The sequence below is a fragment of the Platichthys flesus genome, chromosome 19, assembly GCF_949316205.1.
Source record: "Platichthys flesus chromosome 19, fPlaFle2.1, whole genome shotgun sequence".
Taxonomy (NCBI): domain Eukaryota; kingdom Metazoa; phylum Chordata; class Actinopteri; order Pleuronectiformes; family Pleuronectidae; genus Platichthys; species Platichthys flesus.
Genome location: NC_084963.1, coordinates 7,810,393 through 7,949,493, shown reverse-complemented (window position 1 = coordinate 7,949,493; position 139,101 = coordinate 7,810,393). Strand labels below are relative to the sequence as shown.

Sequence of the window (139,101 nt, the reverse complement as noted above, 5' to 3'; positions counted from 1 at the left end):
AAGATGGCCCCACCTGCCTGAACGTCTGAGATCAAATGTGTTACACATGTTCTCTTTTCCATCCCGCTCTTTTTTTTCACTGTTTTGATCGGCAAAAATGTTCCTTTACTTTTTTATTTTTTTATTTACACCCAAAACACAATGACGATTTGCCTTTTTATTTGAATTTTTCAATCCTGCGACAATAACATTGAACTTTTCTATATGAACCAGTTTGTATAATGTTTAATATTGATGCTGTCTAATGTGCAGGGCCTGAGCCCAGGATGTTATGACACCTACAACGCAGACATCGACTGCCAGTGGATCGACATCACAGATGCGAAACCTGGGAACTACATCCTCAAGGTTTGTCAGAAATACCAGATGAATTTAGCGTCCTCCATAAAACTCTGCCGTTAAACCTTTTCTGGTGCCAGGTTGCAGTCATGCTCATTTGATTTAATCTCCATTGTGTTACTGATTATTAAATGTTATGTATTTTGTGGTTCTTCTCCACAGGTCAGTGTAAATCCCTCCTATCACGTCCCAGAATCAGACTACAGCAACAACATTGTGCGCTGTGATGTCCGCTACACTGGCAACTACGCCTACGTGTCCGGTTGTCAGATGTCAGGGTAAGTATCACGTCTCAAATATTATTATAAATGTCCTTATCGTGTTTTTTATTCTTATTGTTGAATTTTTTTTTATATCTTTCAGGTATTAAAAGTCGACAGTCATTCACAGCACCTCAGCTGAGACAGAAATGAAAACGAAGAGGACTGCATATAAAAAAACAAAAATATTTACATTCGTTTTATAATTTAAATAATCTCAGTTTAGAAAAAAGTAAGTCTTCTGACGTCGTAGTGGCATTATGTTAAATCCCTTTCTGCTTGTGTAGTTTTTTTTTCCTGCTACTGAAAGATATATTGATTTCTCACCTTTATTATTTTTTAATTTTTCTTACCTGTAGTGCGTTTTACATTATGCTTGCTTCTCGTATCCCCTCTAGAATAAAATCCATGAAATTTAGAGGCCGCAATAGACACACACACATAAGCCAGTTTATATCACACTTTTTGAATGAACCACTTGTTTAAAGCTTAATGTATGTGTTGTATTTATATGCAATGGAAGAAACTCTTTCTCTTTAATCCAAAGCTTTTGATGAAACTTGAATAAAACTTTGTGATATTGTATCATTTTTGATGGGCTGATCAGTTTGCAGTGACCTCTCTCTCATTTGGTTCTTAACCTTTTCAGTTCGATTGACATTGTGAGGGCACGTCACAATTAGATTATTATAATTGGAGACTGTAGAGTAACTGATAGGGATTGGTGACCTTTGAAAGATTCTAATGTAAAAGGCTGAAAGTGCGAATTGGTGATTATTTTCATTAAGGCCCCGAATCCCAAAGTAAAATATTCATGTTGGCTGCTTTACCGAAACCCAAAATATTCATCTGACGATGATTTAAAACAGAGAATAAGCGAAAAGCAAATCGTCAGAGTAGAAAACCCTTGAGCCAGATGTTTTTCTCCTTTTCTTCCTTTTTGGCTGAAGAAGTTCTCCAGTAATTGAGCAGTTCACTGAGATGAAGATGTACCACTTGTGAGACTGATGTGGCCGTGATTTCCTGACATTTGATTAATAATACTCCTGATAGTGTTTTCACAGGCAAACTCAGTGCCATCTATAAACTGATCTTCATTTTGAAAAATACCTTAAGACAGGAACTTAGTTTGAATCCCTTACTTTTTAAGTCCCATATTTTTCATCTTTAGCCATTTATAAACAATTAATAAATGGTACTAAAAACATTATAATGTAGTTGTATGTAGATATAACTGTTGAATCATGTATTTTAGCAACTTAATTTCTCGAATGTTATGGAAGCAGGTGTATAAACGTAAATGGCTCAGAATATATTAAATTAAAGTTGTAATAATATGTAATAATAAATATATATATATAGAGAGAAATATATCATAGAAGAAATTATAATTATTGCCAAGAACTATACTTCAATGTAAACTCTTATACGCTAATAAATACTTTATAATAAGTTTATAATGTTGATATGTGGTTTATAAATCAAAATGGGTGGATTTAATTTGTTACCACCTTTAGTTTTAACAGATTAATAATTGATTATATAATGGATCATCAATGTTTAGGAGATATGTTTCATTTTAGCACTAATGGCACTTAAATTATAAAGAAAAAAGAGAAATAATAATGAGAAAATTATTGATATTCATGACTTTTGCTTTATTTCAATTAAATAACAACTGAACATTAAACATTTTTGCTCCAAACAGACACTTGGAGACTTCTCTTTTTCTCCACAAGATTAAAATAAACCGCAGTGTCAACACCCTGTCTGCAACTGTGTCCTCCTCCGCACCAGGGGGCAGCACTGTCACTTTCTCATCCTATTTAAATCCAGTGATTTTTATCGGGCTGTCAGAGAAACTGGAGAAGCCCACCAGCAACAGCAGCAGCGAGTGTGTGTGTGTGTGTTGGTGTGTGTCTGTATCCGTGTGTGTGTGTGAGAGAGAGAGTGTGTGACACAGGATTAAACATTATTCGGTAGATTAAACGCGTCTTCAAGTCGAGATGCATCCGGTCAACGTATCGATCCCGTCGTTTCGATCAGAAAACAACTCGATCGAGAGAGGATACACGGTGAGCTGCGATCATCACAATAAGCTCAGCGTGTGTCTGTGTCTGTCTGTCTGTCTGTCTGTTGTCTGTCTACGTGTATGTGGGTGTGTGTGTGTGTGATATAACAACAACATGTGTCTGGGGATTTAAAGCTTCAGATCATCTGAATTCGTCTTCTTAAACATGACACTGTTCAGATGTATTGGTCAAACATTCAAATACGAGAGATTCTTGACCGTGAAGTTGTGTTTACATTGTTTTCTATGAATCTAGATGAGAGGATTCCACTTGTCTGACATGAACACAACCTGCTTGAGGAACTTTGAAGGAGTCAGCTCGTATTAAAACAGAGGTTCACACTTTTTAAACACCTATCTAAAGAAAGGCTGTCGCACTGTTCATGATCATTGGAACAGGCTTTTCTTGCTGTGATCATTTCCTCCGTTACTAAAAGGTTCCCTATGGTTTTTAATAGTACGTGTTGGTGGCAGCAGTGCAGCAGTAGTGTATGTGAAGCTGCAGCAGTTTGATATGAGAACATTTCTGTGTTTTTACCTCCATCACTGCAGCTCATAACCTCATAACTTGTAAACTTCATAACATTTATTTCCACAAAATAAGAGCAGTTATCCTCTATTACTTTACTAGGGGAAATAAACTAAGATCCAACATGGAGGAAGGTTTCCAGTGTGTCAGTGTTTATATTGAATGACTGTGAAACTTCGAAAACTTCTCCTTTAGCTGTTAGTGAACCTTTTAATGTCACCGTATAGGTTTAAACCATTCATTTTAGAATGAGATTCTATAAAACTGTTAAAGACGCATAAAAAGTAGAAATCAGGTCAGTGTCATTTGCTTTAATGCTTTTAACACCCATTTCTGTCATCAACCAGTCCCAGTTTGTTATACTTCCACTCTTGAAACCTGCTGATACTGAGCACTGACTCCATCCCAGTGGCCTAATTTAGTTTTTTTAATTCGAGCCAGCTCTTTTCCCCTTCATAAGCTAACCAGCTGCTAGTCTTAGCTTCATATTTTCCATACAGACACGACAGTAACATCTATGATCATAAATACATTTCCTGTATGTCATTGTCTTCCTAAGAACAGATTCTATGGCCTACTGGAACTGACAATATGGTGTTTTTAAGGATAAAAAAGATTTGTCTGTGTATCAGATTTAGGCCCGACAAGAAAGAAAAGGACGAATAGTTGAACCGACTTATTTTTAGCATTTTATTTAGCGTGTGACCCTCAGAATTAGCATGGGACCCGCAGATTAGAAACCAGTGTTTTAGTGTGGCTCAGTTTGGGGAAAGAATTTCTATAATATAATATAAAAGCTCATAAAATACATAGATGATAAGAAGTAAACATTATGAACAAACAACATATTTTCATTATTTGTTCTCTTTTGGACATTTGTCACATCCCATTCGTGGTCATCTTATTGACGTGCTGTCATCTCATTTCCAGCTCTTGAGCCGTTTCCGGATTTGTCAATAACTATGACTGGTTGTCTGTCTCCGATGGCGCAGTCCTCTGAGTTTACCTTACCAGCACAGAGTTACATGAACATCACTGCCGTCATTTATGAGTCGATTTCCCTTTTTACACAACGCAGGCAAACACAGCGACGTGAGTGAAGTAGGAAACAACGTTTTCACGGAACAGTCCAGTAAAGCGAGGGAAGTGGGAGACGATCTGTTTCGGGATGGCAGCAGGAACTCGCACAGATCTTTCTTTTTTTTTTCCAATGCAGCAGCCAGATGCTTCCTCTCTGTAACTAGCTGACACCAACAGTAACTGACGGCTCCACAGTCAGCTGACAGTCAGTCACTCACACACTGGCTGTGTGGACAGGGAGGGACGCTTCTGGCTGGGGGAACTCAGGAGATAAATCCAACTGACGCTGAACGTAGCACTCACTCGTTTGCTTCTGTCTTTCAGGTCTTTAGAATTGACGTGCTGATGAACGGCAGACAACACTCTGTGGAGAAACGCTACAGCGAATTCCACGCTTTGCATAAACTGGTGAGATTTGGTCCAGCCATCGTGACGTGGTGCAGCGCTCCTTTTGTTCAGTAGTTCAAGTCTGTAGCCTTTAAATAGGGGAAAATACTAACAGGTCAAACCACTAGAAATGTTAAAGTTAATTTATAATATAAAATTTATCAAATGAAAATGTCCATTACTTGCAGATTCCATCATCTTCAATATGATGCTTTTTCTTATATTATTAACAACCTTGAAGATGAAACCTTTGGCTCTTTGAGTTTCCTCCTCAATGTTGGATATTTCAGAGACTAAACAATTGATTTAGTAGTAAAAATCTAAAACACATTCATTAATTAGTAGTTAAAACATTAATTCATCGAAGCACTAGTTATATAAATGACTGCACAATAAAATTCATCAACCAATAAATAGCAGAAGTGGTGGCGGTGGTTAACCATGTGAACCATTTAAATGAGTCGGTAGTTGTGCAGCTTCAGAGAGGAGTTCCTCTTCCTCTAACTGCTCAGTCGCCCGCGTGCCCACCTTTTCATGTGAGTGATTTTCAGAGTTTGACATATCACAGTAGAAAAAGGGCACAATGGTGGATAATAAGATGAATCACAGTGGAACGTCATTTCGCTGTTTGGGTTCTAGCATCATCAGTTTGACTTTTATCTATTAAATCTACTATTTGCAAAGCCTATTATGAAAAATTATTCAGTAACTACGTGCTGCTTCGTGGAGCCGCTAACATACTATCTGCTGTGTCATTTACATGTTTTTATGATGGTTTGCTATTCCTCCAGCTGAAGAAGAGCATCAAACCCCCTGAGATTCCTTCGAAACACGTTAGAAACTGGGTTCCCAAAGTGGTGGAGCAGAGGAGACATGGTCTGGAGCTCTACCTGCAGGTACAGTGATACCTTCACTCCGCCTGCTGGGACTGTTCCCGCACAGGAAGAACAAATAGTCATGCATGCAGTCTTTCCAAATACAAGTTATGTCTGAACCAGAGTAACTGTATAAACATCTTGTCGAAGAGTTCAAACCAACAAGGAACAGACGTGCAGTTATGCACCAAACGCTGCAATTTGCTTTTGTTTTCTCTCTTTTTTCAGACTATAATCATGGAAAATGAGGTTATTCCAAAGATATTCCTGGATTTCCTGAATATCCGCCACTATCCCTCAGTGCCAAAAACAGAGAGCTGTGGGTGAGTTGAAACTGTAGCTTTTCTGTAAAGTAAAGGACTGATTTGTTCCCAGGCTGCTGAAAGGCGGAACGTCTAAACCTTTATTATCCTTCTTTAAGGTCATTCGATACCGAATCAGAGGAATCAAGGTGAGTCACTTTGTTTTACTCTTTAATCAACTGAACTATTGTATGAGAGGTTCTCGTTTTGCACTTTGACCAGGTGCAAACCTCAGTCATTATTTGCTCTGCACATGGCCTTCAGCCTACATGACAGTGACGGCCTCTGTGTTTTCATACTGTTTATTTATACGCTGCATGAAACTGCTCACCAACTGGGTCACGTCCCATTTTCTGACTCTTTTCAGTAAACTGTCCCATCAGCCGGTCATGTTGTTTCTGAGAGACCCCTACCTGCTACCATCTGCACACGGTGAGATCAAGCTTAGTCTGTGCACTGTAAAACCATAAAATTGGTTCTTTAAAAACACAGTAATTCAAATTATCTTATCCTAAATTAACTACAAATCTAAAAGCGTTCTTTTCCTCTTCACTCTCAGATGCATTTGCGAACGTTGTGATCGAAGGTGTGATCCATGGAGTCTTCTACCCAGATCTCCAGCCGAGGTAGAGTCGCAGAGCCGAATCTGACGACGCATCCCCACAAACGGGTGCTCCACATTATCACACCATTTTCGGTGTGTATCATCGAGGACGAAACATGGGAAGGTGCACTGAGCCTCATCTGTATTTCCACAAGCATGTCACAAAAAATCCAGATGTTAAAAAGGGGCCTAACCTCTCAATAAATCACAGGCACCACATTTCAACACAGACAAATTATGTTATCCTAGTACTGACCTGTATTTCAATGAATTTGACTGATTCTTCCTAGAAAAACTGTTTAAGTTAACAATTTATTTCAGCTATAAAAATAAGTGTTAATCAGTAAGGCAGATTCGTTTGTCTATTTTGAGACTTAACAATCAAAATAACCAGGAAAAGCTTGCATAAGGTATAATCAAGAAGATTAGTAGAGGAAATGATTAAGACTAATACATTATAATTGATCATCTTTTTCTTAAGGAAGCAATGAGTTTAATAAAAATGTAGGATACAAATGGAAATATAACTCAAAGGTTGATTGAAGTAAGGGAGAATTGTTTTTTTTTTTAAGTTAAGTTACTAAGCTCCGTCTCTGGGGAACCAGACGAACTGAAGCTTTACCACAGACAGAGGAGTGTTTTTTTTTGTCCGGTCAGTTTAAAGCACCGGGCCGGAGAGTGGAGCTGGATCATGGCCTGCACACAGGGAGGTTCCCCATCATCTCTGCCAGTGATGTCACCTTTGGATCTGTTTTTAGCTGCCAAACGAGGCCATCCGAGGTCGTGCAGGGAGGCAGCAGTGTGGGAATGATTCAAGCTTTAGTCGGAGGCTGTGGCAGAGATCTGGGCGTCCTTTAAGTACCATCAGATTGCCTGTGTTGACAGAGCTGGTGGTGGTGAACTCTGTGGAGCTACTGGACGATGTTGCTCACTTTGATCTGGGGACCATCTCCAGGTTCAGGGCTCAGAGCCAGTCTCTGTGAAATGTATCAGAAGTATGTGGCACAACCTGCGAGCGAGGAACGACACGTTGAGCTCCAGACGGGCGTCTTTGGAGTTGCAGAAAGTGGATGTTGACAAAACACTAATTTGAGGATTAGGGTGGCGTCCATGTCTTTTTTACGCCTCCGCGCTTCCTTCGCTTGCTTATCTTTCTCCCGCTGTGGCTCTGCCCACGTATATGAAACACGAGGAAGAGAAGGAGTGAGATATGAGCCTTTAAGAACAGCCATTAAGAACTAATCACAGGGTTTGAACTGCTGCTGTACACCGCACACAACCTCTCTCCTAGTTGGACTATGAAGAACTGGACGGGCGCTCTGTGAGTTCATACCTATCTCGCCATGTTAAAGACAGTGTGGGGGGGGGGGGAATCGAGTCAGTAGTTTAGTAGAGTGGCAGAAAGATCAAAAATGGCGATGAAACATTTGGCAGATGTGAACATTTTCATGAAAACCAGCTTCAATTAGGGAAAAGTGTCCTGAAAACAGTTCCTAAAGGCCAGTGTCCAACACTAATACCAGTGATTTTGCATTGAATGTTGAATTTATACATAATATATATATAAGGTCAGTTTTTCGGTGTGGTGATAAGTCACCCGTTGTGTAAAGGGATTTGTGTGATTTAAAAACCAGTAGAAACTGTGCAATATGATCTAACAATACACTTGAGAGTTGATGTTGTTCCCTGTAAATGATGAACCTACAGATCATCTCCTGTTGTGTACACGCGTGTGGTGAAGCATTGTCGCATGTTGTCACTTCACAGACCGAGCACTTGTCCGACCAGCCTTCAGTGTTTTCTTATGTGACTGGACCTCCACTACAGCACAGTGATAGCTGCATATTTAACTGAAATGAATCTTGAACTATTAACCTCAACTAAACCGATCATGATTTTATGTTTTAAGCAGATCTAACAGTTTCCTAGACATCCATGTTGTGGACTGATATATGTATTTATATTGTGTAAAGTTTGCTCTGATTCTGTGAAAAGTATTATTAATGTGCCATAGTGACGACGCACAGTGAACACTGAGCTGTAGCACTTTAAAATGGGCGACATGTTAAAAAGACTGACATCAATAAAATTCATTATTTCCACAAAACACCATTTGTCAGCTGACTTTTTTTTTTATTGAAAATAAAATCAGGATAAGATTTTAATTATAAAAGGGAATAAAAAGGCGGCCAGCTTACATTAGTTTCAGTTTTTAATCACATTCTAGGGTGAAAGGTGCCGAGAAGTGGAACCTTTACATGTAGTGTGTAAAATAATTTGGCCTGAATTTTTTTAATTAGATCTGAAAGGTAAATTCGTACCAAGGAGCCGAACAACTGGATTCCTGTTCATATTTGTGTTCTTTAAAATCCGTTCATTTTTAAGTGTACAGCCATTCATCCTTCAGGTTCTCTTCATCTTCATTCCAAGCAAACGGCATAAGTGTAGTCATGAGATGATCTCCCTGCAGATCATGTAACGTAAGTCTGTAACCGACATTGTGTTTGGATTTTAAATAATTCAACAGACTGTCAAATATCTTTTTGGTCATATCATTCAGCCATTATGCATTCATGTAAAACAAAAAAAGAAAACGAAATGTAAACCTGCAAGGCAAAGCGGTGCACATCTGTCACCATGTATAGTGAACTGGTTTTATGGCAGCTTTAAAAAAAACTGGGTCCTAAGCAAAACTACAGATTCATAAACGAATGCTTTTTAAAAAAATAATGGAAACGATCTGGAATTCCAAATATTCCAGAAAATTTGAAAATCTTTTGAGTCCTGGGCAGCAGAGTCTCAAAACAGTAACAGTCCAGTAGTTATATCACACACATTTCCTAGGAATGTGTGATCACCTGCACGCAACCCATCAGAGGAGCCGTGGAGCCAGCGGCAGCTTTAAAGTTCTCCGTGACCAACTTCGTCCTTGAGTCGTTCGTCCTGGTTGGAGTCGGCCTGAGGTTCTTTCATGTTGGCGTAAGCCACTTCCCTCGTCAGCTGTTCCAGAGGAGGCAGGCCCACCGCCAGGTTCCTCATAGCAATGGCCGTCATCAAGAATCTTAAAGAGCAGAGGACCCAGTTAATGAGATGCAGTTCATTCAGGGAATCATTATGCGGTTGGACGTCGTCTCACTCACCCCCTTCGTATGGTGTAGTACTTTTTCACAGCAAAACGTTCCAGCCGCTCCAGCATGCCGGCTTCCCTGCGCTTCTTCACCTCCTTCATGCGACGCTGCCTTTTCAGGAACAGCCGCACGATCGGGTCGGTGGCGTTGACCTCCGCCATATCGAGGTCGTCTGCAGCGATAAGAGGCTGCAGCTCGGGAGGAATCGGCTCGGTTTCTGTGGAATGAAGATCCAGTGAGTATCTGATGATTTTAGAGCTCTTGAGCAAGTTGACAGACTTGAACGTGATCTTTTGGATTATTTTATAAAGTTTAAGTAGAAAAATAGAAACATTTTTAAGTGATCCTTATTTTTTATAAGACCGTCCCCCCCCATGGTTATGACTGCCTGCGAATGTTTTCACCTGTCCCGTTGCGGATACGCTCCTGCAGCTCAAACAGCTTGGTGAAGTTTTCCTGCAGCGCCGCCTCTGTAGTGTTGACGTAGACGTACATGTAGCAGGAAGGGTCTTCAGACACTGTGTGCACCTTATGATACGCTCCAGCAGGAACCTAAAGGCATTCACATGACTGTAAAACCTTTAAAGTTCTGTAATGTTATTGGCTATGATGGCGTTTGTGTGGATGTACCTTTGTCTGCTCGCCAGGCTGCAGAGTGACGTTCCTTTTCTCCTCCACCATCTCAACGTTCACCGTGCCCTGCAACACGTGGATGCTGGTGTTTCCCAGATCTTCACTCACAAAGTTTTCCAAGTGGAGACCTGCACGATAACGTAATGTCAGTGAGCACAAACAAGAATGAATACATGTACTCAAACCAAGCCAAAAGCCAAATTCCAATTTTCAGAACAGAAAAGAACAAGGAGGCAAGTTTCTGACCTGGGAAATCGGCTATGAAGACGATCTCAGTCTGATTGTCCAGACTGCCCTCGATCTCCTGGAACTTGGTCCTCCAGGGAGACAGATCCACCAGCAGAGGCATCAGCCACGGGTTTGGCTGGAAAGGAGACCAATCAGCCTTCACAATGTCCACACGGGGATCAAAGATCCTGAGAGAAGAGTCCAGAGCTGGTTGGTATCACACACACAAGTAGTTATTCCTCATTACTCATATTTTTCTCTCCAGCAGAAAAGCTCCTCTACCTTTGCTGGAAGCGTTCGTTGATGGACACCCAGATGTCAAAGTAGATTTCTGGATCAGAGATATTGTAGCGAGGCAGATTGTGCTTGAGGCAGGTGGCGTACTGCTTCAGCATGTCTCCATGGTCTTTCCACCGCCGGCTTTGTGTGAAAACCTGGAGAACACAGACAATGTGACCGTTACTGGGCCCGCTTCACAGAAGGTTGGTGGTTCAATCCCCGGCTCCTCAATCCTACATTCTGAGGTGAAGATTCTGAACTCCAAATTGCCCCTTTGCCGAGAGTGTATGAATGGTGTGCAATAGTAAAAGCACTGTTATATGGAAGTGCTGTGTGAACATGTGTGAATGGGTTAAAGTGACTTGTACTGTAAAGCACTTTAAGTGTTCGGCTGCTAAGTCATTACCAACTGATAATGTTTTTAGACGTTAATGACAGATTGATCTTGTCTAGAGAAGATGAATGAGTTAAAAGAGTCCTCTATAACATATTCTCGGCCAGTGTTGTCCCCTGAAACTTACCCCTGGGTTCAGATATCCAACATCTCCAGTCTTTGCATCTCTGTATGTGATCTTAACGTGCTGGTGACTGCGGGAGTGAACCATCATGTCCCACGAGTAGCCGTACAAGCCATTGGTCCAGTTGTTGTAACCCTGGAAGAATGAATGGTTCGAAAGATAAAGAAAGATATTGAGCAGTTTCACCTGTTTTTTAATAAAATCTGACCAAGATTTTAAAATAACTGATAACAATAACCAGTAAATGCTTTCCCTTTTCTACTGAGCACATCAGCTGAGCTGCTGTTTGCTGTAGACCAAAGACTATTTACTCTGATTGAGCAACTCTCAGTCTGGTGACTCACAGAGTGTTCAGGAGGCTTTAGCTGATAAGAAAGTTCGGTCCTTTTAGGCAGAAGGTAAGTTAGGCAATAGCTAGATGTTTTGTAATGCAATTCATGAAACAATAACAGGCTCCATTAGGCTAAAGACAACATCACAAGAGGCTGATATACCTTTGTGATGAAGTGGGAGTAAGGCAGGAACAACTGTTCAATGATGTAGATGATTGTAAAAATGGCTCCCAGCTTGTGCTTGAATCTCAGTTTGGAAGATTTGGCAACAGGTGGGGTCTCCTGGCGTTCAGCACTGGTGCTCTGGATCTCATGGTAAACACAGGAGGCGCTGGGCTGAGGGTCCGGCGAGGTGAGCGGCAACACCCCCCTGAGGAACGCCGGGAAGTGGGAGAAGAATCTTCTGGGCCAGTCGGCATAGCAGAAGAGAGGACTGGTGGCCAGCATGGTGAAGGGAAACATCCCTGAGGACGATGATACAAAACAATACGTTGAAAAAAGGCAGAATTTTAAATACTCAACATGTTTTGGCCGCAGTGAGGCCTCAGACTTACCGATGCTGAAGAGCTGAGAGTTCATACAGTGGAAGTAGGAGACAAAGATAATGGCATAAGGTCTTGTGGCGTCAAAGAACAACAGGTAGCCGGCAGTCAGATCCAGAAAGAGGCCGCCTCCGTGCACCACCAGCAGACTCACTAACTCCACAGGAAGAATCACTCTGGGGAGATAATGTTTGGTACAGCGAGATCAGAGTGGGTGCACTGAGCTTCCAACGTAAGACAATTAAAAGCTGAAGTAGACTTCAGACTGAGCTGCTTCATGAAACCTACTTGAACGGATCAAAAAGCCAGTGATGTGCCAGGTAGGACATGGAGTATCCCTCCACCCAATCAGCATCCAATTTCTTGATTCCAGCGATGAAGTAAACAAAGAATATCTTCAAAAAAAGAAAAAAAAACATTTAATGCCTGTACTGTTTTCATGAACAATTCAAGTTAAACATTTAGAAAAATGCACTGATGTACAAACCTGTGTCCTCAACAAAGTGTAATTCCACAGAGGCACGTGTCTGTTTCTTATAGAAGGTCTCAGCAATCCATCGAGCGACCTACAAATACACACAGGTTTTTAAACATCTCCCTCTGTTCGGATCACCAGACACGGGGACAGAAACGCAGCAACGCAACAGACGTCATCTCACCAGTATCTGTTGGCGTCCATGAGCGTGAGCTGAAACCCGATGAGGCCGTAGAGGTACGAGTGATTGTTCCAGGTGGTTTTGTCCAGGAAGAAGACGTACCAGTAGGTTGAGATGAACATCAGGCAGGAGAGACGGTAGAGACAGCCGAGCATGATGCCCAGGGCGCCTTCGTTTAGAAACATAGACACACAACTAGGGTTACTATACAAATAGCAACAGATATTTATATTGATTCATCGATTTTTACATAGTAATGCCTGTTAACTAGTCCATGAGGAGTCCCGGTGAGTTGGTGAAAACTGAAATATAAGGTCGTCTTTGTCTCCGATGGAAATCTGAATATCAGGAGGTTCAGAGAGGATTGTTTGTTTATTATAAAAATGTTTATTTATGTTTTATGGAGATACACTGAAAAGATTATCTAATAAATAATATTTGATGTTATGTTAAAGTACCAGTCACTAGGTTTTATTGGAAGTTGTAGTATGTCAGGAATGTGAGAAATCTGTCAAAAGTTTATGGATTTCTTCATCAGCATTGATTTACTTTGATTGTCATTTTGTTCCTTTTTCCCTGTTTTTCCTTCTTGCATAAACTACTCAATTTGTTGTCACAATCTTGCAGTACCATTGTTGCCTTGGGGGGGGAAATAAAAGTGGATAATTTCCCATCTGGAGTCTGCACTTTAATCCTCCCCATAGACAGCCGCCCCACAGAGACTGTCTCCTTTGAAACGACTGCATCAGCAAAAACTCCAAAGAGAAGGGGGGACAGCTTCCTTCACCACACCTCCGTAAACAAACTTTCAGACTGTTGGACTTGTGATTTGAAACAAGATGGAGGAGTGTGTGTGTGACCCACCGAGGAACATCACCACGTACACCAGGTACATCAAGTCCAGTGGGAGGGGTTGTAGAAAGTTGAAGAGGGGGAAGCGGCACACAGGGGCCCCGTCCAGGTATTTATAGTCCAGGTGACTGAGGCCACGTTCCTGAGTGATGTCGATGAGCATCAGCAAACCTGCATGAAAGACACATGACCATCATGTTAACACTTATTGTTTATTTGCAGACTGAAATAACAAGGCCTTGTTTTTATATATGCACATATATAATTGTATTAAAATTTTGGGAATATGGGCCATAATTTGATTTGATATGAACTCACCAAACAAGCAGCGGAAGATGCCGAGGGATGCTGGGTCAGTGGGTCGGCTCAGCAGGGTCACCAGGCTCTGCCAGGAGCTCAGGTCCTCCTTCTTGAACCCAAAGATCTGCTCCATCTTGCTTTTGGTGGGTGGTTTGGGGTCTTTTTGAGGAGCTGCCTCATTCTTTGCAGCCTGTTCCTCCCCATCACTGCTCACAAGAGCACCTGGAGTTTGAATAAGACAGTAAAAGGTCAAATAGTCAGCTGTTTTCTAAAGTCAATGTGATTTATGCAGAAGGGTCTGAAAACTGCAACATGCAGCCATGTTTGTACACCACACACTGCTACCATTTACTCAGCAGCTTCTCCAGGTTTGAATGCAGGTCTAACTGGTTATTATATTGACTGAACTACAACACAGACTCACACTGGATCTGTTCACAGACTCCAGCCTCACCTGCGGCTGCTTCTCTCGTCTCCATGCTGCCAAATGCTCCGGAACTCAGGACGCAGAGGGGCGATCTCTCTGCTCAGCCTTCCCGAGGTGGAGGTCTCCTGCCAGGTCTCGTAACAGTGAGACCCAGGTACGTGTCACTGTCACGCACACGCACGTACACGCATAAACACACTGGTCACTGCAGAGGAGGAGGAGGAAGAGGAGGAAGAGGAGGAGGAGGAAGATAGACTGGGAGGGATTGGAATGTTGTGAAAGAAGTGCTCGCGGTTTATTGGCTGGTTCCTACTATAGTCCCACCCACCACAGGGAGCACCTCATACGTCACATCCGGCTGCAGCTGTTTATAAATACTGAACCAAATAATAAGTATAATTCATCACACAGAGCCACCATCTGAGCTAACATGAAAGCAGCCATCCAGCTCTGAATCTCACTTTCATGTGGGTATTAGGAAGGAGCATTTCACTCTCAGGCTCAAGGCGCAAGTATTATCAGCATATGATTTAACTGAGAAGACTTTTTTTAATAATTATCATCAGTGCCTTTTAAAAACGTCAACACACCATACATTTTAAAATTCAAAGACAATATTTATAACATTCACCTACAACCTCCATATGATCACAATGTAGCCTTCAACAATCTTCCTACAATATGTTCTTTATCTGCTTATGTTCCTCTCAGCAAAGTTAGCAAGCTGCTCTCATGGTCCTGAATTTCATACAAAAGCGAGAGGCCCTCTATCTTTTATCAAGTGCATGACTGCCCCCTGCTGTTAACAGAGGAGGACTGCAGTTGCGTGAGCAGCTGAACATAGAACTAAAAGTAGAAGCATTCTTTAGCAATAAATATTGCTTTTGCTGTTCGTTCAGGGATTTAAGAATTTGTAGCAGAACCTAAGAAGGTGAAATTCAAAAGACACAGATATTCAATTTGAAATAATACCTGACTAGTCGGCAATGTCGCCGCCCTCCAACAAGGAGGTCCCGGGTTCAATTCCCACTCTTTCCCTTCTTCGTGTCGGCAATATACTGAACTCTTATAATAGGTAGGACCTAAATTATCTATTAATTTCTAAATTAATACACTATGCAAATTTAAATTAACTATAAAAGCAGAAAAGAACATTTAATAAAAAAAAAAATTTTAATTTGTGTAGTGTATTAATTTAGAAATTAATGGATAAATTAGGTCCTATAAGAGTTCAGTATATTGCCGACACGAATATTTAATTTAATTGTTTTTATATTTAATTTAATTTAATTCAATTTCGATATTATTAATTTTACTGTCCAAAATATCAAAAAATTCAAATTGTCCTAAGGGATGTTTGAGGTGTGATGAAGGAACATAAGATTTGTTTTGAATTAACAAAATGCTATCGCAAGATTTAAACTGGTGGCATAAACTGCATTGATAATTCCCTACCGCTGGGAGGCAGAGCAGCCCTTGACGTAGACACGCTACTCACAACCATATCTCGAGAAGAAGAAGAACAACAAAAGCACAGACAGGCAGCCACACATCATCTGTTCTCTCTGTGTTTACTTCACCTCCGACTCAGAAACATGTGACTGAACCGAGGAGGGGTTTCCGTGTGGAGGAGCTGATCGTCAGGAGAAACACTGCTCCTCTTCTCTGACGTCTTCCTCTGGGGAGGCTAAGCTAGCTCTGCGCTTAGCTCTGAGGCTAGCTCTGGGGCTAACTGAGGTTAGCTCCTCCTCAGCTGGCTCGTCGGTGTCTGACAGGCGGTGCGACCGGGGGATCATCAGCTGGTGTTTACCGTTGAATTAACCTGGTTCCTCTGCCTCCGTCTGCACGGAGCTGATCGCCAGGTGGGTTCTGTGTTGGTGTGACACTCTGTCCATGTGTTTGGAAGAGCCTGAAGGATGGAGCTCATACATCAGACTCTTGTTATTGTCAAGGGAAGCTAATCAAAGTCCATTTTGTTTTGTTTTTCATTCCCCAAACTCGCACAGTCAGGTAAATACAACTGTCGAGTCTCGTGTGAGCACATGTGACGTGTCTTTCACTCAAGAAGACAGATGATACAACAAAAACAAGTTCTGATCCTTCGACTTCTTTTCTTCAGTATTCTACTACACAGTGTTATTATTGAAAAGGAGTTATTTAGTGGTGGCAAAGCCTTTAATAACTCAAGTAAATATTTACGTTTAGAACATATCTAAAGAACAATATGCTGCCTTGTACATCTCTAAATTTCACAAGACAGTGAAATAAGTCAATATAAGTAAATCTCCACATTTTAATGCAGTGTTAAGAAAGAACAACACGCTGAAATGATTTATCAATAAGTCCATTCATAAATGACATTCACGAAATACCAAAAGTTTCTTTATTAAAGATGGATATTTTTTCTTCTTCTAAATTAAGGTTGTGTGTTTAAACTCTTCTTTATGAGCACAGAAGAACAAACAATAGATTTTTATTTAGTTCTTTATTATGCTGCAACAATTATTGATATGTTTTACTTTTGTTTTATCAATAAATCAATCAACAAGAATCAGGAATTAAATCCATTGTCAGTGGGGGCAACAGAAATCTCCAACACAAGCTATTGCAATCCTCCAAAAGCCAAAGTCCCTGACACTCTCTTGATATTGATTCCATATTGATAAACACAGACATATTGTCACGTGATGATGATACAATGCAGCTGAGCTGTTGTTTTGTTTGTTTCGTGTCTTGTGGAAAGGGTAGAGATGGGAAGTCTGGGCAGCAGGTTCCAGTCGCCCTCTCGGGGACCAGAGGAGGCTGTAGAGGGCTCAAGCACCAGCCGCAAGCGCAGCTGTGAGTGCAAGAAGAGGAAAAGAAATGCCCCGTGTGACTGTGACAGTGAACAAGAGGAGGATGATGCCATACTGGATACACCTCGCAGGCAAGTCCAATGATCAGCTCGGTGTGAAATGTCTTTCACAATCATGGTTTTGTCTCACTGTCTCTTCTGTCTCTCCTCTGTTGTTTGTTGGGTTTTTTTCTGAACTTGAGCAGAAAGAAACTTAAATGCACATCGAGGTACATTTATCAAACCCTGTTCCTGAACGGGGAAAACAGCGACATCCGCATCTGTGCTCTGGGGCAGGAGTGGAACTTGCACAAAGTCTACCTGTGTCAGGTAAAATATAATGACACGAAACACCTGAGAGAGTGTCAGGGATGTTTTCATTCTTGTGAGTCATCCTTTTCTTTTTGTACTAGCTCTTTGTCTTTCTTGTTTTTTTGCAGTCTGGATATTTTTCCAGTATGTTCAGCGGCTCTTGGAAGGAGTCAAACATGATGGAAATCGGCTTGGAGATCCCGGACCAGAACATCGACACAGAAGGTAAGAGCACATAAGTCACAGAGAGTAAACAGTCAAACATCTCTATTGTTTACTGATAGCTGTACTGTTGCATGCCTGTAGCTCTACAGGTCGTGTTTGGATCCCTGTACAGGGACGATGTTCTGATCAAGCCCAGCAGAGTCGTCAGTATTCTTGCTGCTGCTTGCATGCTACAACTGGTCAGTGAATTGAAAGAAATCAGTTATTGTCGCAAATGCAAAGTCACAGTTTTGCTTTTCCATAAATGGAGTCATATGAAATGAATCTTAATCAAATCTCATGGTTTGTTGTTGTCCCCAGGACGGTCTGATCCAGCAGTGTGGAGAGACCATGAAGGAAAACATCAGTGCAAAGACTGTGTGTGGCTACTATGCTTGTGCCAGTATCTACGGCTTGGATTCCGTCATGAAAAAGTCAGATTTGATTTCATCTAATGATAGTCAGATTAATAATTAATAGGTGTGTTTTTCAATTTCATGATATATTTGTTTTTATATCTCTTGCTGTAGGTGTCTTGAGTGGCTTCTGAACAACCTGATGACCCACCAAAATGTGGAGCTGATGAAAGAACTTGGGTTTGTGTCCTCAGCTCACGATTCTTTAACTTTTACATCCTTGTTTAGTCTCTAACCTTTCTTAAATGATATAATTGTGACTGTTCTGATTTGGTTTCTCCTCTAAATTATATCAAAATAAAATGTCATGGGTTGAGTAATAATATTTCAAACCACAGTCCAAAAATCTTTGTCTACGACGATAATAACATTTGTGTCTGCTCTGTGATTTCAGAGCTGAGGTGATGGATCAGCTCATTCAGTCCTCAGATCTGTTTGTAATGCAGGTGGAAATGGATGTTTACACTGCTCTGAAAAAGGTACGAGGAAATGTTATATACTTTTCACTCAACGTATTTTTATTTCATTTTGTTAGAACCGTGTTTTAATCATTTTCTCTCTCTGAAGTGGATGTTTCTGCAACTCAATCCATCGTGGGACGGTCCCATCAAGCAGCTTCTGGCTGATGCTGATGCCTGGTTATGCAAGCGCAGGACTGGTACTTTAAAACCTCCATCTTATGAAATATTACTCTATTTAAAATCTTCTTTTTGCTGTTAACGAACCACACCCTGATGTTTGTCTCTGTTTTCATTTAACCTTGTTCTACAGACCTGTGTGAGAGAGAGCCCTTCTTGAACACAGACGACGGTGCACCTTTTTGTTCGGTGTTCAAATACGTTCGTCTCCAGTACATCATCAACGATCTGGCATCTGCACGAATCCTGGAGAGAGATAATATCTTGCCTCCTGGTAAGATTTGGTTCTTTCTGACATTGCTTTCTTTAGATCTTTAATTTCATTACATGGTTTAAAAGCAGTGAAGCAATTTTGAATACAGCGAAATATTTTATTTAAGTTTTTTAATGGTTACATTTAGTTTTCATGGACTCTCTTGTTACTCATGCCAATATTCTGTTTCCATGTTTGATTTAGTTGTCTCAATCAGCAGCATTAAGAATTATACAAATTGACATGTAACTACTAGATATAAAGACTAGATATAAAGCAACAGCAGTAAACACTTTAAACTATATTTTTGTAGAGGCACTGACATTTTTTTCTTGTCATATTTTATATTGTAGATTGGCTAACATCGGTTTACAAAAACCAGTGGTTTGCAATGCTCCGGACAGAGTTCGACAACGACAACGGGTGAGTGCCTAATACTGAGTGTTATCATAACATGACCCCAGTAACTGTAGGCATATAGAATATTGTGTTAAAGTTGTGATGATAGCAGAATCCATCTGTCTCTAGTCCCCAGGAAGCCAATAGAGAGGAGTTTGAGCTGAGCAGTATGAGGTGTGGAAGGAAGCTGACCAAAGATGGAGATGTGAGTCTTCTCACTGTCAGACTAACAGAAGCTCCTTTACAGTCACAGGTTTACTGAGATGTTATTTCCTTTTCCTCAGTACTGCTGGCGGTGGACAGGTTTTAACTTTGGCTTTGACTTGTTGGTGACCTACACGAACCGCTTCATAGTCTTCAAAAGAAATACCCTGAGTCAGCCATGTGGGGGGGCTGTGAGCCTGCAACTTCGGAGGCATTTGGCATACAGGTCAGCTGTGCAGTCAAACTTCAAACAGTCTCTGAATCCAAATCCTTTCAAAACTGATTTCAAACTAAAATGTCCAACGATTTATACAATATAATTTCTATGTGTGCAGGTTGCGTCTCGCCTCCTTTGACAGCCGAGGAAAGCTGGTCTGCAGTCGCTCGACGGGTTACCAGCTCCTCACCCTGGAGAAAGACCAGGTCAGTGAATACACGGCTGCCAATGTACATGGCTCAGCTGTCACAGCATTATGTTGAGGGCATTCTTAAAATTCCCCTGTTCCCTTCGATCCCTTTAGGAATATGTGGTGATGAACCTGGACAGCCGCTTGTTATCATTCCCCCTCTATGTATGCTGCAACTTCCTGTATACGTCGCCATACCTGGACAACCGTCTAGAGTCCTCAGAGCAAGACAGCACTGCTCGCTGTGTGTCGTGATGCCACCCCTCCCACTGCCACTCTTCCCGGTGAAGCCGAGACACTGACAAAAGCTTGTATGTACAATCCACCACCATCTTCCGACACCAACACCGTTTTCTACATGGGACATATCGTCTGCATGCTCTGTACCTCAGTGAGGTGTGATTGGAAAATGTGTTGTGTCTATGTATTTTGTGTTTTTTGGCACATTCTGAGTTTACTGTGTGACAGAGACACATCACAGTGGCCAGGAAGGGATCAGGCCACGCTCCGCCTTCAGGGCAGCTTCACTTCTCCTCGAATGTTTTTCACGAACTGTCTGAATTTAGATGTCAGGCCTTTCATCAGAAAGGAAAACCTCCATTTATCATGAGAGGCTTTTGGACTTCAGGTTGTTTAGATCTGGTGTTTGTGAAGACCCTGGAAGAGTCTCACCTCACAGTATTATTGAAACCAGTGTGGAATAGTTTTTTTATCGATAATTGTGGGGAAATTATCAGTCTCGGATATATGAACATCACCAGAGGCTGAGAATGATCATTAATAAAAGCCTCATCACGCTGCAGAGCAAACCTCAGACTTAGGGACTTGCATGAGGTCAACTGGAATTCAGGTCCACTAATGGGAAATACAAAATGTCCTAATGTAAACACACGGGGAAAGAAACACAACAGGTTGTCATAAATTGTCCCTCGCTCAGAGGTCAATACCTCAGAAAACCTGATAACTGCATCAGTAAGGTCAATATGAGCTTTAAAAATGTATAATTGATTTAGAAGAGCAGTTGCTGCAATCACTTATACGGGAATTTTTCAGTTTATGGTTCCTCTGACCGTATGTACATTTAACTCGGGGTGTGCACAGAGGTGTGGTCCACTTATGGGTGTGTTGGCAGCTCCACCAGCACTGTTTTGAGGTGGGTCGACACGTTGTACAATTCTTTTCCTAATTTGATTATTGTATTGACCTGAATTTTTTTGGCTCAGTGCAGCAAGACAACATCCGTCAGACCTGCAGCCCCACACATTGCTGACCTCTATTTAAGCACCTTTGCTAATAGATTAACGTTTCACACCAGCAGCTGATGACGAAAAACCGATATCCAACTCCTTTATGCGGAAGAAGCACAGGATCAGCCTGTTTCAACTTGTTAACTCTACTGTTTTCATTTGTTAAGGTCTGGTATTCACATCCCTCCAGAGAGATCCAATCACAAGTGGTCACAGGATTGAGACACATCCAGGTCACATTCTAATGTCAGATGTGGACAGACAAACCCAGAGATGTCCACTTGTGATTGGATCTCTCTGGACGGATCTACCCGATGTGAGCCCGCTGCTAGTCTTAATGTGGGTTTGTCTGCTAATGTTATTATTCTTCACCAACAACAACAACTTCTGTTCAAGCTCTTTCAGGTCAGAAAGTTCACTACCTCCTCAGTAAAGTGGAGGAAGTGGCATCGCTGACCTCTTAAGGAGCTGTCTTTACAGTTAAGCTTCTGAGAGTCCAGATTTCAATAATCTTTCATCGTGAGACAAGAGGCTTCCGGAGTCTTCATGGATCGTTGTCACAGTTTACAGTTAGAACACCAGCTCCCTGATGTCCTGCTGCTTAGTTATTCACTTCAGACGTTCTGCAGTATCAAACCTCTGCAGGGCTCAGCTCTTCACTTCATGGGATAAACTCTGTATCGTCTTGTACAGGAACGTGTGAGCAGACTTTTTCGGCAGCTGCCCTCACCACACTAAGAATCTGTGCAGTTAAGTTGTTAATAAAATGACTAACTTCACTGTTGGCGATTTTGGAAAGCTTTTACCTCATGTTGCTTTGAGAACAAATACATGTGGGGATTTTTCAGACCTGTAAATTATGTACAGCCAATACATTTTCATGTAACTCACCTGTATAGCTCCAACTGTCGTCAGGTTAAATTGTTTTTATTTGGCATTTATTTATTTTTTACTTCATTTGTATGGCCTTTTTTTTTTCAAAGTAAAACATGTACACAATATCGATCTTCCAATAAAACTGCCCGTTGACATGGGCTGTGGTGCTATCACGTCTTTTTATAGAGTTTAGTTTGCATTTATGATTTTGTTTTAGCTGATGAACTTGACCTTTCTCATCAGCAACAAAAGTTAATTCTCTTAATTTTAAAGTTTAGATTTGATGATTAGCAATCAAATCTGTTTTCCTGTCAGTTATGCAAGAAGCCCAAAGATATATTTATTTATTTTTTTTTAGTTTTTGATAAGAACCGATAAAAGAATTTGATTAGACTCTGTTTTACAGCACCCTCCCGTCAGCTAGGCTCAAAGATCAGTGTGTAGGTGGCACCAATGTGGTTTTTAGTTGGCTCCTCTCAAGAAGTCAGAGCTCCTGTCATTTCCTTCACTAAATGTTACATTAAACAGTTCCTGGTTGCTAAAGAATTTATAACTTTCTATGTGGTATTCCAGAGGACTGTTGTTATCTAAGACTTGAGCCTCTGACGTCTCTCCCTTATTAATCTGGGGTCTATAATATCAATTTTCTATCACGTTACCTGTTCTTTTTAACTGGTAATAAAACTATGCCATCATTCCCTCATTACTGAAGTGTAGAATTTAATTTCTATCATCTGCTGACTCTCACTGACAGGCTTGATGTATTATGTTGTGTGCTGCTGATGTCCTGTTCAATTCAGCTGACACCCTGCATCACTTAATGTGAAGTAAAACCTTTTTCTAAATGAACATTGGCAGTGGTTTGGATTTGTATTAACTCGACAGGTAGTGCTCTCAGCTTCCTCCTGCAGTTGCCTCAGTCCAGCCTTTCATGTGATATCATTTCTCACTTTGAACATGTTATTAAAATACACAAAACAAACATAAAACTGGTGTTAATCATTGCTAGAGCTGGTGTTGTTGCTATGGAAGTAATGCAATCATAAAACAGGGACATCTACAGAACTTTTAATGAACACATCTCACCAGAGGAGATGAAACAATCACAGAACATGTCACAGTAAAACAAAATCAAACAGAATGAGCAGAGGATGAGGAGGCTCATGGTCGTAACTTCAGAGGTTAAATATGGCTGTTAAACAATTCTTAAAAGAACACAATTCAAGCATCTGCGAGCTGAATTCTTGATATCTGTGATATCACACACATTTATCACAGGATTTATTTCACCTTCAAGTTCTAACATGACCAGTCTCCAGGGGGGCTTCTGTTGTTATACCCCAGAGAGCACAATTATAAACCTCTGCTTTAAATCTGCACATGACCAAAACTCAGACAACTCGAACTGGCTGGGACGACAGTGTGTGTGTCTCCAGGATGTGACCTCCGCCATCCTTCCCCCTCATCACTGCTCTAAAGAGTCCAGATTCTCTTTGATTCTTCGGGTCATGCTGGGGATCAGGCTAAGATGGTCGTCCACACAACTGCCCACGCAGCGGTCCATCAGGGATCGAACCGCCGTGTCCTTGGCGCCGGAGTCGAACAGATCTTTGGCCTTATCGTTACAGTGCATCGTGCATCTGGTCAGTCGATCCTGAGGAGGGGGGGGGGGGGGGGCGCGGCAAAGACCAGATAAAACATGGTTTAGAATGAGTTTAAACTGCTAGTGAGCCAGTTTAAGAGGCTAAAACAAATTATTATTCAATCCATAACCTGACATGACATGATAGAAAATGATTTCTCCAAGTAAGGCCTGTATATTTATTTATTTTTATAAATGCATAATGAAAAAGGACGAGGTGATGATATGAATTTTATGTGGGAGTTTTACATTTGTATAGTTTAGAAAAAAAACCTTATTGTTGCGTTGGTTTCTTTCCTTTTCTCTCTTGGTCTCCTAGAAAACACACCCCCTCATTTTTCTCTATGACTACAATATGTAAGAATAATAAATAAAGAAAGGTTTCAAAACCAATCATATGAATTGTTGCTGCCATCATTAATAACATCTTTACGTCTATAGTTACTAGTGTTTTCATTATAACAACTAGTCAGAGACTGTTCCTGGTCTCTCTCACTTGTGACCTGGCCGTGCAGTGTTTTGTCTCAAAGGGGGGGGGGGAAGAGACTTCTCACCTGGAACTTCTCCAGCTCTGAGGTGACCAGACCCTGAGCTCTGGCCAGCGGCGTGTGACACTTGTCGATGCACTGATGCACCTGGGACATGGAGTCGGTGGGGCGGTCACAGCAGTCTGCGCTGCACAGGAACATGCGACCCTGCAGGGGGGAGGGAGAGAGGGAGGTGACAGGTGAGGGACACGGAGGACACACTCACACACCCAAAAAACACACAATCACACACTTCTTCATGCTTGAGATACACCGACCTGCATTTTCCGGATGTTGTCTCTCTCCAGGCTTTGCACCATCTCCTCCACCACATTCTGCACGCGTGTCTGATGCCCCTCCGCCATGTTTGCTCGTCCTGCTTCAGGGAAACGTCAGCTCTTGCAGCATCGACACCAAACTACCGAGATCTACCCGCCGGAAGCCGTCAACACTCCACGTTACTGTCTGATCATAACTAAGGTCACCTCCATTCAAGCATGCTTCAAGATGAGAGATGATTGCGTCATTTCCGCTTTACTTCCGCAACCGGTTTTAAGGAGGAAATAGACTTTTTCCGGTTTGGTTAGTCGGGCTTCAAAATAAGTCCCAGGAGATCTTGATTTAAAATTCAGACCCTGTAAAATGGAAACACCATAGTCTTAAATTAATCAAAACTGGCCAAAGTATGAACAGTAAATTGTTGCTAAAATATTTAAGTTAAAGGAGTCTTTAAATAGTACCAGACTGTTAATGTTAATAATTAGGGCCCGAGCACCTACAGTGGTTTTTCAGGGCCTAGACTTGTTCAAATTCCGACCAAAGCTTGTGAGGGAAATTCAAACCCTCTAAAAGTAACTGTATTCTGGAATAATTTGAAATGGGCGTGGCAAAATTGCTCAACACTGCCACCTACGGAAAAGCTCCTCAGATGGCTTTCGCCGATCCTCACGAAAATGAGGACAGTTGTGTATCATAACCAGATGTACAAATGAAAAAGGCAACAGGAAGTCGACCATTTTGGATTGAGTGGTCAATTTGGCGTGATAATTAAATTGTTGTAACATTAGTCCCGTTAGTGCTAAAACGTAGCCCTAGTGATATGTTATCATTATAAGGACAATAAATCTGGGGCATATTTTGTGACTTTTAATGGTAAACTGCAATCTGAGGATAACGAGTGTTCAAGAAATTATTCAATTATAATATCAAATGGATTTTGATGCTTTTATTGTGAAATGTACACTTCATTGTAGCAGGAAGTGTGTCTCAATATTTGTGGCTGTTCACGGTCCTCCGGCATGAATCAAGCTTGAAACCAGTTCAGTGAGTTAATTCTTCTTCTGCTCTGTTCGTCCGGACTTTAATAAAAGAGAGGAATAGTTTTTATTGAGCTTTAAACTTTAACTCATCAGTCGCTGTGAAGAGACGTGTGTGAATTTCACTTCTGGATCAACCACAGTCACTTTGAAAATAGTGAGTTCACTCTGTGTCATTGAAGGTTTGGATTTGATTTAAAGTTAAAAACCAGTAACAAGACGTGATCACTGCTGGAAATGATCTCTTCGATAGTGTAATATTTCCCCTTGTTATTCGCTGCTCGAGCCTGAACTCCTGTGACCTTTGACCGAGACTGATGGGAACTAATCAGCTGAACTTGTGTTTGTTTCCCTCCCGCACAGATGTTCCTCGGTGCAGAGCTCTAGATGTTTACTATGAGTCCTCACACCTTGACACTGACAGCTCTGTGCTTCCTGTGGCTCTGTCCCAGCTGTGGCCGGAGTTCAGCTTCAGCCCCAGATCTGCAGGAGCAGCCCAAAAAGATAGGTGAGGTTCAACCCAGAAACTAACACTTAAATTATTCAAGTAATAAACTCATAATTTATATCAATTTACGAGCTGGGAAAATGTTTCAGGTTTCAGGTTTTTCAAAATATCAGAGTTATTTTCAAGGTAAACTGAAACAATCTGTGGCTCCATGGTCTTTAGCTGCCATTTTATTGTAAGTGGACATCTTGGAGCACGTTTTCTGAAACTGTTGTCGTTGCCTTCTTCCATACAGCTGTGGTCGGAGCGGGCATCGGTGGCACTGCAGCAGCGTTTTACCTGAGGCAGGAGTTCGGAGCCGCGGTGAAGATCGATGTGTTTGAATCCGGGGATGTCGGTGGCCCGCTGTCGACAGTGAGGATCTGGGATCACGAGTACGAGACGGGAGGTTTAATGATCCATCCTTTAAACCTACACATGAAGCACTTTGTTGAAAAATTAGGTAATGTCATCATACACCAAGTCGAAAATGAAAACTCTCATCAGAATGTAGTCCATCATATTTCACTGTGTTTCCTGTATTATTTCAGGTATCCCTCCAAGGAAAGAGGTCTCGTCTAAAATGGCGATCTTTGACGGGAAGGAGCTGACGTTTGAAGAGAGCGACTGGTTCATAATTAATTTCCTCCGCATGCTCTGGCGATACGGCTTCAACATGCTTCGGATGCAGATGTGGGTGGAGAGTATATTGGACAAATTTATGAGGTGAGAAATTGACACAGCACTTAAATCAGGTTCTTCCGGAGGGACATCCATGAATATCGCCTCAGATGTTCTCTTCCTTGTTTTGTTCCATGTCCTCATTGATCGTGGAAACCCTGTCCTCCTCAGGATCTACCAGTACCAGCAGTATGGCTACTCATTCTCCAGCGTGGAGAAACTCCTGCACGCCATGGGCGGCGACAGTTTTCTCACCCTGATGAATCAGACGCTGGAGGAAACCATGAGGAGTGAAGGATTCTCACAGATCTTCCTCAATGATGTCGTTGCACCCATGACTCGTGTCAACTATGGTCAAAGTGTCCGCATCCACGGGTTTGCGGGTATGTTTTAGAGTTTGTGTTGATTTATCACATTTATAAAAATAGTTGTAATAGTTGTAAATAAGAGTTTGAACTTGTGCGTCTCGTCTTCCAGGGGCCTCGTCGTTAGCAGGAGCAGATTCGGGTCAGTGGGCCGTGGAAGGAGGCAACAAGAAAGTTTGCTCAGGACTGTTGTACAACAGTAAAAGTGTTCTCATCCCGGCCAGAGTGACGTCCATCTCAGTCAAAGTTCGACCTTCCAAGTCAGGTAACGACCTCATTTGTCCATACAGATCACATTTTCTCTTGTTGATGGATCTGTAACGTGTGTGTTTTGCCTCTCGTGTATTTTCAGGCCCCACAAACAGTTACTATGAGGTCAGTTATGTCGGGGAGTCAGGCTCCGCCCACTCTCTGTATGACATCGTGGTGATAGCAACGCCGCTTCACCAGGGAAAGTCTGACATCACCTTCTCTGGCTTCTCTCCTCCAATCCCGTCTCACTACCCTGGGCGCTACCACCAGACGGTTTCCACTCTGGTCCACGGTCTGCTTAACATGTCCTACCTCGGCACCACGGGGCCGCCGTCTGGCTTCACCGTGTCTGACGTCCTCACCACTGACTCAAAGGGCTCGCTCATCCACCGCCTGACCTCCCTCGACCCCGTGCACATCCCTGCTGGCTACAAACGCCCCCCCGCCAGCCAGGCCAAAGTGTGGAGGGTGTCCTCGCTACAGCCGCTGTCTCAGGAGCACCTGCAGAACATGTTCCTCTCATGGGATTCGGTGTCCGAGACCCGGATGGCTTATCCTGCGTACCGCCCAGCGCATCGGAGGACCCCTCCCTTCATCCTGCACAACCGGCTGTACTACCTCAGTGCTGTGGAGTGGGCGGCGAGCACCATGGAGATGAGCGCCATCTCCGGCAGGAACGCGGCCCTGCTGGCACACCACCGCTGGCACAGCCAGGTCGACAAAATCGACCAGGAGGACCTGCACACCCGACTTAGAGGGGAACTCTGAGACGGGACCACTACTTGAGATGAGAACAGAAAGCAATAGAGTAGAGGATGTAGAGATGCTCAAGGGCATGTCTGCTGCACTGTAATCACTCCAGTCAGGGTGAATCCCAACGCTCCTTCAGGTGTCAGTGGTGCTCTGGCCTCCTTAAACTTAGATCCTGATTTGTTAAAACTTAATTTCTAGAAAGTAAAGTACTGTTGCTGAGATTTACAACAACAATACTCGATTTAAGGAGTAGTCAGTCAAAAAAAAACAGGTAAAATACATTGTTTATGTTAACATTTGTTAATATTCAATGGTTTCAGCTGTAGACGGTTAATTAAAATGGACAACGCGTCTCCACTCCCTTCCATTAACCGGAAATGAAGCAAAAATATCCCTGATATGAACACACTCAACCAATCGTGATTAATACTCAGCTCTCAGTCAATTCGTCCTATTTGAATTAAAACCAGACTTACCAGAAACCTAAGCACAGGGACAAACATCAGTGTGATAAGAACATTTTGGGATTCAGTCATGTTTTCGTCTTTTATGTTTGGTCTGTAGAAAGAGAAAACTGTTGTTTACACTAATTAGACAGTTTTTCTCTCTTTCTGTTATGGACCAATCAATTGATCAAGAAAATATTCTTCACATGAATAAATAATATATTAATAGTTTTATATAATTATATAATTGTCAGGTGACATTGCTACAAGGCAACAAACCGGGAAGTGATCAGAAAAGTTTTTAACAATTGAATCTTTAACAATTGAAACGGTTGTTTTGTGTAAATCAATAAGTGAGTTGATAATAATCCTTAGTCCGCAGGCAAACTGCTTCAAATAGGATGGTTTAGTTTAAACCTGAACCATACTGTAACATGACCTTATGTTAAGAGTTCTAACATTTCTTTTCCTATCTGAAATCATCTTTATTGATGACTCTCCATTCAAAGCAGTGAACTTAGTGCAATGCTACTTTAACGACGTTGTAATAAAGGGGAATCGTCTGTTAATAGCTCTAATCAGCAGCCACATCCTCACTGTCAGGGTTGAGACCTGAAGGCATCACCAGCACCAGGAGCTCACGTCACAGTAAAAGGTGGAACTACGTTTGTACTGTGCTGAAATGAGTAATCACTGTGAACTACACTGCACTGCGTTCCTCAGTCTGTATATGAGTGTCTTGAACAAATTTGTCGATTTTTTTTAAATACAGTTTTTCATGTATTTTCCTTTTGTTATAAACACGGCAAAGCTAACATCACACAAACCAACAGCTGACTAACATGATGCTGTCCCTTTATTGATGGATTCAGAGGATTTCCTGAGTCCGCAGCACACTACTGTAAAAGTTGTTATAGTTCAGGCAGCTGCCAGCGAGAGAGGTTTACTACTAAGATGTTTTCTCTGCAAACTGGATGATGTTGAAATTTATCTATTTTCTTAAATTCCTATCTATTGGAGACAGCCTAATCGCACAGACCACTTCAACCTTACTGTGGTGCCTTAAATTCATTAAAGCAATCGGCTCGTGTTTCTTAAAAAAGTCGCCTCTGATTTTAGAAATAATTGTCCAAACTGCCGTCAGAGTTTAAAACTGAGGCCGATGCCTTTTTGTATTTTTGCTGTAATGAATGGAAACGTGTTCTGTACCTGAGATTTGAATGATGTCACTTAAAAAAACTACCTATGTGTTGTTGAGCTTCTTCGGAAAGGCCGCTACTGTTTTCTGATTCTTTCTTAAGGACTTTTCAACGGGTATTTTTCTAGATGTTTTTTAAAGAAGCTCTTGGGTGTTTATGTGTCATGCTATTGCAAGATTATTAATCGTGCACTTTATTTGAACCTGAAATCTTCAGAGCCATCTGCAAATGCCAAATAAAACCCAAATTCTGCTGCACAAATAAAATTATACTTTATAATTTTGAATGAATCTAATTTCAAACATTAATTGAAACCTCCCTGATCCTACTGTATGCTTTTAAAAGTGTTTACAATCACAATAAAGGGATGAGACCTCCTCTTATTTGTTCTCTTTATTTGTTATTCTGCCTCATGACAGATTTTTCACACCCATCCCTTTGTTTGTAGGTTTGTATATTTGTAAGCAAGAAAACACAAATACTACTGTACAGAGTATCACTAAACTAAGTTAAAGGATGTGGGGGGGGGGGGGGCGTCAGAGAAGAACCCATTAGATGGGAGAAATGTGTGGTTTTTCTACCATTTCACTGTTTACTAAGTGAGTAATTCATTGGATCTGGATGAAAACAATCAGACGCATTCAGGGGACTGATATTTACTATAGTGTGGTAATTTTAGTGCAGCTTGATTGAATTTAAGGGAGCTGTCGGGCCTTGGCAGGGGTTCTACTCGAATTGTATTGATATAATTCATAGATGGAGTGTGTGATGCATTTGTATTGTGTGTGGTGAAATCACCGTTTCCACTCCCGAAAAGGAAGTAAACATTGCTTTCATTTATTTCTCCTTCTCTTTTAATCAAACAGAAGCATCCCAAATAAAAGCCAGTGTGACTGAGGGGCCGACAATGGGCGCCATTGACGGCCTGAATAAGGACACGTCTGTGTGCTGATGTGCCACCCAGCTGTCCTCTCAGGTAGGGAGGGACAATGGTACCAGAGCCGCCTGTCCATGCAGAACATGTGATGGGGCTGGAGATATAAAGGAGCTGGTGAAGTGACAACAACACAACCCAGAGTCTGGATCATCACCCGAAACTTTCCACAACCAACAGACCAGCAGCCAAGATGAGATCTCTAGGGCCGGTGATTGTTTTCCTCACTGCGGCAGCATTTCACAGCGGTAAGAAGAAGAAATCATCAATATGTTCATTATTTCCAAGGGAATCACAACCTTGCTATAATTTAAAACACATTTACAAATACAAGAAACCCAATTCGATTTGAATGAACCTGACTGATGTGTTTACGATGGATTTTAGCTCTTTCAGCGTCTTTGGAATCTGCAGTGAAGGAGGAAACAGCCACTCATAACGGTGAGAACCAAATATAAGAGGAGATATTTAGGAGTGATGATAATTGCATGGGTCAGAACTGATGTAATTAAATTAAAATGTCGTGTTTTCTTTCATGCAGATGGACTAACTGAGCTGCTGAAAATAGGTAAAGGGCGGTGGCGCCATTTCAATTAATGTTTAATATATTTTACATTAAGGACTGTGTGATTTTTGAGTTAATAACAAAGAGGGAGACGGACTGAATCATGAATATATTGTTAAAGTCTCAACTTTGAACTTTATCTGTGAATTATCTGACTCAATCATCTCTTTCATTATAACACACACTGTCGATGTGACACTTTACCTCTTTGTCTTTCCAGATCAGATGGAGTTTGAGGCAGCTCAGAAGAACGAGGCGGCTGAGATGAATGGTGAGTCTGCAACACTGTGACGAATACACAGTACACTGCAGTGCCCTATCCAGATACTACATCACACTACATGTCCCCTACATCAACAATTCAGGGTTCAGGTATGACACACCTTTCAAATGGAACGAGCTGCAAACTGATGTTTAACATTCCCCAGGGTGATTTTAAATCGTTGTTACTTATGTCTCTCATGATTCTTGTCATTGTTTAAACTCCTTGTTGCGTTGTATTTATATTTATTTGCAGTTTAAACTTTTTTTTGCTGTTCCCAGGTATCCCTTGAAAAATATCAAACATCTCAATGAAATTGAAAAATTTAAATCCACTGTGTTAGATATATAACAATATGTAGAATCATTTTTTGACCTTTTCCTGTCAAGTGACCGAGGACCAGAGTCAGGACGTCCACTACCTTGGTGAGAGGGATGCACTATATGACCTTTGACCTCCACTGACGCAGATCTGGGTTCAGTTGGTAATCAAACCTTTCACACCTTTAACTTACAGAGGCTGCTCAGGACGAATCTGGTGAGTTAGCGATCACGTGAAAATCTGAAACCAGTGTGTTAAAAGTCAGAGTCAGCTGTCGAGATGTTTCCCTACAGAGGAGGAGCGTGTGGAGTTTGCGGACGAGGACAACACAGGTGTGTAAACACATCTGGCGTCAACAGACATCGTATGATCTCTCTTTTGTTAAATCTGATATCCAACATTTCATAACTGAGAAATCCTCCTCCAGCAGAGGGAGGCGGCAACTCTGACGCAGCAGCTCAGGAGGGTAAGATGTTCAGATATCAGCCTGTAGGGGGCAACAGAGGACAGTTGAGATGAGAAAGGAACTGGGGCCCAGGACTATACCTCAAAGTACATTGTGTACATTTAGAGTATAGGCTTTTTGTTTTTACTGATGTCCCTCTTCTGTTAACCACAGAGTCAGAGTCTAAGTCCTCTGAGGAAGCAGATGGTGAGACATTGTGAAACTTTTTATCGGCACATTAAAGTTTGAATTTAAACTTCAGTCTTTCTAAAATAACTTCTGTCTTTGTTGTTTTTGACAGGGAGACAGAGGAGGGGTGAGTAAATGTACAAAACCACCATATGTAGAACACTAAGAAAATGTAGTTTCCCACATATTCAGGAACTTCAAATCATATTTAGGCTTCTTCGTTGACTCTTAAAACGAATTAACAAGTTAAATAAAGTCTGGAGGAACACAACTGTCTAAAGATACATTTTATTTGTGCTCCCAGGGCATCAGGAAGCAGTTACAGAGCCTGTGAGCAGTTTGGGTAAGATCAATTTAAATCAGGCCACATCTTACAACTCCCACACTTTAACTACCCACTGTAAAGTTTCTCGTGTCTCCTCTGCAGATGAAGTCAGTCAGGATTCAACCAAGGAACAAGGTGAACACTTTATACACACCCAGCTGCAAAAAACAGATCCACTTACAGGGCTGAGTGTGAGTGTGTCTGTTTACTTGGGATCATCCAGACGGTGGTTAACATTTTTTGCGGCCGACTCAAAAGTACCTGCTGAGGCAAGATGTGGTGAAAGTGTTTTTCAAGCGACCCAGTCAAAGTGTAAATTGTAGGTTATGCAATCAGCTGGTGAGAGGATCCAGTCACAGCCAGGCACGGCCGGCTTTAAATAGTGTCAAAACCTTTATAGTCTGCTTCCTAAATCATAAAATACTCTGAGTTGACTAAAGAGCAATAACACATTTACAACCCGGCAGCTTTTAAAAGGGCAAGGAGGGATTTTTTCTTTTTTTTAAAGAATGATTTGTACAAAGTCTTCTTTGTATGCGAGATAATCTGGGACAAGAATCCAGGGCACCCTGACATGTCCCAAGGTGCTTATGGTGCCTGATTTATGAGGTATCATCGACTTCTAGTTATTTTAGGAGCATGGATGCACTCTCCCTGTCCAGACTCTGAAAGGATTGTCTTAAAATTGATCGCATTCTTTCGATCCAAGGTTGTGGAGGCCGCGTAGAAGGCATCCTTATCATTCAAGCCACATTCCCCTAAGAGGAGAAGCCTTCATAAAATGGAGTTTAAAAGAACTAAAAAGAAGATGAATTCAACCTTTAGTAGAAAATCCTAATCCTTTGGGGAGATGAGGCCTCACTTTGAGCCTCACAGCTGTACAAAAAAAAAATCACACAACGGTGCAGTCGCCATTCAGCTGCATGAATGAATGTAGGGGAAGTGAGTCATACCAGAAAAGACTGGGAGAGAAGTGATTCATACACTTGCTTTGAGCGCCCTGGAAAACTACTGAGTTGTGGTGTTTGTGATGTAAAGCTGGCGTTAAGGAATCTTCTGTCTGTCCTCTGCGTCAGATGTGCTGGAGTGAGAAAGCGCTGGAACGTGTGGATACTGGCACGCACTTGTCACCCCGTGCCTGAGCAGCACTGGACCAACTGTCAATAAAAAGGGAAATATCCCACCTATCTGTTTAAGCTGTGTGTAGTCTTTTGTGTGTGGATCACAGGGACATATTTGTTGTACAGGATTAGTCTTTCAGGACTGGTTTGGGTTTGTCTTTTCCTGAGCAGATGAACTGTTTGAGCATAGGTTCCAATACATTTGTCAATATATACCGAAGCTTTCATACATTTTAATTCAGTATCAAAGAAAAGTTCAACATCAATTTTCCCATTTTTATTTTTCATTTGTTTTTTTTAATCCAACAATATGGACCAAAGTATGTTGATGTGTATTAAAAAAAAGAAAACAAAAAAATAACATCTTTGGTATCTAAGGGAAAATAAAACAATTAAGGCAACTACAGCATCTATAGGTCTGAAATGCATTTAGTTCTGCAGCCAGATGACACCACACTGGTGGCCTGCAACATGTCTGCCCTTATTCAAACAGGGACCAGATCAGCTCCACACCGCACCACTCACTCAGTTTACTTCCAGTTTCAGGTTCCTGTTCTTCCTCCACTTGAAACATTTTTTATTCAGCGTTTCAAGAAGCCGGTGGAGAAAGAGGAAGGCCGAGAGCAACCCAGTTTGTCTTGGGCAGGTACAGCATCCGCAGAGAAAAACCAAACTAGGCTGAAGCAGGTCTAAAGCATTAAACCATCAACGCAATCAAGTTTTCACAGGAGACTTGAGGTCGTGGTGACGGCACGTTGTTGCTTTAGTCGTCATTCTGAGGTTACATTTCTCAAATTCAAGTAACCAAGATATTTCTGCACCGGTCAAGAATGAAGAGCCTCAGGAGATTCTAATTTCAGAAGTGGAGAGCAGATCATCCATTCACTGGAACAATTAGTGCCTCGTCATTTCCTGACAGAAGCGTGTCGACTGTTTCACGCTACTGACGCAGGATCTTTGATAGCATTCTGCAGCCGGGTATCCAGTGTTTACAGATAGTGCTTCTACCACAGCAAATTACTTGAATAACTATCATACAGGCCGAGTGTGGTAGAAAATATCTTCAGCTCAGAAATTGTGTAAAATCAATTTAGTTCTACAACAGCAGAGAAACAATGCCCTTTTTGGGGGATAGATTCAAAATATGAATTATTTAACAACAAACACTTTGAATTTGGTAAAACACACATACACACCAGTAACCTCGTTTTTTTTTTTTTCTCTCCCACCTACACACCCTTTTGCATCTACATTACTTTCAACATGTGTTAGGATGGGAATTACATCAGCAAAAAGCTAATACTGCATTTTAGTTGTTCATTTGTTTCTAACGTGAAACACAAATTAAAACAGCATGATTGTATATACATAAATTCAATGTAAAAAAAGAATGGAAGAATGAGTATTAGAAACAGAAAAAAAAGGAAGATGCTTTGAGAATATTCTCTACAGAATGATGATATCAAAAGCAAGTGAGAACAAACAAAAAAAAAAAGCAAGATTCCCACTGGAAGTAATTTGGGCCAATTGGAACAAAGGCAAATTCTAGGTTGAAAATGATGCAGCCGAGAACCACAAGCCCATATCACGAGTCCTTTCAACGCGCTTTTTTCTCCTCCTTTTTCTTCCAAAGTTGTTGGCTTGAGGTAAGCAATGTATTGTGACCTTCCAACGTCATTCTGTTTCTCCTCCCCTGCTTGGGGCGCAGCAGAATGTTTCACAGGATCCCGTAGATGAAGATGGCCATAATGGCAGCACTGATCAGGCCAGATATTGGCACAGTCACGAACCATGCCACGAAGATGTTTCTGAACAGTCGCCAGTCCACTGCCTTTCTCGAACGCAGCCATCCTACTGCAACCACGGAGCCCACCTGGAAACACAGCCACCATCAGACAACCTCCACTACATATTTAAAATGTTACGAGGACAAAGTCATTCCACATTTGGACCGTCTACCAAACAGATTGTAGCCTCTCCTACACCAACAGTCTCAGTGAACCTGCCAGACCACAGTGTTTGACCAGCTTACCTTGCAGTGGGTGGTGGAGACAGGCAGGCCAATGTTAGAGGCCACTACGACAGTCACAGCTGAGGCCAGTTCAATGCTGAAACCACTGTGGGGGAATTAAAACAACACTCTGAGCATGGCTGCTAAATTCAAAGACTGGTAATGTCTGTGGAGGAAGTGGTCTTATGACTAAGAAGAGAAAACAGAATCTGCACTGTCTGAGGGTTTTAACCTTGAGGGGGTGATGGGGGTGAGGTCCTTGCCCATGGTCTGAATCACTCGGCGACCCCACACCCAGAGTCCAGCGCAGATGCCCACGCCTCCATACAGCAGGATCCAAATGGGTGTGTCTAAATCTGTATTCACGCTGCTTGTTTGGTAAACCAGCCACAGAGCTACAAGTGGTCCAATGGCATTACTGCAAAGGAAAGACTGTCATTACAGGATTCTGACTTTGAGATGAACATTGATAAGTCAAATTCTTGATAACGGCATTCTTGAGAAACATGCATAATCCAGATTACCGATAGTAAGACATTTAAAAAAAAAAAAGAAGTCAGCATACCTAACGTCATTTCCTCCATGGGCGAAGGATCCGAAGCAGGCAGTGAGAATTTGCAGGAACTGGAAGAGAGTCGAGACTTCTGGCTTGTCGGCCTCCAGGCCGTCGTCATCCAGAGAACTTTGGCTACTACCTGCATCCTCCTTCCCAATTTCTACCGTCACCTCTCCCTCTCCCAGGCCCTCAGGTGTTGTGTGCTCTGCCACAGCATTGCAGTAGCTGGTGTAACTGTCCATACGTATCCGCTTCCTCTCCTGACCGCCCGACCCTGGGCCCTTGTCGCCATCCTCAGTGGCACGGAAGTCAGCTTCTTTATGCTTGAAGTCACTGTGCATGCCGATGATGGCCATAGTGTAGGAGGTGTAGCTGTTGTTGCGCCGGATTGGTCGGTCATTCCCCTCGCCCATGCAGTCACCGACTTTGGCCAGGTGGAGCTTGTGCAGGAGGTCCTTGTAGAGGCCAGAGTCCTTGTGGACCGTGTGGTACTGGCTGTAACCGTTATTTGGCAACTGCGCTGGTCTGTTGAACTGGGCCTGATTGCGTTCAGCGTTTGATGAACCATTGCTGAGCTGAGTTTGCTGGTTGTGGACCTGGACTTGAGTGTTTTCCTGAACCTGTTTAAGGACTTAATAAAAGAGTTAAAGATTAATTAAAGCTTGTTCAGTGTGTGTAACTTCCATATAAGTTTTATTGGTTAAGGTTTTAAATTACATATGAATGTACCAACAATGTGTCTTGGCAAACATACCCCCATTGGAAATGCTGTCGTCGGTGTCATCAGAATCTCCGATGTCAAATGCCACCCTGCGCTCCTTATTATTGTCGACATCGTCAGAATCTCCGATGTCAAAAGCCACCCTGCGTTCCTCAGGAGGCGCTTGGGGTTGATCAGAGGCGATTTGATTAGCAGCCGGGGTGAGAGGTGTCGATGTCTCCATGGCAGTCTGTTTCAGGATTGGACACTGGGCCTCTCTCACATCTCTCTTCTCCATCAGGGGGCTCTCAGAGGGGCTAGAGGTCTTCATGTCTCCTAATAGGGGAGGAGTAGGGAATGAGATATTGTTGGCTTGTGTCCAAACACATACATACACGAGAAATACAAGCATAGCACATGTGTTTCCTTTCAACCTAAAGCTGAGGTGAGTTGTGAGAATTGCATAACCAGTCAAAAACCTTTTGTCCTAAAATTGCAACGTTAGCCAGGTTTGGTGAGCGCCTGTGTTCAAAGGATCAGATAAATTGATCACAACCTTACAAGGAACATATTTACACAACCGCCAGCAACTTGCCCTATGAAGGATGATGATACGGCTCACATGACATTCGTTTAGGGGTTTAAAGAGTCTTACTCAGCCGATCACTGTGTCATGTTAAGTGGTCAGAGCCTGAGGCGTCTTCAGCCTGGGCCATCTCCCATTAAATGCACAGCGAGTCACTGCCTTAAGTCCACCTATGGTTATTTTAGTCAAGGAGGTAAAGACCAATTAGAGGATCACTATGACCCAATTAGGCTGCTTGTCTACCGGACGTAGTGATCTAAATGGACCATGCTTTACAGATAACCCTGCTGTTTCTCTGTTAGTATAAGAACACGTGACCGGTAAAGTCAATATTTATCAAAGAATATGTTAAGGATTCTGACTCTTGGTAAACCAAGCCCGGACATCCACATTGCCCGGAGAAAACTGGAAAGCCTACTCTGAACAGTTGTTTTAATATATACAGTTCTGTAACATTAAAAAGAAAACTACATTTGTGGGACTATGACTGGTCAGCCATTAAGTAATGACCATTTAAGGTAATCTATCTTTCCTCTGCATTTGTATTCATTAAAAAAAAATACCCCATTAACAATAGAGGGAAGTAAAACACATTCCTGCAGGTCTAAACTGCAAAGTGCTTCCCCTCGACACCAGTGGCGAAAAAATTCAAATGAAAACTCTGTACTTTTGACTTTAATCCAGGATTATACGACAAAACCAGTGACAATATTTTCAGATGATTTCCATTAGCAAAACTCCATAATGACAAAGTATCCCTGAGCTCCATTTGCTGGATTAATATGATCCCTCTGTGTGAATAGCTTCAGGTTACATGTGCAGGGATAAATCCCACAATTGTCTAGTGGTTTAAGACAGGAAACCCATCATTTCAGTGGTCAACAGAAACTGGTGACCACTAGGATTTGAAAACAGAGGTATGCGGTTGCCCTAAAATGTAAAATGTTATGTGTGACTTACGTTCAATCTTCTTCTTGAGCTGAGGGCACACAATGAACCAGACCACAAGGCCAGTGAGCACGGAGCAGGCCAATGAGATGAGCAGGACGACCCACCAAGGGATTTTTTCCAATCCCAGCACTGAAGGACCGCCATGAGCCATGGATAGAATCAGACACACACACACACGCAGAGAGAAAAGCAAATTTAAAAAACAAGGCAGCAGGTGCTACCTTACAGACCTAAGAAACTAAAGTTATTAAATGTGCAGTTTAATAAATCTATAAAATGTAGGGCTGATATTTACAGGTCAATCTGAAGCCTTATTCGTATAAACATAGTGGCACAACTGAATGGAAATGAAGTACTTAAAGATTATAAAATGCAGTATAATGACACTGAACCAGTGACATCTTTTTTTTGCTATTACATGATTGGCTGCCAGCATTGACTCTTTGTGCCACGTCCTAGTTAAATACAGAAAGCATGAGTACCCCTAGATTTGAACAGTTATGCAACACCTGATAGGTGAAAGAGCAAAAAAAGTCACAATGACCTCCGGCTGCCCCAGTAACAACTGCACATGGACAATGCGTTCCTAAAAAGGTAACATCAGGGAGAAAGGGGGAAGAGAACAGGGGCAGTCATAAACCGGAGCCTTTTTCTATAGCAATAACGGCACCTTCTTGCCAAGACTGCAGCAAAGCTAGTGTAGCAGAGGTAGAAGCAATGCAGCAAAGTAAGCAACTACTTAAATTCCCCTGGGGACACAGTCTTCTTTGTCATACAGAGTATAACATACAGAAGCGTGGTTAGGAGAAAACAAAAGAGGAGCTGCTGAAAATTCCAGCAAGACCTCTGCTGAGCTGACCATGGCCATGCATAACCGAAAAAACTACTAGAATTGGACTGTTTGAAAAGCTTAAGATAAAGAAAAAGGAAATGAGGGCCATGGCTTAAGAGATAAGTGTCTCATCTGCCATGTTCAGTTGAGGGCAGAGTCCACAGTGCATTCTCTCCACTGAGTCACGCTGCAGCACGAGACTGCAGAGCATCTGACTGATGTTTATTTAGTTATGCAAGAGCTCACTCCCTTCAGGAGAGGATAGGCATAGGAGGAAAAACTGGAAGGTGACCTAAGAGCTGAGGCTCCGGGCCTTCACTGGAGTGCATCAGCACACATGTAGGGAGATGGCCAAAGACAGGTGTAGTTTGGTTGAACACTATATGTAAAGGGAACAAAGGACTGAAAATGACAAATAAACCCGTCTGCCACTCTTTGACACTGTGGCTTGTTTGTGGGGAACGTCTTACAAAATAAAAACTAAATCCAGAACCTAGGCTAGGTCTGATAAACACTCCCACATAGAGGGGTTGATTTATACCACAGCCATGCAGTGGGATGAATTGGTCTGCACAGGAAATGGAATTTAACCACGTTCCGCACCCCTCCCTGAAACCTCTGTATCCCATGCCTACATTACACAATAACATGTTTGTTGTTTTTTTCCCCCCTATTCTAATGTGTACAACTTTCGTCTAACCTCAATTACAATGACAGTTAAAGTGACTATTTATGACTCACTTGGCAGGGAGCCTCTAACTATTTGTCTTGAACCTAGATAAGCATTTACCTTGGGTATTAAGATTAAGTGTCAGCTGCAGTAAATGAAAGGGATCTGAAAGGATCTGTAAGCTGTAGGTATAAGTATTTTCTCAGGATACCAGGTGACAAAAGCAGCCTCTGAGGGCATCCAGGATTCTGTTTCAGGACCATGTCTCGGGTTAAACAGAGACTGTCATGTGAGTATTAGTTACATTGCTGATTGTTTGATGTCCCAGTTACCCAGGCAGAAAATGGGCATCCAGCTTAACACATTGAAGTTTGTCAATGGTGTGAATGGGTCAAACTGTAGAGTCACCATGACATTCAACTCTATGAAACAAACAGGGGCATGCTGTTCATTTGCCTCTATGACACATCTCTGTGAAGGCAGATGTTTTATCTCTGAGATGTCTAGAAGTGTGATTTCATTCTGATTTAGGAAGCTGTAGATCTTCATATTCAGGTGATGGACATTTTGAAGGGGCTCACAATAACATCATAATTCTAATTCATGGTTGATTTTCCCTTTACAATGACTGGAGCTGCAGTGGACTGACAGCAGCTGAGTGTTTTATAAGGTGTGAAGAACCCAGGTCACACTAAACCTCATTCGCATAGGGTCAACAGCTGACCCTCAAATTCTTTGGCCCAATGCTGGATGACGTCTCTGGCACTGCTGTATATATATATTGAGTATTGGAATGTGCTGTGGGATGCCTGGTGTCCAATCGCACCACTATGATAGGATGCTGACCAGGGAGAACACGGAGTCCAATCAGAGGAAGTCAAACATACTGTTCTCAGTGGGTTAGAGGTACTGCATAAGAGTGTATATATCAGCAATACAGAGCAACAATGAACTGTTGTTGTCCTGAGTATAAAAACCAGGCAATGAAATAAATGAGGGCTGTCTGATTTTGAAGAATATTCTTTGAAAAAGTATTTTGAAACAAAAATGTACTAAACATTTTTTGCTTTGTTACTTCATGATGAAGAATCATTAAGAGGCTGATGGTGCAGTAATTGTTGGGAATGGGTTAAATTGTCTTCACTGATTGAGGCTTTAAGTATTTACATGGTGACAACTTGTCCTCATCGACAGGATATAGAATGTATGCATGCTTTGATGTAGCAGACAGTGGTTTGTTAATGGGTCTAAATGTGATCCTCGAGAACAGTACGTTGAGGTGTCAGGGACTTCACACAACTGTACAGAATGTGCCTCGCTAAGCCAGGTTATGGGCTATGCTGGAACAGCAAGTGATCTCCTTTTTGAGTGCGCTGATGTGCGTGCACACATCAGCGCACCATATCTGGTCAAACTCTGGCCTGTAGCAGCCATTTACTGACCCAGGCCAGCTAACATCTTGAACTGTTAGGTCCTGTAGAGAGAAAAACAAACAAAGGAGCAAAAGTTGCTCGTTTAGAAAAAAATTGTGTAAGGAGGATGACAAATATTCAGAGGATTACTATGCTTATTCTGAGTAGCAGTACACCTACTGGCAGCAGATAACTAAGAACATTTCAAATACCCTGTTAACTCTTGACATCACTGTCTGTGCCCTTCAGAGATGGAGGAGGAAAAGAAGTAAAGTGAAATCTTATTTCCAGCTCCCTGTTGTGCTTTGCTCTTAAAACTTTATTGCAGCTATGACCCACATACAACCACAAGCAAGACAGTCCGAAAAAACATGTTAAAATAAACAGAGCTTCGGTGAAAATGGTAAACACAGCCTGGTTCGGTCTGGAATCGTGTGGGCCTCCGGCTGTCTGAGGGAGCAGTTTATTTTAAGCCGTGACTGCGGGCAGGCATGCAGAGCAAAATGACTGAAACAATGATACTCACTCGGAGCTCCAGTGTACATGATGGAGAACACGTTGATTCCCAGAGTCACGCCATAGAAGACAGGCAGGGCCTTCAGTCCATTAGGTACAGGGTCTTTCTACAGAAACAAAGCCAAGCCCAATGTCAGATATAAAAGCTGTATCAACAAAAACGCCAAATTTTGTTAGGAGTTTTATTTACTACTGTGCCCTTGTGATGCTATTCTCTGTAACCTAAGATGAGGATAAGGAATAGCATCACAGAACAGTATTTTTGCCTGGTTACAAACATTTCCAAATTTCATTTTGAGTGTAGGATAAAAGTAAAGTGTTGAAACTGACACGTCGCCCTGGAGGGTTCTCGTTTTACTCAATCTAATACACGTACTATCTAGAAGGAGCTGTGCTTACCTTGTGTAGGATGAATACACGCACAAAGTAGAAAACGATCCCTGACATTATTCCAGACAAAAGGGGACTCAGGAACCATGAAGCAACTGCAAATTAAAAGAAAGTACAGCAAGTCAGTAAGATCCCCTTATAAATCCCCTCTCATTAGTTGTAATCTAACTGTAAACTTAAATTATGTTGTTTGAAAATTATCTCCTGGGAACTGCAATATCATATCTTTTTGGGGAAATCCAATACCTGTAAGGGAGCAGTTATTTCAGTAGGGGTCTAAACAGGATATCCTAACTCAACTATGCCATTTCGAAATACTTTGGCTATTTTGGCAATTCCGCTTCTTGACCCAGGTGAGTCAAAGGGAATCATCAACACTTCATTCAAACAATCAATACGTGTTTTGCTTGTGACCAGAATGTAAAATGAAACTAAAAAGAATGTCAGCATTATTTTGTAATCTTTCTAACAGTCCTGGTTTACGAATTGGAAAATGAAAAATACTGCACACCAAGAATTAAGTTTCAACTTTAAATGTGCAAGGTATAGTGCACTGTAAAATTATTGCATGTACAATGATAGATGCCTTTACCTCTAACGATTTAGCGCTGAGCAAACAACTCCTATTCATAAAATCATTGAATTGTTGGCCTAGATATAAACTTCTTGCACACAAAATAACACGTGTTTATGTTTAACAATAAGACTGGTGATTAAGCACTGTCTATATTTTAATAAAGCCTATGATGCAGATTCAACCTAAGAACTAGTTTTGAATTTCTAGGTCATGTGGTTTCCTTGTCACACTTACCGATACGGACAAGTTCCATCCACTTGACTCCCTGCTGGCCTTTGGCGACCAGTGAATAGCCAATAGTAGCACCTACAATACAGTGTGTTCCAGAGATGGGTAGCTTAAGGAAGGAGGCGGCCAGCTGCCACACAGCAGAACCTAATGAGAATGAATAATTTGATCACATTAGACTTGACAGGCTGGCATGATCTCGCCACTTCATTCACTTTCATAGGCTTAAAAAAAGACACATTAATAAAAGGCTCACAGCAACATAATATAAACTATAAATATAATACAACTAAAGCGCAATTTCCAAAAACATTAACTTCAGCTGGAATCTGTTATTGTAAGCAGAATACTTTTGGTATTTTTGTTTAAGATCAATTCTCTACATTCTGCTACACCAAAGGTGCCTATGCTTGCAGGGATCATTGACGTTCAGCTGAAGATACTCACCAACCATGGCACTGACGGATCCAGCCATTAACACATGCTCGGAGCCATTGTACATGTTCACGTCGATGATGCCCTTCCGAATGGTTTCGCTCACTTTGGCCCCAAGGAGCACAGAGCCCAGGGTCTCGAACACTGTGGCCAGAATGCAAGCCTGTCGCAAGGTGACCACTCCAGAGCCGACAGCTGTGCCAAAGGAGTTGGCGACATCATTTGCTCCAACAGAAAAGGCTAAGACGAAGGCGATGATGAAGCCAACAATCAGCAGCCACATGTACTCAGTCAGAGGAGTGTGAACTACCACGGCTGCAGTGGTGGCCATTAATATTGACATTGCAGTTGTTGAAACCATGATTGCAGGCTTATAAAGAATTGATTCAAAATCTTAAAGGGAATGAAAAATAAATAAAATAAAGAGGTACTCGGTCAAAATAAATTATTTGCTTCTCTTCAAGTTCCCCGTCTTGCACAGGGTATTTCTGAGATTTAGCAGTGCAAACTTGTAAACAGTATATCTGGGACTGGCCAGACAACAACTAAGGTAAACAGTTGTGATTAGGGCGTATTGTTATCCTAAAATTAAATTGGATCTGTTGCTGTTCTTTGAGCGCTGGGCTATCAAGCAGAGTGACATGACAGCCATTGTGCAACTGTAGCTGCAGATGAGCAGGGGTGCATCCTGGGGAGACAAAAGACAGAGAAGACTTGCTTTAATAACAACTTCCTCCTCATTCCTCCTTCAGGAGTAAGGGAGAATATACAGAGGGGGGGGCTCTGCCTTTTTAACGTAAGAAAACAACGTTACAGATAGTAAACGTCTGTACCGGAAGGACGATTTTTATTAGATGCCTTGTTTCGAAATGCAATTGGTGGCCATCTTTTGTGTGTGTCGCAGGAAGCAACCAGCTTCTCGCGGGACACCAAAAGTCCTGTGTTCTATCTCGGACGCTTCGCTTCTACTCCTGCTGTCATCTCCCGGATCACCGTTGACAACATAACGCGTTATAAGAGCGAAGGCGTGTCTCGTCTACTAGGGGGTTTCATCAGTTGGATGAGCATTGCTGACGACACGCACGTGTCGTCATCACTTTCAAGAACACAACCTCGAGCACGAGCCCCATCGTTTCGCACGCTCTCACGCGACTGAACAGAAAATAAAACAACTGTCCCGGGTTAGATTTAGCGTCTTTCTCTACCGAGGCGATAATGACACACTTTACAACTCTTATTGTGCCGGTTGTCCGAGGTCTTTCGTGAAAAGGGGGCCGTAACTTCTGACCGGAAGTGACTCGGTTTAGGCAGCACCAGGCTCCCACGGACGGACTGACCGGGTGAGCAGCCTCCGTCGTGTTGTCAAGCCAAATGTGGACACACAAGCGATACTGCTCACATTAAATAAAAGGGTTTCACTGCGCAATTAACCTTGGGACGAACCAAATGCTGCGGAGACCTTCGCGTTAGCGGGAAGTTACAGATAAACCACTTTTATCTATCATCGACAACGCAAGATGTCTGACCTTAAAGTGTCCGCTTCAATGTAACATAACCAGCTTGTTACCTCTGAAGACGCAGCAGTTTGTTGTTCTTGCTAGCGGTGGCATTAGCTTCGAAGGGGGGGCGACGTTCCCCTGAGTAACTTCGGCGGGTGAAGCTGGAGGCGAAGTTTAATTCTGATAGTAACGGGAAAAATGTCGAGAGATGAAAAACTCACCACACGTTGCAGTTGTCGGTCCCGGGATGAAGAGCGAGTGCTAATCAGGAAGCTAGAGAGAGCGCGGCACGCACAGTTACGGCGTTAGCGCGCGCGGGATAATGACCTAAACTGATAATGAGATTGATCCCCTCAGAAAACCAAAAGCTGCCTCGAGTTAAAAGACTAAAATAAAAATGGTGTTGTCAGCGTCGATGTGAAATAGATCCGCGTTTTCAGGAGCGTCTCAGTTTGAATGGGAGCCTCGCGCTGCCGCATGTGTAGAACTCGCTCGTGCCGGTCTGAGCGGGGAGGTTCTACTTTATTGGATACACCCTTCCGGAAGCCACGCCCCCTATACAGCTGTCATCATCCCCCCCTTTCTCCCTCTCTGTCTCACTCTTTCTCTCTATCTCTACCTCACTCCCTCTCTCTGTATGTCTCTCTCCTTCCCTTTCTCTCTCTCTCTCTCTTTCTCTCCCCCTCTCTATCTCCTTTTTTACTCATCACGCGCTAAGTGAGGGGTGTCTTTTTTTTTTTTTGTAACAGGATTCCTTTTCTCGATATCTCTAAAGCCGATCAAATACACTGTCACGACAACAAAATTATATAAAAACCTTGTAATTTTTCCTGTCTGTGTGTAATTTTCTGTTTATGTCTAAGAAGCATTAACTTTTTCAGTTTTTTACATTTGTGACGCACATTGTAAAAATTTTTTAGTGCGATATAAATAACGTATAAATACACTTTACTCGCACACTTAAAGAGAAAAATAAAGAGACTTAACTGTATATCATCTAACTATATCTGTACATACCTGTGTAATAATTATGTAGATAACTATACTGTCAGAACCAATTTTCTACTTTTAAGTTTGGCATGCCAACTTTTTCGTAAGTATCTTTAATGTATCATTATCACTAATATTATTATTAGTAGGAGAAGCAGTAGTAGTAGGAGGAGGAGGTTAAATGTTATTTATATATATAGATTATTCAACACACATATTTACACTTTCACCGACACCAGTGCAGGACAACGCGCAGTGTCACTTTAGGGCATCTATCCAGGCCAGTGTTATTGTCTGTACGCGCTGTTTAAACTGTCCTGCAACCACATTTCAAACGTAGACTCGTGGGTAAATAGACATAAGCTGCAGACAGTCACAGTTACCCATAGTAACCAGTGGCTGCTTACAGGGAAACAATGCCACATCAAAACAGAATAACAGCCGCCGGCGGCGATGATGATGTTGACTGCGTTACAAGATTGCCATTCATTCAAGTGCATTCAGACGGAAATGAAAACAACATTCACTATCCAACAAAAGTCGTTTTCTCTTGGGGGATTGTTCTTTTGTGGCGTTCAGCGAGAGAGACGTGTTGTACTGAATGAACGGGGGCGCTTAAAATGCCAAAATGTGTCGAGAGGAAAAAAAGTTTTCAACAGACCAGACAAACTTCAGTTTTTCAGTCACATGGGACATTGCTGTAATAGCAGCCTGTATTGTTATTATTCTATCACGAGCTCACTTGTCTCCCACTACTTGACGTCACGTTTCATGGACATCATGGAAAATTTCCTCTTCCCCTCTATCGGTGGCGAAATGTTCAGGGTGTAGGCCGTGATGCGTGTAATAACGACTTTTATCCTTGCACCTGAAGGCAGCATTCCACAAAGGAGTGGCTGCTTGTGGCCTGTCTCCTCATTGTCTCTGTTTTTTTAAACAGTCTGATGGCTCTTCCAGAACAGAGTTTTACACCAGCAGTTTCCAGAAAGACCACTAACACCAAAACATCTGTGTCTACTCTAACTGTCTCACGCTAACAGCCAGACTCTTTGTTTACTCCCTTGTCAGGAACTGGAGGTCAGTTACAGAAACGTGACCTCAACTTAATCACAGATTAGATTATGGTGGGACTGTCAATGTCAAAGAAGGACTCAGAATCTATTGCTGATGTTTGCATTAATAGCTTCCACTCTAACATGATTCAATAGGCAATCACAAAACCCAATTCAGAGTCTTAATTTTGGGCTCAGCACTTTCTCTCAGTGTAATATTGTCAATATCCTGTATCCAAATCTTCTGCTCAATCAAAATATGATTGTGTTAGGATATTTGCTTTAGAGCTAAATAATTCAGAGGCACGAGTGTCTTTAAAAACATCTTCGTCCCATGATCTTGCGATCCTGAAACCTGCAGCACACATATGATCTCATGTGGAAGCACAAGAGCTGGAGGGTTCGATGAACCATTTTCTGCAGTTGGATGTAAGAATAAAATGTGTCAGTAGTTATTTCATTACTCAAGACCTGTTTTAGCGAGTAAAGTTGTTTGACAAGCAATGCTATATTAGATAACTGAATGAGTGTCTGAATAAGGGACAGGGTTGGACAAAGGGAAATGTGATACCTCTATAGGCCTCTGTCTTCCTTGATTCCTGTGGAGTGTCATGATACCATGAATAAAATACGAAAATACTGTCGTACAGTCCCACAATAGGGAAATTTGCAATATTACAGCAGCAAGAATAAAAAATAGGCATCTATAATAAATAATAAGTAGCATGCAATACTAAAGTGTAAGGGTAATAATACTTAAGTGTAAGTAAATGTAAAAAATATAGAAAAATATGACTGGAATAAAAGCTAATATATGCAGTGTACATTAACATTGCTCAGTTAAAAAAGTTAAACTTTCTATGCTGAGTGTATTGGATATAAAATGCTGCCTCCAATGTTGAGAACCATTGATCCCAAATTCCTCATGTCATTATTTTTGCAGAGTTAATTTTGTGTTGTCTTAAACTTGATATTTTCTAGCTTGTACGCCCATTGCAGTTTTGCAGCGTGGTCGATGAGAACGCTCCTATTCTCCACACGGTTGAATGGCGCCACCTGGTGTATATTACTTTTTTTTTTATTTTAACTTTTAATAGTACTTTTTTTCTGCCTGTGTCGACTTATATATACGGGTTGTAATTTGTTCTTAATATATTAGCCTCTGCCTCCAAATGTTTTGTTTCAATTGTAAGACTGAAAAAACGCAATTCTACTTCTCTCCCAATGACAACAAATAGGTATTGATTCATAAAGATTGTTTTTGTCAAATCAGTCAACAGCACACAATTATATAGGTTTGTTTGGACTCAACAGTGAAGCCACTGTCTTGTGAAACAACCTCGAACACATGTTGTTGTGGTGCACCGACTCGGCGTGCACGTACATCTGCAGCCGAGGACGACTTCCTGTCTATGGTGTGGCTCCACACACTGATCCGGGATAAGATTTTAAACCCTCCGTGTCCCCCGGAGCCGCAGCAGCAGCTCAGACCCGAAATCTGATCTCAAATCAGCGGAGAAACACGGGCACAGGGGAGCTTTAGCAGCGAGACAGGCGCACATGCTGCTGCGTTTTAAGACAGACTGCCACCGCGACCAATCCCACGTAGCTCGAGGCGACGGTCGTCCAATGAGCGGCCGCTCCGGAAGCAGCGAGGCGGGCTGCCAAGAGTGGGTGTGTGAGAGGCAGCAGGAAAAGGAGGTCAAACGTCCTGCGGGTTGAGTTTGAAAGCGTGTGGTCGTCTCCAGCTCGGGTTCTCAGGTAGATCGCTGTGTCCGAGGGTCAGATTTGGGTCAGAACATTGGCAGCAGCCCACCAGTGCTGCGGTGTGTGGGGGGTGTTTGCCCAGATCGGGCTAGAAGGCACTTAGCCGGAGATAACATTAGCATTAGCTAGCACTGAAGCCTGGTGATAAAGTCAGGAACGGATTGAAACTGACATAAGGGGTTTCAGACTTGTTCGCGGGCAATGCATGCATCAGCCGGGGTTTGAGCCTGTGAACTAACTGTAGGTGCTACGAGCGTCATCTAGCTGCTGTCTTATTTTGCCTTTCAAGATTGTGTCACGGTCAAAGCCGTCATGTTCCACTCCGTGCCCCGTCGGCCGATCTGTGAGATCGGCGTGAGCGCCATGAGGCTCCGGAGCAGCAGCAGCTCGTTTCGACGGAGCGTCGCGGAGGGCGGAAGGCAGCTGGAGAAGGTGCCGTGGCTGGGCAGGAACGTTGCCCAGCTGCTGTCCTGGCTCCAGAGGGCAGGTGCGGACGAGGCCGTCGCCGCCACCAGGTCAGGCCAGAAGAGGAAGGGCCTGCTCTCCATATTCGCGGACCACTGCAGCTTCGTGACCGGGCAGAGGCTCCGACGTGCCTGTCAGATCGGCGAGCTGTACTCCAACCTGTACTCCGAGCGCACCAGGTGGAGCCTGGTGGGGTCGATATGGCGCAGACTTCAGAACAAGAATGCGCCCACTGGGAGACTCTTCGCCGCCCTGGCCGGTGTCTTCATGTGGGACAGCGAGAAGATTCAAGAAGAGGAAATTCGCAGGTTGGTAATGTTTCTGACTTACAGCTGGGTGACACATGCAGGGATCATTAAATGCTTTAGGTATGATAATGCTGGGATTTACATGCTTTACATACATTCGCAAGAAGGCTGCTGCAGCTATCTAGACACTTTGCCGAAGTTGGAATTGGTCACTCATCTGTGTGTGCAGTCCACCTAGGTCATATTGATTTGACTTGTATCTAAAACTACTCAGTATTCTAAACCTCCTCTCCTGGCATTTGTCCCTTCTGAAGGTGTGGGCTGGAGATACTGGAGCTGGAGGATGCAAAACACTACAATGCATCTTTGGGAACTGTGACTGGACAGCAGGAATCATGCTGGGAAGTTGTGATTGAGAAGACAGACTTTAGAGTGTGGAAGCGGCCCATTCCTAACAGTCACCTCTTTGAATACAGAGGTCAGCCAACACACATTCCCCACACATTTGCCATTTGTTTTTAAGGTTTTCCTTACAGAGAGTCAGCTTCCCTTGTGTTTCATTTGCAGTGTTCGGCTCCTACAACGATGTCACACCGAGACAGTTCTTCAATGTACAGGTACAGATTGACCAGATCGCAATTCACTCTTAAACTTAGGAAACGTTTGAAATATTTGTATTAATTGTATGCAATTGTAGCAATGCAAGTATATGTAACTGCTAACAAATGGTTGAATGTTTCATATTCATAGCAGTGGAACTTTCACGCATGATTATTTTATTTCTATCGATTTTATTTTATCGTACAATAGGGCGGCTTGTTTTGCAATTCCATTACCTAGCTGCTCTTGCACAACTTGCATGTTTGCATGGTACACATGCTGTGCAAAAGCAACTGCAACACAGTATGTGCTATATTAAGCACCTTGCCCTTGACTTATGCTTTCCCCTTTGCCCCAGTTGGATACAGAGTACAGGAAGAAGTGGGATTCTCTGGTTATCAAGCTTGAAGTGGTGGACAGAGACCTCAGCACAGGCTCTGAAATTGTGCACTGGGCAACACAGTTTCCTGTGAGTTTGCGTTGATTGCTATCATGCATTAAGGGATTAGTGTGTTTGTTTTACCAAATAAGTGTACACACAACACTCAAGTTCAGTGTGAAGGAGTTTTGGTCAAGAGTAAATTGTGTTTCAGATAGTCACTTGTTAATCTTTTTTTAATCTCCCCTCAAAGTATCCCATGTACTCAAGGGACTATGTCTACGTACGCCGCTATGACGTTGATGTTGACAACAACCTGATGATCTTAGTGTCCAGGTGGGACTTTATAAATTACAGACTTTTTTAGAGTTTGATACATTATTAAAAGAACAATTTCGATTTTTTTGTTGTGGATTTAAATGTTGTATTATTCTGTTGTACAGAGCTGTGCAGCATCCCAGAGTCCCAGAGACTCAGGACTTTGTGCGAGTCCATTCATACCAGTCAAAGATGGTCATCCGTCCTCACAAGTCATTTGATGAGGTTTGTAATGAATGTGTCGACATAAAAATTTGTTTAGGTTGCAGCTGGTTTTCTCGTCACTGAGTCTGACTTTGTTTTTTCTCCAAGAATGGCTTTGATTACCTGCTGACCTACAGCGACGACCCCCAGACCGTCTTCCCCCGTTACTGTGTGAGCTGGATGGTGTCAAGTGGTGAGCTCCTTTCATTAGTTGCATTTTACCTGTAAACATCTTTTTACGCTTAGAATATACTTCTTTCCTCACACATATTTCATGTTTGCCTACAGTGTGTGTGTGTGTGTATTCTCTCTGATAATGAGGTCTTATCTTTGCCTCTGACAGGTATGCCAGATTTCCTACAGAAGCTGCACACTGCTGCCTTGAAGGCCAGAAACTTGGAGGTTGGGATCCAGGACTACGTAGGTGTCATTAAATCCGGCGACACCAACCGCCAGCCGAGCCAGGAGCGCCACGGTGGAGAAAACGCACGCCCTGGTCAGATCTACGCCTGAGATGGATAGTTTGTAGATCAAGGGGGTGTGTGGGTGGTGAAGCCAAATCAAACCCTCCAACAACAACTACTTTGGTACATGGTGTAAACTGTGAAACTCAAATGGAAGTCGCAACCAACAGTGAAAGTACACTGGAAGTCCATCCATAGACATGGTTGTAGATGAGTTGTCACAGTCCTTTGGCGCAAATGTTGCCATGGAAATTGTCAACCAGACTGCTGCCCTTGGCCAACCAATGCTACGGGACATTTTTGCCTCCTTTAGTAATGCTGTGTATCCTGCTACCATTGGTAAGGTCGAGCCAAAATTGCCAATTGTAGAGATTCGGTTTGCAAAAGCACTGTTTCTCTCAATTTAATGTTCTTGTTCTTGTCTTCCGTTGTTCAACAAGGCTTTACTTTAGGTTGTTCATACCGGCGGCAGCCACATCTCTTTATCAGCCTCTGTGGTGGGATTTCAGCTAGATATCAAGGAAATGGTTGCACAGTAGTGGACATACAGTAGAATGGTTACTACAACCAGCTTCTGGTTGACATTTTCACAACAACATAAAACCATGGCCAAGATGAAGTCCTGCACTGAGACCTCGAGAGGATATCCTTTCTAAAATGTTTCTGCTTTTCATGGATTTAAAGCAGGTGCTTTCCTGTTTGCTTACAGCATGAGCGTTTTGATTTTTCACACGACTGGAAAAAACTCTTTATCCAAATGAAGGTGTTATTGGAACGCATGTCCACGAAGTGAAAAACGTCAACTGTAGTACTCCTGTGGGGTTTGCATTGTTTTGGTGTCGGCACAGTTGAGGTTTCACTCTATCCACCTCGCCGTGTCAGCGCAACTGTTCAGAAACTGCCAGTGTTGACAAAACAGCCTTCTGAAGGTAAACCTGTCCTTTAGCATTGGGGGCATAGTGTCTTATTACAACCAAATAAATCCTCAGATGCAATGGTACTAATGCACTTCCAACAAGGCAAACCTTCACAGACACACTCTAATAAACCAGCTCCTCCTTAAAGAAACATCGAGCACTTGTGCCACATAATGATTCGCTTGCATTTCACACCATTTATTCAGCTCAGAAAAAATGTGTTATTTCAGTGTCGACATCAACAGTCACATAAATATGTTTTTGTTTTCTATGTGTTACAATAGGCCTTGAAAATTCATAAAACGGTAACCCTTCCACTGAAACTCCCTGTCCTTATTTAGAGAACAAGCTCTGAAACTTTCTCCTCCTGCATTGTGTTGTATTGTTTTTATGTGTTGGTCCATCTCAAACTCCAGTAAATTCTTCCTTCATTTAGTCCATTATCACTCACCGTCGTCTGTTAGCAGGGCGTGTTTTTTTTGAATGTACAAAAAGCACCACATGCTGTTGAAAAAAAGGCCTGATAAAGAACTGGGTTTACAGCATGACAATCAAGTGCAAATATCTTGAAATACATCTGTTTAATACATCTTGCATGTGTCAGCAGCATGTAGGGTTCCACTTTGAGTCCCACATAAAGTATTAATATATCGCCACTGTCAAAACAATGTTCAATTCTGTTCTGTAGTGAAGTATTTTACCGCTGTTCGATTTTTATTAATTTGCAGTTAATCGTGTGCTTGATGTGCTCGAACACGTGAGGGAGGAAATGAAATGATTTTGGATGTTCAAATTGTGTGTTGTCAAAAAGCTAACTCACTAATGAGATCTCACTGACTATGTTCAGCTTGAGAATGTAGAATTTTGATGATCTGTCAAACGTCGACACCTGCGTGCCACCTTCATCAGTCCAATGTTTTTGTGTGTTTCCTCCTTTCTTTGCTGTTTTTCTTACTCTGTTTGTGGATTAATTAAGAAACCGTTTGGATAATTAGTTTGTGCTGGAGCACTTGTAACCCTGTGATTTCAAAAGATTTACTGAAATGGAAGTGCTACTAATCAGATCAAATAAACTGACCTTCATGTGTGTCCTACTGTCTGCAGAGCTTTCTAGGTTGTCAACGTGTCAGGGTAGAGAAAAAAGGTGATTAACCGTGTGTTTGTGCACAGCAGCCGCCGTTGAGCAGTCTAATGGGATAATCTGTAAACCTTAGATTCCCTGTCTGGGCCTGAGGTCAGTGACAGGCTGAATGGTTTTACTGGAAGCTCTGTCTGCTCAACTGATCAGCTCGATATTACAAGATGAAATAGCGACATAAAACTGCAGCTGCATCACTACATACTTATTCTATACAGTATGAGTTGTCCTCTGAAGGTCTCTCCATACAGCAGAAATACCAAATTATTTTAATATTTATGTTTATATGCATGAAGGGCAATGTTGGTTGTCAAAGTTACTGTTATATTTGAGAATAAAAAGCTACCTAAAAACCTATGAAATAATTAACATGGAATATATTAACATGAAATCATCATAGTTACTGCCAATATAGTTTATTTTCTACACACTAAAAGACCTGCTTATATTTATGATTTCAGGATGTAGGACAAAATCCTTAGAATAAACCTATTATGATCAAATTTTTTGTAAACATACAAGTATATCATATGATGTCCGCTCTGACCTTCTAAAGCTTGACAAGGCTTTCACTTAGTTACAGTATTTTCTTTATTGTAGATAAATGCACAGGTTTTGTTTTGACAATGTGAAGGTTTGTCTAAATGTAGTTTATGTGTTCTATTTTTATGTCCAGGTTAAGTTTGTGCTCGGTCTAAGGTTATTAAAGGTTGAATTCCATTTAGCTGCTTCAGTTTCAAGGTCCTGAAGACTCACTGTCACACTGTCACAGTTTATTGAGACACCAGAATAGAACACATTCATGTAATTAGACACGACTGTCCTTGTCAAAAATATAATAACAATTGCAGCTGAAGTATAGCAAACAACCTTATTTGTAGTCAGAGTGCGGTTTGACAAAATGAAGGTGAAACCAACAACAACACTATCCATCTTTTTAACTCTGGTGTTGGTCAGACTGTATTTCCCAAACAAGGCAGGTCGTCTTTTCCAGGAAATATGATGAATGCATGTATGAATATAATATTTTCCAGGAGGAAACTTATTGACTCATACAACAATACAAAACAAGTCTCTTGATGCACTTGATGACAGCAATGGTCTTCATGATTCAAACCAAAAACTGCCGCGGCAACATCTTATATATTGTTGTATAAAGTTAAGTACAAAGTTGTGTCGTAAAGAAACAAGTCTGGTTTAATCATCTCAAATGTATTGGTTGAATGCACTTGTTGGGATCGACGTTTTGAAACACCACACACTGAATTCAAAATAAGTATCCAAGCACTTTATGGAAACAGGAGCAATATCATTTTGTCCTCTTTTCCAGAACTCGCTGTCTGAACCCGGTCGGCTTGTCTGTCTCAGGAATTGCGCAATGTCTCAAAGTTTGATTTATAGATGTGTGGTGTGTCCCGTGGTCTGAACTGAGAGCTCGTTGCTTTAATATATGACCTCCACCAGCTGGAATTATCAGCCTTAGTTAAAAGCCACTGTGCACTTAATGTAATTGATCGTTTCCGCAAATCGACCATTTTGGAACCAACCTGCTTGTAGGAAATGACAGGTTTATCTGTGTGAACGCTATAAACCCAGCGACACACACACGCACACAACACACACACTCTTGAAAAAAAAGAAATTGGCGCCAGTAAAACACACAGGATATTGCGATAATATTTATTGGTCATACTCCTACATCTTATGACATCATGAGATGTTAAAAGAATAAAGCATAAAGCTTAAAGCATAAAGAATAAAGAATAAAGAATAAAGAATAAAGCACAAAGAACAAGGAATAAAAAAGAAAGAACAAAGAATAAAGAATAAAGAACATCAAATACACATAAAGATCTCATGGTTATTGGTCCATGGTTGGTGTCTTCTCTTCAGTCTTTATTTTGCACTATAACATTATCGTAGTGATAGTTTATTGCTTTAATATAAAAAAAATATAGAAAAAAATGCAGAAGTCAGTCAGTGACTTAAAAATAGAAATCTGAATTTTATTAAGAGCTTTTAAGTTGACGACAGACGGCAGCTTGTGCTCCGAAGCCTCCAAGGTGCTTGGCACAACCATGGACAGAAGATACACTGCATGGTTAGATCAAGCACAATGGAGCCCTGGGCAAAGAAGAAAAAACCCAACACAGGATCCAGCTTAGTGTGAGGTATCCGAGAGACTGGAAGGCTACGTTTGAAGATTTAAAGTTAGAGGAAAATAAACAGTAAAACACCAAAAAATCTTTTATACTTGCTCGTCATCCTTAGTAAATGTGGTACAGGGTCAAAACATGGAAGTATTTTCTGGGTTCTAACAGTTGAAAGAAGGTCCAGTGGTTCGGTGGCGTCTGCAGGACAAGAGACCAAAAAGTCTAAAGGTGTGAGGGCGGGGATCCGCACTCAAAGACTTACTGTCAAAAAATAAAAATGGCAACGCTGGTTTACACAGTGAATACAGAAGCAAATGAACACAGTCGCAGTTAAGAACATCTGCAGAATAAAAAAAAAAGCGATTAGTCATAGGTCACACTCAATGCGGAAAAAAGGGCTACTCCCTTCCTGCGCACAAACTGCGTCAAACCCCTCCCTCCGGGTCTTCGCGCCCAACGCTACTAGACACGAAGAAAAAAAATTCCCCAAAAATGAAATCCTTTGATACAAACGATTATTTAAAAAAAGATTTTTCAAGGAAAGATTTACAGAAGGCCCACGACGGGTGGCTTAATAAAATCAGTTCTCCATCAGTCTGTTGGGTGTTCTTCAACGGATCGATGGAAACTAAGTTTGGGTAATTCATCAGCGATCTTGTTAAGCGCTGCAGCAGAGTCCAGTCACTGAAATTTTACTTGTAATCGACTAAAATAAAGAAGAGTCTTGGCGGCCAGTGACACAATGAACTCCAGGATGACAGTAAACAGCTTTATTGCCGTTGTCCATCTGAGGACATTCACCGTCTCCTTGGACTAAAGCCGCGGCCACTCCTGACGTTTTATCCCTAACTGCGTTAACGGTCACTGGGCGCAATGCTTAAGAGTCAGGTCAAGCTGAGAGCGGTTTCTCCAAAGGCTTTGACAATCTCGTTACCTTCTCCTGCCTGTTTTGTTTCAGCTCCCCAGGGACGTCTTACTAGAATGAGAAAGCATGGTGCCATAATCAACTTATACCGCGTAGGCAACTGAGCCACTTTGTGTGATGAAATTACACCCTGATGCATATGTATGTGTCTTGGAGAAAAAAAAAAAGCTGGCGCCTGTGGTGGCGACCAAATGGCGTGAAAATGGGAGAGTGTTGGGTGGGATGGTGGAAGGTGGCATGGGAAGAGATTTTTTTGTTTTTCACAACAATGGGGATGTTTTAAAGTGATGGCTGATGGGATGGTGAGATGGTTTTTAATGCGTGGATGATTGTGACACATTAGGATGATCTCTTACCTTGAGTCTGGTGGTTTTTTTCCTTCGTCAAAAATGCACAATTCTTTTGAGTTTCAAAGTTTTGTATAAATCTCAGAATCAGATTTTAAATTTGACTGAAAAAAAGTTTAAATAAATGATCTTTGGAAACAAATTATTTAAAACATAAAATTACACACCAACAAATTATAAAAATTTGAGACTTAAGTCATACCTTACTGTGCTTTACTGACAACCTCAAGCTGCTGTCATTGGAAGGTCTTCCCTTGAAACCCACCTTTCCATCCGCTGGACCCAAAGTCGATGCTGCCGGCTGAGGAGAGTTGAAGGCGGTCGGGTGCTGAGCAGTCTTTGGAGGGGTCCTCCAGCTTGCTCTACTTGAGACAGACTGTCCAGACTGCGTCCTCAGCACCCTTCAAGTCCCCGTCTCCTGCCCCTCCTTCCAGCTAGGAGGGGTTGGTGATGTTCTCTTGGGATAGGTGCAATGGCAAGGAGGACTTGGTCAGGCTAGGATTGGATGTGGGTTGGGGAGTTTGGGGGGGCCGCTGGGTTCCGCATTTCATAAATATTAATACAAAGTCCTCCCTCTCCAAATGGGTAGATTCTTTAATTTTGTTAGAGGGGGAAGTGCTTTATTCACTTAATGGCTTTTATTAGTGCCCGGTCTTCAACTCTTTCATTAGCTAAAGTGCTGCTGTAATTTACAGGGTAAAAGAGGGTGGGGAAGAGGCGGTGTCTGAGGAGGGTTGATCCTGCTGCTGCTGGACAGCCATGCATTACCCTCCACCACTGCAGCTTTCCCTAAAAAAAAAAAAGAAGTGTCTTTTCTCTCAGTAAGAACTGTCGTCTACAACATCAGATACACTCTCAAAAGCAGCCTCACTGAAGACTAAAGTGAGGTACAGCTGCTATTGAGCTACAACAGAGAGTTGCACTTTTTATTCATACAGTCATTGGAAAAGAAACCCTGTTGCACATATAACATTAATAATATTAAAACAAATGTCTTGTTTGTTATCCACGTTGTTCAGACTCAGACCCTTTGTAACCACAGAATAACCGAGTGTATCGATGGTTGCTTTTGTATAAGTGTAAAAAGTTTTGTGGTTTTTCTCGACAACTACAAATTTTACTGAATTTTGTGGATTAGGTTAATTGGGGATCAGGATTTGAGATATTTCTTTTCTTTGCCATAATGTCTTTTTTAATAATTGACATGCAAGATCGGTAGAGTTGCATTTTTATATACAAAATATTCTGTATTGTTCCAAGAAGAAACATACCCTAACAAGTTTTATATATTTTGTGTATAATTTTTAAATTATAGGTGAGTTTATTTCACCTGACAAATCTGCTACCACATCTTTGCAGTGTATCAAATATGCTGTACTACAATCACACACACGTTTGGAAAAGCTCAGCTCAACAGTCTTTGCTCGGTTCATTGGTCTTTATTCTTCACATTTCCACTCGGACAATATCGTACTATTTACTCTGCTTTGCACTTGCGCCATCCTCTGCAGTCACCGGCTTCTATCAGTTGCTCAGACACAAAATGGCTGCTCCACTTCTTACAGGTTGCAACATATTGACATTAGATAATGCTCGCCTCAAGCAGTGCTCCTGGGTCTGATGAAATGCTCTGGATTCTTACTCTGTGGAGTCTTGTTAGTTGTGAACAGCTGGCGGACGATGTCCCCAGACTGCGTCTGAGTGAATGAACTGATTAACCTGAGTGGCCGTCCTTACGAGAGGGGGTGGGCCAACAGCCTGAATAACTGCCTTCATCATCAATGTCACATAAATCACTTCTCTGGACAGGGCTTTCAAAGGAGACCTTTTTTCCTTTCCTGTCGGAGGCGGACTCGAGTGGTCGTGGTAAAACTGCTGCTTAGAACTGCTGTGATTCTGAGAGGGCTGTCGAACTGAGAGCAGATTCAATGATACGTTCCTGTGGTACCGAAGCAGCAGTTTGCATGTAGCACATTAAATCACATAAATTTAAGTTAAGAAGTGTGCCTAGTTATACTTCTTAAATACATGCTAGCATTCATATGCGATTAATAAACCCTAATTTAAGATGGGTTGATAAAAAGTCAGAGGCAACGTTCCTTTAAGTTTTTATTGTACAGATTTTAATGCAAGTCTTAAACCAATATTCAATATGAACTAATCATGGTGGTAAGTAATGTAGGTTATTTTAAAGGTGACACTCGCATTCATTTCATTGGTTTAACTTACAGCAAAGAATCTGGGAACCACACAACACAGTTGGTCTGATGGATATGTTCGTCGATTTACCCAGCAACTGTACAAAACACTTTGTGATACGCCGGCCATGCAGGGAACTGGAGACTCCTTTTTTACTTCTTCACCAGCTGGATTACGTCTTCGTCATCCATAAGGTGGTCCTTGCCCACCTTTTGAGGGTTATGTTTCACCGAAGCTCCCCACACAAGAGCACTGAAAGAGGAAGATTTGAAAAAAAATTATAGTACGTGAAGGATGAATTAATTTTACACCATTTTGAAGAGAAGTAAAAAATGAGCAAGCTCGTCCGGCGAGCGTCCTATTTAATAAACAAATAAAATAGGTAAGAGATTTTATTCTTTCTCTGCAGCAGAAACACTGGATCTGCAGCTATAAAGGAACCTAGAGGGTACAATGACATCCTTTAGTTACCGCGGCTCTCTAATCGCATATGTGACCTGTTCATTCCCTGGAGGACGGCTAATGCTTAGTAGCACTAACGTATTGACTGATTGACGATCTTAGCTCCCCCCCATTTGAAGATGGTGGAGCCACACATCATCTGAGATCCTAATCCAAACTCTCCAATTAAAGCTTACATGGCGTATCTCACCACTAAAAAGGCAATGGCTGTGATTAAAGCGACTGTATTGTTTCAATAACAACGAGTCATTTTGTTGTACACTGGTTCTAATAATGACTGTTCTTAAAAAAACCTTAAAGAAAAAAGCAAATGAATGATGTGAAATGCAGGACAAAGCACACAACTCACCAATATGTTCTAAAACTGCTCTTAAATTAATCTTAGTCTTGCTTCGAGTTAATTCAACTACGTGTAGTTTTTATTTTAAATGTGACATTGCTTTAACACTTTTCAAAAATACATTATAAATTATAATATAAAACAATCTTTATAGATTCTTTAACCATCTTAATCATGTTAACCTTGAGCTGCATTTTATATTAAAACTGAAAAAGAAAATTATGGAAAAAAAAGAAAACAGTTACCACTCTTGGAGCTGCGTTTAAGAGAAATGGAGAAATTATCAAATCTATGCTGGTGCTCAGAGACGGAGAATGATACTCACTATTTCAACTCTTTCATGAGGCTTTTGTGAATCTTCAAGCAGAAATCCTCGACTGTAGTTCGGCCGTCAGGGAGGACAACAGGAGACGTGTAGTCAGGAAGCTGGCCTTTGGGTTTGGTGTAGCTGCAAATTAAAAAAATCATCTCTGTCAAATTTTTGCAAATGCATTACAGCACTTGTATCTAACTCATCAAATTTTAAAATGAATCTGAACAAATTAAAATATCCAAATTCTGCAGCTACCGTCTTTCCCCTCCATTCAAACCCCCCTGTTAAGACTGGATTATAATCTCTTACATGCGCACAAGTCTTAGGTAATCCCACATCCTCTCCAGCAGGTCATCGAAGTTCCAGTGGTGGTGGGCTGAGATGGGGACAGTGTGGGGCACCTTGTAGATGACGTCCAACTCCTCAATGGAGATTTGATCGATTTTGTTGAGCACATATATGCACGGGACGTAGACCCTGTCGTGACAAGAGACTGTAAGTGGCTGCTGACCATTCAATTACTGCACAATCCACAACTATCAGTGTTCAGCAGTGGGAAAGGAATTCCGAACTCTTGGTTTTACATACATTCACATCATCCACATACTAAATTTTAAAGCAATTGTTGTATTCTTGCATTTAAGGTTTCTAGGTTAGTGATGATAATGATTAACTAAAGATATAATACAAGTGGAAACACTGCACTGCATAGGACATTTACCACATTTACTAATGTATCTGCATTGGTGTAGTAGGAACAGATGAGATTTTTAAGGCTCCAGCAGGCCGCACCCACTGGAGATGACTAAGGCGGGCCCATTCTGGCACTTCAGCAGCTTACCGATTTCCCTCCACCACATCAATGAGGTCATCGGCTGTGGAGTCGCTGCGCAGAGTGATGTCGGCGTTGTGGATCTTGTACTCGGACAGGATAGACTTCACCGTTTCAGAATCCAGCTCAGTTTGTACACACTAAGGAGGAAGAGGGAGGGTATGATGTCTGTTAACACGAGCGGTAGAGGACATATGTTCAATATGTTGAATAAAACCAAACTGATATAGAAGTATATATATTAACCCATCAAAGAGGCAGAATATGTACACAGATAATATGTGATATATATATATATATATATATATATCACATAATGTAAAGAATTGCCTGCGCAAATCAGGCAGAGGCAGTGTTTGCTAAGAACACTTTTTTGGGAGGAATGCATATTCATTAATTTTCTTTGGCTACACATACACAGACAAACATACATATATAAATGCCTATATATTGAATCTAAAATTGGTTTAGGCATCTGATCCAATACTCCATTGCGGGATGGGCTCTAATATTAGGTACAGACAGTATTAATGTTTTCACGTCGTACATCGAACATCACGCTTCTAGTACTCTCGTGAAAATCTATACCTAAAAACATGTTAAGTCAATGATAACTGTTAATCAGTTACAAACCAAATGTTGGCACGTTACAGAAATAAGTGTAATCTCATGCATGGCCAGTGGGCGACAGCATCGGACAGTTTTCAGCTTGATTTTACCAGAGTGAAATAACATTTACCCAATTTATTTCTGCAGATCGGAACAAACTTTAAACAACTTATTTGATCCAAATGGATTCCATACATTTATTTTAATTAATTGGAGGCCAGAAAAGATCCCATCCTCAAATTACACTGACAAATGACTTCAGACATCTGCAGGCGGAAATAGTGGCAGCATCCCCCCACGCTGTAGTAGTCTCACTTTTCAGTTGGTTATAAGGACAAGTAAAAACTCACAAATCTCATCACTGAAATCTAGTGGGAACTCAGACCTGCAGTACTTTTTAATTTCAGTGACATATGAAGACATGAAACTTTAAATTGCTGTTGTGCTTTTTGAGAATTACTGTGGCTGTGAAGTTGATGCCTCCTTTGTCCTTCCTCTTGAAACCAATGTTGGGTGGTTGCTTGTTCAGTCGGATGCCAAAGCCCTCCAGCTCATGCTCTATGAGTCTCTTATGGAGAAGAGGCTTCAACACATCGAGCACGATGAGGATCAGGTTGCAGGTTCGAGCAACTGAAAAAGAAAGGAATGACATGTAAAGACAGCACTCACCTCAACTATCATTAGAACACCAAATGAGGGAATTTAATTAGCAAGAAAGTCGTTTCATCGCTCCAATAGTATAAATGACATGGTGTATTTAAGTCGTCGAGAGGCCCATGGAGGCACAACAACTTACTAGGACACTTTGTCACCCGTTTGTATTTGGTGAATAAAAACCTTCATTAGTCTCAAATCTTTACCTGCGATGACCTGTCGGCCTCTGCCCTTGCCATCCTTGGCTCCCTCAATGATTCCTGGGAGATCGAGAAGCTGAAAAGGAAGAAGGCAAGAACATAAAATAAGCAACTTAAAACATCCTAAACAAAAAAGGTTGCAGGTATCAAACAAACAAATCCTTGTACCTGAATTTTGGCGCCTTTGTAGCGAATGACTCCAGGTACTGTGGTGAGAGTGGTGAACTCATAGGCGGCAACCTCAGAATACACGCCTGCAAGGTTACTAAGCAGCGTAGACTTTCCTACGGAAGGAAATCCAACGAAGCCAACACGAGCATCCCCGGTTTTTGCTACATCGAAACCTAAAACACAAAAAATAAATCATACTATAATCAAATACCCGCTGTGATGTATTACGGAACAGAAAAGGGTTTAAGATATATTTAGAATAAAACAAACGGACTCGCACAGTGCTCATAATGTATACAAACCATTTAAAAAGGACCTAATTCACCCAACTCTAAGATACCCTGCTTAACTTGGTCAACCAGCTCCAAAGATTGTTGTAACTTGGATGAACACCTGACCATATACACAAATACAGCTAATCCTTAATGGATCACTTACTTGTCTTTCCACTGTAGGTAGACGGAACATTTAAAAATGGTCTTACCTTCTCCTGTTCCACCACCGCTGCCTCCTTTTGGGGTGATGAGTTCCCTCCTCAGTTTGGCGAGACGTGCCTTGAGCAGACCCAAGTGGTGAGCTGTGGCCTTGTTCCTCTGCGTCCTGGCCATCTACAACCAACAACATGAGGTTTCAACCCTGTTCTTTGCATGACGGATTTGTAAAAACCAGTGATTAGCAAAAAATATATACTTTTTCTGAATAATAAAGCTAATTGCGACCGATACGGTAAGAGATGGCTGAGAGTAATGATTCTTTTTAATTTGTCAATTATGTTGACAATTAATCAATGACTGGGTTGCTCTGAAATGTCTCAGAGACATGACTGGCCATTAAACTGCATTTGACAATAACAGAGCAGATGAGTGTTGTATAACAATGAAAGCTGGTCCAAGGATCTGTTGGTTTTCATAACAGCTAATTGTAGATGAACTTAAGTTATCTTGTTATAACCTTTTATGACTGACTCATATACTATCCTGTTCTATTTCAGCTCAAATGATCAAGCTACTCAAAGTAATAATACTCCTCTACATCTTTAATATTTCTAGTTTAATTAATACTTTAACTCTTACAATATTTTCTCCCTGTGCTGCTACTTGTTGATGCGGTTTTGTCATTTTTATTAATTTCCTCTAAAGGAGGTTCTTATCTTACCATATTTAACATTAACAACGTATTTCTATTTGGAGAAGACTTTTGTTAAGTGCCACTTTCAAACCCTATACATTACTGTAAACTGATACAGGTTCAGATCATTTAACTCTGATACACTAATCTCTATCTGTGCAGTTAAATGGCTAAAAGCTTTCACACTATATATATATATATATATAAATAATTACATATTCTGCTCACACTATAATCTATTAACAACGTATGTTATTTCTATTCTATTCATTTCTGTATTCCATTGCACGTTCACTCGTTTATTACTTTTACTGATTTCTATCCACTGCTGCTGAAACACATGATGGAAATATCAAGTCTGATCTCATCTCATTCTAATGTCCCTATATGGAAACCACCCTTGAAAGGAAACATCCAGAAACTCATTTAAAACGCAGGCTACTGGGTGAAATTCATATTCCGCTGATTTGATCATGGGTAACACGATTTAATAGCCACAAGATACATATTAATGTGCAGTTACTAACATTAGTTTAGCCCTGAGAAAGGTTAGACCCGATCTAAGCCAGCAACACGAGGATTAGCCCCAACATTCAATCAGTTTTATTCTTTTTATAATACAGCTACAAGTTAAATGAGCACATACAGATGAACGCTGTGACGTGTTAGTGAACTGAATACAGATATATGTGTGTGAGGCCCAGCTGTGGGAGCATCGTATGCTAGCAGCTAGCGGTTAGCTAAAACGTGACTGATTCACCGGGCCTCTTCTTCTTCTTCTTCTTCTCTCTCTGCTTTTAAAACTCACCTCGCTCTCAATCTCCGCTATTTTGTCGAGGATAGTCATGGTGGCGGTGATTCGTGTCGACGACCAACGCTGCCGAGGGAATCTGGGGAGGTTTCTTTACATGAAGAGTTAGCAAAGGCTAGGTTGCGTCCGCCGAGCACACGTTGACCCGCCGAGTGCCGGTTCGCGGGAAAACTCGCGAGAATACGGCTTGTATACGTCACGCTGTGCCCAGTGCGTGGACTCACAGGCGGAAAGATGACTGTAAGACAAGAAATAAGGTAAAAGATCTGCCTGAAATCTATAAATTAGATAAAACTTTTTTTTTGTTCGAATGGATTTTACTCAACTGTGCTAATAGCTGTATCTGTACATACAATTAAACAGGTACAATGGTTTTGGTTGGTTTGCATTCCGCAAGATGATATTTCCCAGTCAGATGTTTGTTCATGATGTGTGACAGCTCAAATAAATTCAGCAAAAATAATCAGCTGATTTTACCTCTATTTAAATAATGAAATAACATTTATAAGATCTCATCAGAGAGACGGCTGCCACCTGCTGTTCATATTTCTTAACAGCAACAATTCCACCTAACACAAAACAGAGCCATAATAATACAAGCTTACATTTAATATAATAAGAGGACAGTGAACCTTTATGAAACAGAATCATGAATAATCACACGTTTAATAAACTCTGTAATAAATATTGCAAGGTGTTCAATAAAATAGACAAGTGTCCAAGCTACTCTACCGAATTGCATATGAGATAAAAAAATTGCTGCACCTCTTTAACATCTCTAAAATTACATTATGCTACACCAGGTCAAACTGGATTTGGACCACACATTATACATATTATAGTTTGATGTAAATAACATTAGTTTCTTGCCCCCGAAAACACTTTTTCCTACTTGGTACAAATTGTCACCAAGTTTTAAAGAAAGGATACAGGCCTGTCAAATTGTATATTTTTATTGTTTAAGTCGCATACAGTGTAATCTCTCATTGGTTTCTATATTTGCAGAAGTTTGTGGACTGAACATCGGACAATTTCTGGACCATCTAATTGGCTTATTGGTGGGATGGTGGGTGGGCTGGTTGAACTGGATCAGTGCTGCTGATTTGGTGAGTGACCACCACATCTTCTATATGCTCTGTGAAGAGGTTACGTTATAACTACATGTCCATGATGTCCAGGGGCTTTATTGGCCACTCAGTTGATATGAAGATAGATGTATTTTATGACAGTAAAACCTTTCAACCTAAAACACGCCAGCCACTATAGGTAGATTTACCTGTTCTGCCTTTAAATACTGCTCATACAGCTCAGCCCTTCTAAAGCTTATGTTAAAATGAATGCAAACTTAATAATCGAATTAAAGATATGTATAATTCAGGGAAGACCAAATCAGCAATTTAATGTATGTATCTTATCTCCAGCCCAGGAAATATGAAACCAAATGCTGGATATGCTGAATCTGTCACTTCTCACATCTCTGTTGTCTGCTTAGTTGTAGGAGGTGTGCTTGTCCTCATCAAAATATATAAAAATAGGCATTTTCTTTTTAAAAGGTAGATACGGTCTCTGCGGGTTGTTGTTCAGCATTTGTTGTCACCCGGCTGGGATGACAGCAAGCATAAATAGCACAGGAGGGAGGAAAAGGAGGTGAGACACGGCAAGACAAGGGGTAATTACAGATTATGTGATCACTCAATAAATTTCTGTTGACTTCTGCAGGTCTAAGTTGATGCTTCTTAGTAAAAAAAACAAACAACAGAAAAGGGCTTTGACTTGATTCATCAACGTTATAGCCACGACTTGAGAACTGACAGTAATAAACCCATGCCCAAACATCTCAAATGTTCTTCTTTTTAATGAGCAACGCATCTTTATATCATATGTCAGTCAGCATTGAAGTGCATTGATTAAAAAGTAAGTGCAAGTACAGATTTTAATGCATTCATTTCGACTAGAGGATTAAATTATTTGCAATTGTGCCCCAAAAATAGTCATTCTACAGGGGCACTCTGCAAAAAGAAAACCGCTATAGTTGATGCTGTTTCTAACCTAAAAGATATATGCTCTTTTCCCCCTCATTTCAAGCTTTTTAACTTTCTCTGAGTGACTGTGTGCAGGAGTGATTTTCATCTTCTCCTGCTATCAGTTCACTCCAGACCGTCAAACACAGCACTTTTCCTCAACATCATCATTCTCCCTGACTGATTTCTCACTGGTTTGCTTTGAGGAGATCAGAAACTGAATCAAGCCCGCTGAAGCACAAAGTCTGTGAGAAGCACTATTTTAGTGCAATAGTTTCAAACTTGTTAAACCTTGCCACCTTAAACTGGCTACCTCTGCATAGAGATGGAGTAGAGTCCTTATCGCAGCCCCATCGATAGGCCTTTTCTACTGAGGGAAGCGCCATTATTTGAGGTCTTGTCACCAGAGCAAGGATAACAACATCTTTTGAGGTAATAAAAAACAAATAACAGCATGAAGTTATCCATTAAAATCCATCTGTCCCCAGTATCTTGGATTCTGTCATCAGAATTTTGGATAATACGTATTGAAACCATAAGGCTTTACGATAAATGCAACTTTGCCATATGATGGCAAAAGTCTTCCGTGGAGGCATTCCTCTTGGACTCTAGCTGCTCTCGGAGGAGGTGGGTGGTGCAGTGGAGGACGACCTCCGTCGGGACACTGACTGTGAGCGCTCAGGGCTGTGTTTGTCATAAGGCTGGAGCTGCACCTCCAGGAAGTCCCTGTGCTGCTGGCTGATGACCTGGCTGATGAGTCCTGGCAGAGCCTGCAAGTTACTCAATAGAGTCTCCAGCTTTGTCTCCAGCAAGGCAATCCTCTTCTCCATGTCCTCGCCTCGCTCGTTCAAGTCCGATATCATGTCATACATGATGTTCTGAGTCTGGAATGAGGGAGAGGAAACACACTTAACATCAGCATTTCCCAATTTGTATATTAGTAGCAAAAAGAATAAACATTAAAAACACAAGCTTCTTCAATTCCTTAGTAAATGGACAGTGTATAGCGGTCAGCATTATCAGATCATTCTAAGAGGAAAGAGAAGGTTCGCATTTAAAACACGTCCTGTTCAGACTTCAGAAAAATGTAAAGATGAAGATAAATGTGTTTAGAGATACCAACAACAACTGACACGAATATTACAAGATGCGTTCATGTTTTTTTCAGCTCTGTCTCAAGACAATACTCACATGTTCAGGCCTTACAGAGGTCAATGTCTGAAACAATTTCAGATAGTGATGGGGGACAGAATCCACAGTCTTCATATTGTGTTAAATGCATTTATAAGTTAATATGAACTGGCTTTCTACACCAGGACAGAATGTACTAAAGGCAACTAGAGTTCATTCCCCTATGGTTGTTTCCCGCCACCAACCAGTTTAATGCAAGATATTTCATTCACTCATATCAGGTCACTGTGACCTTTGACCTCTCACCACTGAACTCAATTAAATCAATCTCTAAGTGACAACTGGTACAAAAGGGAAAAAGAGAACAGTGATTTGATTTTTAACTTTGACCTCAACATTCTAATGAGTTTATCTTTGAGTCCACTGAAGTTTTGTACCAGTTCTGAAGAAATTCACCTGAGGTAACACATAAAAAAAACATAACAACAAAACCACTGCTTTTAAAGATATCCACAATATTTGATTACACCAGACTGTTGAGTCTTCACACCAACTTTGAGGGAACTTTTAATTGCATTGTTGCAGGACCTTGCAATAAGTCCATGTGCAATCCACTCACCACTGTACATATTCTCACACTGCACATATTTGTCCTGTTTTTACACTGCATATATATATATTTTATTCCATTCATATTTTCCTATACTTTGTATATTTCCTTACACTTAAGTGTTATATTTACACTTAAGAAACTTAATATTACGTACTGATGCCTATTTGTGACTCTTGCAGCTGCTGTAATATTGTAAATCTCATTTTGTCCTCATCATGGAAAGACAATGACCGCAAACAAGGGCCTTTACAGTGTAAGAACAGGCAATGGGGCAGGTATTCATTGGAGACAGAGCTGACGAGAATGTGAACCTCAGGTTAACGGCAAAAAGTCGTCCAAATTGGCTTTTACTATAGTGCTGTCATTGAGTCTATTGTACTGTAGACTGTATTGAGTCACTGTTTCCCAGTGGCTGTTCCATTCTCCTCCACTGAGTTGAGCAAAGAAGTTGGTTACATGATTTAAAAGGACCGGAGGAACATCGGAATAAGTTCATTTTTATGTTAGGATGAGAACCAGCACATTGTCTGTGTGATAATAATTGAACATGTCTCAAGAGTGCATGTTTCTATGATGCAGGCCTGGAGCAGACAGCAAAGGGGCCTGCTGACGTTGCACAACACCTTTTTTTCCTCTTTTGAATCATCAACCATCTGCTCACAGACTTTTGAAAAAACATGCCGTAACTGCAGTTTTGTAACTTCCAAATTACAGCCTTCCAAAATACTTAACAGCACACTGAAAATCTATGTCACACTGAGAATGAGGAGTGGGTGTGTTGCTTCCGGAGGGCGGTCTCTTAGGTATTATTCAGTGCAGGACTAATAATCTCTCACGGTGCGGAGGCGGCGCCGTAATCCATCACTTACCTCGTCCTGCTCTGATTTAAGGCTTGAATAATGGGATGGGTTGTTTATGTGAATCCACGAGTGCTGAAGTTGCACCGACGCAGCTCAACCTGACAGTTAATCTAATCCTTTGTTTCTGTGAAGATCGCGCAGTGGCCATGTATGAACAAATAATACATGATGTATGGATGTCTTCTTATTACTAGGAACTCAATACAGTATAACAGTGATCGCCCAATTTTAGAGCAGCTCTGGTTCTGGAAGTAGATTTCCCATTCATTTCTCCAATGAGGTGTCAAAAGATCCATAAAGAAAGAGTGTAATCCATAAAATGACCATGACCATAAAAGGGGCAAAGCATAAAAGAAGGAAGGAACTTCATATCCCATAATCCATTGCGAATGATCATTTTGCCACGACTTCCAGTGCTTCGTCTTAAACGTAGCCTTAATGTTACAATATACTGTAGTTGTCAGTTATCATCCAGGCTTGTTGCTACTACAGGAGCATATAACATTGTGTAACAATGTCGTAGCTTGTAGCAGGTCTACCTCAGATGGTAACAACATTACGGCTGGTAATCAAAATCTTTATTCAGAAATGTTATTTTCCCCTTCTTTTGAGCTCTACAGCAACCAGGCAAAGGTCTACATGCAGCACTGGGTTAAATCAAGCAAAGGCCTCATCTGTAAATCATGAAACAAAACAATACAGAGCATGAAAAGAGACCTTGTACACTGAGGAAACAAATATGCATAGAGGATCGGCTGTTGGAGCAAGAATCTATATTGTTCTACTGCAGCCCTACAATAAAACCAATGATGGACATTATCAACCTATAAAGAAGGAGGGGAAAGGAGAGAGGAGGAGATCGTTTCAATGAGCAGCTTGTGGGCATTTGTGCAATTTTAGGACATGAAGTTCATCCCGAAAGGTGAAAGAGAAGAAAAATCTGTGGAGAGAAACAGCATTCAACCAAATTCTGCATCTCTTCATTCACACCATTGACCACGGGAGAAATATGGTGGGAAAATAACCGGAATTTCTCCTTTATTTCACTAAAATCTAACTTGAATCAAATTTTATTCGCTGCTTCTCCTGTCATTGTTACTAACGGATAAATAGTGTGGGGTGGGGCGTGAGGTTTCTTCCAGCCTCCGAAAGGCGGGGGCCACGCCAGAACAATTTTTACATTGCACTGCAGTGGCGGTGCAGCTGCCAGTGATACGCTGGACCCCATTTAGCTCCATCTTCCCAGTGCGAGCAGGAGGCGACTGAAGCTACACTGCCCTCTCATGGCTTCAGGCTCTCACAACAGCGATAAAGAGCCAGCTGAGTGGCACTGGGCTGCACGCCACCTCATCTAATGTCACATCGTCCGCCTCTCGCCACTGTTTTACAGCACGAGGCGACTGGGCAATATTAACTACTACTTATCGTGACATACTGGCCTGAATCCAGTTTGACTGCGGTGTTCTTGTGAATGTCAAAGCCCCCTGCCCGTCTCCCCTCTCCTCCTTTCTCCCCTTCTTTCTCTGCCTGTAATTCTGGCTGAATCATCACATCAGAGTGTCTCCCTTCCCAGGTTACTGTTTCTGCTGTGTCAGGCTGGCGCAGTGCCTGGTCTTTCCCTAAGGTTTGTCAACTTCTGTTTGGTGCATCTGGAGACGAATATCAGAGAATGTATTAAAAGGGGAAAAACTGCACTGGGTCTTTTATTTATTTTTTTGGCAAACACACAAAATATTTTTTCCTCATCTGGTAATTTTGAGGGGAACATGTCCTGGGGATTGACATTTTAACTGTAGAATAAAAATGATGTTATTTCACACCCACAGGATCCAAAGTGGAGGTGAGTGCAGTGCAACCACAGAAGCATCACACAGATGTATCTCTGACACCCTTTGGAAAGCCTGTCTGTTTATTTGACACCTGTAGACTTTGATTATAGTAGAAAGCACGGCTAGTTAAGCGGGTGGACCAGCATGCATTGAATTCAGTCACACACAGGAAAGAAGCTTGTCAGGATAGTTACTCTGTCCTCGTGCACAGTGCAGCAGTAGACTGTTAGTTAGTCTAGCTTACCTTAGCAAGGTCCACTAGAGAGTTTGCTTGGTCATTCAGCTTGCGTTGCTCCATTTTAACACTTCTCAATCTGAACACAAGACCATTCAGAACCCAATGAATTAACGCTATCAGAGGTTTTATTTTACACTTTGCTTATTTTTTGAAAAATGTGTGCACACACAAAGGCATACACATGGAGGACACTCCCAGGACATGCACAAGACGTGTGTATAGAGAATGCAGGGATTGCAGGGGTCGGTCTGTTTGGTTGAGCTGCATGCAAGTGGAAAGGAGACCACGGAGAAGGAGGAGGAGGAGGAGGAGCAGGGGGAGCTGCCACTGGAGGGAGAATGAGAACAGCTCTACATCTTACTCAACCCATACATAACCTAAAGGAATGAGGAAAGGTCCTATCAGCTTACCTATGTAATGTAAATTGCATATATGAAGCACAATAGCTGCATGACATGTCAGATTATAAAACAACCAAAAATGGCTTTTGTAACCTACTGGTTAAATCAACTTGGCTCTTTTATCTAAAGTTAATTAATATTTTATCAACAGATATCAAACACTTTTAAATAAACCATTTTCTCTCTGAGAGTGTCCAGTACAAACATGAAACAAATGTGACGTCAGTGAGAAAAATCACAAGGGTTTCACTAATCCCTTTAATCAAAGCTTGTTTTAAAAATAATGTAATTTAAAGTAAAGTAGCTGTTAACTTCTACATAAAATAATCCATACAACAGGCTTTAATAATTAACATCTCCTGTTTAATTAGGCTTCTAAAGCCTGTTATACTTTTTCTCTCAGGGGGGCTAAAAAACAGCAACTGTGCATATTGTTTAGATTGCGATCACATATGGTTTCAAAATAGCAGAGGGTTTTTTCCGCTCCTAGACTTGCCCACACATGCTTAATTACACTGGGCACAAAAACAAAATATCATCATGAAGGCAGGGTTGCATACATTTCAGATCTTTTGAAAACACGGTTACTTACAATACAACTCGATGACTAACGGAGCCAATAATGCAGTGTGACGTGATCATTAGGTCGTGTAGGTTACAGTAATGATGAGCAGGGGGACGGGGGATTTGAGGGACCCCTGGGTGAGTCGGCTGATTCGCCGAGATTCACCCATTCTCATGCAATGCAGGATAATTTCTCAGTCTCCTGATGACAGACAGATGTGGAGCGAAGATGACAGGTCAGACCAACAGAGGGTGCCACAGGAGGCGCTAACGGAAAACTACAGGCAGGGGAACATGTCCTGACAACTGAGGACAGAGAGGCTTCACACCGAGCAGACTCTGAAGACAAGTGCAGAATGCTTGAGCAAAATATCACTTTTCTCAATTCATCAGTTGGATGCAAGAAAAAGAAAAGAAGGTGGTACTCGATTTAAAATGACGGGAGATAATAGATATTCAATGTTAGATGGTTTTTGGAGTTGATGTGAGACCTTAGTTAGAATTATACATTTCACAGTTGGATGACCAATAGCTGTCGGATGGGGTCAAAGCAGAGGGCAGCTGGAGGTCAAGTGGAGGAAGGCCCACCATGCTCTGTGTCTTTTATGTTCTTTGAGTCTCCCTCCCTCGGTCAATCACTCCTCGTGGGCAGTTGTGCTTTAGAATGGGCGCTCTTAATCTGCTCGCTATTCATCAGGGGGGAAAACAGCAACGCTAAGCTTTTCACTACCTCACTAAATCTGTTATGGCAATCTCAGTTAGTGCTATGCCATATTTACTACCCCCACGTCTTGCTTTCTTTGTCGTGACCTCCTTTTACCTCACCGGGGAAGGAAATGCTAATTCCTCCTCAGTGTTATGGACAGGGTGAACGTGCTGCAGCCCCCACCTTGCCCCGCTGTGACAGCTTCACGCCGCCGGTTACAGCCGCAGCCTCTCGGGCACCAACAGGATTGCTCGGAGGCTTTCCGCTGACCTTCCTCTCAGGTCACTTTCCTGTTTCAATCCACTGATCTCGGCGCTAACAAGCACTCACCCTCCTGCCTCTCCCTGTTATTCCCCCACTTTAACCTTGTGGATGGGAAGGGACAGCACTCCCACGGGGCAGGGGATAGTTAAACTCTACTCACTGAGACGCTTGACTTAGCAGCTGTCGTGGCCTAAAACACGTTGCAACGTCTGGCCAGCGGTGTGGTAAATCACGCAATCCAGATAACCTCAGGAGTGCTTCGAGTGTTTCTGTCACTAATTCTGCAAAAGTCCTCTTAGCGCAGAGATGCATGACAGCTCCGTGTCCTTCATTATTATGCTGTTTACAAGCTGTGATAACACCGGATCAGCGTCTTCACTTCTGTGTCATCCAGCAGAGAAATGGAGGAAATGCGGCTGCAAATGTAGTAAACAGGCGTAACAATGGTTCCACACGCCGAAAGACGACCCTGAGCCCTTATCTGCATGAGCATGACCGCTAAGAGTGTGTAACATGACTTGAGGGATAGTTGCAAATCATGTACTTGAGCTACACTGCAGGTCTGTCTCCTGTAGAGCTCTAGTCGTCATCCTTCGGTACGTGAAAGCACAGTTGGTTGGAGTTTAATCAGTGGCTTTCTGATTAAAGATCAAATTCTCATCACATCCATGCAGAAATGGAAAGAAAAACACCCTCCATCACTGATAATTGAAATTCACTTATTATGCATCTGTGGGCGTGTTTAAAAAGCGAGGCATTGGACTACTCAATGAAAAGGCGTGAGAGGTGTTGGCGCTGGTTATTTAAAGTTGTTTGGTTGCAACATGTACGAGAGTGAACGTGAGATTCTAGTGTGTTTTCATCAGATTAACATGATACTCGTCGTCTCATAGGAAAAAAAAACACTTTGTTGCATTTTAAATGAATTAATCTGGAAACATCTTTGGAACTTATTATTGCAGACTACTCCTTTTTTAAAGGGGCATGAATTTCACTTATCAAATGAGGGAGTGTAATTTTTGGTCACATTATTGGGTTCGAGGACAAGCTCTCGTTGGCATGCACACAACAGGTCTATATCTATACATGTGAGGCGAAGACTTACTTTCGAGCTCTATTGCATTGTGTAGACACAAACAGGAAAAAAAAAGGAAACATGAAGTAGACAAATGAATTATTACAACATCAGATCACATATTCAGATGGTAGAAATCTCTTCACGATCAAGTCTGGCTGCTGTGACCCTCGTCTCTAACGCTTTCCCCTCAACTCTGAACGCCAGCAACTATTATCCCTGGACTCGCATCTTCCTGCGACCGCTGCCTTATCTCCCTGTGTTTGTGCTTCTCGAAGCTGCAGCTTAGCTCACTCTCTAAGTCTTATCCCTTTTTCTCCCCCACACAAATGCTGGTTATCACAGTCCAACATTCCTGTAAACATCTGTAAATATCCGCCGACACACACGGCGGATCACATCACCTACGCTCCCATTTAGCACCTCACGTTCTTCACTCTTTTCCCGCTTTGACCAGAGGAAACTAGTCTGTAATGAAATCTAATTTGATGTCTGCTATCGCCTCATGACCGGTCAAGGCGAACTCTAGTCCTTATCCGACCATCCACTTCCTGCTCGCTGTCAGGCAACTTCCTGTCCTGCGCTCATCTCAATCCAGAGTGTTTTATAACCCAGGCTACACACAAGACGTATATCTCTGTCAGATAAAGGCTTCGAAGAACAATTCCTCACAAGCCAAATAAATCTTTATAAGATAAAGCTGTGACAGGAGCATGTGGGCACCATGCAGAGTCGTCGTCCTTGCACAAAGAGTGGGACGTGACTTTTTCTCATCGAATCTAGTTCTTCATGGATTTAACTGGAGCTCAGAGGGATTTCCATTTACAGGCTGTGCTAGAAAACAGGAGGTGGACATGACACGCTGTCACCACCGCTGCAAATCGCCACAACAAGGCAGCAAGGACAAAATGACGCGACAAGGCAACCACGACAAAAGGCTTTTTAAATGACACAAATTTGGATGCGGGGGGCATCAGCAGATGGTTTGTGTGCTTCTCAAACTTCTAAGCTAAAATCTTAATGTCTGTAAAACATAAATGTTCACAAGATTCATGAGCAAATCGAAGCTGTACACTGGAGACCACATATATATATATATATATATGTTCGACCCATATACGTACAGAAAACCACAAAACCAAACACTTAAAAAGGGGGACATTTTCTTTTTGTATAATAACAGAGTCACTGTTCATCGAGTTCTTTACTGCAGGAAACACGCCACAGATTAGACGTGCATGGGACCACTGTAGGTTGAAGAAAAACAAGCGTGAGGTGAGACTAAAATCAATACTGTTTTGGAGTTAGATAGGACTCAGGGGGTCACCGGGGACCCGCTCAAAGACTGGCTGACAGGTAAGTGTCCGACCAGCAGCTAGAAAAGTAGGAACCCAGATGTATCGGCCCTGAGGGCAGCCTGACATCTGACTCACAGCGAAAGAGACACGCAAGAGCCGATCTGACAGCAAAAGGTGAGAGAGAGAGAGAGAGAGAGAGAGAGAGAGAGAGAGAGAGGGAGAGAGATCAATATCATACTGCTCTGTGAATGCCGTATCTTGAGATATATTGAATTGGTTTTTCTTTTCAGTACTTCTGTAAAACTGAGGCTGCTGGGAGACAGAAACCTTCGTTCAAAGAAAGATTACCATATACCAAAATACCATTTTACACAGATTAAGTATGTCTCCTTCATACTGAGAAAAAAAGGGAATCACAAGAATTTCTTGTGTTTCAGGGATTAATATTAACATGGATTTAGCTCCTGGCAACTTTCAGCATTCCCTATGATGCTGAATAAAGAGGCCAACTCTTTACCAAATCTGCAAAATTCAAAGTTAGTCACGTCAGCTGGAAACATGGTCATGAGGCAACAATATCTTTCAACAGTATAAGCACATGTTTTTGCTACAGGTGTCAAACAATTCAGATTTCAGCTTGGTGCTGCATTGGTGAGTCATACGAACACGCTGCAGGGGAAGAAGGTTTGTAACCAACGTGAGTAGCGGAGGTCGGTTAATAGCCGGGGAGAGGGGGGGGGGGGGGGGGGGGTACCTACTGGTGAATGGCTTGGAGGAATTTCCTCTGGTGCTTCCTGACTCTGGCGTGGTCCATCTTCCTCACCAGTTTAGTGTTCTTGTAGATGAGCCACGTCTCCCTGAGAACATTCGCAGCTGTGTTTTTCACCTAAGGCGACAGAAGAGGAAGACAGGTCAAGAACGCAGACAGGAGAAAGATCTGCGAAGTCACTTTACCGAGCGTGGACTGCTCACGTACTCTTTTTGATAGCTGGGTGTCCATCATAAAATTGTGGACGTGTTTTTCAGCTTTGGTTAATTCCAGTTTCTTTGCCACCACAGCGACCACCAGAGCAGTGCAGCCAGCACCCTGTGGAGTAACAAGAATTGACCCACACAAATGTACAACGTGGATTGTCACACATTTCATTTGCTTGTCATAAAACATTAACAACATCTTAGACACAAAGGTGATGAAGCATCCTGTCAGTCTGTCAGCAAAAAGAAAAATTCAAACCCTGAAGCACTCAGTCTGAGTTTCTCACCATGATGCCAGTCAGCAGGCAGACTCCTTTCCCACAGTATGTGTTTGGGACCATATCCCCATATCCAATGGTAAGAAACGTGATTGAGATCAACCACATGGCTCCTAGAAAGTTGCTGGTTATGTCCTGGTTGTCATGGTACCTGTAATAAATAATAAATGGAATAGGTTGACGAACATTCATGTACCTGCAGAAACTGATGCACTCCTATTACTTTTAAAATGTTTGAATAAAGATTTAATCCAATGTGCATAAGACTAAATGAAAACTGCGGGGCTCTAATCTTTTCCTGCAGCATGTGTAAACCTTTCTATCTTAACGCTCAGAATAGAACGAGCTCAGGACTGTGTACATTATCTATTTTTATGCCTTATCTATGTTTCATGCCGGGCAGCGCAGCATAACGTGAGAAACGGATCCAGGCACCTCTCGCAAGCTCTCACAGTCCATGCAGCAATGATCCACAGCGAGATGGTGAAGACCAGCAGCACAGTGCCAGGACAGATGGTCATGAGGGTCTTCATCACGAAGCGTGTGTTAAAGTTAATCTTGTTGAGTGCCCCGATGCTGCGGGAGGAGGCGTCCGTGAAGAGCTTGCTGTGCAGCAGCATGACACGGGCGATGAGGTACAGCCGCAGGAACATGGGTATGGACAGGATGATGTCCACGTCCGCATCAGTCTTGGATGGCACGTAGGAGTAGGCCAGGCGCGCGGTCCAGGTGAAGGTGTAGTTCCCTGGGATAGGGTGGATGGCGCACACCAGGATCTCCAGGCAGATGAAGAAGATGCGCTCATACGTCATGGCTATCCTCCAGTCATCGGCGGCGTTGTCCACCATAAATAACTGCAAGGAAAGGGCAGGGTGAGGCTGATGGAGGGAGGAAGCAGGCTAACACTTTCATCACGGTGACACAGGCCGCTACAGGAAATCATTAAACCCATTAAACAATAAGTCACATATCGCCCCGGAGTCATTACCTCACGTTCTTGGGCCACATTTTTATAAAGACCTTCGCCACCTATATAATAAATAACTGTTATGATAAGGGAAGGACAAAAGGCTTTTTCAAGGCCAAAAATGGCCAATGATATATAGTGTTGAAGGTTATCTGATGAAGGTTATAAGACTGAAATATCACACCAGTGCTTTTATAGAATAAATTCTCCCAAGAATATCACTGTATTTTACAAGTTTTCATGTGGTTTTCCTTCCTAGTGGGGACCCGTTTTTCATATATATGTCTTTAAGAAAATCTTGAAAGTAAAAAGTAATTCAACATTTTAGATGGTTAATCGATTTATTGATTCATTTCTCTTATCAGCATAATAATAATACTCTTTAAAGTAAAAACAATGAAAAGATAATGAGCAAAATTTGAATCTTTGGGTTTAACAGGACCAGCCATAAAAGGATGACATCCTCGGCTCTTGGAAGTCATAATTTGAATAAATATGTCACTGGATAGATTAAACAATGAATCAGTACATTTATGGATAATAGAAATAATTTGTTATTTAAAACAATAACAAATCCAAAGATCATACAATTACTGACTGTGTGATTCATTTCGATTAAATTCACATGTTCCTTTTCTACCTAGCGGGGACCATTTACTACTATTAATGCCTGTAAGTATTTTAAAGTATTAATTATTTCAAGCCTTAAATCTGCATTTTTATTTTAATAATTGGCACAACAGATGTCTGGGGTGCAAAAAGTCAGTTATTTGAATCAATTGATTAGTTGCTTTAAACATAACAAGAATAAAATGTTTTCAGGTAATAAAACTGATGGATTTGCTTCTTGTCAACAAAACAACCCTTATGAAGATGTCATCTTGGGCTATGATTAGTTTTGATATAGTCATATTTTCACTATTTATTTTCAAACCACTAAATAGACTAAATAATGAATCTGTCTATTAATAGATAATGATAAAACACTAGTAGTCTAATTCAAAATAATTCAAAAATAATCGAATAAATAGCTCAATAGTCTTATTTCACATTCACATATTTAGCCCTCACTCTGTTTCACTTTACGTTCACACTTCCTGCATTTAAAAAAGTCTCATGTATTATCAGCCCTCAGAAGCATCTTTAACTTCAAAGTGTCGTAAAGACCAGAACATCTGCCGCCTCCACATTTGCATTAGCTTCCAATCACCTGGCCGCCCTGACCAGAAGGTAGCTCATCTCACAGGGGATTTCAGCGTGGATGGATTTCAACCCCCCCTCATCACTCTTCTGCACCGTGTCCTCTGTCATACGCCGTAGCCTCCTCACATAGTCACCTCTGCTGCTGCTCCCTTTCGCTCTTCCCCTCCCTCCTCTTCATCACTTTCAATCCAATACACAGTCATCTTGGGGCCAGAAGATTCACTGCTGGGTGCATTCACCCTGAACTAACGGGCTGAGGCCAGGACCACCATCAGCACGCTCATTCGCAGTGACCCCTGATCACACTCATGGCTGCTTCTCAATCCTACACTCTATATTTACCAGTTGCAGATTATATGCTATCAAACTGTAATAGCTTCCCCCTGCATTTGTCAAATATTTCCTCCCTCTGACATCCCGCCACTGATTTCCCTCCACAGCTGCTCGTGTTCTCTCCACTCAATCACCTCGAGGTCCTCTGCCTGTGTACGGACCGTCACGACTGGCAGTAGATATTTCACAAAATGCTGCTGTCAGCAAATTCATGCGAGGTTTCCTGGTGGCTGCGCTTTTTTCTTTTTTTTTCTGCCGTGAGAGCAGAAGTCTCTCAAACGGAGAGAAGAAGGAAACGCTGCACATGATTACATTTCGTCACCAACCTCCCTCGCACGCTTGGGTAGTGTATGATGTCCTGTGAAGAAAATATGCACGCATGATGTTTCCAAGCCTCATTGTGAACAACATTGTTACTCAGGTTTGTCCATCCGTCAGCTCAGCTCATTTTTAGAGTGTGCAGTTTGTCCTCTGCACAAATACCTGACCGCATTACATTCCGTGAGAGGGAATTTAATATGCGTTTTCTAGTTTCTAGGGGCAAAAGTGGAAAGGAAACGGGATCGAGCTCTTTTCGGTGAAAGTATTGAGAGCAAAAGGGCCTCTTTACACTTTTTATATTTTATTTCTTTCTTGTCTTGCAGGATCTACTGTAGGAGTAAACCTGCCACATGCAGAATACAACATTAACCAGCAGTTGCCTTCCCTATAATCTGCACCATGTGGTGAAGTTACATAGAATTAACCTGCGATATAATAATGCAGTTTTAGCCCCACCCGACCTGCTTTACTAATGGATGAAGCAAAGAATATTACGGACCTGAAGCTGCTCACCTTTGCCCCTTTGTCTTATTTAGTGACAGCAGCAATATCTGCTTTTGTAGCTCCTGGTTCAAAAATAGAGAGCAGCTGGAATACATGGCAAAAAACCCCCATCATTTATTTATTATGTTTTTTCAATGTCTAACTCGCGACTTGGGTCTGTTTAAAATTACTGTTCCATTATGCATGATAACAAAATGAACAATTTATTTTATACACGTTTTTTTAAGTTTGTAAATTGGGACTCAACGTCTAACTTGGGATTTGGACCCGTAAAAACGATTGTTCCATTAAGATTGGGTTTAAATTTAGGTTTAAATTAAGAAAGCTGTCATCCATCCTTCTTTGAGACTCACGCTGTATTGGGTAGGAAGCGTGGTACGGCCCTGGACAGGTCGCCAGAGTATTGCAGGGCAAACATATGGAGACAAACTAGCATTCACACTAACAATTAAGAGCATGTCTTTGGATATGGGATTCGAACTAGAAACCTTCTTGCTGTGAGGCGGGCCTTTAAACCTCCTCTCCACCCAAATAAAGCCCCTCAACTATGTAAGTCTGAAATATGCTGTTTATGTTGATTCATCAGTCAAAGGGCAGTTTTGATTCAATGAGACATAAAATGCTGGAGGCGCAGAACATGACTCGGCTTCTTGCCAAATAGTCTCCGTTTACTTTAATTTGAGGTTTCGCATTATAGCAGTGAAACAAAAAAAGCTCCCAATCCTGGAGGGCTAATGGGATCTGTGACCCAGATTGTAAATTTAGCCCCGATATGTTACATAAAAATGGAAAAGTCACATTTCTTGCATTGAAGAGAAACGTTTCCTATTCAAGGACAAAGAAAGCGGTAGAGAATAATCAATAACGCTGCGCTGTGCTGCCACTTTCCCCACAGACATACATGAACGCTCCACATGCTTCAGTCTGACAGCTCTGAAGACTCCGCACAAACTTCCCCGGACACACAACAGCAAACACTGCGCACTCATTAGAGCCTCTGAGCCAATTATGTGTCCAACAGCTACTGTACGAGAAACATCGTCTCTCAACAAGCTGGCACTTAGCAGCAGCAGCAGTGAACACATGTCCCCGGACAAACAGCGTCACTGCCCCACAAAAGACTCATTTATATTTATTCAAAAGCCACAATCAGTTTCCCCCAAACACAGAAAGACACATGAATTAAAATTTCAGGGGCTGTTGTTCATATCAAATGAGCGACACCGAGCTCCTTTAACAAACTGACATCTGTCAGAGAAGTGTGTAACCCTAACCACAGCTCGTCTTGTTCAGCTTTCCAGGCGAGTGTAATGTAGACATGGAAATGCAAGCTGGGGCTGCACTCTGCTGCGGTTGCTTACTTACAGAGCCAGGCCTCTGAAGCTAGAGCTATTGTTTGCACACAGCACAAGCGCACAGTTTATCTGACATTTTAAACAACAAACGCGTCCTGTCAAAAGCAGTTACAAAGTTTGTTACCTCAAAACAATGTAATTAAACATTTAAGCGGCTGGGTTGCATAAGGAAAGCCTACTTGGTGGGTAAAAGCAATTATGGTAATGGCTGACCTGAAATACAATACTCAAGGGCCCTTTACCTCAGAGCATCAAATATTCCATGCTAGCAGAAGCAGCAGTTATGACGGAGAGAGCGTCTCCGGTGGAAAAACATTAAACTGTGCGGTTTGGACCGTGTCAGAAACAGACACTTGAGTCAGGAAATGAAAACAGGCAGCTGACGAGCCAGGAAACTTTTAAATTAGTCACAGGACAGGACGAATCATTTGAACACCGCAAGTAAAAGCCTTTTCTATTTTAATTGAGCCAAATTAATGAGAGTTTAACATGTCTACAATGATTGAGGTCTGCAGTCTTGTAACCAGCCCTCTGATATGTGAGATTTTAAATCAACTTGAACAACTACAGTATTATAACCATATTCAGGTCTATGTGATAATCTGTGGATATTCTGCTCTATTCAAATTTAGTAAATCAATAAATGATGTTCACAGAAACCCATTCAGTTTCCACCTTAATCCTAGGCAGGTTTTCCAAACAATATATAGACAACCTAGAAACTATAAATAAATAATAAAGACAGGTAAAAGAAAAACAGTTCAAGAAAGAGGAGAAAATCCCATCTGTCAAAACCTAAAACACTGCATCAATACATCAGTTTCAAGCAAATTATGAAAGAAAAGAACGATTACATTTTAAAAGAAGTATTTGTATAAAGAGTTATATCTGTGGCGTCAACTCAAGCACTATATGGAGCAAAAGAATAAGGGGATCTGAGCTTCATCCTCTGGGGAACATGAATATCTTTACGACATTACATGGCAACTCATCGAAGAGCTGTAATATTCCTGAAGCTACGAAGCAAGAATATTAGGTATTGTGGGTTATTTTCAGACATAAATTTCCTTGTACAGAACTCATGTTCGTACAGAACAATAACACAGGTGAATAACACCACTCACATGTATAATGGCACTTAGTAGAGCACATCACACCACTAAGGCCCGTAAATTCAATCAAGCTAAACCAAATTAAACACACTGATTAGTATCAGTCCCCTAAATGTGCATGTTTTTTTTTATCAAGATCCATTAATTATTCCCTGGGAATCAAACAAAATGCACCATCTCACAATGTTTGAGTATTTCTGCTCCCTAATAGATTATTGAAAAACAAACTCCTTGGTGAAGGTAACAAACAAATATGTCTCTGATATTTCCTCCCTAACCTGAGCCTGAATGGAGTTTCGTCTGCAGGGTCAACCTAACAGTGGTGCTACAGAGGAAACATCAGGGGATCAGCAAAGTCTCAGAGCTTCATCCTCTAGGGAACAAGAATTTCTTTATATTTCATGCTAAATCACCCGAGAGCTGTGATATAACTATTATCCTAAATAATCCTATTATCCAAATCCTAAAGCCACAGAACTAGATTCCTCATTTGAAACGTGCAGCTGCAGGGGTAATGTGTCTTTCCAGACATGGTGCTCTGGAAAAGTTCCAACAAACACCAAGGTGGTTAAAACCAAACACAGGTAAAACAATTTCAATAGGGCCTCTCACCATTCGGTGCTCGGGCCCTAATAAATCAAAACTTATCTGCCTGATCAGGTACCAATAAAGGAAATGTTGAACTAATAGCATATTATTTTATCCTTGAGGTTATTTTTCTATTTATGTTTCCCATGTGGCCTTTAGAACACATGATTTATTACGTGGCCATGCTCAGACACATTTGTGACTCAGCACACACGGGGACATGTCCTCACCTCACCCCTAAAACTTAACCATTTAAAGGGTCCCCCGAACTAGAGACAGTCCTCCTCTGTATCCTCACAGTGACAACATAAGAACAAGGGCACACACAATAAACTGCTGCAGCGTGCAACACATCTCAGAGAGCAAACATCCTGGTAATCACTTCTAAATGAGGACAGATCCACTTGTCACAGGCTTTGAAATGCAGCTTATTTCTGGATGTATATACAGTCTTATCAGTCGGAGTGCAGGGCCTTCGCTCAGCATGTGAAAGTTTCATTCACGTCAGGGTGAGAGATAATGCAGCTGAGTCTCTCCTGAGGTCTTCCCCCGCCCGCCGCCGTCCAGCGTCTAAACCGCCCGGTCTCCGAGGAGCTCACCTGCGACGCCAGCTGGGTTGGTTACTGGTTTCACCATGCTCAATATAACTAATGGAGTCCAGCTCAATATTTAATCTGTGTAATGTGGAGATGGGAGCATATATCTTGTCACTGAGAATAAAATCGCTCAATCTCATTAGTGAAATAGGTTGAGAGGTTCCATGCAATTAGACATTAATGCAATGCTTTATTTATGATATCAAAGCGAGCCTGTAAGAGGCCACTTTGCTGAGTAAATCTGAAGCTGTTGCAGATTTTCTTTGCTTTTGTTTGTGAAATTGCGTTTTCACTTTGCTTGAATAGTTTCATCTCCTCAGGCAGAGTGAAACCTCTCCGAGCCAAAGAAAGGCCTCGTATAAATCTCTCTTTTGACCATCGCTGTTGCAGCCAAGGTAATAAACTAAAATCATCTTCATGTTAAAACCACGTGCCGGGCACAATTTACTAAATGCCATCAATAAATATTCTTTAAGATTCCCAGCTCTTGGGGAGGCGGAGTGTGTCTGTCCTTGAACGCCTGCATGTTCAGTGAAAACGCTGAGGTCACCAGCCAGTGGTGGTTATCTGACTCCGATCTGGAGTCCCAGGTAGAGGACAGATTTCACTGTGAGGAATGCAGAGCGTCTCCTGCAGTTACACCATATCTCTGACACAAACACACCACCCAGGGGCGGTCTGATGCGCACGGCCAAGTTTGGCTTTGGCAGGATCCACTGGCACACTTCGGAGCAGTGTGTTGTTATTTTATCTTTTGCGCAGATTGTCAAGTGTAATACTGTGCGAGTGTGAAACATCAGCGAGGATTTTTATCACAAAAGTACACATCAAAGACAGAGTGGCCCCAAAAGCATTTCCCATTAGTCTGAGGAATCTCTGCAGAACTGTCGTCACAACGCACAGCAGCAGAGAAAGGGCCTGAGCACAAATGCCCCCCCACCCTCCCCCCGAGCAAAACAACCTTTGATGTGAGAAGAGGAGAAAACTTTGAAAATGTCAGTTTCTGTCTGCTCGGGGGGGGAAATAAGGTGAACTCATCAACCATCTAAGCAGTGAGAGCAGCAAGATGCTTCCAGCTCAAAGCTCCTGTCGGACTCTGACAATGACAAAACAAAGTCAGGAAGGAGCTTCGGACTCTAACCTCTCCATTTCCACTCCGAAGTTCCTGCCTGTCAACGCACGCCTCTACCAAAGCTCAAAAGTCTGGAACCTCCTTGGGCGGATCGCCAGCTGCCAACAGTCGACATTACTGCGACTAAAACAGGCCGATGACATTTCAAGACGTATAAAGAGAAATGGGCTTCAGACTCCCGAACAATGCAAAGGAGGATTAAACATTAAAGGGGCTGAAATGTCCCTGGAAATTCAAAAAATACCTTGAGAACGCAATGCTGGGAGGCGGGGCTGAGACACCACCATCGGTCCCACATAAAAAACACAAAGACATCTTCAACACACACGTCAAACAAAACCATTAGCTCAATAAAGCAAATTTATCTTGAGGAACGACTCCAGTAGCAGCACACACACTTTTGCGACAGAAATTAGGTATTTAAACCACTGGCACAGGTGGATGGGGGTTCAGTGTCTGTGTGTGTGTGTGTGTGTGTGAAGACAGCCGGGGGGCAGGGGGAGGATGGGGGACATCTCTGAATGGTGGACGATGTGATGGTTTTGGGGTTTAGTTCCAGCATAGATCTGAGATTACAACTCATGAGCGATCACTGGTGCTAGGGCAGCTCCTATCTTTGATAAGAGGGTGTCATACTTTTAAAATATAAATGTCAAGATGTAGAGACGTCCAACATGGTCGACTCTATGCAAGCTTTGGCCACTAGGTGGCATTATGAGCCATGATCAACCGATAAAGTTGGTATTGAATGTGATTTTAAAACCATTGTTAATGTAATCAAAGAATATATCTGATTTAGATTACAGCTCCAAATCACATTTAAGTATAAATTATCACTTTATTTAGTATCTCGATTGTAGATGCTGATACAAAACTTTAAAGAATTGTGTAAGCGCCGCCTGTGTGTGTAAACGCATTTGTCTCTTGGTCACCCGTCACTGCAATCGTAGCACAGAAGATCCCTCAACAATTCAAATGACAGCTTGTGTCCGACTTCTATCGTGTCTGACCTGACCTTTGGAGTCTTCAGTCACTCTGAGGAGAAAAAACGTTCTGTTGTTATAGCCCAGAAAAAATGAGAGGGCAGTCTTTACTGAGTTTGACAAGTAAATCAGTTGTAAGGGGCCCGGAGTGCTGGGGAAATATTTCATCATCTCGACTCATGCCTCGACAGTGTGTCTGACAGGCATCTGTGAGTACACATGGATGTGCATGCATAATCTATTTCACTGCAGGGGCAAAATTTCCCTCATGGAGGAGAGCACTTTGGGAACAACTCTAAAGTGCATTTCTTTTTTTAAACCTTGTGGGGGGTTCACAAACAAGCTACTTTATACTGAATAACTCAGAGGACGGTGCAATAATGCATCCAGGTGATGAGATGAAATAAGGAGTCATTGGGTTTGTGTTTGGTTAAGAGGAATTCAATGTACAAAAAAATATTCAGTGGCGGAATAAATCAATCAATCAGAATGTATTTGCATTGCCCATATTCACAGATCACAATTTACCTCATAGAGCTACAACGTGTGACATCCTCTGTCTTCAACCCTCGACCAGAGTGAGGAACAAGTACAAAACCCCCTTTAAACAGCGATAGAAACAGAATCTTACTAGAAGTATTTCAATGTTTAAGAAGCGTACAACCATTTGGATATTTCTATTTCATGACTTGTGAGGAGTCAGTTATCTCACCATTTAATTATGTTTTACAAAATCTGTACTTTTAGAAAATAACCAGTAGATGAATCCGTAATGAAAAAACATTGATGTTTGAGGCTCTTTAGATAAAAGGGGCTTCAATTACTCCTCAGCCGACATCACTCGGACTAATGACTGATGTTATGAACTGAGGGGCATGCAGTTTGAAGGACACTGTTTACCAGGCAGGGAGATAAAAGAGAAAGGATTAAACAATTAGTCCATTAAGTGATGAGTCAATCAACAGAAAATGAATTGACAACTATTCTTATGATTGCTTAATATAAAATACAAAACTCTCACTTCTTTAAGCTTCTCTGAGGATTTGGTCTGTTTGAATAAGCTGCTTTTCTCTGTTTTGTACCGCAGTGACTTGAATTTGAGGTTCTAAATCAAATTACCTTCAGGTTACAGTGTATTTTAGGCCTTGAGGCGATGTTCTGGTCTTTAAATTTGACACATCAGTCTTCAAAGTCAAATGAAATGTGTGTCGAATCACATTTTCACGTCACGTCAAATCAAATTTTTCAAACATTCTGGATCAGTTTAAAGTCTGAGTTCAGCAGCAAGAAGCATAAGCTCAGAAATTGTTAGGGACATCACTTTTATCACCTTTGTGTGTGCATGTGTGGGTCATTAGCCAGTGTGCTTGTGTGTGTCTGTGTGTGTGTTTGTGTGTATATGTCAGTCTGTAAGAACCAAGTAATGACAGATTAGCAACTACAGGCACAGATGCCCCTGAGGCAGGAGAGCAAAGGAGCAGCTGGTGCTGGAAGTTGAAATATAAACACTATGAAGTGAAGTTAAATAGTGAGACAGAGTCAGTTTCCAGGATCTGGATGATAGTTTGTGTCAAACGACTTAATGAACTAGAAGACGGCCCTCATAATCAACTTTAGAGAGATGCAGCAGGAAGTGAGCGAGGCTGTGGTGACGCGACAACGTTTTCTGATCCATTCAAGTGCTCAGGCTTTCCACATCTGAATGAATTCTATGTAAATGATTGTGAAGAGAATGAAAAGTCTATTGCGGTAATCAACTCTGAGGCAAACAATGGCTTTAAATTAAGTTTTCTAGGTCAGCAGAGGAGGAAATGCCTTTATTGTGAGGAGGGAGCTATCTCGGATGAAAAATGTTTTGGATATTGACGTGACTGTCAGAGGAGTGTGGATCAAAGAGGTTTGAACAGCCTTCCTGTGAGTTAAATCTGCAGCAACTGACAATGAAAGAAACAGAAAGAAAATAAGCTTGTTCTAGAACTGAAATTAACATTTCACCTCACCTGTGATGAAGGAGAGGAGGCGGATTCACACACATTTATACTGTGTAAAAAGAGATGATCTGAGCTTTTTAAAAAGGGGTTATATTCCCCTTTGTGTTTCAGTGTCCCAGTATAAGATTACTGTCGTGGTGGCCTTTAGTGTGTATCACTATTAGGTATTTAGGGGGTTTATTGTGGACATAAATATTTGTCTGAATTGAACACAATCTGTTATAAAACTCATTAAATAAATAAAAAAATACACTGAAGAGAAAAATGCATCTTTTTCTATCTAAAAGTCACTATAATCTTTCCATTATTTAGCGTCAAGGAAAGTTTGTCCAAGCAAGAGGTGAAAAAAACTGGGTTTATGAACTGAATAATTTACACGGGATTAGAGGAAAAGGTGCGGAGGCCGAGGGAGGCAAGAAAGAATACGATACTCTCATGCAAACTTACAGTATAGGCTCTCTTATTTGTAAACGGCTACTGGGAGCTGACTGCGAGCAAAATGGAAACACTTTTGTTATGCATTGAAATATGGTAATGATGCCTGTGCATTTTCTATCATTCCTCATAAAAGAAAGGTTTACAATGAGACATCTGAAGGGGGCGACACATTTTACTGTTGGGCTATTTCCATGATTGATTCTCCCCCGAGACGTGCAAATCCTGAATATACCAACAAGGCTGATGAACATATGCTGTTGCTGAGGCCACCTTTTAATTTTTTTTATCCAAATTGAATGTTTTTTCTGCTTCACAAAAACCTCGTTCCACATCCAGAGTGAAGAATTAAGATCAAAAAAAGATGAAACCGCTCATTGGATATGGCTAAAAAAAGCTAAAAAAAGATTTGAAAAAGAGAGGGTAACATACATCCACCCTGCAGAATGTGGTGCAATTACTATTGTGACTGCTCAACAAAGACATAAGTGCTGAGCAGAAAGAACTGTAAGTATTGCAACACTGCTCTGAGGCAGGATCATAAAATTGTCCGAGAGTTGGAGCATCTCAGGGGAGGCTCACAATCCATATTCATCCTCCAAACACAGTGAGGAGTTTCTAAATTGTTTCAAAAATGCATAAGAAAGCGTTAATGTGGCAATAAATCAAAAGGTGATCAAGGCATGGAGCACAAACCCCACCGCCTCTTGATAGAGACTGGAACAAAACACAAGACATTCAATCTAAGAGCGATGGAAATGAGAATAAAACTGTGTCCCTGCTGTCAAGATAAATTCATGAACAATTACACTGTACCATGCTGCGGAGAATCTGCAATTCAACACTTCACTTTGTTACATTGGCAAATCAATATCTTTTTTTGGTTGCACTTTTATAGCTATGTAGAAATATGAGTGTTTATTAAATGTAAGGAGTCGTGAAGAGAAGAAAGGATGAGAGTGGTGCTTCATTACCTGTATCTCTCTGGCGTGGTAAATGATAATCAGCCCCAGGAGGATGATTGTAGAAAGGCTTATCAGGCATTTTAGAGCTAATGAATACAGGGACTCCTGGAAAAGAGCAATAACACTATAGCCAAACAACACACAGCATCATGACAACTCTTCAAAATATGCAATAATATGGAAAGAATACACAAAGGTGGTTGAGAAATTTAGCTTCTGCAACAAATCCTGACATGACATCTTCTACTGTGGGGTTCCCATTCATGGTTGGACAGCAGTGGGCCCTTTGGCCTACATGTGACTACATGTAGTTTCTAACGACTCCTGCTGCAAAAGTGACAGCCCGCTTTTCCTTAACACTTTGGAGTCAGAAGTTGTTATGTGCTCCCTCAGTCACAAGCCACTAAATTAACTCTGGACTGCACAGCATGAGCTCGGAGAAGATACGCACCTTTCCATAGGCTCCCCATGAGAGTTCAGTCTCTATAACCATAACAACGATCCCAAACATCCCAAAGATTAAAGCATAGTCGCTGAGACGCTTCCTCTTCTCGAACAGGGCCCTCCGGTGCCCGAGCTTCTCCCCAATGTTCTGGTTCTTCTTCTTCCCCGATTTGCCGCCGCTGTGGCCGCAGCCTCCCCCCGCGTCCCCCGATGCGTAAGGCATCAGGGTGGTGGAATTGTTCTCCGGCTTGGACGACAGAGGTTCCGACGCATCCGCGGCTGAGATGGGCTGCAGTGGCTGGGACTCGGAATCAAACTCGTGTATGTTTCTGCGGGACGAGCTCAAGTTGCTCAGCGGACGCATGACGCCGCCGTTGTATCTGCAGCTGCTCATGGCTATTTCATTGTAGGAGTTACTGTCTTTGTGGCCGCTGCCCAGGCTGCCCCGACCGCGGCACTGCTGCTGCTGCTGCTGATGGTGGTGAGGAGGAGGAGGAGGAGGAGGAGGAGGAGGCGGAGGATGGTGTCTGGATGAACTACCATGACTAGAAGGTGTGAACTCGCACACGCTGTACTGGCAACCTTGCTTGGAAGACGTCTCCGAAGGTGTCCTCAAAGTTCCCACAGTGGTCGGCGACGTCCCGCGAAAGATGAGGCTTTTCCGCGCGTCACAGGTGCAGCTACTGCAGGTGCAGCATCGGTCGTGCGGCTGCTTGCCGAGACGGTCCTCCCGCCCGCAGTAGTGCTGGTACTTACAGTGCTGGAACTGCTGCCGCTCAGGGAAGAAATCGTTGTGCAGCTGCAGGGGGGTTTCCATGTCAGTGCTGCCGTTCAAAGCAGCAGCAGTCGGGCACCACACGGCACCCGACGAAGGGCGTTGTGGTGCTTACGGGAGGACGGAGCCGCTGCTGCACCGACAGACCCATTCCGGCTCCGGTATAATGTGAGAGGAGCCTCCGATTGGGCAGGCAGGACCAAAACAACTGGCTCGACGTCATGAAAAGGTTGCAACCACGGGACGTGAAGCCCAGCCTCGTTCAATCAGGATCAACAAAAACTACACAATCATTGCTTCTTGTATACATTGATCTCTACCTGCACTTCTACACCTGATTGAGCTGCCATGTCCAATAAAAACACTTTTCAGAAGCTGCTGCCAAAATGCACTCAAATAAAACTTATACGAGTTAAAACACACTACATGTGTATTCTGTCATTTCACCACCTGTGCACTCCCTTCTCCCCCATGTAAATCAACTTTATCAGCCAAACCCATTTCATACATCCCTGACTGATTCCCCATGTATTGACTTCACATGAAACGCACACACGGTACACGGCTGCATCCACTGATTTACAGAGTTGCACCTTTCCATTCAGCCCATTGGCCGCTCACCATGTGACCGCGCATGCATGCAGGCCCCGTCTCACGCACCTATATGACTCCCTGCAGCCGCAGATTGATGTGACCGCTGGTGGCTGCGTTATTAACGGAGCACAAGAGTTATATCACCCCGAGGACATCCAGCCAACTGCCCGGGATGGAGCAGCCTCGGGGGCATAAACCAAAGGCTGGGACCCAATCACCCACCCGTCCCAGCGTTACAGCAGCAACAAATTCAGTGTTGGGGCTAAATCTGGGTTGTGTATTTGTGTTTGTTGTGCATGTGGGGTTCTAGTAAGAGGTGCAGTTCGCTCCAGCCGCATTGAAGTAGTAAAGTTGTGTCCCTCCTTTGACTGGAGTTAATGTATAAATGCAGTATTTCAGGATGCAAACAGGATCACTTGTTTTTGTTTCCGGTGACAAAAGCGGAGCTGTCCCCGGTGCTGAAGGGCAGTCCGTCATGGAGTAACTTTCAGCACCGCGGACAGCTCCACTCTCCCATTGATCACCAGCGAGCCTTTAATAAAACGATCCTCCTGCACAGGATCGCAATGCGCACTTACTCCTCATTGGCTGGAGTCAAGGACCACGTGACACCTCCCCCCCACACCGTCTCCAGTCGGAAGCCCTCTCCTCTTTTCTTTTTTTTTCTGCGTGTAAGTGTGGAGTCTGGTGAATGAACGCCAGTCTCATAAATTCAAGGCACATATCGCCCACAGTATGGACACGGTATCCAATCCGGTCCGAGGGAAACCGAGGAGACACCACGGGAGAGCTGTTCTCTTAAGACTGAATGGTGATCATACTATATTGTATCAGCCGCAAGCATGAGACCCTTCTCGTGCAGATCTTGGTTAATCTGGAGCTGCACAAACAAGTCTGAATTCTGCAACCCCCCCCCCCCCGCCCCCCCCTTTATCTATTGAGCTGTTCCTTGTCGTGATTGTGCTGGTAATTTAATCAGATGCTCGTTAATCCCCACCTTTGTAATCTTATCCATAGTTTTTGAATTGGAATGAATGGATTCTTTCTTTTAGATGAAGACAATTTATCAGTGACAAGCTCACAGCATTCCCAACATGCAATACGAAACTTTATTAAAAGATGTTTCATACTCTGTGGAGCACTTTTCAAACTTGTCACATTGGGATAAGATTTACTTATTTGTCTGTTTAGTATGTGATATCATTTTCACTGCTTGTAGGCTGTAATATCTGGTACAAGGCCTCAAGGGTTTAGAATAATATGTAAAAATAATATAGGAAACTGGAGAACAGTTATATGCATTACACTAAAAAGCTGAAATTAAAAACAATATAAACAGCAGAATATTCAGGAGGATTCAACATCTGGGATTAGTCTCCCATGGGAAAGACCTGCAATATTGCACAATGCAATTATGCTGATAGAGGTAATTGTGATTATTATATTAGGTAATTGTTTCAAAAAGGAGAATCTGAATGAGGAGGATGGGTGATGAGCTTCTGTTATTGGACTATGTTTTAATAGATGTATTTCAGCTGCAGACTTAGGATCGAAGCACTATAATTAGTACAAGTGCATGTGTCATAATATTCATTTATACCCTGTTAATGTGCATGGACCTGGTTATTGCTCCTCCTAGTGGTGGAAACGGTTATGAAGATACAACACAGAGCACCTGAAAGAGAAGTTGAAAAACAATTAACTGAGGTTTTTGTGCATAAAAGGCAAACACGATGATTTCATTTTCTTTCCTGCAAACTGCTGATTAGCCTTTTTTATGTTGATACTACATTTCCGAAGCTAGATAGAAATTTAAAATCTATTATTACTAAAAGAGGGTTTTATCCTTAAAAAAGAGTTGAGCCCATGCAGCCCAGTTTCCCTTGTGATGTACCTTGAAAGAAGAACACAACAGACCCTCAACACAATCAGAGAGGCAGCATCACTTTTCTTCACTGATCCATGTGTTCACCTCCTGGAGCGTTTTCATCATACTGACACAAGACAGAAGAACTTGTTGTCCACAGTATTGAGTAGGGTTGTCTCTGTTCCTTTGCAGTCACTGAACTCAGTCCCACACCCACATGTACTGTAGCCGAGGACATTATCAGTATCTGTCTGCACCAATGCCGAGTTGTTTGAAGAACACTGATTGCTTGTGAATTCCCATGTTTCCCATGAAGTTGTGAAATTGCTTTTGTTATATTGTGATACGCAGAGGTCTCATTTTGTTCAAGTACTTTTTAATAACTTAAAAGCCTCAGGTGACCAAGGGCACAGATGAGACTCTGCATGAGCTGATCAAAACAATGATTGAGATCAAGAACCTAAAAGCTAAGTGACCTGGAATGACTACTGTGAAAGGTTTTCATGTTATTCATAATGCTTCAGCACTTCATACAATATGCATTAATGAGTCTGCTGAGATCAATATCCGTCATTGGTCCTTTGACACAGACAGATGGTTGAGAAATGAATTCACCTTTAAAACAAAGCAAAGCAATAGCTAAAATGGTACAAAAGAAATGAAATATCCCAAAATAGAAAATACTATCAAAAGTTCAGTATAACTGTGAAATTGCATTTTGAGATCCATCATTTCCTACAGGTTTCACCAAAAACTTCAAGGTCACCCGTGTCCATTGTGCTGGAAAATCCACTGAACATGATTTATCTGAGTCATACAGACAGTGGACACCTGACTTCACTTAGAAACTCGCCCTCCGGCAGTATTCCACGCCCGTTTTTTACTCCAATTCCTCCTCTTATGTCCCCGACACCTGAATCCAAGAGGCTTTTAAGCAGCGTCTCACCTGACAGAGGAGCCATTTGTGTTGAGCTGGAGATTTACTGGCAATCTGGTTTAAGTGCCACGCTCAAGGGCACGATGGCACGATATACAATGTGGGATTTTGACTCTCGGGTTTCAATTTTCCACAGGCGGAGTGATAGACTTCTGTTTCGCTGGTTCATTTGTAAATCTGCCATTTGTAACACGAAGCATGTGCAACACGCTGGCGTGCCCGGGACGGAATTCACAGCGTAATCGCTCCGTCCCTCCGTCTTGTTACCTTATACGTATATGTCTCAGACTCTGGATGAAGGAAGTCAGGAGTGCGTTTTCAAACTGTTGTCACTTTGCAAAGTCAAGAATACCTGGTTATTTCACAAAAACCTCTGACTTCAATGCTTGCAACCTTCTAACATTTTGCAAGCATTTCTTATATAAAAATGACTGGCACTTTTATGAGCTCTGCATGTTTCATCCTCAAATGTTGTGTGTGCGTCTAACAAAAACAACTTGAACCCAGGAGTCTGGCACTGTGCTGCCTTGAGTGAATCTACACTGACGACTGCTTATCCCCACGTCTGACACCAGCTGCATCACTCACCTCAGCTCCCGTTTGATCTCTTGACTCCTGCAGCCGGATGCAGTTTGGGTGAAATAAGAGAAGTCCTCCTACATCTGTCACAAGAGTCAGATACAACAATGAATGTTAAGTTATGCTCTTCAAGGTGACTTAGCTTTACAGTAAGATAACAAGACAACAGGTGCACAGACACTGCTTGTTGCTCTGCTTGGCTGAAATGGAGAAGCACTTAAATATGATCATACACTTACTGTGTAATGTTTGCAGTGTTGACAATCTCATTTTAACATTTTAGTTTGCTCACATTTGTTAGTTATCTAAATGTAGAGCTGCTGGGAATGTCGTTAGTTTCGCGAGTTGATCATAAACCGAAGTACAGGACAGAAATGGCCGAATGGTGCAAAATGAAAAGTGAAGGGATCATCGAGTTTCAAAGGGAAACCTGAATGTGATAAAGTTTCGAGTTTATGCATCAAATTTCATCTCTTTACTCACTAAGCTGTCTCAGGCAACATCAACATTCGTTTTCTCTCCGTGACCCCAGGCGATACTCAATTCACAAGACACAGAATAAACTCAAACCAGAGAGAATCTAACAGATCATATTTCAATTTTTTTTTAATTTGATACAATGAGATAAAAATATATTTCACGTTCCACAGTTTCGTTATAGAAGCCATGCTTTTAAACAAATAAAAAGGGGTTCTACCAATTCATCTACCAAACTAAAGTTCGCCTCCTGATCTCTCAGTTGGGACTCACTGCAGGAAGTAAGGCCCAGGTGAGCCCCCCTTCCCCCTTTATATACTCCACCCTTTTCCCTGAGCTTCCTGTTCTCTTTCCCGCCACATCCATCTTTCCCATCCCATCTCAACAACCCTGGTTTTGTGCTTGTTTCCAGTTTTATAGGCAAGCTGTTTCTCCCCCTCTTGTTTCTTATTGCTAAACTAAGGTAATGACCAGCTGGCTCTAGCTTTGTATTTAGGAAGAGAGTCTAACTTTCCAACATTTCTGCTGCTCCAGAGAAAAGTAGATCAGTTTGAGTGCAGGTGCACATTTTATGTCTGGCCTGTCCAGTTGATAATGCTCAGTAAAAACAGAAAATACATAGTTTTGATCTGTAATTTATCTCTCCTCCATCTCCCCCTCCCCCCCCCCCATCTCTATCTCTCCCCTCTTTTCCACAGATCTCTGCTCTCATACCCATTTTCTCTGCTCACCCCAACCAGTGGAGGCAGATGGCCCCCGTCACTGAGTCTGGTTCTGCTTGAGGTTTCTCCCAATTTGTACTCTCCACAGTCGACAAAGTGCTGCTCATTGTGGAAACTTTGGGTTCCTCTATTATTTTTAAGGTCTTGACCTTCTATGTAAAGAGCTGTAAGATAATGTATATCCTACATGAGGTTATATAAAAATAAAATTGAAATGAATAGAAATAATTCTTGCAATGGGCCTTTCTGGATTCGGAAAATACACAATTTCTTCATTTCTATCTAAATTTATCTTCACCTGCATTTCTAATGTCCTGAGCATGCAGGGTAGCTTATATAGTATTACAGGACACACTCATCAGAGTAGAAGTTGTAAACGTTGCTACCGGACTGCAGCCCCCACTCAGATAATGAGAATGTAGTGAGTATGTGTCTGAGCCTGAAAAGCTCCTTGTAAAGTGAACCTGTGAGCCATTCATTATTCATGGTGATAAAGCGTTACCATGACTCTCTGTCTGCTTGGGAGGACCTTAGGAGTTTGGCTCGGGTCCTTAAGTGTCTGTTTCTGCTGCCAAGTGTTTGATGGCCTGTAACGGAGAGTCCAGACTCAGAGATACATGCAGCGTTTGTTAGAGGATACATGCAACTGCTACTGCCGCTTCATGGCAAATTTAACGTTAATTCATCAGAGCGACGATGTCCAAGGTCGATTATTTGATTCACTCATTACTCAAAGCTCCATTTTGGGGGGTTCCTCATGCAGAACTTCATCATAGTTCACAGAATAGTTAAGTGTTCAGTGTGTAAGATTAAGGTGAAAGGGATCTATGAGCAGAAAGTGAACATAATATAATCCTAGAGATGTTTTCACTAATGTGTTTCATCTAAAGTTGTACGAATTGTTGTTTCCTGTACCCTAGAATGAGCCCTTTATATTTAAATACTTTATATATACATCTACGGAGGCTGCCATGTTCTTTAAAGTAGCCTAAACTGGACAAACCAAACACCTTTTGAGTTTTTATGACAATTTAATGTTTCCACAGGTTCTCTTCCATGTTTGGAAGGGGAGGGGGAGGTGAGGAGTGTTTAGCTGCAACTTGCAACTTCACCACTAGGCAGCACTTAATTCTACACACTGAACCTTTAAAAGCCAAATGACAAGACAACAAAGTAATCTGTTCAAATATCATATATATAGAATGGTTTGAATGGCAAGTTTCCCAGGTGCTGTTAACCTTTACCAAATCTTATTAAACTGTGTTGGATATGAATACTGCTGTGGATAGAATATTTTTGAAATACCACAATGATAAAGACTAATTGAAACGGTTTTATTTCATTCTTTAGCTGACTGAATTTTACATACAACGCTTTTCCACTGTTGTTGATCACTGAAAGGTCTTTACAGGACAAGTCACATTCACCCTATCACACAGTATCCTACTCCACGGACCCTTAACACAGGTTAAACCCCTGACCTTCTAATCAGTGGACCACCCCCTCTAACAGTCACACCCACAGTATTTTGCAAGTTTGCAACAGATTAGTCAAAACAACAAACTTCAGGGTTGTGAAGCTCAGGAAAAGCTTTTAATGTGAATAAAAACTGTTATTGTTAGTGGTGGTACTAGTAGTAAATATCATAATAATATATATTAGTGGTAGTAGTGTAGTTGTAGTAATAGCTGTAGCAGTGGTAGTACTAGTATTCTTGTTACGATTGTTATTTACTAATTCTAAAAAATCTAAATGATAATGTAACATACTGTTGCTTATTAGACATGTTTATCATAATTGTATCCACCATCTTTCAGTAGCATATAAGCATACTAACATTTACAAATGATAAGTTAAAATAAAATACAGGAAAGGATAATATTCTTGTGAGGGGTGATGAACTTTCATAGAAGTTGCCAAAGTCATGAAGGAATGGAAGGCAATATTAAGCTTAGCAGGCTAAATGTTCACCACAGTTACTATAATAAGCTGCTCATGACTCAGCGTGTATTCTACTGTAGTAAATGTATAACAGTAGCACAGGTACAGTATTAAACTTAATAAGTGACTCAGTGACGTCAGGCCTTGTTCATACTTCACATGATACTGGTAATGCAGATTAAGGCCAAGTATGAGCAGGGTTCATCCTCAAAGTTACACACAGCCCCCGTTCCTCTGCAATCCATCAGATATAATAAGACTGTAGCAGCAAAGCCTTTCGATCTTTTTACATGAAAAGTATTGGTTGTGTTGTGTACTTTAGCTTTAAAAGCAGTGATCATCACAGCTCTCAGTGTCTTCCACACAGGGTTGTTTGTTGTTTTGTGGCTGAAGCTGCAATCAGAGCGTTCGAGAGGGGAGCACAACCGCCTCCCAGTGTGCGGTCGGACAAAGAGACTCACAGCTGCTCAAAATAACTTCTATCCAGCAATAAAGTCCACAGCGTTCAGCTGGTTTGCAGTCGAACAACTGGTGTGCATTGGTGTTGCTAAAGAGACCCTGACCTTCGTAACATGTGCAGGGTAATAAGTTTGATACCAGAGCTGTGATGTCACCCTGCAGTTAGCAGATGTACTTCATCTGTTTTGGTCATTCAAAGATATGATAGGAGTTTTATATCTCAGTTTTACAGCCATGAGATTTAGTTTGTCTCTTTTCTGATACAATTTCAGGCTCTTCTATCTCCTATCTGATCTCAATGGCTGTTGACCAGTCACCCTGCTCCTCTGCCTTTGTCAGGTTCAATATACCCACCAGCTCCAATTCATAACGCACTATCTGGGGCCACTTTTCCTACATCAAACACAATGAGGTGCATCTCTGTCGCAGTGACCCAGTTTCCTCTCTTCCTCCCCTCTTGTTTTATCTGCAGGAACCGGGTGACACTCGTTCTCCGTCAGATTAAAGATTGATTGTCTCCTCAGTAAAGGACGATGCACAATTGGTCTTCCTCTGATTCTTAATCCCAATAAATTATTCAAGTGTTTATAGAAGAGAGCTATTGAAATTAGCTGTTTGCTTCTTCATGTTTTCATCCTCAATGATTAATATTGTTTGTCTGGTGATTATTGTGTTACCTTTTACCTTAACTTAACTTAACAATATTTTCACAATATAGCAATATGATTTTGCCACATAATGATATCATTTAGGTTTCTTGTCATTGATGCCTTTGTGGATACATCAGCGATTACTCTGTAGACTTTATATGAAGATGGACGATATGAAAGTAAGTTAAACTTTTTAATAGTTCTTTACATGGGGTGAAAATAATGAGAAGTGGAGACATCGTTATATACAGTTTACGGATAACTGATTCATTCAGTAACACAGGGCACTTATGTTTGTGCAGCGTCAGCCACTTTGATTTGAGGATATTTTTGAAACACTGATACAGATGAGAGAATAAATGCCTAAGTTGTTACATCATCAGTCGTCCCTGCTCGCGTAGAGATGTAAATAGAGCCCCTCTGGCTCCTGCAAGGAACTTTCATCTCCTGCAGGAATCGTTCCCCCTGCTGGCTTTTTAGATCTTTCAGCTTCTCAGTGTCTCAGTATCTGGGGCATGTTGTCATTTAAAGCCGCCACCTCCCGCGGAACGATGCAGGACAGCCGTCACCAGCTCCTTCCTGGAGGTCAGCTCTGTATGAGGGTGCAGTCTGCTCGGTGCAGAAATAAACCTCAGCAAGGAAGCTTTCTGTTTTAGTTTGTGAAACCCTCATTAGAATCAGGGTTGCATCAACTTGGTAAGGACAAACTCCAACAAAGGTTTCCAGCTAATGGTGACAAGTGCAAGGTTATCAGGGGAATTGCATCTTAAAGGAGCAGTTTGACATTTTGTATAATAGGCGTAGATTATACTAGAAGACGTAGATCGATTGGATCCATCAACTCCTTCCTGTTCTGATCTACGCTAAATGACAAACTCCTGATTCTTCTCATCTGTAAACCGAGAGATCAGTTAACTTGTGAAAGGCTGATTTTAAGGAAGGGGGGAGGGAGAGACATTGTCTTAGTAATTTGAGTTTTCCAGCAGGATGTAGTTACTGTTTCGTTGGTTTCCCAAGCTTTTAAATAAATTGCATGACAATAAATAACTTTCTTTTGTACAGCCGGTCCAAAGTCTCTCATCATATTTTGGCAAAATCCCTGAGCAAACAGATCCCAGATCCACAGATCTGCAGATACTTTTGCTAAGTGACGTAATATACTTACTAGCCCCTCAATCTAAGCTTAAGCAATACAACTAAATGCCTAACCCAGACCCTAACCTCAACTCAAGTCAAACAAATTGTCAAACTGGTCCTCACACAGATAGAAGTACAAGTACAATGACATAATGCTTTATGTTAACCAAACCCTAATTCTAAACCTGAAATCAAAGCTTAACTCTCAAAAAAGCAGTGTCCACTCATGGTGACACGAGCTAGGACCAGGCGGTTGCGTTCTTCCCTTCGTTTGCATGTGGTCTATGCAGAAAGTTAATAATTCCTGTTCGTCTGTCACAGTGGTTTAAAATGTGAATGATTTGAAAACACTCCAAAGATCACAACGACCAGAATCCAGCTATGTCACAATACTTATCGCTCCTGGTAAGTTGCCTTTAAAATCGTATTTTGGGTCTCAACTTTGCATTTGTTTACCGTTTTGAGAACGCTTCATTATGCAGACAAATAGCAAAAACTACAGCTAATTAAAATTAAATACTCTGAGTGATTGCTGTAGTGCAGCTTGCTGAATCAACATTGAATAATTTAACACCAGCGTTGACGAGTGAATAAGCTTTGGGCAATGTGTTAATAGAAAGGGAGAACTTGTTGTTTTACATCAAACTAGAATGTACGAAGCTTTGTCATTTCTGAATATAACATACGCACGCTCCATCTCTGCAGCTGGACTGCCCTGTGGTGATCGCTGCCATTTTTATCACTGGCATTGGAGGAACGTTCCAGTATGGATTCAGTGTTTCTGTGTTGACCTCCCCCTCTGAGGTAAGTAGAAATATTATTTTCAAGAATCACAAATTAATGTCAACAAATTAAGAGACATACAATAAGTTCTTTTGGAAAAGGTTTTAAAGAATCAGTGTTTGGAATCTGGTGACCTCTAGTGTTGAAGGTGTGTGTTGCAGCTGAATACCCCTCCCCCTCCCAATTCAAACACGCGAGAGAGCCATCAGTTGCCTTAAAAACTCAAAAAGGGTTTAGTTTGTCCAGTGTGGGCTATTGCAAAAAACATGGCAGCCTCCATAGAGAGGACTATTCTACAACAATTCGTACAATTGGGATGAAACACACTAGTGAAAACATCACTAGGATTATTTCATATTCAATTTCTGCCTTTCAATCAATAGATCCCTTTCATCTGATTTTCTCACACATTGGACCATTAAACACAACTGCATTGCACCTCATTGGAATGAAAACCTGATAAATGCTGCTTTTGAAGCAAAGTGATATTTAATGCACTTGTGGTTTGAGCAGTTTATAAAGGACCTGGTGAACAGGACCTGTCTGCAAAGATATGGCATCTCGCTGGACAAGGGGCAGGTGTCTCTCATCTGGTCCTTCACTGTCTCTATTTTCTGCATTGGGGGGTTACTGGGGGCACTGGTGGCCGGGCCGTTGATGTCGAAATATGGCAGGTTAGTGGAGACAAGTAGAAAATACATAACTTCTGCTAATGTCACATCCAAGAATTAACAAAATTCCGTTTTTAGCTTTGTTTTCCTGATTTTTTTGGCTCAAAAGCAGACGTCTCTTTCTCCTCATCCATCAGAAAACAATGTCTCCTGTTCAACAATTTTACGGCTATTTCCGGAGCTCTGTTGATGATCCTCAGCCAGAAATTCATGTCCTTTGAGATGATCATGGTGGGACGATTACTCTACGGCATTAATGCAGGTAAATCTACTCGGTGGAGAACGCCATTACACCTCTCTCTTTCTTTCTTTTTCTCTCCATCACTCTCAAACAATCCATTTCTATTTAAACCTGCGACTCTTATACTTCGAAGTTCTCTCACCCAATTGTCACCCAGTTATTGATCTGTATTGACTCCCCCTGAAAATGTATGATTCCCTCTCGTGGACGCCTCCAGGAGTGAGTCTCTCGGCTCACACCATGTACCTTGTTGAATGCGCCCCCAAGAAGCTGCGAGGGATGGTGGGAGTGACCGTCGGCACCTTTGTCTCCTTCGGCAAGTTCAGTGGTCAGCTGCTGGGGATCAGGTGAGGTCGATCCCCATGGGCGCAGGTGGTGGTCAGTTTAGATCACAGCTCAGGGGTTCTACTCAATGGGTGGGTTAGGGGAGGACATCCAATTCATAGGGCCGTGGTCAGATCAGTCAACTATATCATAGATTGCTTTGAAAAGGTGTTCATATATTCTAGCTGATTAACAATAAATGGAGAAGACATGAGCTGAGGTCTCTCTTGCAGCGAGTTACTTGGAACAGAGAAGAGGTGGCCCTGGCTGCTCGGTTTCAACGGTTTCACTGCGTTACTCCAGCTCGCCACCCTGCCCTTCCTGCCGGAGTCTCCCAGCTTCCTGCTCCTGAACAGAGGCGACCGTGAGGCCTGCAACAAAGGTGTGAGAAAGCTTCTTGTTTTTTAACCTCAGGGGGATCCTTTCTGCAAATAAAAGCTTTTTCACGTTACTTGTGTTATCACCAACTAAATCTTTGTTTTCCCCCCTCAGCTCTAAAGAGGCTTTGGGGCGATAAGGACTACACCTGGGAGGTGGATGAGATGATGAAGGAGAAAGCTGCCATCCAGGGTGTCCGCAACCATTCAGTGATGGAGCTGATTCAGAACAAAAATGTCCGCTGGCAGCTGATCACCATCCTCATTACCTTCACTGGACTTCAGCTCTGTGGCATCAATGCAGTGAGTTACATGTAATATACAGATGGGGAGGATAAAGTGAACTTACAGCATCCTTCAGCCCTGTCTGACGTTTGACCTCTTGCTCAAGGAAATGTGGGGTGAAGAATTAATATTCACTTTTATGTTTTTTCCTTCTGATTTTGTTCAAATGTTGAGGCTGAACATACAGTATCTTTTGATTGTTAGGATATTTGATTAAGTTATTTGATATATTTAGTTGGGACATGTCGAAAGAAGCTAAAGACAGAACTTGTTGATCCGTGTTTGATCACAAATGTCAACCGACGTTTTTTTCACAGTATTTACATTTGTAAGCATTAGTTCAATTGATGTTGGTAAGTGATGTGTTCAAGGAACCATGGAAAATACTTGAAATCAAGAAAACATAAAAAATAAACCTTCACAAACGATTTATATGTGAAAAAATACAAAGCAGATTTAATGAAAATGTTCTTATATTTTGAAATGACCATCCTCAGTGTCCAGAGCTTCGTACTGATTAACTTTCCAAACTAGAGAATCTCTTGCTAAAACCAAACAGAGACTGTGTGCAGATCTGACCTCTTTAATATCTTTTCTTTCTTGCTTTTATTCTCCAGGTCTACTTTTATTCTTTTGATGTGTTTCGTGCGGCAGGAATTCAAGAAGGGCAGTTACGTTACGCTGCTTTGGGAACGGGGCTGTGTGAGGTGTGCACCTCCATCGCCTGCGTGAGTCTCACTTCTCTGATCTCACATCATGTCCCACATCAGTTTTATGGTCTATGAAGTATCCCCCTCACGTCCTGACATGGATGCTTCGGTGATTTAGGGGAACTGAAGTCTGAGAAAAGGCCCGTTCCTGTGCTCTCTCCGGGCTCTCGTGTAATGGGACTCCTCTGTGACAACCTGTCCCAATGTGCAGTTATAGCTTCCTCCTGTGGTCGGCTGGTGAAATTGTGTTTGATGTTGCAGTTCATGTTTATTGAGAGCACCGGGAAGAAAGTGCTGCTGTATAGAGGATACCTGGCGATGTCAGTGACGCTGGTTCTCCTCACCATCACTCTGTTCCTGCAAGTGAGTCGCCTCTAAATCAGCCGCTGATCTTAGCTCATCTCTGCAGAGGTGGATGACAACTGACAGCCACTGACATTACTCATGAATGTCCTTCTTTTTCCCTCAGACTCACATCTCCTGGATGCCGTACTGCAGCATGCTCCTCATTTTCCTCTTCATCTTTTGTTTCGCCAGTGGACCATGTGCGTTTCCCACAGGAGCTCTCAGCTATTTATCAAGGGTTTCACTTTTAAGCATTTCCTCTTTGAATCAACAATGAGCTGCATAAATCTCTCTAATGCTCTTGTCCTTCAGCTGGAATAATAGCTCCTCTTCCAGGGGAACTCTTCACCCAGCCATTTAAATCAGCTGCATACACCCTCGCCTGCACTCTCAACTGGACAGGCCTGTTTCTGCTGGGGATGCTCTTCCCTGTCTTAGTGGTAGGCACTTTCTTTTCCTGGTAGAAATTTGTATATCTTTAAACTGGGAGAGGTGAATTGAGATCAAATGCTTCACTCACAAGTGTCTTGTCAACACCTTTCCTCTCCAGGACTATATGGGTTACTTTTGCTTCCTCATCTTCCTGTTCTGCTGCACCGGCTGTGGCCTGTTTGTGTGGTTCAATGTCCCAGAGACCAGGCACAAGACAGCGCTGGAAATCGCCGCAGACTTCGACAGGATGCATCGCAAATCTGGGGAAGCAAAGAAACAATCCACAGAGCAGGACCTCAACGTGGTCAAATCCCACGAGACCAAATTCTGATCCTATTCACCAAGCATAACAGTTTAAATTGCATTCTTGAGTTTTTACATGTGTGTTTAAGAGAATGTGTGTTGTTATTCTAGTACTACTTTGAAAAGTGGTCATTGGTGTAGAGACCTTTCATCTTTGTCCTTTTAGTTAAAAGCAGCTTCAGCTTTGGCCCTGGACATTATCAGTGGTGTGTGTGTTTGTGTGTGTGTGTGGGTGGGTGTGTGGGTGGGTGTGTATGTGGGTGTGTGTTTGACGTCAGGCATCAGAACATCTACTGAACAGTTACATGCTGCACAGGGTGGGGGTGGGGGGGGCACTTTTGCATTGTGTGTGTTTATCTATAAGAAACTTGTGTGGTGAACATTCACTTTTTATGAGGGACTTGATATTTCTTCTGACACGAATATTGGGCTTTTTGTACTGTATCCTGATCTCATAAAACATAATGAATTAAAGTACATACAGTACAGTGAAGTATTAAAAAGCATCTGCATCAATGATATGCTATACTGTGATTAATTTAGCTCTGACACAAGTGTTTCTGCTTTTGTGTTACTAATATATAGTATGGGTATATTATGCAAATAAAGGTCTTATGAGACAAAAGCTCTTATTTTATTACAAACATCAGACATTTCATAAGCACAAACACAACAATAAAACCAGAGCACAGACACAACATACTCAACAATAACAAACACAACTTTACAATAACAATATTTCATTGTTATGTCACTGTCATTGTTATGTCACAGTTTGTTTCTCCGTAACAAACTAGAGAAATGAAAGTGAATCTCTGAGGTTGTGTTCTGAGTCATGAATCCTTCAGGTGTGTGAGATCTTGTTTTGGTGAACGTGGCTGAGCTGCGGGTCACAGCAGGACTGGTGCACCTCGGGGGAAACTCCTTCCCATTGCGCAGGCGAGTAGCCGCGGCACATGTGCGCGCCTCTGATAACACAATCTGCACTGCAAAGCTGAAAGTTTTGCTGGCGATTATGTCACAAACGTGCAGGGTCAGAGGGCTGCACGTGGCTGTCACGTAAGCTTTGACATCACCGAGGAGTTTAAAAGTCACAGGGTGGAGTTCCAGCATAAAAACGAAACTCACTGCTAACAACACTCGGGACTACGCCTCCAGAAAACATGTTGTTTCGTTTAAATGCCTCCTCCAGTGAAGTGTAGGGTTTAAAGAGAACATCCCTCCGCTGCGGCTGGATGCTTCCTTCACTTTTCACGATGGACTTGAAGACTTATGCCAGCAGCTCCCCGGATGAAGCCAGGGTGAAGAGAGGCTTTGACCAAAAGTGAGTTCATTTATTTCTGGTCTAATATCAAACTTGCAACGGAGGAGCTGAGGAACTGAACATCCAGTCAGGTGAAAGCTGGGATAATAATTTGTGTGGTTGTATTGAAATCCATCCTCCTGATGTCTTCCTGGTGAATAAATGGCTTAGTCCTACATTATTAAACATATTACTCATGCAGTATTTTATCTGATGCCACAATTACAATTTACACAACGTTAATAATCTCCATCAGTCTCTCCTCACCTGCTTCTATCCTCTGCAGGTTTAAACCCTATCGAATGAATATTTAAACCAGTAGATACTGAACCCCCCCCCCCGCTCGCCAGCTTTTATTTGCTGGATTGATCTCAGGAGGAAAATCTGCTCATCAGCAACGCGCTGACATAAACAAGAGCTCGCAGGTAAATTATTTACAGCAACCCTATATAGATGAGCTGTCAGGGAGTGTTGAGACGGGGCCGGCTGGCCCGGGACCTGCTGAAGATAGAGACCTCTCTGTCTCAGTCAGGGTGTCACTGATAAAGAGGAGCATGACGGGAGTGGGTGACACAGGAAACCATGTTGTTAAAAAACATATCACTCATCTTTCGGGCTTTTATGATGCTCAGACTGTAATTGGTGGTAAAGATAGCTGAGGGCCATGATAAGATCTCCTGCCTCCACCCTGCTCCATTCCCTTTAACAAGGTAACTCATTTGGAAGTCTGCAAGTTCCTTCAAGTTCCTGTGACAGAATTGGGTCGTTAAAAAACTCAGATACTATGTGAAAACAGCCTCTGGTCGAGGATTAGTGCAAACAAGCTCATAAGCCCAGAGGCGCTGCAACAGGGTGCATCTCAACAAACCACAATTCCACCTCGGGCCGGGTTGGATTGTCCACTGAACCCCATATCCACAAGGTCTCCTCCACTTCTCCTCAGGCCAGGCATGTTCTCCTGGTCATGTGGCCGCAGACTTCAGCTGTGTTTCTTGTGTTGTTTGATCGCAGGGTGTTCGTCAACAGAAGTCTGACGCTGGAAAACATCAAATGCTACGGCTTCGACATGGACTACACGCTGGCGGGTATGAGAAGTCAAAGGTCACCTTAAAAGTGCTGAATCTATTCTGGATTCTCTCATGAGCAGGTTTGTATTTATTTCCAGTTTACAAGTCCCCTGACTACGAGAGCCTGGGCTTTGAGCTGATAAGAGACAGAATGGTGTCCATTGGATATCCTCATGAGCTCCTACGATACACATACGACCCCAGCTTCCCCATACGGTCAGTTCTTAACTCCTCCTCTTTACCTGATGCTCAAAATCTCAATTAAGCCGATTGGTATACAAAATAAAAGTAAGAGTAAAAATATATTTGATAGGTTTTGTGTTTATAATTTATCTTTCATTTTGCCTGTATTTGTTGCCAAGGGGACACAATTGGTGAAAGGCATGTTATTATTTCTTACTAGTGATGTAATCAGCCATACAACAATGATCTTGTTTCTAAATTCAAGGATAAAGCCAGAATTACTAAAGAAATAAGTCGAAAATAAGAATTTGTGAATTACTCATTCTCCTCCACCCTCTTTTCTCCTCCATCTTTAGAGGTTTAGTGATCGACACCACATATGGGAACCTCCTGAAGGTGGACTCCAACGGGAACATTTTAGTTTGCAGTCACGGCTTCTGCTTCCTTAAGGGGTAAAGTTAAACTTTTTTTGAGAATACAGTACAAATACTGTTGAATCAATACACTGTAAAAAAACTCCCTTCAGTTTATAAAACTCTTACAATCAGCTCCATTAAAGACAGATGTGACATCAAGGCTTGTATGTGTTAATGAAGCAGTAATAGTTTTCTGCATGAGAACTTTAACTTTTATAGTTAATGTGTAACGTGCTGATAATATTTATGTATTATTAATTTTACTTTTAGTTGCAATGGAGTATCTTTACCACATGGTGTTGGTACTTTTACTTGAGTAGAACTTCAAGCTCTCAGATGCAACATCCGTCGGACTCAGCATTTGCTCCAGATGTTCACAGCTGCCCTGTGAGTGAGAGAGTAAAAGTCTTTATTTCAGTTGGAATAGATCAGATATATTTAAGGTGCATGTATAAATCTATATTCATTCTTTCTACTCAACAGTTAATGAAGCAGTTATTTTGTTTGCTTAATAAAATATAACAATGTAGCATTCTACACACTGAGTACTTTTATTGTTGATATATATTCTTATGGATTCCTCAACCTCCACGACATAAATTCAAATGTTTAATCAAATTTGATTCAGTAAAGTCAAATATATTTACTGAAATATGAACACATTAATCAGTTTGCAGACTTTTATTCCTGAAACAAAAAAGTAGTCTGTAAATGTACTTTAGAATTATCTGTAAAGAGTGGTAATTATGTAATTTGATAAAAAAAATGATCCACCTTCAGTTTAATTGAAATCTGATTCAGCGAGTTAGTTATTTAATGAGAAGGGAAACACAAACAGCCAGTGTGACGCTCAACGAGGAGCTGACTAGGGTGATTACACTTGTTTTCTGGTGGTTACCCACACGCACACTCACACACACACACACACACATATACGCAGACACATACGCACATGGATACGCAGACAAGCACACACCCTACTGATATCAGCTGCAGATACACATGTTTCTCAGTTATGTTTTTTTAAGATAATCACAAGATATTTACCATTTCAGTGTGTTGGATTTTGTGTGTGTTCAAATGTCAGATTGTATAATGTGTGTGTTCCACAGAGAAGACATTCACAAGTACTACCCCAACAAATTCATTCAGAGAGATGACACAGATCGCTTTTACATCCTCAACACACTCTTCAATCTGTCAGGTTTGTTTTTTAGGAATTTTCATTTATTCTATATTATTTCTAATAGAAACAGAAGTGTTTTTGTTTTTCTTTTTTTTCCTTAGCTCCTCAGAATTATTTTTACACCCTTAAATAAGTATTTAGTTTGCTAGAATGTTTAACTAACTGAAAAAACTAAAGTAGGTAAAATCGATCATGTGATTGGCTGGTGTTTTCTTTTTTGTACATTGCAGAGACATATATCTACGCCTGCCTTGCCGACTTCTTCACCAGATGCACCAGATACACAAAGTGAGTTTTATCGCCCCCCCGTGAGCTTGTAAGGTTTCTTTCTTCTTCGGTTACCTCGCAGATTTGGACTATTATAAATAAGCTTGTGATGTATTTGTTATTTAACCTGCCAGCCCTCTATCTCTGCTGTTAAACCTCCTGCAGCCTCCTGAAAGGTTACCAGCACGGAGACTTGTTCATGTCCTACAGGAGCATGTTCCAGGACGTTCGAGACACCATGGACTTCATTCACGAGACGGTGAGTCAACGCAACACGTAAGACATACAGCCGATGTGAGTCCTAATTTGTCCATATTCTAAATGTGAACCTCCGTGTGCTGCATAGGGAACCCTGAAAGAACGAACTATCAAGAATTTGGAGAAGTACGTAATCAAAGATGTGAGTAAACTGCCAACATTAGGCACCAAAATGCGTTTTATTTTGAAAACAAACGGCTGAGGTTTCAAATTCATTTTTTTCAGCCAAATATTCGTGTTCTCTTGTCTCGGATTAAAGAGGTAGCCAAGGTTTTTCTTGCCACCAACAGTGACTACGGCTACACTGAGGTGAGGAATACAAAACTGATGAAACAATGGAAATTAAAAGTAAACAAAGTTATTCTGACCTCTTTTTCCTTCTTTTTTCATCAAGACCATTATGAAATACCTGCTTGAGGATTATATCAAGGTAAGGCAATCTTAATTTAGATTTTAATTCATCGGAAAATATAATGTTTATGTGTATTTAACCTCATTTTTCGAACTAGACTGGAAATCCGAAAACGTCCTGGCGCTCCTTCTTTGACCTCGTGGTCGTGGACACCAGAAAACCTCTGTTCTTCGCTGAGGGGACGGTGCTGAGACAAGTGGACACGGTACCAAAGAGTCTCTCTGCAGATTTACATACTAATGACAGTAGTGACCGACGGCAGCTTCTGATAATGTGCTGTATTTCTTACGCAGAACACAGGAAAGCTTCGGATCGGGACGTACACAGGCGGCCTCCAGCACGGCACCGTCTACTCCGGAGGTGAGATTCAGAGTTTAGACGTTTGTTTTCAGAGGATTAGAAGCAGCAACAAAGAACTCGTACTTCATCTTTGCTCGCTCTGTGCAGTTTTGAGATTTTAAACCTTATTGTCAAATTCAATTTGGGCTATTTTGATCACCAGGCAGAGGGTGTGACTCCTACAGGCCTATTAATGAGGTCTACTCTTCACAAGACTAGATTAATAATGTGATCCATGGAAGAACAGAAAGGCCTCACATGTTTTTCTTGGCTGCAGGATCCTCGGACATTGTGTGTGACCTGCTGGACGTCAAAGGTAAAGACATTCTCTACGTTGGAGATCACATCTTTGGCGATATCCTGAAATCTAAGAAGTGTCAGGGCTGGAAAACCTTCCTGGTCGTGCCAGAGCTCTCCAAGGAGCTGCAGGTGTGGGAGGAGAAGAAAAGTGAGAATAAACATGACGTTGTGTCATTGTGATCTTTTTCGGCCGGTTTCAGAGTTGTGACGTTTGCTGGGGTTGTGTTTGTTTGTTTCTCAGATCTGTTTGAGGAGCTGAAACGGCTCGACGTCTTCTTAGCTGAATTCTACAAGTGAGTTTATGTCCTCTTTATTTATCGTACATTTTTTATAAGCCCTAAGTAAACAGTTGGTTTGATCAATGATGAGGTGATAACAGGTTCATGTACAATTTATCTTATTGTTTCCATTCTTTATCTGCTATTGCATGTAAACTATTTTGGATCATATACGCTTGTTTAACACATAACCTATTCATAATAAGTAGTACATATCTACATTGTCAATTAATCAATCTATTCGGCCTCTACAATATTTTTGAGAATGGTGAAAATCTCTCAAATATTTATTCATAATTCCGCAGCTCCTGATTTCAAGGTTGCGACATATTCTATGCCACTAGATGCCGCACTAGCACCACCACTCAGGCAACACACTCCTGTTCTCAGCAAGGTGTGTGAAGGCCCAATGAGCGTGGCACAGATAAATGAAGTCAATTTAGCAACTCAAATTAGCACGTCCACCCATGTTTACATCTTTACATGATATATAACCTTTAGAATGGAAAAAATATGATTTAGCATTCAATGAAATCGAACAACTGCTGGCGGGAATTGAACATTCTATATTTCGAACACTGTTGCGTGACACACACCAGTATGTTGCTAATTCGCTGTGTTTGTGGTTTCGAAGGCACATGGACAGCGGCAGTCGAGAATGTCCCGACATCAGTGATATTCAGACACGAATGAAGGTGAGCTCCACATTTCATCATTTCATTTATCAAGCTGTAGTCATACACAAGGCTTAACACTTGATATAACAAGTACTGCAGTGTTTTTATTTTAACTTCTGTTGCCGAGAGGTTTCTGCTGTTTCTGATGTGTCTTCTTGGTGCTCCCAGGTGTTGACCTACAGGATGGACATGTCCTACGGTCAGATGGGCAGCCTCCTGCGCAGCGGCTCCCGACAGACGCTGTTCGCCAGCCAGCTGATTCGCTACGCAGATCTGTACTCGTCCTCCTTCATCAACCTGCTGCACTACCCCTTCAATTACCTCTTCATGGCTCCCCCTGTCCTGGTCAGTCGCCTCTCTGCACTGTTAATAAATCTGCAGCTCATCGTGGTCATGGCGGTCGTTCTTCATGCCTCACCCTCACTGTTTCAGATGCCCCATGAGGTAGCAGCTCAAAACTCGGCCGACTTTGCTTCATCAGAGCTCTCTGCCGTCACCAAAGGCTGAGGTTAGTATTGATTTTAGCATTTGACCTCTTCTTTACTGATCTTTGTTAGCATCACAAGGATCTGTTATTAACATGTTCCTCTCTTGTAGGACTGAGATGAGACAGAAGAACAAACGACCTCCTACATGTTACAGTCTTCATTTTGACTTTTGCTGGTGGAGTTTGTTGCAGCTATGACTCGTCTACTTTAACACACAACTCACCTACTGCTCCCCCCACTGGACATGAAATACATTCCTGTGCAACACTTACCAGACAAATCCACGAGCGACGCTGTGATGAGATTTTATTTTATAGGGTTATTTTATATAAGAGTGACAACTTTTGTGAACTTTTCATGTGATGTTTAAGAAGTGATGTATTTGTTAAATTTCTGTTAAATTATTCCAATAAATTGTATTTGAAGGACGATAACTTTTACCAAGGCGCATTTGTTGTTAGAGGATCTCAGCTGATGTTGAAGGTCCAGTGGGTAAGATTTAGATGAAAGGGATCTTTTGGCAGAAATTTAATAGAAAATAATCTGTTTTCCTTTGTGTGTTTCATCCAAATTGTACAAATTGTTGTTTTCTTAACTCTAGAATGGGCCTTTATAATTAAATACTTAATATTTAAATCAGGAGTGGGTCCATTCTACGGAGGCCTCCATGTTATTTACAGTGGCCCAACCGGGACAAACTAAACACCTTTTGAGTTTTAAGGCAACTGAAGGCTGCCACTGGTTCTCTGTCATGTTTGCAAGGGGATGGGGGAGATGAGGTGGTATTCAGCTGCAACACGCAACTTCACCACTAAATGTCACTAGATTCTACAAACTGAACCTTTAAAAGACATGTCAATGTTTTATCCTTTTTCTATATCGCTTCTCCTTTGAGGGGTCGGGACAAGCTGGAGCCAATTCCTGAAAAAGAATGTGTTTTGTGGATTACTCTGAGTCACCAGGAAACTGTATATACCTGTTGCTGTTATAAGTTCTCTCTGAGTGCCAAACACAAAAACCCACACCTCTCCAACCTGGGTTCACAAAATCAAAGAAACAAAAGTTGGGAGGTGCTAAAGGCAAGTTGGAGAATTTTGTTTCACCCTTTTGTGTGAACTATACCTTTAAGGTTTCCGTTGCCATTACATTGGTTGTCCACTGGATGGCAGCGAATCACCTCTGCATCCAAGTGTGTGAAATGACTGAAAGAGTCAAGATTATTTTTATTCTCTACAAAAAAAGATCAAATCTCCCATGAATCCCCAGGGGGACAGTAAACACTGTGAATTCAGCAGCTCCTCTCTGAAAGGACTTACACCAGTGTGTGTTTTTGTATTTATCTAAATCTAATTTGGCTCCTTGAAGCATCTCCTGGTACCGGGGGACTAAACTAGTGTCTTCACTCATCAACAAAAGCAGTGAAATAACCCAGATGTGATATTTGTGCTGCTTCTAACACGTGAACCCTGGTATGCACTCGCACACACACACGGAAACACACACAAACCTGTGAATTGTTGTAGTTCACACACTGTGTATTTGCCCCTTGTTCTGTCTGTGGATCAGACAATCCTACTCCCACAAGACTGAGGCTTTATCAAGAGATAGCTCAGAGGAATGTGTTGTCTCTCTCTCTCTCTTTCTCTCTCTCTCTAAACACACACCCACACACACTATGATATCAGCACTCACTTGCGTTTATCTGTAAGTTGTGTTGTTTCTTTGAACAGGAAATACACATTGTCCTTGCAGGGCTGAGGTGTGACGAGAATCCCACTTTTCCGTCACATGTATTAAACTCTGTAGAAAATCTTCACAGGTGAAGAAGAGGAGGAGGAGACGGAGAAGAAAACTTCGGGGATCAGGAAGAAGTTGAAAACAAGGTTTAAGTTTAGCTTAAAGAAAGAAGAAGTGTCATTTTATTCATGTGAAATGTGACATTTGTGTGTTTACTGAGAAGTTTGCAACAACTGCTTTTAAAAATAACATTTCAGATAATTCAATGACGTGTTTATGTGATTCACGCAACTGTTAAAGAATTAATTCATGGTCCAACTTAACTATTCTTTTTCAGTTTGGATTTTAAGACACTTGCTTCTGCACAGCTCTGCTCTTTCAAATAAAACTTGAGAGGAAGTCCAAATTAGGAAACACCCACTGCATTTTATTGGCACCTCCTCCTCCTTATACACACACCCACACAAAGACACACACACACACTCACACACATGCGTTCCCCAGATGATTTCATTTCCTGAATGAGAGCTATTTCAGTTTATTTGGATTTCCCTTGTCATTGTCTGCCTGTCACCTGTATTCATTGTTGATCTGTTACTTGTTTTTCTTCTCTACTCAATCAGTTGTGTTTTATTTTCTCACCTGAACAAATCCTCAGAGTTCATCTGTCCCGGCTGCTTTTTAGTCCACTTTTTTTTAGACCAATACGTTCATTTTTAATTCTCCTGTCGTCAATCGACTCTGCACATAAACACTCTTGATTTAAAAAACTGACTGTTGAGTGTGATGCATCTGATGCATGAACGTTATCCGTACTTATTTATTAACAGAATTAGTGGTTGAGACAAACTATATGAAATTATGTTATATACATATCTCACATGCATGTGCAGTTAATCCAGCTTAAAAAAATCTCTGAATGTAAATTAAGCCTCAACCAGGACTTTAGCCCTCAGTATAAAAACTGTTATTTTCCTTATTTGTTCTTCTTGGTCTGTGTCTCCAGTGGGATTGACATCTTAGATCACGACCTTGTCAGGACACATACACACACTTGCTCTGTGACACCCTCCACCCACACAACCCAATGCACACCACACGGTGACACTAGAGCCGCCTCAACGTCACCACGCACCTGTACAGCCGAGGTGTGAAAAGTATCAGTGTCTGTGTGCTGTTGTTTCCAGTTTCACCCTCGTGACACTGCACAACTATCTGTTGACCTTAAAGCAACCAGGGAGCTAATGACACCTTTAATAATCCTGTGAACACCAGAGAGAAACACAATCAAAGGTTCAACACCTTTAAATCAGTGGTTTTCTGCTCAGTTTCAAATCTTGTTAAATATCTTTGCTCAGGCCTTCAACACCAAATGTGGATTTTTCCACCTTGTGTATATTATTTACATTTTGCTGTTCAAATTTGAAACCAATACATTTTTCACACCCAAGACTTTAAGCAACTCAAAGTGTTCCCTTTCCCTTTTTTTTACTCAAATTTCCCTATACATTGTATGTTTCATATTTGACCAGTTATTTAAACATCAAACACTACATTTGTTTTATTGTTATTATAGGTTAGCTTAAAAAAAACTGGCCCATCTAAGCATATTTTACAATGAGGTTGTTTGAACAAGGTTTTGCTTCAAATTATGGGGTTATAGTTTTCTTGATTATGGTTAGAAAAATAAATCATTTTACTGAGTGAAAACTTAACGTAAAATTAACTCACTAAGTCATAATTACACTGTTGAATTATTTTACAGTCTTTTCATTAGCAAGCAAACATGTGGACCATTACCAGGTCTGAGATTTCAGTACAAGAGTTTCATAAACATTTCATTTAGGTTTTTTTTATTGAGTATTTATTATTTTTTTCTTTTATACAGTCAGTCAGAAATTAAAGGTGTCAGAGTGGCTATTTGAAGTCTTCACAACATCTAATAACCTCTCAGATGATTAATTCTAAACATCTTATTTAGCTTTGTTAAATAATTTTTTCACAGAAAAATTCAACAAATCAAAACTTGAATTTAATCATCTTTATTCAGAGAGAAGGCGACAGAGACAAATACAACACAAGTGACTAAAACAAATAAAAGATAAACATCCACATTTCTTTCCTGCTAAATATTTAATAGTGATTTAAATGTTGATAAATGAATTGGCAGCAGTGGGATGAAAACCACTCCTGAACAGCAGACTCAAACAAGAGGGGAGAAGAAAATAAACATTTAGTTTTACACTAAGCGGTTTGACAAGGTTGTGTTTTATGTGTGTGGTGAAGAGCAGATGTCATTATCTTTTAATTCTGGGCAGTTTATTCTGCACTGTGGCTTCTCTCATTTACATTCAAAGCTGCTCTGACTTGTTGGGTTTCTGTGCAGGATACTCGCTGCCTCTATGCAGTCAGATAACTGCAGAAGCACCACCGTCCCCCATTCCACACATTCCAGGATTTCCCAGCAAGCATTGCAAGCAAGCCTAAACAAGTCACGTTCTTTACTCCGAGAGAATTTCACACAGTCAAGTGACTGAGGTCTCCTTTTAATTTCCTTTCACAGGGCAACCAATAAACACACTTTCACACCGGAGTCCCTTTTATGCAAAAATCCAGCATCGTTTCTCTTTGACATTACAAACTGTTTTTTTTTTTCCTACACGGGCTGGACAATCTGTTTTTAAACACTGCAGCGTGGAATCTGTGCCCCGGACGTGTGCTTCCTCTCTGCTTTTTAATAATTACTCGTGTCCTTCTGCAGCAGCTTGTAACAGCAACTGGACTGTGGTTAAACATTTCCACCCCGAGAGGTCTGCCGACAGTCATCAAAACAAACAAACCTCTTTACTCTCTTACTTCAGGGTTCAAACACGAGGCGCGCACACACACACAGGAGCAGTGACACCTAATCTCAACACAGAAAGAAAGGAAGAGAAGGAGAAGAAAAAAAACGAGGGGTGGGGGGGAGGAAGAGAGAGAAAGAGAGGGCCTTGCTCCCTACATTCCTCCCTCCCAAACCTCCCCTCCCCCTATCGACCTGCTACCACCGAGGATGCTCAAAAACACACATCGACCTCCCCCCCAACCTCCCTCCTTCCTCCCCCCATCTGCTTATTTAACCATCACCGATACACACGGTCACAGTGTTTGGTGTGACAACAACACAACATACAGGTGAAGACAAACACACAAGAGTCAACATTATGAGGGGGAAAACTGTGGATTTAACAGAGAAAGAGAAATTTGGAAAAACTAAAAAGTCAGATTTAAATAAAGCAGAGATAAATTAAAAGGTATTTAGAGGCATCAGGATTATAATTGTGTTTACCATTTAAATCTCACCTATTGGCTCTTAAGTTCTTTATTTATAGATTAATAGTAATCACATACGAGCTGTGACGTAATCTTAAAGTCTGATAAATGGCAATTTCTAATCCAGATCCCATCTCATAATGAGAAAAAAAAATCATTAAAGCTTTGGAAACCACTCAATATAATTTATTTCCTTCATAATAACTTACTCTTCAACATAAATCACTTTACTGCTGCTTGTTCATTTTAATTTTTTTACGTCACATGTGCTTCTGTCATTCTACACTTGGGTTTAAGCAGCTGAAGAGAGGTTTCCCTGCTCCACCACCTGCTACGTTCATCACTTCCTCACCTTCTTTTCACACAAATTGATTTGAAACGAGCTCTTTAGCACCAGTTTAGTGTGAGCTGGGGCCAAATGCTATGACAATACTATTGCACTGCTAGAATGGATGGTACAGTAGTGCAACATTGTCAAAGCAGCTGACCTCAGCATGTGTCAGCACGTGGATATGGGGACAGCCATTCTTCACTGCCAAACTCCAGTTTCATTTAAATAAGCAACAATGCTGTTTGCCTGGACGGGTGTTCTTTAAAAAAGAAGAAAATAAAACAGACAAGAATGATGTTGAAATATTCAGATTGTGCTGAAATTTAAATTTAGATAGTTTGTTTGGTGTAAACGTGATAATGGCTGTTAAATGTTGGACAAATGGTGATAAATTCTGCATCTTTACACCTTCAAAATAAAGCACAGGGGATAATTGTGCTTTTTTTGGACATGAAAAATGTTTGTTTCTCAAACACACAATCACATTTACAGCTGCATGTGTAGGTTTAGAGTTAAGGCAGTAAAGGGAGGTGTGGGTCTGTGTTTCATCAGCCAATGCCCTTTTAATATTGCACTGCTCATTTCAATGTCCAGTAGTGCAACAGAAAAAGGGCAGTGGACAACAACATGGACACCAGCAGCATCCACTGCAGATACTGACTCAACTATCTACCTTTTATCTCATTAGAAAAAAAAACACTTACATTTTGTTATACCATCAATACATTTCAACCAGATTTTAAACTGCAGAACAAAACAATAAAAAGCAGGAAAATGGTTTCAAACTGCTGTCATGTCTTCTGTGGAGTTTCTTCTCTGCACAAAAATCACACATTATGAGGATAAATACTTTTGGTTCAGTATAATTACAGAGTTAACAGTTTTAACAATGCAGCTTTTTTCGGTGTAACGAGTCAAAACGAGCTTCCCAAAATTAAACAGCATTGGTTTCTCTCACCCTGGGAGAAGGGGAATTTCCCAGCATGTGGGCCCATACTTTTCTCTCCTGTGAATGACATGCATTCTAATTTTGGGGGAGAAATGGGAGGTTGGGGGGGAGACACACTCCTAAAGCTCCCACTATACTACAGGCGTCACCCCTCTTTAGATATAACGCAAATAAATGTTCTTTTGAATAATTCCAGGTTTAAACTCTGTCATCATGGGTGCAGATGGTCGCTGGGAATAAACGCGACATAAGAAATTAACTGGCTTCTTCTTTCATGGAAAACCATAAAAAAAACTTCAGAGAAAAGTTGCTATTACGGTTTAGGCTGAAATTCGGAAGGAATAAAGTGCAGCAGCTGCATACAAACACGCGGAGTGGGTCCCTGCAACTTAGCACACACAACGCGTGGTTACACGACGTATAGAAAGTATAGCATGAGGGCGAGAGGGCGCTGGGAGCCTCGAGGACACCGTGTAGCGTCCTCACGCCTCACCACAGCGACCATTAAAGCACAAGAAGGGGGTTTCCTCGTCGTTCGGTTTTTACCTGGTCGTGTGAAAGCTCCATGGTTCCTCCGCCACATACATCTCGGAGAGCGGCCTACACGCCTCCTGCGCGTCCGAGGCGGCGGATCCGCTCTGCCAGCTCACGAGCCCCCCTTCGGTACAACACTGACGACTTGTTAGATTGCACAACCGCCTATAGGCTGCACACACACACACACACACACACACACGCACGCACACGCACGGGAGGGAGGGGGGGGGTGAAATGTCGGGAGAGCCCGTATACACTACACGACGGCGACGCGACGAGGAGGCAGGACGAGGTTTTTTTTGCGTCCGAATCGCGTCCTGGGTTAAGTTTTTGGAGCGAGCGTCCAGATGCGCAGGATTCAATCAGCTCCCCCCCCCCCCTCCACCGCCGCTGCTGCGTGGTTTTTTCGTTTCCCTCTCCTTCCCCCCCTCAAGTGTCGTAAACTCGCGCACGAGCCTCACACCTCGACCTTTGCAACTCTCAAGTTTGCGCCGAGCTCCCTGACAATTTGCGCAAAAGAAGAAATGGTAGAGAAAACGAGAAAAAACAAGAAATCGGCCACAACTCACAGTGGACACCCCCGCCCTCCCTCTCCAGCTCATCCACCACCACCTCTTTCTCCTCCACCCCCTCCTCCAAAATCATGAATAGTATCTGGCCAAGGGAGGGACAATCCGTTATAGGCAAAGAGAGGGAGAGCAAGAGAGAGAGAGAGAGGAGGAAAAAAAAGTTGTCCATAAAACAAAGAAAAGCAACCCTCTCCACAAACCGCACTTCACGCTCCGCTGCGTCGAGGAGTCGCGGCGTCGTCCCCGAGAAAGAAGCTGCGGGCGAGCGAGTGCGCGGAGTCGGGGGGAAATCGCCAGGTCTTCCACGCACAAGCACACGGCCTCGCAGATCCGGACTCCATCTTTGACTACTTGACATTCAGAGCCTGCCGGAGCAAATTCCTCGTTTGCATGCCTCCCACTGATTGGCCTCTTCCTGCGCTAGTCTTTGCTATATGATGAGCCATTGGTTTGGGTTCGGCGTGTTCGACATTCCCAGCGCGCACGGGATTGGCTGCGCACTGGGGAGCGTCACAGCGCGCAACGAATACCTGATGCTTTGACTCCCCATTCACAAATTTCTCATAGTCTGTCCGCGCACTGTATCTGGATCCTTGATCACTAATTATTGTGTTTACCTTTTTGAGCGCAAAAAAACGGCTTTGTGCGGCAACAAAGGAAGTTATAATGAGCCTTTAATTGGCCTCTGGAGGGAGAGTAATGCTGTTCATTAGTTCAAATATGGACTAAGCCCGGCTTATCGTCTCACACAGGCAGCAGGGATCAGCTCCACAATATTGATCGATTAAAAATAAGGGATTTCGATGTGAATATGGACACAAAGACATACATTTGACTTCGATTGTAGCATCCGATGCGAATCGAATTTAAAAAACAAATAAAGTTCATGATAAGCGGCTGTAAAAAGCTGCCGGTGCAAGTGAATATGAAGTAGATGTTGTATTGTATGTTATAGTTTGGGAGGGATCCGACTCACACCGCGCTGGAGGCGGACCCGTGTGGGCGCCACGGCCCCTTGCGACGCTTTGATTGACGCACAGAGAGGAGTAGCGGGCTGTGAAATTTGGCATTCCTGGCCAGAGGAGCTGAAATAATGGCATTATCCAGTGGGAGAGGGCCCACTTTTCACTCCCCACACACCCACCCGACCCCAGCCCACTCAGAAGGGATCTGATTGTGCAGCCAGTCGGCAAAACAGGTTTGATGTAAGGCGGGGCAGGTCTGCAGCAGCAGGGATGTGCCCTCTGCCTCTGGACTCTCCTCAAACCCAGGGCTCACAGTGTCCCGTCGAAGTTCACCAACCCGAATCAAAGTTCACCCCCTGAAAGGGAACAAGAGACATTTAGTTATTGATCAAATCCTATAATTAAAGTAATGATTTAATAACTTGCTGCTGATACTCCTACTCACTTTCCTATTCCACAAACAGACAGAAAGGCTGCTCATGTCTAATAGCCTAAAAGATGAAGTCATTTAATTAGTCTAAAATTCAAATCATACACATTTCCAGACACTGATCATGATTGTCTGTGTTAAAAAGTAGAATGTGATGTTAATACTGTGTGAAAATTAAAAAAGCTGCAGCTGTTTGCCACATTGGATGAGATTAATTTCTGAGATACAACAATTTCAGACAGAGTTTAAAACAAATGAAATGACTCAGAGATGATGTTGGATTTATTTAAAGACCTGAAATCTGATTTCATGTTGTAAAAACATCACAATCTGCTGAGATTAGCTGACTAAATGTTTAGGTGGAGATTTCAAAGTATTTTAAAGGTTTTACAGGTCTAGTATTTCTATAATCACTTTTCCTGTCTCGATCACACGTTTGGTAAAATCATTCCACTTTGTAGAGAACACATTAGACAACATATCTAATTTTGAATGTGAACAATTGATTTGTAGAAACCTTTGTTTGTTCATATGTTTTTGTGGCTTTAAAGCAAAAGAAACTCAGTGAAAGTTCATCCACAGACGTTAGCTTGTCAACTTTGTTAAAGAAAAATGAGCAAACTAAAGAAGGATCCTGTGAGATTTCAGTCCAGATTTATATAAACTATATATCTCTTTACCATTTAAATCAAACTTCACACAGATACAATTTACTTAAATGTTATTTATTCATTTACCAATTTTTTGTTCTTCAAAATATACGAAAATCCTCGAAGCAGTTTTTGTCGAACCTTGTTACATTGAACCTTGACAATCAGTTGATTTTAATCAAACTTGAACCTTTTTGAAGTTTTTCATAATAAAGAAAATCCTGCTATTGAATAACAAGAAATTAATTTATTGCAAAACAATTGAAATTTATAACTATGACTTTTTTTAATGTGCCTTTTTTGGGAAGGCTAAAACAATTTCAAACGTTTGTTTCAAACGCGTGTGTTCAGGTTTTCACATCACATTTGGTTTATTTTTACAAGGTTTCTGAATAGAAAACATACTTCACAACTTTAACTATTTAAAAATTAACATTTAATTAAAACAGTCCTGTGAAAGTAGATACAGTAAATATATTTGACTGTTGCTGAAAACTTCCTCTGACAACAGGCCTAATGTCAGGAGCCTAATTCATTTAAGTTGTTATACAATTCTTTACATAGCCTGTGTGGTTGTTCTCTAAATGTTGACTTAGTACATTTTGTATTTTTTCCAAAAACCTAAAGAGCCAAAGAGATCTCACCAAATGTATTAATTTGAATAAATGTATAAAAACTTAGGGAAGATATTTAACTTTTATCTTTTCTTCATTCGATAAATGTCTTGTTTGGTTTTATTTTAAAAAGCTTTTATGAAAGATCTTGTTAACAAAAAAGAAAAGTCAGCAACTTATCTTTAATTTAATGGTTTTATTTAAAAGAAAAAGCAGAGGGTGGGAATTTTGAATGAAAGAAAATACAAAGAAAAGAAAAGAGAACAAACAGAGACAAAAGAACGAGCTTCGTGTGTTGGAAAATGTTTCTCCTGAAAATGGGCCTGAGGGGAAAGAGCCTGAATCCACCACTCCCTGCTGAACGGCCTGACTTCAAACTGCTGCCTGTGTGAGGTATCATGGGGGCTGAGAAAAGCCTTTTAAACATGGGAGTTATTGTTCCCTCTTTTTTTTCCAACCTCCCATCCTCTGAAAATGTACCTCCTTTCTTCCTCTGCCCTTTAACCTCTCCCAACCCCCATCCCTCCATCTCACGTCTCTCTCTCTTTCTCTCTCTCTCCCTCCACATTTCCCCTCTCCTCTCATCGGCCCAGGACCAAACAACTTTGATGGATCGTCATTGATAATTTCCCACCTCCTCCCCCCCCCAAAAAAAAGAGTAAAGAGAAGAAAGAGAAGAAAAATGTTAATGGGGAAGTTATTTTGGTGGAGGGTGGGAAGTGGCTTTCCTGCTTCATCTTTTTCATGAAGCCGTGGCAGCAGAGGTAGCAGACCCCACCTCGAGCTCCGAGCCCCTGTGCACCCAGTCTCTTCCAAAGAGGGTTCCCCTTCCCCACCAGTCCTCCCCCCTCTGCCTCCCTCTTGAAACAGACTCTATAGACTGCATGCATGACATTCCAGCTGTGTGGGTGGCACAGCCTTTTACAGCGTCTCCAACAGTACACACGGCTCCTAAAGCACAGCAGCGGAGGAGCCTCGACCCATGATCCATCCCCAGATACACTTGGCTCCGGGGCTCGGGTGTCCTCGCCTGTCTCCCTGATCTCACCTGGGAGAGTCCGACGAGAAATGTTGACGGTTTGCCAGTAAAAGGCTCAGAGGTTCCTGTAGAGCAGGATGTTTCAAACAACGTGTCTTTGCCCTTTTTGTCTTAAACCATCCAACAATCTGTTTTTTTAGACCCCAGACCCCTCGTTAACAGCTCAAAAACATTCAGATCTTTTTTAATACCTTCATACTTCATGTCTCCTAACAAAGGAAACACTGGGGTCCTGTAGAAAGGAAGCAATATCCCCCCCAATGCACAAATACTCACTCACAATTAAAGTTCTGCATTCATTCAGATTTTCATTTGACTAAGAGTCAAGTTTTATCATCAAAAAAATTATTACATTCATCAAAGGTAAAGCAGGATTTACTCAGAGTGGCCAGTTTGACACTTTCCACCACTGAATATTTTATGGTCAGGATGTTATCGTTGATTCATTACAATGTAAACTGCATCTAATGTTGTGTGGGGTCAAGCTTGGGCTCATTTTAAATGACTTTATATGCTATTGTGTCGTTAACCTATAAAAGTGCGTCATTCTTTATTTGGATCTGCCATGAAACTACTTATTCCAACTGTCAAATAAATGCGGTGAAGTAGAGAGTTGTGTATGTTTTAATTTTCAAGTTCCTCAAAATTGAACAAAGAAGTTCTTTAGTTAATGCTCTTAAATATGTTTAAATTGAAAAGAAACTTTACTTCTGCTATAAAACACATTAAATACAACGGATTTTCCTCTATTGCAAATGTTTGATTGGTGAACGCACATTTGGATTCTTTGTTTGTTCACACGAGGTGACACAGGGAATTAAACCTCTGGTAAAGAACATCACAGTGTGGTTATCTCTGTTTAACTTTTTTTGACAAACAAAATGAATGTTTAAGTTTTAAAGCTAAGCTGTAATGTATTTTTGTACTTCTGTGGATTGTTGAGGTGTGGCTGTGTCCTCACAGTGAACCTGTTTTACATACGTTTATTCTCCACCTTTCGAGTACATAGCTTTCGACACTTAACTATTTATCAGTCAAACGTGTTTGAAACTTGTTTTAGATCTTGTCCTGTTTCAAAGTCGAGAACATTTTAATTGTTAGGCTTAAGATCACACATTTGCATCAATGGATGAGATCACAACCTGCAGCACACACAACGCACTCTTTCCTCATGTGTAGTTTATATAGGGCAGAAAAAAACCCTATTGTCTTTATATGTCTCAGTGATCATTTAATTGATATTAAAGCAGCCATTTCCGTGCACCAACCGAGGCAGCAGCCAGCGGAAGAGCTAATCAAGCTCCACTTCCTCAAGCCTTCACACTTCAACTCTACAACATCCCCCATTAAATCAATTGGTCATGATCCCACAGGATTATCAGGGAGGTGTGCTGAAGCCTCCGTGTTGGGATCTGCTGCTGCCAGATACTGTTTTACTTCTATTTTTGTTTCCCCACCACAGACAATCAGCAAACTTCATGTAAACTCCCAGCAGCCCCTGGTAAACCTGTACATTGAGCTTGTTTTTCACCTCTTCCACCGCCCGAGTGCGGGAGCAGAGTCCAAAGGATGAAAAAAACTCAACCCCATTAACTGAACTTCAGAGGAATTCCTCACTTTACATATGGAATGCACTTTAGGTCAAAGGGCAAAGGGCCAGAGGGGAATCCACCCGCGCCCAGGCAGGCAGGCCTTATTTAAACAAGCCAGGAATGCCTGGTTGCGGAGCAGAGAAGAAGGAGAAGGGGAAGGAACCTCTCAGCCATTAACATGAGCAGGGGGGCACCACCAATAAATACCAGCGCTTTTTAAATCACCGGCACTGGTTGACTTCATGTGCTACTGACTCTGAAATTTATTATGAGCTTTTCCCAGTCATATATTTCTCCAGTCAGACGGGGAAAAGGTGTGCGCTGCTGAGGTGAACTCCCTGGAAATGTGTGAAATGTGTTGAGCAGGATCAAAGAAGTGAAGTCAACTTCTAAACTTACACTTTTTCCTCTTTTCCTCCTTATGAAGCTTCAAAGTTTGACAAATCCTAATTTTCCACACTATACAACTCTGTGATAAAGATTCTGTATGTTCTCTTTTTGCAGCTTGGACTGGAAGCCATAAGGTTTATATTGTAGGTTTTTATTGTGAAACCACACAAACCTATAGAATGGGAGCTTGTCTTATGTCTTTGCACGGTTTTAAATGCATTTCCTTCCTTAAAGCAAATGTTTGGCATCTTTAAAAACTCTGAGATCTCGTGTGTGAATGACAAATCCATTATAGAGTAAAAGAACCCGCACTTAATGATTGAATGCACATTTTGTTGCTTATTTTTTTTGTTTCAGTCATTTAACATCAGGGAAACATTCTCTAAATTGACACACATCAACTGCAAATCAGTAGACATGTGCAGACTTTTCAATTGAAAACTGGATGATTCCTGCACTGGGTGTTCTCTGATTGGTCGCTGCCTGATCACCTGCCCTTTCTGTAAATGTCAGGATCAATCGGAGAGAGGAACCTGTGAGTGCCTGTAAATACAAAACCCTGCATTCCAGCCTTGGGCCAACATTCTCCGTTTTTAGGACCATCTCGCCAAAACCTGTACAAATGACATGCTACAATCCCCATGGCCGTGGTGGAATTCTGTCCACTTCAGGGCTTCAAAGCTGCACAGGACCCACTGGGCGGCCTGGCCAATAGGTGAAGAGGGGTGGACCCTGCCTGCCTTGACCTCACCGACCTTCTCCAACCTCCCCCAACCAACCACCCACCCACCCAGTGGCCTGCTCCTCATCCCCCCACCCCATCCATCTACCCACCCAGCGGGTCGGGCTGTCCATCTGTCTGCAGGTTTAAATGTATTTCTGCTCAGAATATTCAAATTCACAGCCCCATTCCCCCTCAGCATCGTCAGAATTAAGATCACAATTAATTACGTCTTTTCATGTCATTGAACCGAAGGTTCACACAAGGATAAATGGATTTGCTCAGTGAGTGTAATTACATTTTCCAGAAAAATTGTCTTTTCTTCTCTTCCTACTCTGCTGTAAACCATCTATCCTGCATTTGTCATATCAACACACCGATCCGCCACAGACGTGTAATCACCAAGCAGCTGAAGTGAACCAGACAGACCAAAAAAATGGTTTCATATCCACGTGGATACAAGAACGGAAATAGTCTGAGAGAAACAAATCATTAGTTATTCTCATTCTGCTGCAGCCATTCTACAAATTCTTGACTCAGCGTCTTTGGTTTGTCATTGAGGCAGCAGCCATTTTCCCATGAAGCCTCACAGGACCTGTTCCCAGCGCCCTGCAGGAATCAATTATCTCACCCTGATGAGGACGAGCTCCTCATTTCACTTCACTCCTTGATTTATTCCTTCAATTGCTCCGATTCTGCTGCTTCTCGTTTCTCAGTGAGGACTCACTGTGGAAACGTGAACTCCTTACAGTTGTGGTTTGTCGGTGTTTCTGGTATATTCACATCTGAATGTTCTGTTATACTGCATGAAGACAGCTATACATAAATATACATGTATAAATGTATATATATACTTGTCCATGCAGTAAGTAAAAAACAAATTAAGCATGATGAGTTCAAACTCCCATAATTCTGACTTCTCATTGTAAATATTATTGGACTGTGTCGCCATCTGCTGGAGAAAATAGAAAATACAATTCACAAACTCCCATCAGTTTCTTTAAACCCACAATATGTCCCAGTGGCAGCTGCTGATGGACTCCACCCACACGCTGCAGATTAAAAACAGTGAAACAAATAAAAAATGCATTGATCCCATTTGAAATTATATAAAAAAAAGTGACGTACACAACTTTTTAGTCATGGCTTCCTTGTTACAAGTGTGTGCATGCGCTTTGCAGTTTTTTTGCAGCAACTGTAGCGAAAAATGTGACAGTACGAGTTTTTGTTTTGTAACATGCAATTTGTGCAGCACATGTACTAATGAATTTGAGAAGGTGTAGCTGTTGTGTTGTTTGAGAGAGAAAAATAAATTTGCAAAAAGAAAAATCTTTTCTTCAGTGAGCTACAGTTCAGGCAGGTATAAGTTCCTCAGGAGTCTTCATCTACTGCAGCATAATGCTGGTCTTGTTTTTAAAGGGACCTCCTGAATGAATGCAAATAAGACTTTGAATAACAGACTCAGAAGCAGACACAGTGTTACAGTTAGAGTCATGTTTATTTACAGCAGAATCCTGAACAGGGAGGGAGAGAAGGGCGGAGGGAGGGAGGGAGGTTAAAAGGAGACAAAGTGTTTTAGATCGAGCACTTCAGGATTCATATTTCACTACACAGTTCTTAATTTATTTTATTCACCAGTTTTCTATACAGAATCCATTCAGCCGAAATATCAACGCACCAACAGAGCTGGAGTCCTCTGCCGGAGGGGAGAAGAGGTGGGAAATAAAATAAAAAAATAACTAAAGCACTAAAAAAAATGAAAAAAAATAAGAGGGGGGGATTAAAGAAAAAAAAAAAATCCATTCTCTATAAAAAAGAAATTCATCTGTTATTTATATATGTATATATACACACACACTTATGTATATATATGTATATAAATCTATATATTTTCTTTCCACGTCTATGAGGAGGTGAAGGGAGGGTGTGTGGTTCTATAGCGTCCGAGTTGAGAACTGCATTGAGCGGCAGGCCGGGAGTCCCGACCTGATGGCATCCAGGTCCTGATATTCTGCCTGTGAGAGTCAGTCAGAGCTGACCAGTCGCTGTCTTTCCGACCCAGTGGCCATTGCGTCTCACTGACGGGCACGCTCATAGGTCCAGTGCCTTGTTTTGTCGGCCAGGAGAGACTCAAAACTGCAGGAGCCCTGTCAACGCAGTCTGATAACTGATACACTGTACACGTCACATGCACGGCCAGATACATTAGAAAAGTTTTTAAAAAAAGAAAAGAAAAAGAATGGAAAAAAGCCAGCACACTGCATCGTCCTTACTTCCGTGTGCTTTCTTGCACGTTTTCTTTCCAGTATACATTAGATATTAACTGACAAGCACCACAACAGTGGAAGGATTAAAACAAACAAACGAAAAGTAAGACTCTCTGGTACAAAAATGTTGAAATTAAAAAAAAACATCCTATGGGTTAGATTTAATTTCTAATTTTTATTTCCGATTTCTGAAGGGCACCACTGATTTTCCCTCTTTCCTATAGGTCCAAACAGACCTCATGATATCCGGCACACTCACTCACACACACACACACGCACATATTTAACTGTCCACCCAGAAAAACATGTATCTGTAACCACATAAGATATCCAACCACAGTACGTCTTCATCACCCACTGACCCTCATCTCCAGTCAGAACTTTCACAATAGTCAGGTCTTCATCGACTGAGGTGAAACACTGACATTTACAAAGTTCAGATACGATGTGCTTCTCGTTTGTCAAAACATATCAAAAATTGATCGGATAGAATTATGCTCAGACGTCTAAAGACTCGTATAAGCCGACATGAGATACGCTTAGTGTTTCCATGACCATAAATGTGGAAAATTTAGGATGTGCACAAAAGAAGCTCAGTACAAAAAAACTCAGCATGATGCATGGTGAGGTTTCATGATGAAAACATACTTAAAAATGAATTCAACAATCATTTATTTGGAAAAAAAGAAGAAAAAAAAACTGTTTACATTTTCACCTGTCTGCAAAAAGACTGATAAAAAATAAAAATGACCCCTGTTGAGAAGAAGTTTTCAGTAAATCTTTACAAGATGAAACAAACTGCTTCCATCGGAGATGTCATGTGTTTATGACCATTTGATCCAACGTGCCCAGCTCACTGGAAACCTGACTATTGCCACCGTTTATGATTTCAAATTAAAACCGAGTAAAACAAACACTCATCTGTTTCGTTCACTCAAACACACACACACACGCGCTCACACACTTTAACACTAGAGCAGAAAACTTTTTATCAACCAGCCACTGATGAAGATTTTTTTTTGTGTGTTTTTCTTTCAAAAATCCATCAGCTATGTTTCGATCGCACAAGCCAACAAACTTTAGAAAACAGTCTCCGACTGACGGAGGCTGGACTCGACACAACTGGCAGCCGAGCCTTTACCAAAACTGGGCTGTCGGCTGGCGTCAGTTTCCCACTCCTCACGTCATGCTCCCGATCACAAATACAAACTCATGATACTGCAAATACATGTGTACACATATATACAAATAGAAGCGGCCCCTCAAACACTGTGGGGCAGCTTAAGAATTTATAATGCATAATTTCTGTATATGCCAAGAATAAAACTTTACTAAATAAAATACATAGTTATCTGGTGGGGTGAGGAATGGGGACAGCAGATGAACAGAGAGGAGGAGGAGGGTGGGGCTTGCAGTGTCTGAGGAGGGCAATAGTGCCGGGGAGAAGCCATCGTTTGACGAGTGACGACGAGAACAGACGAAGAGAAGCAGGGGGAGGGGGACGGGGGAGACGGATGGAGGGGGAAGACTCTTCTCCTTCACTGTCGCTGCTCCCGAGCACTGTCCTGTGCCACTGCAACACTCTGCCTCTTCCCTGTTTGTTTTCATCATTCCAGAATAATAATAATATTAATAATAATAATGACCACGACAATGCTAAAAAAATATATATAAACCCCAGCCATGTCTCACATCCGTAAGTCCACAAAAAGGGGGGAGAGGTCTCGCCCTCGAGTTCATCTGAGTCGGCGAAGAACAGACGCAGAGGAAATTTAAGATGCAGGGGAAGAAGGAGAGACGAGGCCTGTTGAATGGAGCGGGCCATGGGAAGGAGGTGGAGAATGAGACCGACTGTAGAAGAGGAAAACGGGAATGAGAGAGGGGAAGGGGGGCAGAACAAAAAACAGCACAGGCAGGATGTGCTATAATGAAGAGGAAATAAACAGAAAAGAGGAAGCGGAGATGAAACGGGGAGGATGTGGGGACCAGAGATGAGTCGTGTTTGGGCGTTGTGATCCACACACTGGTGTCCTTCTGAGGGTTTTCACAGAGGATTGGCGGAAAGCATGAACAAGTGATGACAACATGGCCTCACTGTGAGTGTACCCTCTCTCTCCGTCCCTCTAATGGAGGGAAAGGATCCGCAGTCCTCCCCGCGCTGGTGGTTCATCCCAGGGTGCATCATACCTCCAGGAAGCGGGAGCCGCTGTTCTTGGTATGGAAGGGCTCGGACCACATGCGCCGCAAATCCCCCTGTGGACCACAAACACTGCTTCAAACACGAGTATCGACCGGGTCAGCCAAGTAAAACAATGATTCCACTTTAACAATCAAAATAAAATGATTTACCATGAAAGACAAATGTTTCAGCTATGAAATGTTTTTTTTCTCCTTTAATTTCATGTTTCTGATTCAGAGGCAGAAAAAGATTTTGAAACCTTGGCAAATCAGTCAGCTCTTCAGAAAACCCTGTTTGATAACAACCACCTTAAAACCATGCTTAGGTGTTAAAGTGCATTTTAATTCAGCGCTTTAGGTCTTAATAGGTTAAAAGAAATAAACCTCAATAGACTGAGCTACACGGTAGAAATATCTGAGTGGAATATTACCACAAAAACTCAACCACTCAATCTGGATTGTTCTGCACAAGCAGTTTGTAGATGTAAATGTACAAATCTTCCTTCCAAATCACAGGATTATATGTATGAAGTAAAGAGTGATTATGTCCCATCATTGTACCTTCAGGTAGGCCATAGTGAGCAGAGGCAGCAGGGTGAAGGGCACCAGGTAAAGCAGAGCGGGCTGAGCAGCACGATGGATCCTGGAGGCCACAGTGGCAGTCAGCAGACCTGAGGACATTCACAGAGTCGCACATAAGTCACATCATCAATTAAAAATGTTTTATAAACAAGACTCCGATTTAACCCGCTGAAAGAATTTCTCAAAAAGAAGCCAAACAATTAATAACTATCACCTCCACAAGATTGACAAAATATCTCTTGATCTTCTACATTCAGCCGTATTCGATAGCTTGCTTACCCACAAAGTATCCGATGAGGGTGCAGTGGAAATAGGAGACGCGCTGCATGCGTCCGGGTGTGTTACCAGGCCCCGGGACTTCCCCTGACGCTTGCTTCTTGTAGTTGTCGTACCGAAGGACGAAACATAACAGCAGCCCGGGCATCACGATGTCTCCAATTCCCAGCATTGAGAAGTGACTTCCACTGGAACTGCACGGATGGAAAGTAAAGAGCTTTAGAGAAGAGTGTAAATACTAGAACGCAAAAGCCCCAGGATCATAGCTATAACCCCAAATCCCAAGTGTATCATTAGTGCGTCATCACTTCCTTCTGAAATCCATCTCAGATTCATCTTTGCACCAGACAGAAGGCGACACTCACAGTAGCTGTATAACGTTGAAGATATAAACTACATTTTTGAATGAACGGGAAAATTACAGACAATTTGGGGATTCTTATGTTTTTACCAGTGGCCAGGCATAAAATGTTTGGCCTCAGGGTGGCGCCAAAGAAAAGACCGCTTAATGACAGATACTGGTTAGCAACTGAAAAGTGACCATTTTGTGATAGTTCTACAGTGTATCTACACGTCCTGTAAATAAAGATGTATGTGAACTGTAGGACCAGCTGTGCTGCTGCAGCTTGTCTTGCTATGTTGAAATTAAAGAAAAAACAAATAATATATATACTATTAAGTAAGAGAGGAAATCCTTATAATTAAGAATTTAAATTTAAGGAATGTTTGTTTTTAATCAACAATTCAAAATGTTTCCTCTAACGGACAACCAACCATAACAATCACCAGACTACATTCAAATGTTATAATGGATGAGTGTCTGGCACATTTGAACTAGTATTAATTTTTTACAGAAGCAAAACGCTGCATAAACAGTAGAAAATGAGGATTCATTCATCATCACACACTTGCAGCGCTGTCATGCTCTTCTCTCTCATTCACACCCATCTGTCACAGTCAGGGGAAATCAGACACTTCAGTGGCTCCTCAAAACACCACAGCTCTAAGTTTTTACCATGTAGGGCAGACCGACACCAGCATAACTTTCTGCCTGAGCTGTGTGTGTTCCTGAGGCCGTGACGGACATACAGTCACTCCGATGCACATAAGAGTAAACTGTGAACATGTTAAGTGGGCAATCACAATAACCAACCCTCAATAAAAGGCTACCTGTTACAGTCTGTTGATGGTACCGATATCCAATGATTTTGTTTAAACAGATTAACTGATAGTGTTAATCAGTCCAAATTCCTATTATCAGTTAAAATAAATAACAAAAATAACACAGGACCACTTTGTTCCCCTGGTTACTTCAGTCTTACCTGGGAAAGACGAGTTTGCCCGGTAGTGAGAGGCGGGGGACGTCACGGCCCATCCCTGGCCCCAAGTGGAGCTTCCTGGACAGAACATCTATGGGGTTTTCAGCAGGTTGGGTGGCAACTTTGACCATCACATTACTATTAAAGATGTAGGCTGAGAAAAACACCTGCAACGAAACCGAAGAAGGCAGGTTAGCCTCTAGTCATGTTGACAATGCCTATCACAAATTGTCAACAAATCAAATAGTCATAAAATCTTTCATCACACACACGACTGAAACAACCGTTGCAATAAAACGATTGTTGATGAGACGCACGTTCTTCTTGACTTCCAATGTGGTGACAATTCTACAGTGGCTAATAAATCACACCTGAATTCACAACAACCAGTGCGGAATTTCTCCAAAGGAAATATTGAAGTCCATGCTAGTGTTTTAAGAACAGCTCACCTTCCTGTGAATATTATGGTATTTATTTTATGTAACTCACACAGGGGCTTGCACGTTAGCTAAAGGTAAGGTTTGCAGATAGCAGTGTTTCTTACCCAGAACACATCATAAATGAGCAGTCCTGACAGCAGCAGGCAAGACACCTTCAGACTGGGTAGCCGCACGAAGGCGATCATGGCGACACACAAGCCCATGGCTAACGCTAAGGGGAGGAAGAAAAACACACATGACCATTAACAGCACATAGATTTGAGTGGAAATTGGGTGATAGAGCAACATGGGAGCAGATTCTATCAAGTTTATTTAAGACACATTAATCACTTTGGATGTAGGACTAATTAATTTGATTAATCTGATAAATTCTCCATACTTGTCCCGGTTTACTTTCATGAGGCCTGAACTGATCTGATACAACGTGAGATGGTGTTGAGATTAAACATATCAAGGTTTTCAAACACTGAATATTTGTGTCATTAAAATTAAATTAAGCTGTATTCTTGTAGTGACCCGAGTCAAACAAAAGCTGCACAAACAACTACACACTAAGAGTTAAATGCCAGTTGTGTTTTACAAAACAGCTGACAAGCAGGAGTAGATTCTCCCTGTGTTGGCACGTAGCACATTGTATCCAGAGCCTGAAAATGTCTGAACTGATGCAAACACCTCTCACTACTGTTTAACGCTGGATCAGTGAGAACTAAACCGTTCAGATAAATGTGACAATGGTTAACAACTTCTAGCACAACCATTTCCTGTGAACCTAGAAACCAAAGTCTTGAGTCAGGACAGAGCAACGCACCATCCATGAGAAGCCAGTGTCCAGTCAGCACCCAGATGAGCACCAACAAAACAGAGAGGGAAAAGGACAGGAGCTCGGCCAGAGTGAAACGCCCACAGCAGCCGAACGAAATCCTGCATCAAGAAGAGAAAAATATAAAAAGCATAAATCACAGAGGACTATTAGGAGAAAAACAGCAATACTGGAAAACGTTTACAGGCCGATATATTTGACCAATTGGTCGCATTTATTTACTTTAGTTACTTAGAACAACTAGCTAGAGAGAGAGAGAGAGAGAAAGAACGTGTGTGTGTGTGTGTGTGTGTGTGTGTGTGGGTTGAGTAAGTGAGGACCACTGAAGATTCATTCATTAACTTCTGGTATATTAGTACCACCTTGTGGACTGTTGTGGGACAGACACTTTTGTTACTATAGCCTTAATAAATAAAGACTGGCTGTTAACAGATAAACCCATGGTTACATCTCAATTAATATATCTGTAATCTCCAGTGGATTTTATCTCAATATGACAATGACAAGTTATGAAATGCATATTTCATTAAAATGCAAATGTTTGCCTATACAGCCATTTTAGGAGTGTGTCCAGATACACAAATAAACTACGTATGTCAGAACATAGTTTTGGTTGAGAGGTTCAGTTATTACAGGGTCTGTAGAGCAGACAAAGGTTTAGTGAAACTCGATCAGAGGCTCTGAATGAGTAACCAGAGAGCAGCTGGTCATGCTGGCTATTGAGTAGGTGGGTTGCGCTGCTGGCTATTCCTCATGCTTTACTAATGCTTGAGACTGAAAGGTCTCACTTTATGATACCCAAGTCCAAAAGCTATTCAAATTATTTGTGTGCATTAAGTGAAAAGACAAGTGTTAAACGGTAAGTTCCCTCAGATCAAAACATACATTTCTGACTTACAAAATTTAAACCTTGCGGATATTTTCAGTTTTATTTTATAAAGATAGCCTTTTACAGAGATGTTACTACTTTTGCAGCATTGACACGTATGTATCAATAGACAGAATAAAAGAGCTTTCTGTGTATTTGTGAAAGATTCACAAACACACGGAGCAGTTTGTGTTTTCTTACTTGTTCTGCGGGGAGCAGGGTCTGGTCAGATACTGGCACATTGGCAACAAGAGGAATGCAAATGCAATTGTTGCAAGAACTGAGGAGAGGAAGAGAACACAGCAGTGAGACCAGAGGCCTTGCACACCTAGTCAGCTTGTTCCAGCCGTATTCTGTCGGCTTAATGGGCCAGTTAATGGTCTTTACAGTTTCTATAATCAGCACGGAGAAAAAGTCCTCCCCAGAGTGTAACACCAGTTAATTATATAGCTGCGGCTCTCTTATGTTGTATTGACGAGCGGTACTTACCAGCAGTGCAAATGGTGAAGACCACCTGTACCGAGTCAAAGAAGAAGAACATAACTAGCAGAGACACAGAGGCTCCTATGGGGAGAAACAGGGCCTGTGTGGAGTCTATAGTCTGAATACCTGCAAAAAAAAGAACTGGGTTAAAAACACAACATACACAAATGCTATGACTTAAAAAAATTTGGTTCCGTGTAGGAAGCTATCAAAGTGTGAGGTGTGAAAAATACAAGAAAACAAGTTGTTGCTGTTTTCAGGTCTTGGCAGTTACTAACACTCACTGTTGTTCGAACCGCCATTAAAAGCACCCGTTGTTATAGGGTTACCATCTTTATCCTTCTCCTGGTTCTCACAATCCATGTTTAATGACCTGCAGTCAGGGGGGACAGAGACAGAGGAGAGGAGAGAGAGCAGGAGAGTGGTTTGACACAAGCGGCAGTAATCATAAACCCCAAAAGTAAGGAGACTGTTAACAGGAAGAAGAGGCTGTACAGCATCCACAACAACACAGCCTGTTTTCACAGTGAATGAATCAGAGACTCTGACTCCCGGTGGCTCTTAGTGCATATTAGTATCTCTGTCAATGGAAGATGAGTCAATTTTGATTTGGGGGAAATTGGATTCAAAGTATTTCAAAGATATCAAATAATAAACATCCTTCCTCTCCTAAGTGTTCAAGTCTGTGAACTTAGACAGAACTGAGTCTCTAAAAAACATAATCGGCTTTTAGTGGGAAACATAACAAGTAAAATAATTTCAGTCCTTGTTTAATGTAGGTTAGTGTTGGTCACATTTTCATTGCTTACTGGTAGAGGAGTCATTGTTGATTTTATTAGTAACATCTGTTGTTATTATGGCCAGTCAGAAAGGCTTATGGCTCGGAAAGAAACGTATTTAGAGCGGGAAGTATTTATGAGAAAAAGAACTGTCATATATTTAATTAACAAATGTAACATTTATCTATTGGTCAACACAACCCTAGAGTTTTCATCTATTGCCATTTTCTGTCTCTTCAGGGAAGCAGAAGAATCAATGACATTTAGGGTCACATTTGTTCTTTTAATTTTGGCTTAAGCAAAAAACCATGATTTTGAGTTTTTTCCCTACTCAGGGTTTTTAAGTACAAATAGACAATGCATTTGAAACCATGTGGAGGGAAATGCAGAAACTGGAAGAGCGTGTTGAAAATTGCAACAACAGCAATCAAAACACCATTAGGTGTATCCGTGTAGAGGTTTTTCGGTGCACATAATGCACCAAAATCATTACACCCCCCCATTCACAGGCACACTTAGCCTGAAAGAGAGCTGCAGGAGGGCAGCAACAACAACCCAGCAAACATGTCAACTAAGAAAAGAACTGAAACATCAAAACCAAATCGAAATGATAACTGAAGGAAAATCAGGCAACAAGGCCAACTTCATCTTAAATTGCATTGAATTATGGGCAATAATTCTATTGCTCATTAAGCAAACATAATTAAGGTTATATTAACCATACTGTAAGGGGTAAGAATTGAACTGGTTAAGCATGTTCCCAAGTCTAGTCGTTTTATGGTTCAGGAGCTACCTGCACATCATATCCTCCCCTGTCACGAAAGAGGTTGTACCATTGACCTGCCATCAACCACCAGGATGATCACATGTTTGCAGGAAAATGCTTTTTATTCACATTATGATGTTTGATCTGATTTAACCCGGTGAGCCAGGACCATATCTCTACTGCGCGGTTAATAAACAACTTGTGGTATAAATTATTAACTAAAACAAATGCTGGAACAGAATGCTATAAAACTAGAAACTAGACTTGATGTAAGAGTCTATTTCCAATGTCCTCTAGACAGATGAAGTGACCATGTATTGATACTCACCTAAAGCTGCCATAGACGATGAGCAGGATGGAGATGAGGAAGGTGGAAACCTGGCTGGAGTCAACTAGGGAGTACGCCCTGAATAGGGAGAGAGAAATACAAATGTGAGAATCCATGCTATATAAAACTATTTAATAAAACAGTTAATACATATCACATTGTGTTTATTGTGAAGGAAAACATACACCCTTAACATACACAAACAATGTTCACAAAATAATCTTTGTCTTGGCCTGAACTGAAATCTTTTACACACCACAAGCTGTACCAAAGCCAATAAGTTGACTTTTACAAAGGTTTAATTTTTCACCATATTGTTTATTCATTATATGATGAAGTCAGTTCAAGACAGACACAATAACATTCATGTATTTCAGTCAATTGACCAAACAAATCACTTTAAATGCAAACATAGAATCTCGAGGCTTGAATGAAAAGGAGCAGAAAGAAGAAGAATCTTATGTAATCTGCCCACTCGAGTCACATATGACTTATACATGTCAGGACCGGAGAACTTGATTCTTCCTCTCTGAGGTGTTTTACTGCGGCGCATCCTTTGCTCTGGGAATAAAAATGTTTTTTTTTTCTACTGGATTCAGCACTATAATCATTTCAGCTTAAGAGAACACACCCATATACACACATACCAACCATCAGACTGACATCAGAATACGCCGCGGTTTCACAATTCTGCTTTTTTTACACCATACTGTGGAGAATAACAAAAATGGAGACAAGTATGCAACTGAAATTTCAGTCAATCGAGTCAGACTCTGCACTCGGTCAATCTCACACTGGTCGGGGGCAATTTCCTCACCATCACACAAAGCTCACACACACCCCAAAATGTATGTGCAGGGCAAATGTTGCAACAAAAATTAAGATGATACTCATATTTAACTATCCATCCATTTAATACAAAGCCAGTCTCTACTGTGCATTGGATGCTTAAAGGGAACTAGGTCAGTTGAGTTTTCCTGTTTGATTGTCACAGTAGTATCGTTTATGATGTTGGAAAATCTATGAGCACATCTAACACAACGTGAAATTTTATTGAATGCATGTTGTATCACAGCGAGAATGCAAGCGACATGAAACTGTCTCACAGAGCCCATATTAACATATTCTGTTCCCCAGAGGCCGCTCGGCCTCGTAATTACACACGACACAGCATCAGAGGGGAAAGAGAGTGAAACGATTTGATAGCAAAATAAGAATTGCAAATTTTGTTGAGTTTCAAAAAAATAACGGGTGGAAAACAGGTTATTGATTATGAAAATCAATAAGGCAAATGGAATCCATTGAGTACCAGGCACATTGGAAACTGTCTACAGTGAAGCGGGTCTCTGCTCACAGCAGCGGGAAGTTAAGGTTTCTTTGTTTCCGCCAAATTTTCAATAGGTCAACGGATTTAAATTTGTGTGCATATGTAAAACTCATCGGATCGAAGTATATCTATATTTGTTTGTCCTTCTGTTTTATCTCTATTATATTGTTTTGTTTTTTAAAAGTTTGGCTACTTACTCTCGATGAATATCTTATATAAATTTATATTTGATTAACCCTGTAAACTTTCAGACCTGCACTTAACTCCAGACACTTTCTGGATTCTTTCCTGCCAGCCCTCCAGTAAAATGTTGAAAAATTCAGATAGGTTGTGTTGACGACGGACGCCAAAAGGAGAATAACAGAAAGAATATAAATATCTCAGAATGAAAGAGGTTCCATACGAGTACAAGATACAGATGCCGACATTTGAGAGCTTTTGATGAAAAGGGTCAGCACTGATAAGCTGTCAAACGAAACATGTGATTTTTTTAGTAGAATCGATACGTGTAGATCCTGCCTACTGCTTAACCAGACGCCAGCACTCGCCTGAACGTTCCAGACATTGTCCTGTTTTTGAGAATGAGCCTTAATCGAATAGTCTCCTGGTGCATTCTTGATATATGAAAAACAAAAACAGTCTAAACAGCTTTAACCTCACCCATGTAACAGGCATCTGTAGTAAAATTTAAGGTGAATTCTAGTCAGTAGCAAACTAAATCTTCACACATATTTGACAACTGTACATCCATTGAGAACTCTCAAACGCTCTATCCATCTGTGCAAAGTGTTTTGTGGATCTCCACTGCAACAGCATTTTGACAAATACTAGACTTGAGGCTTCGCTCCAAAGTACTT

The 139,101-nt window shown here is 41.7% G+C and overlaps 13 protein-coding genes across 21 annotated transcripts in view; 7 read left to right on the top strand and 6 right to left on the bottom strand.

The window, feature by feature from the left end:
• The window catches only part of loxa (lysyl oxidase a), a 5,427-nt gene extending 4,243 nt beyond the window's left edge, over window positions 1–1,184 (top strand). Inside the window, exons 5-7 of the mRNA XM_062412859.1 lie at window positions 253–348; window positions 502–617; window positions 703–1,184. Of these exons, the coding sequence (XP_062268843.1) occupies window positions 253–348; window positions 502–617; window positions 703–709 (219 nt within the window). The 3' untranslated portion in view covers window positions 710–1,184. The remainder of the gene's footprint in view (window positions 1–252; window positions 349–501; window positions 618–702) is intronic.
• A 1,276-nt stretch (window positions 1,185–2,460) lies between these two features.
• snx24 (sorting nexin 24) lies at window positions 2,461–8,554 on the top strand. Its single transcript, XM_062412858.1, has 7 exons — window positions 2,461–2,674; window positions 4,604–4,687; window positions 5,458–5,562; window positions 5,770–5,864; window positions 5,963–5,992; window positions 6,211–6,275; window positions 6,403–8,554. The coding sequence occupies exons 1-7, from the start codon at window positions 2,606–2,608 to the stop codon at window positions 6,471–6,473; spliced, it is 519 nt and encodes a 172-aa protein (XP_062268842.1). The 5' UTR covers window positions 2,461–2,605; the 3' UTR covers window positions 6,474–8,554.
• ggcx (gamma-glutamyl carboxylase) lies at window positions 8,555–14,541 on the bottom strand. 2 transcript variants are annotated; one of them, XM_062412856.1, is made up of 15 exons: window positions 14,340–14,541; window positions 13,934–14,137; window positions 13,628–13,786; window positions 12,767–12,932; window positions 12,595–12,673; window positions 12,396–12,502; window positions 12,120–12,283; window positions 11,728–12,029; window positions 11,237–11,368; window positions 10,719–10,870; window positions 10,455–10,624; window positions 10,206–10,336; window positions 9,980–10,127; window positions 9,588–9,792; window positions 8,555–9,508 (listed from the first exon to the last, which is right to left on the bottom strand). In XM_062412856.1, the coding sequence occupies exons 1-15, from the start codon at window positions 14,392–14,394 to the stop codon at window positions 9,349–9,351; spliced, it is 2,334 nt and encodes a 777-aa protein (XP_062268840.1). In that variant the 5' UTR covers window positions 14,395–14,541; the 3' UTR covers window positions 8,555–9,348. The 2 variants fall into 2 exon arrangements, with proteins under 2 accessions (XP_062268840.1, XP_062268841.1); XM_062412857.1 differs by having other exon boundaries at window positions 14,370–14,540.
• Window positions 14,542–15,771: 1,230 nt separating this feature from the next.
• Window positions 15,772–22,834, top strand: gmcl1 (germ cell-less, spermatogenesis associated). Of its 3 annotated transcripts, XR_009924729.1 has the most exons (16): window positions 15,772–16,204; window positions 17,091–17,268; window positions 17,382–17,505; window positions 17,616–17,712; window positions 17,794–17,891; window positions 18,013–18,125; window positions 18,222–18,287; window positions 18,502–18,586; window positions 18,675–18,765; window positions 18,879–19,019; window positions 19,352–19,421; window positions 19,527–19,602; window positions 19,682–19,827; window positions 19,937–20,024; window positions 20,123–20,319; window positions 21,652–22,834. XR_009924729.1 is itself a non-coding variant. In XM_062412874.1 (15 exons), the coding sequence occupies exons 2-15, from the start codon at window positions 17,093–17,095 to the stop codon at window positions 20,261–20,263; spliced, it is 1,512 nt and encodes a 503-aa protein (XP_062268858.1). In that variant the 5' UTR covers window positions 15,772–16,204; window positions 17,086–17,092; the 3' UTR covers window positions 20,264–22,834. The 3 variants fall into 3 exon arrangements, 2 of the variants coding, with proteins under 2 accessions (XP_062268858.1, XP_062268857.1); XM_062412874.1 differs by having other exon boundaries at window positions 17,086–17,268; window positions 20,123–22,834; XM_062412873.1 differs by having other exon boundaries at window positions 15,773–16,204; window positions 20,123–22,834.
• Window positions 22,835–23,184: 350 nt separating this feature from the next.
• On the bottom strand, window positions 23,185–24,838 carry fam136a (family with sequence similarity 136 member A). The gene is made up of 3 exons (XM_062412875.1): window positions 24,579–24,838; window positions 24,328–24,468; window positions 23,185–23,785 (listed from the first exon to the last, which is right to left on the bottom strand). Exons 1-3 carry the CDS (start codon window positions 24,663–24,665, stop codon window positions 23,597–23,599), a joined length of 417 nt encoding a protein of 138 aa, XP_062268859.1. The 5' UTR covers window positions 24,666–24,838; the 3' UTR covers window positions 23,185–23,596.
• Window positions 24,839–25,575: 737 nt separating this feature from the next.
• Window positions 25,576–30,177, top strand: pcyox1 (prenylcysteine oxidase 1). 2 transcript variants are annotated; one of them, XM_062413436.1, is made up of 7 exons: window positions 25,576–25,623; window positions 25,980–26,124; window positions 26,360–26,566; window positions 26,655–26,829; window positions 26,956–27,167; window positions 27,262–27,414; window positions 27,502–30,177. In XM_062413436.1, the coding sequence occupies exons 2-7, from the start codon at window positions 26,004–26,006 to the stop codon at window positions 28,167–28,169; spliced, it is 1,536 nt and encodes a 511-aa protein (XP_062269420.1). In that variant the 5' UTR covers window positions 25,576–25,623; window positions 25,980–26,003; the 3' UTR covers window positions 28,170–30,177. The 2 variants fall into 2 exon arrangements, with proteins under 2 accessions (XP_062269420.1, XP_062269419.1); XM_062413435.1 differs by having other exon boundaries at window positions 25,587–25,773.
• Window positions 30,178–34,223: 4,046 nt separating this feature from the next.
• Window positions 34,224–45,837, bottom strand: slc20a1b (solute carrier family 20 member 1b). The gene is made up of 11 exons (XM_062412414.1): window positions 45,546–45,837; window positions 43,838–44,513; window positions 43,397–43,537; window positions 42,595–42,680; window positions 42,206–42,302; window positions 38,775–38,894; window positions 37,283–37,564; window positions 36,538–37,159; window positions 36,205–36,390; window positions 35,994–36,078; window positions 34,224–35,834 (listed from the first exon to the last, which is right to left on the bottom strand). Exons 2-11 carry the CDS (start codon window positions 44,184–44,186, stop codon window positions 35,679–35,681), a joined length of 2,124 nt encoding a protein of 707 aa, XP_062268398.1. The 5' UTR covers window positions 44,187–44,513; window positions 45,546–45,837; the 3' UTR covers window positions 34,224–35,678.
• Window positions 45,838–49,013: 3,176 nt separating this feature from the next.
• On the top strand, window positions 49,014–53,817 carry stard7 (StAR related lipid transfer domain containing 7). The gene is made up of 9 exons (XM_062412876.1): window positions 49,014–49,127; window positions 49,423–49,906; window positions 50,161–50,324; window positions 50,414–50,463; window positions 50,805–50,915; window positions 51,079–51,161; window positions 51,269–51,368; window positions 51,456–51,540; window positions 51,691–53,817. Exons 2-9 carry the CDS (start codon window positions 49,446–49,448, stop codon window positions 51,858–51,860), a joined length of 1,224 nt encoding a protein of 407 aa, XP_062268860.1. The 5' UTR covers window positions 49,014–49,127; window positions 49,423–49,445; the 3' UTR covers window positions 51,861–53,817.
• A 5,570-nt stretch (window positions 53,818–59,387) lies between these two features.
• drg1 (developmentally regulated GTP binding protein 1) lies at window positions 59,388–65,180 on the bottom strand. Its single transcript, XM_062413085.1, has 9 exons — window positions 65,008–65,180; window positions 63,556–63,679; window positions 63,069–63,244; window positions 62,907–62,976; window positions 62,507–62,676; window positions 61,447–61,577; window positions 60,915–61,082; window positions 60,618–60,740; window positions 59,388–59,742 (listed from the first exon to the last, which is right to left on the bottom strand). The coding sequence occupies exons 1-9, from the start codon at window positions 65,044–65,046 to the stop codon at window positions 59,643–59,645; spliced, it is 1,101 nt and encodes a 366-aa protein (XP_062269069.1). The 5' UTR covers window positions 65,047–65,180; the 3' UTR covers window positions 59,388–59,642.
• Window positions 65,181–65,754: 574 nt separating this feature from the next.
• kcnn2 (potassium calcium-activated channel subfamily N member 2) lies at window positions 65,755–91,084 on the bottom strand. Of its 2 annotated transcripts, none has more exons than XM_062412993.1 (9): window positions 90,200–91,084; window positions 89,758–89,853; window positions 77,699–78,117; window positions 77,273–77,414; window positions 76,987–77,097; window positions 76,769–76,896; window positions 74,743–74,751; window positions 71,709–71,778; window positions 65,755–67,915 (listed from the first exon to the last, which is right to left on the bottom strand). In XM_062412993.1, exons 1-9 carry the CDS (start codon window positions 91,007–91,009, stop codon window positions 67,640–67,642), a joined length of 2,061 nt encoding a protein of 686 aa, XP_062268977.1. In that variant the 5' UTR covers window positions 91,010–91,084; the 3' UTR covers window positions 65,755–67,639. The 2 variants fall into 2 exon arrangements, with proteins under 2 accessions (XP_062268977.1, XP_062268976.1); XM_062412992.1 differs by lacking the exon at window positions 74,743–74,751 and adding an exon at window positions 74,106–74,113 and having other exon boundaries at window positions 71,709–71,815.
• Window positions 91,085–100,617: 9,533 nt separating this feature from the next.
• slc2a11l (solute carrier family 2 member 11, like) lies at window positions 100,618–105,404 on the top strand. Its single transcript, XM_062413041.1, has 12 exons — window positions 100,618–100,735; window positions 101,036–101,134; window positions 101,627–101,787; window positions 101,922–102,046; window positions 102,243–102,372; window positions 102,583–102,731; window positions 102,842–103,029; window positions 103,629–103,739; window positions 103,983–104,084; window positions 104,191–104,266; window positions 104,379–104,506; window positions 104,617–105,404. Exons 1-12 carry the CDS (start codon window positions 100,712–100,714, stop codon window positions 104,827–104,829), a joined length of 1,506 nt encoding a protein of 501 aa, XP_062269025.1. The 5' UTR covers window positions 100,618–100,711; the 3' UTR covers window positions 104,830–105,404.
• Window positions 105,405–105,902: 498 nt separating this feature from the next.
• Window positions 105,903–114,427, top strand: nt5c2l1 (5'-nucleotidase, cytosolic II, like 1). The gene is made up of 18 exons (XM_062413064.1): window positions 105,903–106,125; window positions 107,116–107,189; window positions 107,270–107,387; window positions 107,711–107,806; window positions 108,883–108,974; window positions 109,187–109,244; window positions 109,389–109,482; window positions 109,570–109,623; window positions 109,707–109,790; window positions 109,876–109,911; window positions 109,991–110,098; window positions 110,187–110,253; window positions 110,510–110,680; window positions 110,774–110,825; window positions 111,445–111,505; window positions 111,656–111,832; window positions 111,920–111,995; window positions 112,085–114,427. Exons 1-17 carry the CDS (start codon window positions 106,037–106,039, stop codon window positions 111,992–111,994), a joined length of 1,506 nt encoding a protein of 501 aa, XP_062269048.1. The 5' UTR covers window positions 105,903–106,036; the 3' UTR covers window position 111,995; window positions 112,085–114,427.
• A 12,863-nt stretch (window positions 114,428–127,290) lies between these two features.
• sppl3 (signal peptide peptidase 3) overlaps window positions 127,291–139,101 on the bottom strand; it is a 20,686-nt gene continuing 8,875 nt past the window's right edge. The window contains exons 2-11 of one of the 4 annotated variants that reach the window (XM_062412880.1): window positions 136,918–136,995; window positions 135,329–135,417; window positions 135,051–135,170; window positions 134,763–134,841; window positions 133,682–133,800; window positions 132,978–133,084; window positions 132,437–132,600; window positions 131,118–131,308; window positions 130,818–130,927; window positions 127,291–130,331 (exon numbers count right to left, since the gene is read on the bottom strand). In XM_062412880.1, coding sequence (XP_062268864.1) covers window positions 130,260–130,331; window positions 130,818–130,927; window positions 131,118–131,308; window positions 132,437–132,600; window positions 132,978–133,084; window positions 133,682–133,800; window positions 134,763–134,841; window positions 135,051–135,170; window positions 135,329–135,417; window positions 136,918–136,995 — 1,129 coding nt within the window. In that variant the 3' untranslated portion in view covers window positions 127,291–130,259. Of the gene's footprint in view, window positions 130,332–130,817; window positions 130,928–131,117; window positions 131,309–132,436; window positions 132,601–132,977; window positions 133,085–133,681; window positions 133,801–134,762; window positions 134,842–135,050; window positions 135,171–135,322; window positions 135,418–136,917; window positions 136,996–139,101 lie in introns of all 4 variants that reach the window. The other 3 variants (XM_062412878.1, XM_062412881.1, XM_062412879.1) reach the window with 3 other exon arrangements.

Excerpts from the sequence above, each read along its gene's own strand:
- snx24 (XM_062412858.1), top strand. The coding sequence starts at position 2,606 with ATGCATCCGGTCAACGTATCGATCCCGTCGTTTCGATCAGAAAACAAC. Across the intron at positions 5,563-5,769 it reads GTCTGGAGCTCTACCTGCAG|ACTATAATCATGGAAAATGA; the intron begins GTACAGTGATAC and ends CTCTTTTTTCAG. Across the intron at positions 6,276-6,402 it reads CCTGCTACCATCTGCACACG|ATGCATTTGCGAACGTTGTG; the intron begins GTGAGATCAAGC and ends CTTCACTCTCAG.
- slc2a11l (XM_062413041.1), top strand. The coding sequence starts at position 100,712 with ATGTCACAATACTTATCGCTCCTG. Across the intron at positions 100,736-101,035 it reads CACAATACTTATCGCTCCTG|CTGGACTGCCCTGTGGTGAT; the intron begins GTAAGTTGCCTT and ends CCATCTCTGCAG. Across the intron at positions 103,030-103,628 it reads AGCTCTGTGGCATCAATGCA|GTCTACTTTTATTCTTTTGA; the intron begins GTGAGTTACATG and ends TTTATTCTCCAG.
- nt5c2l1 (XM_062413064.1), top strand. The coding sequence starts at position 106,037 with ATGCTTCCTTCACTTTTCACGATGGACTTGAAGACTTATGCCAGCAGC. Across the intron at positions 107,388-107,710 it reads GACCCCAGCTTCCCCATACG|AGGTTTAGTGATCGACACCA; the intron begins GTCAGTTCTTAA and ends CTCCATCTTTAG. Across the intron at positions 109,791-109,875 it reads GTGACTACGGCTACACTGAG|ACCATTATGAAATACCTGCT; the intron begins GTGAGGAATACA and ends TTTTTCATCAAG.
- gmcl1 (XM_062412874.1), top strand. The coding sequence starts at position 17,093 with ATGGGAAGTCTGGGCAGCAGGTTCCAGTCGCCCTCTCGGGGACCAGAG. Across the intron at positions 17,892-18,012 it reads CTGCTTGCATGCTACAACTG|GACGGTCTGATCCAGCAGTG; the intron begins GTCAGTGAATTG and ends TGTTGTCCCCAG. Across the intron at positions 18,587-18,674 it reads TTTACACTGCTCTGAAAAAG|TGGATGTTTCTGCAACTCAA; the intron begins GTACGAGGAAAT and ends CTCTCTCTGAAG.
- slc20a1b (XM_062412414.1), bottom strand. The coding sequence starts at position 44,186 with ATGGTTTCAACAACTGCAATGTCAATATTAATGGCCACCACTGCAGCC. Across the intron at positions 42,303-42,594 it reads GTGTATTCATCCTACACAAG|AAAGACCCTGTACCTAATGG; the intron begins GTAAGCACAGCT and ends TTGTTTCTGTAG. Across the intron at positions 38,895-42,205 it reads CATGTACACTGGAGCTCCGA|TGCTGGGATTGGAAAAAATC; the intron begins GTGAGTATCATT and ends GCGGTCCTTCAG.
- drg1 (XM_062413085.1), bottom strand. The coding sequence starts at position 65,046 with ATGACTATCCTCGACAAAATAGCGGAGATTGAGAGCGAG. Across the intron at positions 63,680-65,007 it reads TAGCGGAGATTGAGAGCGAG|ATGGCCAGGACGCAGAGGAA; the intron begins GTGAGTTTTAAA and ends TGTTGGTTGTAG. Across the intron at positions 59,743-60,617 it reads CTCATGAAAGAGTTGAAATA|TGCTCTTGTGTGGGGAGCTT; the intron begins GTGAGTATCATT and ends TTCCTCTTTCAG.
- ggcx (XM_062412856.1), bottom strand. The coding sequence starts at position 14,394 with ATGGAGACGAGAGAAGCAGCCGCAGGTGAGGCTGGAGTCTGTGAACAG. Across the intron at positions 12,030-12,119 it reads CTCTCAGCTCTTCAGCATCG|GGATGTTTCCCTTCACCATG; the intron begins GTAAGTCTGAGG and ends CATCGTCCTCAG. Across the intron at positions 9,509-9,587 it reads TACTACACCATACGAAGGGG|ATTCTTGATGACGGCCATTG; the intron begins GTGAGTGAGACG and ends CTGCTCTTTAAG.
- stard7 (XM_062412876.1), top strand. The coding sequence starts at position 49,446 with ATGTTCCACTCCGTGCCCCGTCGGCCGATCTGTGAGATCGGCGTGAGC. Across the intron at positions 49,907-50,160 it reads CAAGAAGAGGAAATTCGCAG|GTGTGGGCTGGAGATACTGG; the intron begins GTTGGTAATGTT and ends TCCCTTCTGAAG. Across the intron at positions 51,541-51,690 it reads GAGCTGGATGGTGTCAAGTG|GTATGCCAGATTTCCTACAG; the intron begins GTGAGCTCCTTT and ends TGCCTCTGACAG.
- pcyox1 (XM_062413436.1), top strand. The coding sequence starts at position 26,004 with ATGTTTACTATGAGTCCTCACACCTTGACACTGACAGCTCTGTGCTTC. Across the intron at positions 26,830-26,955 it reads ATATTGGACAAATTTATGAG|GATCTACCAGTACCAGCAGT; the intron begins GTGAGAAATTGA and ends TGTCCTCCTCAG. Across the intron at positions 27,415-27,501 it reads AGTTCGACCTTCCAAGTCAG|GCCCCACAAACAGTTACTAT; the intron begins GTAACGACCTCA and ends GTGTATTTTCAG.
- kcnn2 (XM_062412992.1), bottom strand. The coding sequence starts at position 91,009 with ATGGAAACCCCCCTGCAGCTGCACAACGATTTCTTCCCTGAGCGGCAG. Across the intron at positions 89,854-90,199 it reads CATGGGGAGCCTATGGAAAG|GAGTCCCTGTATTCATTAGC; the intron begins GTGCGTATCTTC and ends GCTCTTTTCCAG. Across the intron at positions 67,916-71,708 it reads CTCTAGTGGACCTTGCTAAG|ACTCAGAACATCATGTATGA; the intron begins GTAAGCTAGACT and ends CCCTCATTCCAG.
- fam136a (XM_062412875.1), bottom strand. The coding sequence starts at position 24,665 with ATGGCGGAGGGGCATCAGACACGCGTGCAGAATGTGGTGGAGGAGATG. Across the intron at positions 24,469-24,578 it reads ACAACATCCGGAAAATGCAG|GGTCGCATGTTCCTGTGCAG; the intron begins GTCGGTGTATCT and ends TCCCCCCTGCAG. Across the intron at positions 23,786-24,327 it reads CAGAGCTGGAGAAGTTCCAG|GATCGACTGACCAGATGCAC; the intron begins GTGAGAAGTCTC and ends CCCCCTCCTCAG.